Below are 144179 nucleotides of genomic sequence, written 5' to 3'. Positions count from 1 at the left end.
TATGTTGAATAAAACTGGTGAGAGTGGGCATCCTTGTCTTGTTCCTGATCTTAGAGGAAAAGCTTTCAATTTTTCACAATTGAGTTTGATGTTAACTGTGGGTTTTTCATATATGGCCTTTATTATATTGAGGTACATTCCCTCTATACTCACTTTGTTAAGAGTTTTTATCACAAATGGATGTTGAATTTTTTCAGATGCTTTTTCTGCATTTAATAAGATAATCATATGATATTTATCCATCATTTTGCTAATGCAGTGTTATCATATTGATTGACTTATGGATGTTGAACCATCTTTTTTTTTTTTTTTTGAGGAAGATTAACCCTGAGCTAACTACTGCCAGTCCTCCTCTTTTTGCTGAGGAATACTGACCCTGAGCTAACATCTGTGCCCATCTTCCTCTACTTTATATGTGGGACGCCTACCACAGCATGGTGTGCCAAGCGGTTCCATGTCCACACCTGGGATCTGAACCAGCAAACCCCGGGCTGCCGAGAAGCCAAACATGCAAACTTAACCACTGTGCCACTGGGCCGGCCCCTACTTTGCATCCCTGGAGCAAATCCCAGTTGATCACAATGTGTGATCCTTTAATGTATTGTTGAATTTTTTTACTAAAATTTTGTTGAGGATTTTAGCATCTATGTTCATCAGGGATATTGGCCTGTAGTTTTCTTTTCTTGTGACATGCTTGTCTGGTTTAGGTGTCAGGGGAATGCTGGCCTCACAAAATGAGTTTGAAAGTATTTCTTCTCTTCTATTTTTTGGAAGAGTTTGAGAAGGATTGATGTTAATTCTTGTTTAAGTGTTTGGTGGATTTCACCAGTGAAGCCGTCTGGTTCTGGACTTTCTTTGGGGGGAGGTTTTTGATTACTGATTCAATCTCCTTACTAGTAATTGGTCTGTTCAGATTTTTTATTTCTTCATGATTCAGCCTTGGTTGGTTGTACATTTCTAGGAATTTATCCATTTCTTCTAGGTTGTCCAATTTGTTGGTATATAATTGTTCATAGTAGTCTCTTATGATCCTTTGTATTTCTGTGGTATCGGTTATAACATCTCTTTCATTTCTGATTTTACATATTTGAATCACCTCTTTTTTTCTTAGTCTAGCAAAAGGTTTGTCCATTTTATCTTTTCAAAGATCCAGCTCTTAGTTTCATTGGTTTTTTTCTATTGTCTTTTTAGTCTCTATTTCATTTACTTCTGCTCTGATCTTTGTTATTTCCTTCCTTATAGTAACTTTGGGGTTCATTTGTTCTTCTGTTTCTAGTTCCTTGAGTTGTAAAGTTAGGTTGTTTATTTCAGATCTTTCTTTTTTCTTGAGGTAGGCATTTATCACTATAAACTTTCCTCAGAACTCCTTTTGATGCATCCCCTACGTTTTGGTATGTTTTATTTCCATTTTCATTTGTCTCAAAGTGTTTTTTTATTTCTCTTTTGATCTCTTCTTTTACCCATGGTTGTTCAGTAGCATGTTGTTTAGTTTCCACATATTTGTGAATTTTCCAGTTTTTGTCTGTAACTGATTTCTAGTTTCACACCATTGTGATCAGAAAAGATGTTTGATATGATTTCAATCTTCTTAAATATATTAAGACTTATTTTGTGGCCTACCATATGATCTATCCTAGAGAATGTTCCATACACACTTCAGAAGAATGTGTATTGTGTCGTTCTTTGGTGGAATGCTCTGTGTATATCTGTTAAATCCATCTGGTCTAATGTGTTTGCTTAAGGCTAGTATTTCCTTATTGATTTTTTTTGTGGATGATCTATCCATTGATTAAAATGAGGCATCAAAGTCCCCTACTATTATTGTATTACTGCCTATTTCTCCCTTTATGTCTGCTAATATTTGCTTTAGATATTTAGCTGTTCCTATGTTGGGTGCATACATGTTTTAAATGTTATAGCCTCTTGTTGGATTGACCCCTTTATCATTTTGTAATGCTTTTCTTCGTCTCTTATAGTTTAGCTTGTTTGAAAATCGCTGTCTCTCCTTCAATTCTGAATGATAACTTTGTTGGGTAGACTATTCTAGGTTGGCAGTTTTTTCTTTCAGCACTTTGGATATATTGTGTCACTCCTTTCTGGCCTGCAAAGTTTCTGCTGAGAAATCTGCTAATAGTCTTATGAGGGTTCCCTTGTACATAACAAGTTTTCTCTTGTTGCTTTTAAGGTTCCCTTCTTGTCATTAACTTTTGACACTTTAATTATAATGTGTCTTGGTGTGGATCTTTTGGGTTCATCTTATTTTGAACTCTCTGGGCTTCCTGGATCTGGATGTCTGTTTTCTTCCCCAGGTTAGAGAAGTTTTGAGCCATTATTTCTTCAAATAAGTTTTCTCCTCATTTCTCTCTCTTTTCTCCTTCTGGGACCCCTATAATGTGAATGTTGGTCTTCTTGATGTTGTCCCATGAGTCCCTTGAGCCATCTTCACTTTTTTTCATTCTTCTTTCTTTTTGCTGCTCTGATAAGGTGAGTTCCACTGCCCTGTCTTCGAGTTCACTGATCACTTCTTCTGCTTCATCTAGTCTACTGTTGAACCCCCTGAGCGTATTTTTCAGTCAATTTATTGTATTCTTCAGCTCTGTGACTTCTATTTAGTACTTGCTTATATTTTCTATCTCTTTGTTGAAGTTCTCACTGTGTTCATCCATTTTTTTTCCTGAGTTCAGTGAACATATTTATGACCATTGTTTTGAACTCTTTATCAGGTAAATTACTTATCTCCATTTCATTAAGCCTTATTTTTCTGAAGTCTTGTCTTGTTCTTTCATTTGGAACATATTGCTCTTTGTGTCTTCATTTTGCTTGACTCTCTGTGTGTTGGTTTCTATGCCTTAGAGGAAACAGCCACCTCTCCCAGTCTTGAAGGAATGGCCTCATGTAGGAGATAAACCTTATCATTCAATCCTGTCCTAGCTCTTGGTTGTCTCTCAAACCTTTGTTATTGTCCAAGCAGCTTATTTTAATAGCTCCAAGTAGTTGAGGGTGTGCCAGGACCTGTTCAGGGCCCCAAAGGGGAGGATTTCAGTCAGCATTTGGATTGAGGCTGATTAGATGCCAGACCCTCAGGCAGAAGCTTTTAAAGTATGCAAATATATACAGTCCTGTGTGACTGCAAGCATCAGTCCCACCAGAGCCAGGTGATCTCTAGTTGTCCCCTGGGTGGCAGTTGCAAAAATTGCAGCTCCAGAGGAGTGTATAAACTCCTCTCTGGGAGATACTGGTGAGCTGTACTCAGGCAGAGGGAGAGTGTAGAGATGGTATCTACTAGCCTATGTTCCCTGAGAGCAGCTTCATAGGCCCCTAGATATGTGCCAAACCTGAAGCCTGTTCTTCAGGCCAAAGTTGCAGGACAAGCAAATAGGCCTCTTTCACAGAAAGGCTGGAGGTGTTTTCAGTCTGCTGTCTGTGCAGTGCCATGGGGTGGTAGCATGCCAAGAACTGTCTTTCCAATTGTTACAGTCCCATGGGATCCTGGAGTCTTTCCTTGGTCATATGTGGTCACTTTCTAATTTTCCCCATATATGCAGTTGTTTTGAATCTCCTGCTCTTTAGTATCTGGCTCCCATAAGGAGAGAAAGTAAAAAATAAAGGGCAGGGAGAATATACTTGCCCTTTAAATCCCCTTGGAAATTACTTGAGCCAGAGAGGGATGGGCTTGCACAATTGGGAGACCTGCAACAACAATGGCTGCCCACCCCTTTGTTTGCACCTCTGTGGTCAGAAGCAGCAATCATTAGTCAGATTGCAGATACCCAATATTTGGAGGATAGAGCTATTTGTGCCCACCTTAGCTCCCAGGGGCTATGTGCAGCTGCTCCAGGAAAACTTGTACAGCTTCCTGCTACATGGTTGGGGGTGGGGGATGGCTAACTACTACTGTGATAAGAGCTTAAAATGGACTGAAATTAACCACAGTTTATCATCCATGTCTTCTGTAATTTTCAAGGCTTTAACAGACTCCAGGGTCCCAAAATTGTTATATCAGACAGATTCTGCCAGTGCAATTGTTGTGTATGTAGGGAGACCTATTCCTGGTGCTTCCAATTCTTCTTTATTCCCGTAGTCCTCTGAGCTTCTTAGTGTTTTAACGTACCCCTAGTACCATCCCCTGCCCTTCTACTCTGTGGTAGATTTGAAGATGAACAGACTGCAGTCACAGTGTAAAATGAATAAGTCATGGGGATGTAATGTGCAGCATGGTGACTACAGCATGGTGAAAACCAGCATTATAGCAGCCACTGAAGGGAGCAGAATGGGGCTGCAGCTTCTTCACAGCCTCATTCTAATAGAATTATCATTATTTGACCTGTCTAGTGGCTCTCTGGAATATTCCATCTTTAAGGCTGTCCATATTTGACCTGACTCAGAGTTCACCCAACGCATAAAGCCTTTTCCTGGTCCAGATAGGAATGCAAGTGTTTGTCAAAAACAATTACAGGCAGTTGCTTAATTTTATGGCTTCCTAAGGCAGTGGATAGCAGTTGAAATGCATGATAGATTATCTAGAAATCTTAAAAGGAAAATCTTGGAAATGAGATGTCCAAAGGGGTTTTGAGAAGCTCTGACATATTCCTGAGAATCTACAAGACCACATGCATGTGTAGGGTTGTGAGTATACCCAGAGCTATGTGCATGCTAAAGAAAGACCTGAGGAGGTCCTAAGCTCTCATCTCTGTCTGCCTTTGAGGCTCCATGCAAGGAGAGAGTAACAGGTAAGGCAGAATTGTCAACAGCCAGACTAACTGTTGAAGGCATGCCCCAACTTGAACATAGAGCCCCTTGGCAAAGACTGTGAGGCTTATTGGTTACAGGTGATTAAGGAAAGCTCTGTGCAAGCATTAGTTGACCACTTAGCTAACCAAGAGAAGACTTTAGAGGCCACAAACAACAAAGAATACAGACTTTACATAATTAGTTCAGAAATGCCACTAAAAAACCAACAGCAACTACAACAAACAGCAATTATAACAAACTGCATGGGAGGAGGAGAATCTGATTTCCAGAGTTGCCACATTATATTATTTTAAGTGTTCATTTTTCAACAAAAAATTATGACATATGAAAAGGAACAAGAAAGTATGGCCCATATACAGGAAAAAAGCAATCAATAGACCTGTTCCTGAGAAAGTCCAGACATTGAACCTACCAGAAAAAAGACTTCAAACCAACTACTTTAAATACAATTAAAGAACTAAAGAAACTTTCTAATTTCTAAAGAACTACTAAGTGAAGGGTGAGTGACATGGGTGAAGGGGGTCACAGGTACAAACTTACAGTTATAAAATGAATAAGTCATGGGGATGTAATGTGCAGCATGGTGACTACAGTTAATAACGCCATATTGCATATTTGAAAGTTGGTAAAAGAATAAATCTTAAAAGGTCTCATCATAAGAAAAAAAATTTTGTAATTATGTATGGTGATGCACGTTAACTAGACTTATTGTGGTGATCGTTTCACAGTATATACAAATATCAAATCAGGTTGTACATTTGAAACTAATAATGTTATATGTTAATTATATCACAAGAAAAAAATGTGAACTTAAAAAAATTGGAAAAAAAGAACTAAGTGAAAGTATGAGAACAATGTCTCACTAAAAAGAGAATATCAACAAAGATACAAATTATAATAAAGAACCAAACAGAAATTCTGAAGTTGAAAAGTCCAATAACTGAAATGAAAAAGTAACTAGAGGGGCTCAACAACATATTTGAGCAGGAGAAAGAAAGAATCAGCAAAGATGAAGATAGTTCCACTGAGATTATCCAATGTCAGGAACAGAAATAGAGAATAAAGAAAAATCAACAGAGCCATGGAGATCTGCAGTACATTGTCAGGAATACCAACACACTACACAGAACGGGAGTCCCAGAAGGAGAGGAGAGTAGAGAGAGAGGGACTGAAAGAATATTTGAAGAAATAATGGCTAAAAACTTCCCAAATTTGATGAAAAACATTAATATTTTACTTCAAGCAGGATAAATTCAAGGATATCCACACCTAGACACATCATAATCAAACTGTAAAGTCAAAAGCAAGGAGAGAATTTTGAAATTAGCAGGAGAGAAGTGACTCATCACATACAGGGATCCTTGATAGCATTAACAGTTAATTTCTCATCAGAAACTATGGAGGCTTGAAGGCAGAGGGATGATAATTCAAAATGTTGAAAGAAAGAAACTCGTCAACCAAAAATTCTATATTCAGAAAAGCTATCCTTCAAAAATGGAGAAATTAAGACATTCCCAGATAAACAAAAACCGAGAGAATTCATCACTAGCAGACTTACCTTACAAGACAAACTAAAGTGAGTACTTTAGCTGAAATAGGACAGGAAACAGTAACTCAAATCTACATGAAGAAATAAAGAGCACTGATACAGGTAACGAGATAGGTAAATATAAAAGAGAGCACAAATGTATTTTTGTTTGTAACTCTTTTTTCTTCTGTATGATTTAAAATCAACTGCATGAAGCATTAATTATAAATTTATGTTGATGGGCATACACTGTATAAAGATGTAATTTGTATTGCAATAACAGCACAATGGTGGGGAGAGGGAACAGAGCCATATAGAAGCAAAGTTCTTGTATACTGTTGTGAAATGAAGTTGGTATTAACCAGAACTATATTATTATAAATTAAGACATTAATTGTAGTCCCCAGGGTGACCATTAATTAAATAACTACAAATATATATATTAAAATGTTACACTAGAAAATGTCTATTTAACACAAAATAGGCAGAAAGGAGGAATAGAGCAACAAAAGAGAGAAGACGTTAAGACATACAGAGGATGAATAGCAAAATAGCAGTTGCAAATCCTACCTTATAGTAATTACATTAAATGTAAATGGATTAAACACTCCAGTCAGTACACTGAGATTGGCAGAAGGAATTCAAAAACATGTTCTAACTATATGTTGTCTACAAGAGACATGCATTAGATCCAAAGACACGAATAAGTTGACAATAAAAGGATGGGGAAAATATGTGTTACACCAACAGTAACCATAATAGGGCTGGAGTGGCTATACTAATATCAGCCAATATAGATGTTGAGGCAAAAATTGTTACTTGAGACAAAGAATGTTATTTTTTTTAATTTTTAATTTTGTGAGGAAGATTGGACCTGAGCTAACATCTGTGCCAATCTTCCTCCATTTTCTGTGGGATGCTGCCACAGTGTGGCTTGATGAGTGGTGCTAGGTCCATTCCCGGGATCAAAACCTGTGAACCCGGGCCCACCAAAGAATGTTATTTTATAATGATAAAATGGGTCAATCCACCAAGAAGACAGAACAATTATAAACACATGTGCACCAGAGTCTCAAAATACATCAAGCAAAACCTGACAGCATTGAACAGAGAAATAGACATTTCAACAATAATAGTTGGAGACTACAAAACCCCACTGTAAATAATGGATGGAATAACTAGACAGAAGATCAACGAGGAAACAAGAAGAGTTGAACAACACTATAAGGCAACTAGAGCTAACAGGCCTCTATCAAATAAGGCACCCAAAATAGCAGAATACACATTCTTCTCAAGTGTACATGGAACATTCTCTAGGACTGACCATATGTTAGGCCATAAAACAAGCCTCAATAAATTCAAAAGACGAAATCATACAAACTTTGTTCTGACCACAAAGGAATGAAATTAGAAATTAGTTACAGAAGGAAATTTGGAAAACTCACAAATATGTGGAAATTAAACAATACAATCCTAAATAACCAACGGGTCGAAGAAGAAATCATAAGGGAAATTAGAAAATACTTCGAAATGAATAAACACAAAAATGCAGTGTACCAAAGCATGTGGAATGCTGTGAAAGCAGTACTGAGAGAGCAATTTATGTCTGTAAGTACCTACATTAAAATGAAGATCTCAAATCAATAACCTAACCTTCCACCTTAAACTAGAAAAAGATCAAACTAAACCCAAAACAAGAAGAAGGAATGAAATAATTAAAGACTAGAGTGGAAATAAGTAAACTAGAGAACAGGAAAACAACAGAGAAAATCAGTGAAACCAAAAGTTGGGTTTTGAAAAGATGAACAAAGTTGACAACACAAAGCCACTCCTTTTCTTGTACCACACAGTCTGATTGCTGCAAATATGCTGTTTCAGTCATGTGTTGCTGTGTTACAAACCACCCCAAAACATTGACTTCAAACAGCAGCAGCCATTTATTTGCTCAAAATTCTATATTTTAGGCAAGCTTCAGTGGGCATGGCTCAACTCTGCCCCACATAGTGGTGGCTGAGATTAGTCATCCAGCAGCTCAGCTGGGGCTGTCACACAAAGATGGCCACTCACATGCTGGTAATTGCTGCTGAGTGTCGGCGGGGGGGCTGTAGTTCTCTTGAACGTGGGCCTTTCCTTATGGCAACTTGGGCTTCCTTACAGCATGGCAGCTGGGTTCCCAGGGGGTGTTTGAAGCAGTGGAAGTGAAAGTGGCAGATCTCTTAAAGACCAGCCTTGAAAGTCACATACCATCACTTTTGACATATTCTATTGATCAAAACATGTCAGAGAGTCAACCAGATTCAAAGGGAGGGGAAACAGACTCCATTTCTTTGTGGAGGAGTGGCGAAGATATTGTAGCCATCTTTAATCCGTCGCATATGGCTTGCTGTGTGGCCCCTCAATCAGCCCCTCCCGCTTTGTTCTTTAGGACCAAAGCAGATCCAGAGACGTTCTTGCTACCAGCCCATGGTCTGTTCCAGTTGCTACAAAGAAGAGATTTTGTTTTTACACGTGAAGGCGTGCTCCTCACTACCAAGGCATGGACTTTGCTGCTTCTCACATTTGTGTGTGTGTACAGATGTGTGTGTGTGTATAGGTGTGTGTGGGAATGGGAAACAAGAGGCTGCATAGGACAGAGAGATCGCAAGCAGACTCTGGAGTCAGATGGCCCAGGTTTGAATTCTGCCTCTGCCACCTACTAACTGTTTGACCTTGGGCAGACAATTGATCTTCCTGAGCTTCAGCTTCATTGTAAATGCCATGTGAGTATTTGCTGCTGCTGCTGTCTGGTTGTTATTACTATTACTGTCTGCAGCTGCTGCTATCTTCCTTTAATCCCTCCACTTGAGCTCTGCAGGTTTGGCCAGTCCTGTCTCTGTTGTAACTCAGGATTTCAGGTGGTTCCTAGGTTCACTGGAAATGGACTGTATGTTTCTATATCTCATTGTCCATGTGGCTCCTCGGCGATTCTTGGGAGGAGGGAGGGAAATGCTCATTTTATTCCACCATATTCAGACCAGAAGTCCAACAAAACAATTTCCAGGAAGAATAAGACTAAGCTTGCTCCACCAGTTATCGAGCCTTACTATCAAGCTGTGATGACAAAAACCATGGTATTGGCATAGGGAAACACACACACAGAGACACAGAAAGACACACACTAACGGAACAAAACTGGCACACTAGAAAGAAATCCAACATACACAGGAGTCTGACTATGACCGAGGTGGCATTACAAACCATGAAGGAAAGGATGGACTAAATGGAGTGGTGCTGACCAGCTAATGTTAGATCCTTATCTTACACCACACAAAATACACTCCAGGGTTAGATACCCAAGTATCGTCCATTTAAAAATCGAGGACCAGGGGCCAGACTGGTGGCGCAGTGGTTAAGTTCACACGTTCTGCTTCTTGGTGGCCCGTGGTTTGTGGGCCCGGATCCCGGGTGCGGACATGGCACCACTTGGCAAGCCATGCTGTGGCAGGCGTCCCACATATAAAGCAGAGGAAGACGGGCATGGATGTTAGCTCAGGGTCAGTCTTCCCCAGCAAAAAGAGGAGGATTGGTAGCAGTTAGCTCAGGGCTAATCTTCCTCAAAAAAAAAAAAAAAAAATAAAGAGTTTTATTGATTTAGGTCTTTGGTCCATTTTCAATTAATTTTTCGTATGGTGTTAGGTAAGGCTTCAACTTCATTTTTTTGCAGGTGGAGATCCAGCTTCCCCAGCATCATCTGTTGAAAAGACTGTCCTTTCCCCCAGGGAATAGTCTTGGCATCTTTGACAAAAATCATTTCACTGTATATGTGAGGATTTATTTCTGGGCTTTCTTATCTATTCCACTGATCTATATGTCTGTCTTTATTCCAGTACTACATTGTTTTGTAACTTTGTAGTAAGTTTTGAAATCAGGGAGTGTGAATCCTCCAGTTTTGTTGTTTTTCAAAATTATTTTGGCTAGTAGGGGTCTCTTTAGATCACATATGAATTTTAGGATGGGTTTTTCTATTTTTGCAAAACGTATAATTAGAATTTTCATAGGGATGTATTGAATCTGTCCATCAGTATTGACATTTTAACAATACTATGTCATCCGATCCACGAACATGGGATGTGTTTCCATTTATTTATGTTTTCTTTTCTTTTCTTTTTCGTGAGGAAGATGGGCCCTGAGCTAACATCTATTGCCAATCCTCCTCTTTTTGCTTGAGAAAGATTGTCCCTGAGCTAACATCCATGCCAATTTTTCTCTATTTTGTTTCTGGGATACTGTCACAGCATGGCTTGATGAAGAGATGGACAGAGAGATCCCAGTTCACACCTGGGATCCAAAACTGCGGACCCTGTGCTGCTGAGCAGAGTGCACAAACTTATCCTCTACGCTGCCAGGACAGCCACTATTTATGTTCTCCTTAATTTCTTTCAGTAATGTTTTGTAGTTTTCATTGTGCAAGTCTTTCACATTCTTGGTAGTTAATTTCTAAGTATTTTATTCTTTTTTGATGCTATTGTAAATGGAATTGTTTTTGTCATTTCCTCTTCAGATAGTTCATTGTTTGTGTGTAGAAATGAAACAGACTTTTGTATGTTGACTTTGTATCCTGCTACTTTGCTGAATTCATTTATTAGTTGCAATTTTTTTTTTTTTGGTGAGGTCTTTAGTGTTTTCTACATATAAGATCATATCATCTGCAAACAGATAATTCTACTTCTTCCTTTCCAATTTGGATTCCTTCTACTTTTTTCCTTGCTTAATTGCTCTGGCTAGAACTTCCAGTACTATGTTAAATAGAAAGTGAAAGGTGAAAGTGAGAATTTTTGCCTTGTTCCTGATCTTAGAGGAAAAGCTTTCAGTCTTTCACCATTGAGTATGATGGTTGCTGTGGGCTTTTACACATGGCTTTTATTATGTTGAGAGAGTTCCTTCCACTCCTATTTTGTTGAGTGTTTTTATCCTGAAACAGTGTTGAATTTTGTCAAATGCTTTTTCCACATCAATTGAGATAATCTTGTTTTTTTAAAATTCCTTTTGTTGATGTGGTGTATGACATGGATTGATTTTCCTATGTTGAACCATCCTTGCATTCCAGGAATAAATCTCACTTTCTTATGGTGTATTCTCCTCTTAATATGCTGCTGAATTCTGTTTGCTAGTATTTTGTTGAGGATTTTTGCCTCATGTTCATAAGGGATATTGCTCTCTGATTTTCTTTTCTTCTAGTATGTTTGTCTGGCTTTGGTATCAGGGTTATGCTAGCCTCAGAGAATGAGTTAGGATGTATTCCCTCCTCTTCAATTTTTTGGAAAATTTTGAGAAGGATTGTTATTAGTTCTTATTTAAATGTTTGGTTCACTGGTGAAGCCATCAGCTCCACAAATTTTCTTTGTTGGGAGATTTTTGATTACTGATCCAATCTTCTTACTGGTATGGGTCTATTCAGATTGTTTACGTCTTCATGATTTAGTCTCGGTAGATTTGTAGTTCTAGGAATTTGTCCATTTCATCTGGGTTATCCAATTTTTTGGTGTACAATTATTCATAGTACTCTCTCTTCTTTTAAATTCAGATATAATTGACATATAACATTATGTTAGCTTCAGGTGTACAACATGATTTGATTTTAGTATATATTGTGAAATGCTTACCACAATAAGTCTAGTTAACATTCATCACCACACATAGTTACAAATTTTTTTCCTGTGATGAGAACTTTGAAGATCTACTTTTTAAAGCAACTTTCAAATATATAATACAGAATTATTAACTATAGTCACCATGCTGTACATTACTTCCCAGGACTTATTTATTTTATAAATGGAAGTTTGTACCTTTTGAACATCTTCACACATTCCACCCACTCTCTAGCCCCACCTCCAGCAACCTCCAATCTGTTCTCTGTATCTATGAGTTAGTGTTTTGTTTTTTTTTTAGGATTTCACATATAAGTGAGATCCTATAGTATTTGTCTTTCTCTGATTTATTGATTTATTTCACTTAGCATAATGCTCTAGAGGTCCATCCATATTGTTGCAAATGACAAGATTTCATTTTTTAGGGCTGAATAATATTCCTGTGTGTGTGTGTGTATACCACTACTTTTAAAAAATTGAGTTCATAATAGTTTACATCATTGTGAAATTTCAGTTGTACATTATTTCTTGTCTGTCACCACATAAGTGCTCCCCATCACCCCCTTTGCCCACCCCTCACCCCCCTTCCCCTGGTAACCACTGAACTGTTTTCTTAGTCCATATATTTGTTTATATTCCACATATGAGTGAAATCATATGATGTTTATCTTTCTCAGTCTGGCTTATTTTGCTTAGCATAATTCCCTCCAGGTCCATCCATGTTGTTGCAAATGGGATGGTCTTTTCTTTTTTACGGGGCTGAGTAGTATTCCATTGTATATATATATATATATATATATATATATATATATGTATATACACCACATCTTCTTTATCCAGTCATCAGTTGATGGGCACTTGGTTTGCTTCCATGTCTTGGCTATTGTGAATAATGCTGCAGTGAACATAGGGGTACATATGTCACTTTGGATTGTTGAATTCAAGTTGTTTAGATAAATACCCAGTAGTGGGATAGCTGGATTACATGGTATTTCTATTTTTAGTTTTTTGAGGAATCTCCATACTGTTTTCCATAGTGGCTGTGCCAGTTTGCATTCCCACCAGCAGTGTGTGAGGGTTCCCTTCTCTCCACACCCTCTCCAACATTTGTTACTTTTAGTCTTAGTGATTATAGCCATTTTAACAAGTGTAAGGTGGTATCTTAGTGTAGTGATGTTGAACATCTTTTCATGTGTTTATTGGCCATCTGTATATCTGGAAAAATGTCTGTTCATATCCTCTGCCCATATTTTGATCAGGCTGTTTGTTTTTTTGTTGTTCAGTTGTGTGAGTTCCTTGTATATTATGGAGATTAACCCCTTGTCAGATATATGATTTGCAAATATTTTCTCCCACTTGGTGGGTTGTCTTTTTGTTTTGATCCTAGTTTCTTTTGCCTTGCAGAAGCTCTTTAGTCTGATGAATTCCCACTTATTTTTTCTTTCGTTTCCCTTGTCTGAGAAGACATAGTATTCAAAAAGATCCTTTTAAGTTCAGTGTCAAAGAGTGTGCTAGCTATATCATCTTCCAGGAGTTTAATGGTTTCAGAACTTATGTTCAAGTCTTTGATCCATTTTGAGTTTATTTTTGTGTATGGCCTGAGATAATGATCTACTTTCATTCTTTTGCATGTGGCTGTCCAGTTTTCCCAATACCATTTATTGAAGAGGCTATCTTTTCTGCATTGTATGTTCCTGGCACTTTTGTCAAAGATTAGCTGTGCGTAGAAGCGTGGTTTTATTTCTGAGCTTTCAGTTCTGTTTCATGGATCTATGTGCCTGTGTGTGTGTGTGTGTGTGTGTAGCTCTACTTCTTTATCCATTTATTTATCAATGGAAACTTAGGTTGCATCTATGTCTTGGCTATTGTAAATAATGCTGCTGTGAACATAGGGATACAGATGTCTCTTCAACACAACTGTTTTTGTTTCCTTCGGATGTATACTGAGAAGTGGAATTGCTTGGTCATATAATAGTTCTATTTTTAAATTTTTGAGGAACCTCCATACTGTTTCCTATAGTGGCTGTCTCAATTTACATTCCCACCAACAACACACAATTGTTCCCCTTTCGCCACATCCTTGCCAACACCTGTTACATCTTTTTGATAATAGCCATTCTTCAATCTTTTTAAATTTATTGAGGCTTGCCTTGTTTCCCACCATATGGTCTATCCTTGCGAATGTTCTGTGCGCACTTGAAAAGAATGTGTATTCTGCTGTTTTTGGATGGAGTGTCCTGTATATGTCTATTAAGTCCAACTGGTCTAGCTTTTCATTTAATTCCACTGTTTCCTTGTTGATTTTCTGTCTGGATGATCTATCCATTGATGTGAGTGGAGTGTCGGGGTTCCCTAATATTATTGTGTTATTATTAATATCTCTTTTTAGTTTTTTTTTTTTAAAGATTTTATTTTTTTCCTTTTTCTTCCCAAAGCCCCCCCAGTACATAGTTGTATATTCTTTGTTGTGGGCCCTTCTAGTTGTGGCATGTGGGACACTGCCTCAGCGTGGTTTGACGAGCAGTGCCATATCTGCACCCAGGATTCAAACCAACGAAACACTGGGCCACCTGCAGCGGAGCACACGAACTTAACCACTCGGCCACGGGGCCAGCCCCTTCTTTTAGGTTTTTTAATAGTTGTTTTATGTACTTTGGTGCTCCTATGTTGGGTGCATAGATATTTATGTGTTATTTCTTCTTGATGAAATGTCCTTTGATCATTATATACTGCCCCTCTTTGTCTCTCTTTACCTGTCTTATCTTGAAGCCTACTTTGTCTAATATAAGTACTGCAGCACCTGCTTTCTTTGGTTGCCATTAGCTTGGAGTATCATCTCCCATCCCTTCACTCTGAGCCTGTGTTTGTCATTGGAGCTGAGATGTGCTTCCTGGAGGCAGTATATTGTTGCATCTTGTTCTTTAATCCATCTTGCCACTCTGTCTTTGTACTGGAGAATTCAATCCATTTACATTTAGGGTGATTATCGATATATGAGGCCTTAATGCTGCCATTTTGTCACTTATTTTCCAGTTCTCCTGCATTTCCTTTGTTTTTCGTCCTGCATATTTTGGTCTACCAATCGAGTTATGTAGTTTTTTATGTTGTGTTTCTTTGTTTTCTCCTTATTTATCATTTGTGTCTCTGTTCTGCTTTTTTGTTTAGTAGTTACCCCGAGGTTTGTATTCAAAATCACAAAGATAAGGTAGTCCCTTTTCTGATGACCTCTTATTTCCTTAGACTAAACTGACTCAGTCCCTTTCCTCGTCCCCTCCTATTTTTCTCATATCTTATTCCATCTTGTGTTATGAGTTTGTGGTTAAAATTACAATATTATCTTTGTTTTTGGGGTTTTCCTTCCCCTTGTCTTTAATGCTATACTTGAGTATGTGCTATCCTGCTCTGATTCTGTCTACCTATTTATCTCCTTGCTCCATGCTTTGTAACCCCTTTCTCCCTTTTTTTTTTTTTTTTCAGTTATGAGGGCTTTCTTGAGGAGTTCTTGTAGGGGGGGTGTCTTGTGGCTATGAACTCCCTTAGCTTATGTTTGTCTGGGAAAGTTTTTATTTCTCCATCATATCTGAAGGATATTTTTGCTGGATAGAGTATTCTTGGCTGAAAGTTTTTGTCTTTCAAAGATTTGAATATGTCATTCCAGTCTCTCCTAGCCTGTAAGGTTTCTGCTGAGAAGTCCTCTGAAAGCCTGATAGGGTTCCTTTGTAGGTTATTTTCTTCTCCCTTGCTGCCCTTAGTATTTTTTCTTTGTCATTCACTTTGGCCAGTTTCACTACTATATGCTTTGCAGTAAGTCTTTTTAGATTGACATATTCAGGAGATCAGATAGCTTCTTCCACAAGGATTTCCGTCTCCTTCCCTAGGTTTGGGAAGTTCTCTGCTATTATTTCTTTGGATAAGCTTTCTGCTCCATTCTCCTTTTCTTCTCCTTGAATACCTATAATTCTTATGTTGCATTTCCTAATTGAGTCAGATATTTCTCAGAGACTTTCTTCATTTCTTTTTAGTCTTAGTTCTCTCTTCTCCTCTATCTGGAACATTTCAACATGTCTATCTTTGATTATGCTGATACGCTCCTCTATGGTGTCTGCTTGAGCATTCAGGGAATCCATATTTTGTTTTATTTCTTCCATTGTGTCTTTCATCTCTAATATTTCTGATTGATTCTTCTATATAGTTTCAATCTCTTTTGTGAAGTAGCTCCTGAACTTGTTGAATTGTTTCTCTACATTCTCTTTTAACTCGTTGAGTTTTTTTGATGACAGCTATTTTGAATTCTCTGTCACTTAGATTACATATTTCTGTGTCCTCAGGACCGATTTCTGGGAACTTGTCATTTTCTCTCTGGTCTGGAGATCTAAGATAATGTTTGATACTGCTAGAGGGAGTGGCTCTGTTTTTTTCTCATCCTGGCATTATTTGGTCACAGTTACCACCTATTGCCACTGGGTGGGGGTCAGGAGCCAGGTATCCTGAGCCCTCTGCCTTCAGCCAAAATCCCAGGGACTGGAGCCATGCTGAGCGGGTAGGGGGAGGGGTGCTTTTCCTGCATACTCTTGGGGATTTCTGCCTCTGCTCTCCCTATCTGCTCTCCTGGGGTGTTAGCTTGATAAGGTCACCCCCCACAAAAGCTTTCACCCTGGTAGAGGGCTTCCCTCTAGGCTTCAAGGGCCCTCTGGATCCTTAATGTTCCCATGAATGAACATCCCCTCCCCCGTTTCTTCCCTCTCAGAGGCCACCTGTGTTCCTGGATCGCAGTCTTTAGAGGGGGGAGCGAAGTTTCCTCTTACCCTGTTCCACCTCCTCTGAGGGGGGCTCCAGCCTCTTCATCCTCTGTCATATGGCTGTGTGGGTCTCTCTGACGTTTTTTGTGTTGTGTTTGCATGTCCTCTGTTGGAGTATGAACGTCCTTTTCATCGTATGTTGGAGGGGAGAGATTACTGGGAAAGCTCACTCTGCCATGATGCTGACATCACTCCTGATGGTAGTCATTCTAACATGTGTGAGGTGATATCTCACAGTTTTGATTAGCATTTCCCTGATGATTGGTGATGCTGAGCACCTTTTCATGTACCTGTTGGCCATGTGCATCTTCTTTGGAAATATGTTTATTCAGATCCTCTGCCAAATTTTTAATTGGATTTTTTTGTTTCTTTGCTATTGAGTTCTTTATAAGTTTTTGATATTAACTGCTTATCAGATATATGATTTGCAATATTTTCTCTCATTCAGTAGGTTGCCTTTTCATTTTATTGATGGTTTCCTTTGCTGTGTGGAAGCTTTTTAGTTTGATGTAGTCCCACTTGTTTATTTTTGCTTTTGTTGCCTTTCTTTTAGTGTCAAATCAAAAAAAAAGTCATCGCCAAGACTGATGTCAAGGATCGTAGCACCTAGGTTTTCTTCTAGGAATTTTGTGGTGATTTCAGGTCTTACATTCAAGTCTTTAATCCATTTTGAGTTAATTTCTGTGTAGGGTATATGTTTATGGTTCAGTTTTATTCTTTTGCATGTGGCTGTCCAGTATTCCAAAGCCATTTATTGAAGACAGTATCATTTTCTCATTGACTACATATGCATGTGTTTATTTATGGGCTTTCTATTCTTTTTCTTTTCTTGAGGTATAATTGGCATATAACATATTATTGGTTTCAGTTGCACAACAGAATGATTCTATATTTGTATACACTGTGAAATGATTAGCACAATAAGTCTAGTTAACATCCATCACCATACATAGTGACAAAAAAAGTTTTTTCTTGTGATAAGAACTTTCAAGATCAGTTCTCTTAGCAATTTGCAAATATGCAATACAGTGTTATTAACTATAGTTCACATGCTGTACATTACATTCCCATGACATACATTTATAACTGGAAGTTCATACCTTTTGACCCCCTTCACCTATTTTGTCTACCTCCATCCCCCACCTCTGGCAACCACCAATCTGTTCTCTGTATCTATGAGCTTGTTTGCTTGTTTGTTTTTTAAAGATTCCACACATAAGTAAGATCATGTGGTTTTTGTCTTTCTCTGTTTGACTTATTTCACTTAGCATAATGCCCTTAAGGTCCATTCATGTTGTCACAAATGGCAAAATTTCATTCTTCTTTTATGACTGAAATAATATTCCATTGTAAATATATACCACATTTTCTTTATCCATTCATCCATTGATGGATACAGGTTTTTTCCATATCTTGGCTATTGTAAGTAATGCTGCAATGAACATAAGGGTGCATATATCTTTTTGAGTTAGTGTTTTCATTTTCTTCAGATAAATACCTAGGAGTAGAATTGCTGGATCATATGGTAGTACTATTTGTAATTTTTTGAGGAATCTCCAATTGTTTCCATAGTGGCTGCACCAATTTACATTCCCACCAAGAGTGCACAAAAGTTCCCTTTTCTCTACATCCTAACCAACACTTATTCCTTGTCTTTTTGATGATAGTCATACTAACAGATGTGAAGTGATATCTCATTTTGGTTTTGATTTGCATTTCTCTGATGATCAATCATGTTGAACACCTTTTCATGTACATATTGGCCATTTGTATGTCTTCTTTGGAAAAATGTCTATTCAGTTCCTCTGCCCTTTTTTTTTTTTTTTTGCTTGAGTTGTCTGATTGCTTTAGATATTTTGCATATTAGCCCCTTATCAGATATATGATTTGCAAATATTTTCCTCCATTCAGTAAGTTGCCTTTTCATTTGTTGATGATTTCCTTTGCTATGCAGAAACTTTTAGTTTGATGTAGTCCCACTTGTCTATTTTTGCTTTTGTTGCCTTTGTTTTTAGTGTCAAATTAAAAAAATCACCAAGACCCATGTCAAGGAGCTTATGTTTTCTTCTAGGAGTTTTATGGTTTCACATCTTATATTCAAGTCTTTAATGCATTTTGAGTTAATTTTTGTGTATGGTGTAAGATAGTTGTCCAGTTTCAATTTTTTGCCCATGACCATCCCAGCACCATTATTGAAGAGACTATCCTTTCCTCATTGTGTATGCTTGGCTTCTTTGTTGTAAATTAATTGTCTATATACGTGTGGGTTTATTTCTGGGCTCTCTTTTCTGTTCTATTGATCTACGTGTACGTTTTTATGTGTATGTTTTTATACTATTTTGATTACTATAGCTTTCAATGTAGTTTTAAGTAGGAAGCAAGATGCCTCCAGCTTTATTGTTCTTTCTCAAGATTGCTTTAGTTATTCAAGGTTTTTTGTGGTTCCATACAAATATTAGGATTGTTTGTTCTATTTCTGTGAAAAATGCCAGTGGAAGTTTGATAGAGATTATATTGACTCTGTAGATTGCTTTTGGTAGTATGGACATTTTAACAATATTAATTCTTCCAGTCCATGAGCATGGAATATCTTTCCATTTATTTGTGTCATCTTCAATTTCATTCATCAATATCTCTCTCTTTTTTTTTTTAATTTTATTTTTTTCCTTTTTCTCCTCAAAGCCCCCTGGTACATAGTTGTATATTCTTCGTTGTGGGTCCTTCTAGTCGTGGCATGTGGGATGCTGCCTCAGCATGGTTTGATGAGCAGTGCCATGTCCGCGCTCAGGATTCGAACCAACGAAACACTGGGCCGCCTGCAGCGGAGTGCGCAAACTTAACCACTTGGCCACAGGGCCGGCCCCACATTCATCAATATCTTATAGTTTTCAGTGCACTGGTCTTTTATCTAGGTTAAATTCATTCCTAGGTATTTTTTTCTTTTTTGCACAATTGTAAACGAGATTGTTTTCTTAATTTCTCTTTCTGATAGTTCAGTATTAATGTATAGAAATCAACCGATTTTTGTATATTGATTTTGTATCTTGTAATTTTACCGAATTCATTTCTTAGTTCCAATATTTTTTCAGTGGAGTCTTTAAGGTTTTCTAAATAGAGACAATTTGACATCTTCCTTTCCAATTCTGATGCTTTTTATTTATTTTTCTTGCTTGATTGGTCTGGCTAGAACTTCTAGTACTATGTTGAATGGGAGTGGTGAGAGTGGGCACCTTTGTCTTGTTCCTGATCTTAGAGGAAGAGCTTTTGGTTTTTCATCGAGTATGATGTTAGCTGTGGGCTTGTCTTATGGCTTTTATTATGTTGAGATACGTTCCTTCTATACCAAGTTTGCTGAGTTTTTATTATGAATGGATGTTGAATTTTTTGAAACGCTTTTTCTGTGTCTATTGAGATGATTGCATGACTTCTTTCATTCTATTAATGTGATGTATCACATTGATTGATTTGTTAAACCATCCTTTCATCTGTGGGATAAATTTCACTTGATCATTGTGAATGATCCTTTTAATGAGCTGCTGAATTCAGTTTGCCAGTAGTTTACTGAGAATTTTTGCATCTATGTGAGGATATTGGCCTATAGCTTTCTTTTCTTGTAGTGTCCTTGTCTAGCTTTGGTATTGGAGTAATGCTGGCCTTGCAAGATGAATTTGAGAGTGTTCCCTCTTTGATTTTGGGGAAGATTTGAGAAGAAATGGCATTAATTCTTCTTTAAATGTTTGGTAAAGTTCACCAGTGAAGCCATCTGGTCTTGAACTTTTCTTCATTGGGCGATTTTTGATTGCTGATTCAATATCCTTACTAGTAATTGGTCTGTTCAGATTCTTTATTTCTTCCTGACTCAGTCTGGTAGGTTGTATGTTTCTAGGAACTCTTCCATTTCTTCTTGGTCCATTTTGTTGGTGTATAATTTTTCATAGTCGTCTCATGATTTTTTGTATTTCTATAGAATTGGTTGTCATGTGACCAATTTCACTTCTGCTTTTAATAATATGAGTCTTCTCTTTCTTTTTTAGTCTATCTAGCTAAAGACTTGTCAATTTGTTGATCTTTTCAAAGAACTAACTTTTTTGGTTTTGGTTTTTTTTTGGTATTGTTTTTCTATTTTCTATTTCATTTATCCCTGCTCTCATCTTTATTATTTCCTTCCTTCAGCCAGCTTTGGCTTTATTTGTTCTTCATTTTCTTGTTCTTTAAATTATAGAGTTAGGTTGTTGATTTGAGATCTTTTTTGTTTTGTAATGTAAGCATTTATGGCTCTAAATTTCCTCCTTAGTACCACTTTTGCTGTTTCCCATAAGTTTTGATATGTTGTTTTGGGTTTCATTCATTTCCCAGTATTTCTAATTTCTCTTGTGATTTCTTCTTTAATCCATGAGTTGTTTAAAAGTGTGTTAACTTCCACAATTTTGTGAACTTTCCAGTTATCTTTATGTTATTGATTTCTAAATTTATCTTCTTTTGGCCAGAGAACATACTTTCTATGACATTTATCTTTTAAAATCCATTGAGACTTAATTTGTGGCCTAACATATGGTGTATCTTGGAAAATGTCTCATGTGCACTTGAGAATAATGTATATCATGCTGTTGGGTGGTATTCTATATATGTCTGTTAGATCTAGTTGTTTTATTGTGTTAAGTTCTCAGTTTCCTTATTTATCTTCTGTCTGGTTGTTCTATTCATTCTTGTGAGTGGGATATTGATGTCTCCAGCTGTTATTGTAGAAATGTCTATTTTTCCCTTCAATTCTGTCCATTTTTGCTTTATATATTTTGATGGCCTGTCATGAGGTGCATAAATATTATAATTGTTCTATCTTCTTGCTGTGTTGAAACTTTTATTAATATATAACCTCCTTTTTTGTCTCGTAACCTTTTTTGATTTAAAGTCTATCTGATATTAGTATAACTACTCTTTCTCTCTTTTGATTACTATTTACGTGGAACATATTTTTCCATCGTTTTACTCTCAACCTATTTGTCTTTGGATCTCAAGTGAGTCTCTTGTAGGCAGCATATAGTTGGATCATGTGTTTTCATCCATTCTGCCAATCTGTCTTTTGATTGGAGAGTTTACATTTTTTTATTTTTTTTTTTGAGGCGGATTAGCCCTGAGCTAACATTCCTGCCCATCTTCCTCTACTTTATATGTGGGACACCTGCCACAGCATGGCTTGCCAAGTGGTGCCACGTCTGCACCTGGGATCCGAACTGGTGAACTCCGGGCTGCTGAAGCAGAACGTGTGAACTTAACCGCTGTGCCAGTGGGCCGGCCCCTCCATTTACATTTAAAGTAATTCCTGATAAGGAGAGACTTACTTCTGTCATTGTGCTGTTTGTTTTCTACGTGCTCTGTAGCTTTTTTTGTCCCTCATTTCCTGCATGCCTGTCTTTTTTTGTGTTTAGTTGGGTTTTTTTGGTAATGAAATGTTTACATTCCTGCTTATTTCCTTTTTTTGTGTATTCTATAGCTATATTCTTTTTGGTTACCCTGGGGATTATATTTAAGATAAAGTTATAATATTCTAATTTGAATTTATAGCAGCTTAACTTTAAAAACATACAAAACCTGCTCCTTTACAGCTCCATCTCTACCCTTTCAGTTGTTGATGTCATAAAATTACATCTTTATAAATTGTGTGCCCAAATCCATAAGGTAATCATTCTTTTAAATGCATTAGTCTCCTAAATTATGCAGAAAACAAGATCTGGAGGTACAAACCAAAGTTACAGTAATATAAACTTTTACATTAATTGTTTTTTCCTTTAAATGTCAGTCTTAAATCATGTAGAAGACAGAAAGTGCCATTACAAATGCTTGTTACAATAATACTAGCTCTTACTAATGCCCAGGTATTTACCTTTATTGAAATCTTTATTTCTCCATATGGCTTTGAGGTATGGTCTAGTGTCCTTTCATTTTACCTTGCAGGACTCCCTTGAACATTTCTTGCAAGGTAGGTCTTAGTGGTCGTGAACTCCCTCAGTTTTTGTTTATATGGGAATATCTTAATTTCTTCCTCACTGTTGAAAGAGAGTTTTGTTAGACAAAGGACTCTTTGTTGACTTTTTTGGGGGAGCACTTTGGATAACTGGCCCACTGTCTTCTGGCCTTCAAATTTTCTGCTGAGAAATCTGTAGATAATCTTTTCCAGACTCCCTTGTATGTGATGATGTGATTCTCTCTTGCTGCTTTCAAGATCTGTTCTTTGTCTTTGGCTTTTTGAAAGTTTGATTATAATGTGTCTAGGTGTGGGTCTATTTGAGTTCATCTGACTTGGAATTCATTGAGCTTCTTGGGTGTTTCTGTTTCTGTGTTTCATCAAATTTTCAGCCTGTATTTCTTCTAATATTCTCTTTGCCTCTTTCTCTCATCTTCTGGGACTCCCATAATGTGTATGTTCCACTTGATGGTGTCCTACACGTCTCTTAGGCCCTGTTTGATTTTCTTCGATCTTTCTTTCTTTCTATTCCTCGCCTTGATAATTTCTATTGTCCTATCTTAAAATTCGCTAATTCTTTCTTCTGCCTGCTTAAATCTGCCTTTGAATCTGTCTAGTGAATGTTTCATTTCAGTTATTGTGCTTTTCATCTCCAGAATTTTTTTGGTTTCCTTTCTGTCTATTTTATTTGCACACAGTGTTCTTGACTTACTTCATATCTTCCTTTAGTTCTTCAAGCATCTTTAAGACTGCATCTGCCATTAACTCTTTTTCAGGACAGATTCTGTTGAATTTTTTTTTTCCTTTGGATGGGCCATACTTGCCTGTTTCTTTGTATGCCTTGTGAGTTTTTTGTTGAATGCTGGCCATTTGAATCTAGTAATGTGTTAACTCTGGATATCAGATTCTCCCACTTCCCCAGAGTTTGCTGTTGTTTTTTTTTTTTTCATCGTTGTACACTTTCTCTGTGTTGAGGATCAGCCTGAGGTGTAAACTTAGTATCTTCTCAGCTCTTCTCTGAGCCTTTCCTTGGGCGTGTGTGGTCACTTTCTAATTTTCTCCATATATATAATTGTCTTTGAATGTCTTAGTCTTTAATGTGCGGCTTCCAAAAGGGGAAAATGTGAAAAAGGGAGAGGGCAAAAAGGTCGCTGACCCTTAAGCGCCCCTGAAAGTTACTTCAGCCAAAGTAGGAGTGGCTTGCCACAAAGGGGAGAGGTGAAACAACAATGGCTGCCTGCCTCTTTGTCTGCACTTTAGTGATCAGAAGCAGCAATCAGTAATCAGAGCACAGATCTCCAATATCCAGGGGAGAGTCCTTTTTGCTGACCCTAGCTCCCACAAGCTGTGTGCAAGCTGCTCCAGAACTTGCAGAGCTACCTGCAGTGCCGCTGGTGGTGCTGAGTGGGTAGCTACTATTGTGTTAATAGCTGAAATTGACCAAAATTGACTGCAATTTACCATCCCTGCCTTCTCCTGGAAGTTGCAGGGCCTCAACAGAGTCCAGAGTTCCAAAATGGTTACAGCAAATAGATTCTGCCAGTATAATTGTTGTCTAGTTGGGGAGAGAGATTCCTGGCATTCTCTACACTGTCATCTTCCCAAAAGCCTCCTCCAGTTCACATTTGATCTGTTTAGGCTGATGAACTCTGAGTTATGGAAATAGATTTAAGATTAATGTGACCTGAAGGCCACAGACCCATTTTGCAGTTATGCCCCCCTCAAGTCAAGTTACTGTTGGTTCATCACTTCAAGGAATTCAAGACCAAAATCAGGTTGCAGGGACTGCTAGAAAACCATGTGATTCTGGCCTCCATATCTCAAGATAAGTAACAGGAATGGAAGGACCACTGAGATAGACATGCAAGGCTGCCTTATGAGAAAGGAGAGGAAGCCAATTTATTAAGCATCTACTATGTACTAGATTGGGGGTGGTGATGAGTAAATGAATGTATGAGTTCCTGGACCCCTCAGTGGGAGGGGGGTCATATGAATTTGCTAACTGTATGTTCCAGCTGGTGTCATCTTTAGAAAGACTTTGGTATCTGCAAAGGGCAAGAGTATACACATGGGTTTAAGTTTTTAGACTTAAAAGATTAGGAGTTCTCAGTGTGGCAGCATGGTTGTAAGCAGACATCAAATCAGTTAGTAACTAGAATTAATCATCATATGCCCAGATGCTAATCATTAGCCACTTGTTCTTCTCACCTTATTTCCTTGGTCAGAAACTTTCAAGAAGGTAACTTTAAAGCCAAGTCATAATGCCTCTAGAAAGGAGTTCTCTTATGAAAACACATTATCCAAAGCAGACCCAGGCCAGAAATATTTAATACCTCAAGAAAGGCTTAGACACTTGGTATATTTGTAACATGTCTACTAAGCCAGGTTTGAAATACATGCCCCAGAATTCCTTCCTTGCATAGTTTTGGATTAGTAAGGACCACACGATCTTGTGTGCGATTCAGAAGGTGGAAAGAAGGCAACAGCTGTTACCAATGTCACCTCACTCCAGTGGGACTCTGACCCATGACTGGAGGAGCTCCGAGGAGGTCCATACCCACAATCTGTCCCTTCCTCGGAGGATTCTTTCTTGCTCAGCATCGTGGATTTGAAAACGAAACTGAAGCTGAATATTCAACAGCACAACCTTTATTCAATGGCCAGGGAATGGAGAAGCAGGAACTAAGTTCACAGATCAACTTCTCAGCTCTTGGGGTGATCAAGCAGCTGTTGTAAGGGGTCAAGGTAATGAAGGGGAGGGATGTTAATACAGGGAACTGGGCAGTCTTTTCTGGGAAAGGGGGTTGCCGCCCACCTTTGGTCCTTATGTGGTTTGTTCTGGTTGTTGTCACGGCAGTTGTAAACTATCATGGCGCTGCTGGGTGTGTTATGGAGCATGATAACGTATTACAATGAGCATATAATGAGCTGGGGGGGGGGGGGTCTATGTAAGGTCAAGTTGACTGCCATGTTGCCTTCAACTGGTTCTGACCTATGTCTCAGCCATCTTCTCCTTCCTCTCTTTGTGGTTTCCTGTAAGCTAAAGGTAATATGTTAGGCTTGTTCTGAGCAGGTTGTGGTTAATATCTTATTGGTCTGGGGGCTTGGGTAACACAATTACATTCTTTGTATATTTGGAAGGTCAGTGGAAAGAGGGTTTAAGTGCCTGGCACATAGTAAGCTCTCAATAAATAGCAGTTATGACCAGTTTTAGTCTGTGGATGCAGGACAGCTTTTCCTATGCACAGTTCTTAGTGGCTGATACCTGCCCTACCCTCGTCAATGCCTGGCAGATCACTTAAGATTTTACTACTTGCCTTTGATTATGTTAGAAAAGGTGGGGTCCTCTCAAGCATGGATTTTAAGTGTCTGCTCAAAATGAGCAGAGTGTAGAGGAAAACATTTTACTTTTTCTTGTTCCAACTAGATTCTAAGGTGGTGGGTGGTAAGAATCTATTATCTAGTTAAAAGGATCTGAAAAAACTAAGAACTCAAACACTGCAATTCCTTAACCCAGAGCATGCTTTAAAAAACAAAACATGCCTGCCCTGTACATACTGGTAAATTTCCCATATTATTTTTACTCCAGAGTAGAATATGAAGCCTATGGCTCTGCTGCCATCTCAATTCCACCAAATGCTTGCGGATTTTAAGGAACTACCAGCATATCATTCCATGTACCAAGAGAACCATGCTTTAAACTAGATCTATTTTGGAACTGTCTAAGGGCATCAGGTCACCTGGATGACTGTGGGCCGGGCACCTCACCATTCTGGGTCCTCCCCGTTCTAGATTCACCAAGGTCCTCAGGGATTCCCCACATTATGGATTATGCTCGAGTTGTCCCATCTATAGGTAGCAGTTAGTTCCAACAAGATGCTATCAAAGGTCTTCTTGGGAGTTGCATTCAGTGATGTCCCTTTTTGGCAATGTATTATTAAGGCCACACACACAGATTACGTATGATTACAGATCCAGAGATAACTTATGCAAACAGCACAGTCAAAATTATTGTGCCTTCTCTATATCCTTTAGGAGAAAAAAATCTGAAAAAAAGCACTGAGGGTCCCCATAAACTTTTTGAAGCTGTTAGAGAATGTGCTTTTGTGTACACTTTTGTCAGTCACTGCTATTCAAATGCATAAGTAGCCTGTTGATAGAAATAATATACAGCTAGGCTGGGGAATTCTGAGTTTGGAATTTTGACTAATTAGCTCAAATTCAGTGCATTTTGTCACCAATGTTGGTGACAGTCTCCCAGGGACGCCAGTCTCAGAGAATATGTTCTAACACACCATGCTGAAAGAGGAGCTCAAAGCGCTGCTAAAAAGGCCAAATAAGAGGCCAGCTCTGTGGCCGAGTGGTTAAGTTCCCGCGCTCCGCTTTGGTGGCCCAGGGTTTCACCGGTTCGGATCCTGGCGCGGACATGGCACTGCTCATCAAGCCACACTGAGGTGGCGTCCCACACATGCCACAACTAGAAGGACCCACAACTTAAAACTATACAACTATGTACTGGGGGGGATTTGGGGAAGAAAAAACACACACACAAAAAAAGATTGGCAACAGCTGTTAGCTCAGGTGCCAATCTTTGAAAAAAAAAAAAAAGGCCACATAAGCATGGACAAAGCTCCTGATGCTTCTCATGCTGTGGAGTGGGTGCAGGCTGCCTCGGGTTACCCAGCTCACAGACTTACAGCCGGGAAACTTTCTCTGGCTCATCTTCAATATCCCCAGTGCAAACATTATTTGCTTAGAAAAACTGCAAATAAAAGGGAATTATTTCATTTCCAAGTAACTTAGCAGCAAAAGGGGAGGAATATAATTCAAATCCAGAGATGAAGCAAGGAATTCAGGGGAAATTAAAGGTGCCTGGAGCCTGCGTTGACCTGTCTGCAGACCTTGGTGGTGCTACCAGAGCAAGGTGGCCACCTCTCCAGCCCCTGCCCCATGCCCCCTTTCTTTTGCGGTGTCACTCAGGATTTGCAGTATATGTGACCACATCTTCTTAAGCCTTCGGAGTACGTAATCATGAATATCTGACAAAATATGCTACTCAAGAAAGAGGAAATGCATTTTAACACAGAACATTACCTGATGTGCTTATTTATATTTTACATATTTATTAAAGGGCACAATTAAATCTCTTCATTTCCCCAAGTGAACCTACCTTACAACCAGTTAAAATGGTGGAATATCCACTGGTTAATGAAAAAACAAAATCCTCTTGCTTTTCTCATTATTTGGTTAATTTGAACAAAGATGCATCATTCCACTGCCTTTAGCCCGAGGTTGATTTCAAGTTGTGCATTAGAGCGAGGAGCAGGACACTATTGTTTCTTGCCAATGTTCTGACATCTCATTTCTTCAGCTTGGCCCCCACCAGTTTTCAAACCAAAACCACCTTTCCTGAAGACTAAGTAAGCAAAACCAAGAACAAGGGGAAATCACATTTTGCTTTTTGGAATTTATTTAAGGAACACAAAGTGTATCTGAATGATTTTTTAAAAAAAACAATCTATGTTTTAATTCATCATATGCTGCCTCACCACTCCAAATGCAGTCTAAAAGATGGTTCAAAGACATCTGCTGACTTCTAGACAAACTGTCTATGATTAGTGAATTTCATACAAGAATATGAAGTTTCTTTTTCTAGAGTGGTAAATGGTTTGCTGAGAACCATTCACTCCCTTTCCCCTCTCCTCCACACACTCCTGCCCATTCCCTCTGGTAACCCCTGACACACAGCTGGGAGACAGTTGGCTGGGACAATCTAATTTTTGGAAGTTTTTTTGTTTGTTACCTACAAAAAGCTAATTGGTCTTTTTAGGATCAAATCTCAATGTTGTCCTCATTAGAGTCATGCTCTAGTCAACAGAGCTACAAATACTAAACTGTTTAGCAAATAAGCAAAATCAACTCTTGCTTTTCTTATTTCCTAGGTGAGACTGGGGCTTTTTGAAGAAATACCTCATGTAAAAACACAAAAAAGTGTAAACGGGAAATTGAAAGGATTTTAGTATCATTAAAAGAGAAACTCACAATTCAATTCCATTTGTCCTATTGAGAAGAAAACTAATATGAAAGGAAATGACTTTATTTTTAGGTTTTAATGTGGCTCCTACCAATGAAAGTGCTTTGTAAAAACCACCATAAAAATAAAAACTAATCTAAAATATAATTGCCAGTGTTATTTAGGATTTAAAAAAGTGAGATGTTCCAGGTTAAAGTGAATGTTTCCTTGGGTTGCCAAATGCATTCCTTGAGCGTTTCTTAGGCTGTGGGACTAGAAAGCCATTCAATCTCATGTACCCGTAAGGACTAAAATTCAACTACACATACATTTAAGACTTGCCCTAATTCAATGCCCAAGTACTGGAGATTTTAGGCTGGATGTACCTGCATGGGAAGCTGTTTTCAATTCTTTTTCACAACTCACACCAGAACAAAGAAGCTATCAGCGCAGAAGAAAGCTACCGCGAGTCACACCTGCAAGGAAAACCCTTAGTGTAGAAGAGCAACTACTTAATTTTTTCAACCCCACAAATTTGTTTTTTAAAATTAAGCACTTAGCAGTAAAAAGTCAAATTTTTTGCATGATAGAGTGTAAATAAAGTTCCATAAACCAGTATACATATGTTGATGAGCCAGTAATTTAAAAAAAAAAAAAGCTGCATGGATCCTAAATGGATATGTACATTAATCCACTCCAGGTCAAAGATAGTATAAGAACAAGTCTTAAATTCTTAATAGCAAGGGTTAGAATGGAAATAAGAAAATGAACAGTAGTAATGCTAGCAGGCACTACTGTACTCAACATTATTTCCTAAAAGGAAAAGCACAATTCTCATTGCTCTTTTCACATTTCAGCATCTTAGAACTTCATCCAAAACAGGGAAAGTGAATCCAGAAACCCTCTCTGCTCATTATCACTGCTCAAGAGCGTTTTAGGAATGACAGAATTCCTCCTGCAGGACAGGCTGGGTGTGGGAAGCCCACTCTCGCCAGGAGGCTGGCTTACTGAGGAGGGGCTTGCGGAGGCAGCTAAGTCAGCAAGCGAGCGGCTCTAAGGTTCTGGCTTTCAAGTCTGCGACGCTGCTATGGACCTGAGGGGCCATCAGACCCCTCTTACTGTGGGTTCTATGGGTTAAAAATGCAACACGTTGCAGTCATAGCACTTCAGTCATTTAAAAAACAGAACCTCAGCCTCCTTTCCCTGCCAAACTGCAGGAAAGGAGAAATTCATTAAGCATCAATTTTTACGTGTCTGCAGTGCTATTAAAGTTCAATCAAATGTAAAACCTAACAGCCAGCCCCAAATTGTTAGGATTATCTCAAGGGACCCTGAATTGGATATTCAAAGTTGACATAAACTGAAATGAGCTGGACTTAAGCTGTTGGCTCAACCTCTCCACACCAACAGTTGTCTCGGTTTTGTTCCACCTGGAGTGGTCCCACGCCACCCCTCAAAGAGAGCACTGGGCAGCAGCAGGGTGGCTGTTTTTTGGGAAGCTACTGGTTGCGTCATTTGCTTCCAGAATCACATAGACTATAACAAACTTTACATTAAACACTGTTCAGTCCTGAGTTGGGTGAAAGCCCACGGAGGGGGTGCCGAGTCCATTAGGACTCTGCCCTCCTTTGCGTGACGTCATACTCGGCCTTCGGCTTTCTCTTCTTCCATTGCTTGACTTTCTTTTTCGTTGCTGACCCCTTCTAAAGTCTTCTTGCTCATTGCTTTACTGGCCTCTTCCTGGGGAAGAAATAAGAAATCAAGAGGGTTGGAGAAAAAAGAAGTGCAATGTTCAACTAATTCCTGACTTCTGCAGACTGTGTCGGCTCTCAAACAAGGGGGCATCACAATGACTTTATTCAGGTTGCTGGCTGGGTAAGTCAGGGCTGTGCTGCCAACAGTCAGATGGAAGCTTTCACTTTCCTTTGGTGGCTATGTCTCTAGGGAATTTATTTTCCTCAGCGCTTGCACAGACATGATGGGTCCTCACTACTATGTGCCTTTGGTTAAGTTGAACAGCCCTATTCTACCTCTGGATCCAAACCAGTCTCAGATCAGATCAGATTTTCCCTATTCTTGTGCCTCTCAGGTTGTCTACCAGCCCCTGTGCCCTATGTTTAAACTTCTGAGAACAAAAACCAAAGGGCTAATAAGTCAGTTCTTGATCCACCTGAAGGCAAATGGGTTCTGCACGCACCTTTGCATCCTGCTCCGCAAACTTCTTGAACATGTTGGCATATATCCTGCGGTCCCGCTCGTTGTGCTCCTTAGCCTTTTTCTGGCACATGGAGATCTGCAGTCTTGCGGCCTTATTCTGGGGATTTACTTCCAACACCTTCTCAAAGTCGCCCTTGGCTGACTCAAACTCGTTCATGAGCAGCTGGGCTTCACCCCTCCTGTACAGGCCCTTCTCATTGGCACTGTCCAGTCCAAGGGCCTAGGAGCAGATGGTCTACATTTTAGAAAGGATGAACATAACTTGTGGGAATTTTACGAAAGCTCTCTGGCCAAGGGGATTGGAAAAAGCCTATTGAAACGATGGGGCTCAAGGGAATTATACACTACTGATCAAAACATGAGTAACTACCCAAGTTAATTTATGTATTTAATGCAATTTCTATAAAGATCCCAAAGGGACTTGAGAGGGGGCTCTTGAAAGGAAGAAGTAAATAAATGCCCAAGAATGGCTGAGAGAATTTTGGAAAAATAAAACTAATGTGAGGGGACTTAACCTACCAGAGAAAAAGATATACTATTAAACTACTGAAATTAATACAGTTTGATGACCAGTCCATGGACAAATAGGTCAGTGGAATGGAACAAAGCATTCAGAAACAGATTCATGTATATGTATACAAGAAGTAATAACGAAAAAGGCCGTAATGTAAATCAGTGGGGAAAGGATTCTCTTTGCAATAAATGGGGGCGAGACAGTGGTTCTCCACTAGAAAATAATAGTTAAATTCTTACCTCATATGATAAACACAAAAATAAATTCTAGACTAAATATATTTACATGCAAAAAAAAGAGTCCATGAAAATATAATAGGGCTATATTTAAATTTTTTTTTTAAAGCAAACCTAGTTGGAGTAGGTTTTGTAAGTACCACAGAGTCACTTTTATAATCTGGTAGGGAAGACCTTTCTAACTAGAAAGGAAAAGACAAATCTGACTACATAAATATTAAAGCTTCATTTACAGAAAAAGGTATCATCAACAAAGTTAAAAGATGTAAAGGCAAGAACAGGGCCTTATTGTCAGACAAAGGGTTAAGCGGTAATATACAGACTGCCTCAATAAACAGAAAACAATCCACTCGAAGGATGTGAATGGGCAATCACAGAAGAAATACAAATGGCTAATAAGTAATGAAAAGATGTGCAATTTTTCATTAGTAACCAGAAATAAAAAGGAAAAGAATTTTCTGTTGCCAATAATATTGAGGAAAAAACCCACCTATGATATTCAATGATAATATATAATGTATTAAAATTTAGAATTTTAATGTATTAAAATAATCATGTCTTTTGACCCAGTATTTCCACTTCTAGAAATTTATCCTATAGAAACAAGCCCACAAGTATGCAAAGACAGACGCTATGTAATTTGTAGTGTCAAAAACCTGGAAACCTGCCAAAGGGGACTGGTTAAATAAACTATGATAGTTACATGATGGACTGATAAGATGCAGAAAGATGTCCTTGTTTTATAAAACTACATATCTAAAGCTATACATTCTCATTTAAAAAATATATACACATTATGTTTCTTGGAAAAACGGAAGGAATACATGTTAAATGAATGGTCTTGCGAGAGAAGGTTAATGGGAATTTTATGAATGGACTTTCACTTTCTTGTATGTTTCCATAATGTCTGAATTTTGAAAAACTTTATACTTCTTCTATAATAAAAAAAGCGCAAAGTTTAAGAAACGTAATTAACAATAACATCCCTTTCTCAGGCAAAAATTTAGCATAATATGATAGGGAACATATTGATCAACAAAACTCAGAATCTTAAAACTCAAAAATAATCTTACAAAGAATTGTGAAATAGTTGTTTTTCCTCTCCCTTTATGTCTTATCTTTAAGATAGTCCAATTATTAGCTTTAACCTATAGTACAACACAGACTGTTCACTGTGAGATGAGATATCTGATGTAACAGTCAGCATCAGCTGGTGTATAAAACTATCAGAATCATGTATATGATAAACCACTGTCACAGAGCACTTGAGTACTAAAAGACCAATAACAGTATTAATGATATAAATGTAGGAAGGGAGAGGGCTGTAGATGCTTTCAAATTATTTATGTGTATTCTTAATCAGTGAATAAACATTATAATAAAAAGTGACTAGCATACATCCTCTATACGAGCAGTTGCAGTCCGTTATATTAAAGTCCTGGAAGGCTAAAGTTAAATCTGTTCTTATTAAATTAAACTTGAGAACTTGTATGTCTAATCTGATACCAAATGCCCTAGATTTAAGGAAGGTCATGTGTGAAGATTGTTAAATTTTATCAAAATTTTCATTTATAATGCATTATTATAAACAGTTTAGGCATCAGAAAAGTCTAACTGTAATCTTTCTGAATTTCCCAATTCTGAGAAATGCTGAGAAATAAATAATCCCAAACAAATAAATACAACAAAGCAAAATGAAAAACCTTCCGACCATTGGCTGGGAGAAAGCAAAAGACTAACTATGAGGATGGAGAGAAGGGTGTGGATTGTCGAAAGTCCGTCTCACACATAGACACTCTACCTTATCGCAGCACTCGACGGCTTTGGTGTATTCTCTAAGCTTCAGGTAGCACATGGCCAGGTTCAGGAAGGCAGCGAGCAGGAACGATTCAGAAGCTTTAGATTCCTTTTCTGATAAGCCATATTCCATCTCCAACCAGGATACTATCTTTCCATACTGAATCACCGCCTGCATGTACTTGCCTCCCTAGGAGGAAAAAAGCTAGTAATTACGTGCTGTCCACGCCCTGGAGGGGGTCCAAAAGAAGACTAAGCTCAGCCGTCTCTGAGAAACCAAATCCTCAGAACGAAACCACCTGTCATACTAACCATGGTATTTCATCATTTCTTCTGTTCTCAGCAGGTGGCCACCCAGGCACCTTTCTCTATTCTTTCTGAAGTCCCAGTGATCTCTGAGCTGGTGCAGGACCCTGCTCTATATAATGCTGTTCTCCAGCATTTACCTTCTCATCCTTTTCAGAGGGGCAGTTCTTTCGGCAGGAGAGCATCAAGGTTTTGGGTTACATTCTTTGGTGCTAATATTTATCAGACTTTCCAAAGGTCGGTGAGTAGTTTTAGACGATGTCACCGACTTACTTGAAGGGGAAGTTACTTTTCCCTTTTCTCTGACAATCGGCACTGCACAGTAGATACTACATTCTGGCAAGTGTCAATCCCAAACACTGCAAACCTTAGTTATCTAAACCAGGGGTTGGCAAACTTTTTCTGTAAAGGGGCAGATAATAAATACTTTAGGCTTTGCAGACCAAACAATCTGTGCTGCAACTCTGTCATTGGTAGTGCAAGAGCAGCTACAGACAATATACAAATAAATGAGTGTGGCTGTGTCCCGGTAGAACCTTACTTACAAAAACAGGCTCTTGTTTGCTGACAAGTGATCTATAGACAATGGGAATACACAGAGTTGAACAGTAGCATCCAACGTTTATAACTATAAAACATAATGAGAAAAATCTCTCAATCATATTTTTGCTCTTTTACCTGATTAGTAGAATTCTAACAATCGTGAAAAACAATTGTATAATTAATTCATGAATTAATTATATATATGTTTTATATAAGAAATTATGGGGCTGACACAATATATTTACTGCCATTTTAGGATGAATTAAAGAAAGGAGTGATAGCTTGTAAATACACAAATAAAACGGGAGTACAGGTTAGGGATCTCCTCTGCAGGTGACCGTAAGCTTGAAAACAGATGACACCTCCTACCACACGGTAGAACTGGAGCTGGACCCATTAGGACATTAAATCCAATGTCTGACCAATGAACAGTGTTAGGATCATGTCACTAGGATTTATCACAGCCAAAGCAGTGAATACATTTCAACGTAGAGTTACATCTCCCCACACATACTCCAAACCTCACCAATGACTAAGAAGAGAAAAATCGTACAGTGGGTCGACGAGAATGTTTGTTGTAAAGGATTTCAAGCGGTTGGCAGAAGAAATGAGCTCCACCTGCAGAAAGGAAGCCCTGATGTCGACTTTTGGTGATGAGGATGGGGCAGACCTGTTCCAAGCGGAGGGCTGGGTCTGAAAGAGGGCAAAGCTACATCCTTCCTGAATATCCCTCTTTGCAAGTGTCTTGTTTAGGACAGAGAAGACTTACAGACCTCACCTGTTCTGCTGTAGAAAGGCAGTGCAAAAGGATTCTGACGTGTTATGAAGGAGAAGGGTGCTAAAATCAGTCTATTATCCTCTCTGCCTCAGAAATTTGTGATACAGGTTATTTGTAAGAATACGACCCCAGGCCCCTTGAGAATAAACGCTGAAATTCTTGAGGAAATTATATTGTGCTTGCTATGGAATTGTGTCCCCCCCAATTCATACATTGAAGCCCTACCCGCAATGTGACGGCATCTGGACATGGGGCCCTCGGGAGGTAATTAGGTTTAGATGGGGTCCTGAAGGTGGGGCCCTCATGGTGGAATTAGTACCCTGCTAAGAGACACCAGAGAACCTGCTTCCTCTCTTCCCCACCTTCGAGCATCTAGGAAAGGTCATGTGAGGACAGAGCAAGAGGGTGGTCATTGGGACCCAATGAGAGGCCTCTCACAAGACACTGACCCTTGCCGGCATCTTAGTCTTGGACTTCCCATCTCCAGAACTGTGAGAAATAAATTCTTGTTGTTTAAGCCACCCAGTGTATGGTATTTTATTACGGCAGCCCAAAATAAGACAATTCTTATATTTTGTCATAGCCTTAGGCTCACTATCCTCTTTTGGGTACCATTGAAAAAGAAGAAAGTCCTCCCCAGTTTCAGGGTTTGGCATTTTCTTTCTGTCACTGTCTCTTCTCTTGCTGAACTGAAAGCTCTGAGGACAGGACACATGTCCTATCCCTTTTGGAATATCCAGGGTTTAGCACAAAGAGGCCCTTAACGAAGGTTTGCTGAATAAATATTAAGGTCAAAGCAATACAATTATGGAATCAAAACTTTATCATTGGGAGCAGAAATGGAGGTGTGGGTAGGAATGAAAGGTGTCATTTCATTTGCATTAGCTAAGAACGATAGGCATTTTTCCTCAATGTCTGGTTTCTTCTTCTCCTCTCCTCCTCCTCCTTCATCTTTAATGTACTGTTACCTTTTCTGATTATCTCCTAATATATTGTTATGGCGGAAAAAAAAGAAGAGCCAGGGAGGACAAAGACCTAGATCCTATCACTTTGGTAGGTTCTGAATAATCAGAATGATAGAAAGCTATAGCTTCTAGAAAAACAAGTAACAGACTTCATAATACTTTCTTTACATTTATACAGCATTTTAATTTTGTGAAAGCTCTCTCACGTATATCATATATGATTTTATTTAGATCTCAACTTTTAATGAGCAAAAGTCTTCGTTCTGTGGTATTTCTGCTTCTGATGTACTAAAACAGGCATTCTCAACTGGGGGCAATTTTGCCCCCCAGGGGACATTTGGCAATGTTTAGAGATGTTTTTGTAGTTGTCACAACTGGAGGAGGCGTGTGGTCTACTGGCATCTAGTGGTCAAGGTCAGGGATGCTGCTAAATACCCTCCACCCAAACAGAATTATAGGGCCCCAAATGTCAATAGCGCTCAGCATGAGAAATTCTGTACTAGAAGAATGAAGAAAGGAGAAAACAGGCAGAGTAGACTCTTCTTATGAGTAGTAGTTGTTTTTTTAACCCAAAATGCTAGAGTCTTAGATGACTTGTTTCTAAATCACAGAACTGGTTTCTTGGTTCAGAAAGGTGGTCAAAACATAGCAAAGCCTGGTTTGTTTGAAAAAGCTTCAGCGAATGAAAGGTGATCCTTAACTAGCTTGCTTTAGAAATGCTTTTTTCCCAAGGAGCACAAGGGGGCGCAAGAACCCCATTATCACTGCAGCGTCCTCAGCCTTACCACTCCGCCTCCAAGTCAGAAAAGAGAAGCACTAATAGATAGTTAATATTCTTGTCCTGCAGAATACTGCGAGCTATGAGGGCAAAGACCATGTGTTACCTGGCTTGCCCAATGCCTGGCACAATGTCATGTTGTTATCTGTGTTTACTAATTATTTTCAGACCCAAATGAAGAGACTCCTCTCCTATCTTTCTTCTAGTGTTGAGGATGATATGAGGAGTTTACAATCTAAACAGCAAAATCATTCCCATTTAAAAGTTGAGTACAATTCAACCCTACTAAGGGGAGAGATTTACCCACTTAGGTGTAAACCAAACCGACAGGTCAATGAAAACGGAGCTCCAATATACATATAGACGGCATGAAACGTAGATTTTTATTTCACCCCATCGTTGTTCTCACCCACACATCTGCAGTCTACACATGCACACCGTGCCAAGTCCACTCATACCCTGGGAAGAAGAGGCCCGGGAGGGCAGTGTGGCAAACTGAAACCTGCCCTAAAATTTGAAAAGGGAACGTGCACAGGAAACTATCTACTGACCATTTTGAAGTCTTACAGCCAAAACTAGGATCACTGCTGAGATCTTTTACCTATAATTATAAAGGTGCCTCCAGGGAAGTTTTTAGGTGGACAAAATGTTCAGAGACATTCTGGAGAAAAGTCTTAGGTCAGTGGTTTTGAACCTTTCATTAATTTCCCCCCAATGGACTAATGTTTTGAAAGATTTTGTCTATCAAATTGCATATTAAAAATAATACGTTCCATATGTGTGACTGCTGATCCAGATTTTATCCAAAGATCAGTAATTTTAAGAGGGATCATAACATTATGAAATACACAAATGACTATTAAAATTGTGATGCTCTGAAGCAACAAAGTTAAGTAATTGTACTGACGCTTAACCACTGCTTTCTGCTACTGATCACTCATTCTGGCCATCTGTCTCTATATATTCAGGACACAGCTATATGACACGTGGCTTGGCAACATTATTTTGTTACCAAAAGTTCTGAGTCCCCAAAGTTCTGAGTCATCAGCAACCAAGGAGCTTCCGAATATCAGCTGTTTTACTACATTGAGTTGATATAATTCTAGTCAAGTGCCAAATGCCTCACCATCTCCCCTCAGCGGTTAATATTCTATTTAGAAGTTGTGGGAAATACAAAAAATACATTTAAAGCCTCTTATGGACTCCAGTTATGTAGGAAATGCCATTAAGAACCCATGGTCTTAAGAGATTTTGCAGAAAATTTTCTTTTTATTCTAGTGTATTGTGTATTTGGGTCTACAAATAACCCATTTCGAATCTTATTTGAATAGTTTAGAAGTATCCAATATGTCTCAATTGGAATTAAAAAGAAAATCTAACTTGCTCTGGAGAGTTTAGAAGCTCACAGAATTTTAGGGCTGGGAAGAAACCTGGGGGTCATCTAATCTAACTCCTTTACTTTTCACATGGAAAAATAACCTCTTTGGAGCTTAAATGACTTTAAATCATTTAGAGCCATAAAGCCCAGTTTTCCCACTTTGGACCTCATTCCACCACACTTCAGTGCTTTCTGGCTGTCCATACATTAGTACATATAATAAATAATTATAAATCAATATAATTATCTAAACGAACAGATTTCAAATTTGTTTAACTATAACTCGGTAAGAAATGTTTTAAATTCTGATCCAGTACCCACTCACATACAACTGAAAAAAGCTTTATGAAACAAAGTTTATCCCTACTACATAAGGCAGTACACTTCCACTAAACTGATTTCATGACCCAGTAATGGGACTCCTCTCAAACTTCGAAAATCAAGAACCATACATGTTGCCCTCTGGCTGTGTTAATTTTGTGTTGATTACACAGTCTTAGATAATTCTCTAGTTGTTTTATGTGGGTTAACATGGTTGTCCATGTCCAGACAAGGTTGTCAACACAAAAGCAGAGAGTTTATAAAGACTTGATGAAGTACATTTACGCGTCACTGCTTAGACTGTTGAAAACATCATCTAGTTTTTATTCACGGATTGCAGTGGCAACAACAAAAGAAACCTTGACGAAAGCTCTGTTCTTTCACAAACTCTCCTCCTCACTAAGCCCCTCCGCTTGACACGGAGAAGGCACATCTGGAGGCAGGGGAGCAATGGGCAGAGCATTCTGATTAGCAGTGAGCAAAGTGCTGTTTCATTTTTTCTTATATCTAGGGGTTTAAGATCTAAGCAAGGAAATGACATTCCTATACATTACAAGAAAGGGTTTTCCAGAAGCAATCAATGACAAATATCATTCAGGAATTTCTGAAGATTCCTCACAAAAGCAAGTGTGGCAGGAATCATCTTGGCCATCAGAAGAAATTAATACTCTCCTCCTGGCAGTTTCTTTTGCAATTGGTGCAAGTTTTCTTTCCTTTTCTCGTGTGCTTTAGTGACTTCACCAAGACAGTGGAAAGGAAAATGATATGAAACTTACCCCTATGAATTCTATTACTCAGTAACAATTATTCCATTCTTTCTTTGTTTCATTCCACAAACACTTGTTGAGTGCCAACTATGTACCAAACAAGATGCTTTAGGCCTTGAGTGATACAGTGGTGGGTGAGCAAGCCAGACCTGGTCTGCCTTTACAGAGGGTTACAATCTAGAGTAAAAGGTGTAAAAGAGGCATTTGTAATCTATTTGTCACATTAATTCATTCTTTCTCACCATTTCTTATATTGAAAATGACAGACTTATAAAAATTCAGGCTTATTTTTACCCAGAGGGTGTTGATAGAATTCAGAGTAGGGAATATCAGTACAATTCATTGACACTTGAGTAAATTCTGAAATGGAAAGGACTGTACGAGGACTCACACACCTTGAAGTACACAGTTCCTTTCTCTTTGACGATGGCAGCCTGCTCCAGTTTTTCTTTGGTATCCATCTCCCAGGATTCTTTGGCCTGTTGTGTACATTTGTGACAATGGTTAGATGAACAGAGAGGAAAAAGCATCAGTGGATGCCCATAAGAAGAAACAGTAGCTACTTCTACTCAAAACACACTGGCTTTTAAAACTGTGCCACCGCCAACTCACTGCTGGGCAAGAATTCACTCTCCACGAGAAAGCTACAGCTTGACCCATGCTGCCCAAGGGGGAGGAGTGGGCAAGAATCCAGTAAAGAATATAAGCTGTATACACTGTTAAAGAGTGTGTCTTCAGAATTATAAGGTGAGGCCACACAATCAAAGCTATGGTCCCTCGTTTACCTCCTGCAAACTTTGCCACTAAACTGCTATGATAATTTCAACAAGTTGTTTCTCTCAAGCTCAGTTTGCAACTCTAAAATTGGAACACTATCGTAGTCAAGTCACAGTTGTATATTCATACAGAATTTTAAAAATTCCCAGTCATGTAGTTGTCTCTCCATGCTAAAACAACCAGATATACTAAAGCCTCCAAATTACATCAACTTGCAGATGTATACTTCAGAAATTTCAAGTAAAACATAATTGGGAGGGTAAAGCTGATGCAAAAATGTTATTTCAAAGCCATAAATAAATGATTTCATGATCATCTGCAAATTTGTATTATGTGTATAATTACTCTCCATTATTATAGATACAAATCCAGACAACTACATTTTCATTACAAACAGCTGGATTTAGATGGATCACAGAGAGTCAATAGACAATCTGGGGTTCTTTAGGGAAAGTGAAAATGGCTGTGTCAGTGCCATTTACTGCACAGAAATTGTGAGGCTTAAGGGGGGTAACTGTAAAAGTCTCTCTATTCGAGACAATTAGAAGCGTATTCCTGGTGTCACAGCCCCCTCCCCTGCCTTAAAGTGAATAATGAGTTACTAGTATTTCTAGCAACCCTGTGTTGCTTTCTAATAATTTACCTCTATTTTTTTTTAAGATTGGCACCTGAGCTAACAACTGTTGCCAAAAAATTTTTTTCTTCTTCTCCCCAAAGCCCCCACAGTACACAGTTGTATATCCTAGTTGTGGGTCCTTCTAGTTGTGGCATGTGGGATGCCACCTCTGTGGCCTGATGAGCAGTGCCATGTCCGCGCCCAGGATGTGAACTGGTGAAACTCTGGGCCACCGAAGCTGAGCACGCAAACTTAACCACTTGTCCACGGAGCCAGCCCAATTTAGCTCTATTATTTAAAAATCTAGTAACATGGGCCCTTTGCATTTTTTATATTGAGTTCAGTCTTTATGGAGTATAAATATATTCTTAATACTATGAGGCAGAAAATTAGGTCATGTTTCCTCCAACATCACACACCTTCATGTCGTTTCAAATATACCGAGCAGTGTTGCATAGAATATACTCTTGGAGCGACGACCTAGCACAGGCTGACTGTAGCATGCCACAGTGAGAATGCTTCTAAAGGAGCAATGTCCACTGGCCATGGATGGAAAGGGGCCGGGGGTTACTTTATCAAATGGAAATAGGAAAGCCCAAGGTCTAAATAACGATATGCTAAAGATTATTTTCTCTTTCCTTAACAATAAAAAGCATTTTGTGCTATGAAGACAGCATTGGAGGATCAGTGCTGAGCTAGCAGGCCTTCAGAAGAGGGTGCCTGACAACAAGCAATGGTCATGACGACAGCATGTTTGTTTTGGGGAACGTGAAGTGTGAGGCGGATGATCAGGAACGTCACCGTTGGGAGGGGAATCCCAAAGCAGTCCTCCCCCGACTTTCTTAGCCAAAGTTACAGGATGAGGACAATGATTTCCTTTCTGAGTCTAATAACATATAAACAGTCACATTTCCGGCCCAAAGCTTAATGTACAGAACATGGAGGTAACAATGTGGGAATGAAAAAGGCACACAAAGATGCCGTTCTTGAGGCTCTCGGGGAAGGGTGGGGCTCTGTGACGCAATGGAGACTCAGCTGGACACTACAGCACACCCAGCTGAGGCATATGCTTTGTGTTTGTCCAGTGAAGCTGCCGCTGGGAGCCTCCGGAGGCAGGCCTGAGAGGAACGATGCTCAGGGAGACATGCCATTCTGGAACCCCGGGCAATTGACAAACTCTCTTTTTTCTACTTGGACAGGTATGAAAAGAAAAGGCCTAGGGTTAGTACGTTTGTCTCTTGTGTCCCTTGTCACAGAGCCTGGTGGCCCCTGAAGCCTTGCATTTTGGATAACAACTTGGAGCCAGGGAAAAGGCCTCTTCATGACTCCAGAGAAGGGTACAATCCGTTCAGCACTGGGAAACTGCGCCCCACTCCCCCAAGGAGCTGCTTGGCAGAATGTGAACCTTTTTGTCTTCAACCCAGGAAAAAAAGTACAAAAAGAACAAGTCTAGGAACAAATAAGGGAACAAGTCTTGGATTCTACCCAAAAAAGTTAAAAAAAAAAAAAAAAAGCTGACACATAGGAACAAAATAAGAACACTGAGATCCTTGGTTATATATCAGCTGTGCTGTTTCATTGTCCCATTCTCCAGCAGCAGGGTCAGAGACGAGAGACAAACTTGATTATGAAAAGCACAACATACAAATCAACACCATCTCTCAACACCACCTAGTAAGATAAAATACTAATTTATAGCAAGTGGATAAAGAAGAAATCTACCATGATTTCGGAGAAGTTGGTTATTTTCTCACCTTTTCGAAGCTCTTCAGTGTAACTTCATATATAAGCTCAGCATTAGGTTCAATGCCAAATTTAGGCTTCCCTGCCTCTCCAAAACCGTATCTGAAACGGAGAGTAAAAAATAAAACTTTAAAAGGATCGGCGTCTTTCAGGACTTGCAGGCATCACATTAGCAGAGACCCTGAAGACAAACCAGATGTTGACCAGAAGATAGACTGCCAAGTACACTGCTGTGGTTTTTTATGAAACCAGGCTAGATTTAGGTTTCTTTTCTCCTTCACGTTTACATGTAATGCGACACCTGTACTCCTTGGGACAGCTTGTTTAATATGATCTTAAATGTCACTGCCTTTTTTCTGCTTGACTTTATATCTAGTTCTTTTTATAAAACTGCTATTATTTGGCTATTGAGACTTCTCCCCGAAGCTTTCTCTGCAGGAGGACAGAGAAGACAGGCACTATCAGTCTCATAGCGTTGTTTGTTAGAGGTAGGTCTTAAGCTTTTCACTTAAAGGGTTGTCCCCTCCAACAGTACCACTTCCAGTCAGATAAGCGGGCGGAAAGGCTCACACATCAGGAAGGAAATACATTCTCACACTATTTTTTCAAGACGTTTATGAAGCACACTAGAAAACACAAATGATATAACAAATACATTATCAAAAAGAATAGCCCTGGCAAACTCGAACACCTCGTCAAGAGGAAGACTCTCCTAGCTCTGTGGCTATCACACTGTAAAACACTAGACCTTTTAGCTGAAACTTACTGAATAAAATGGCTGAGGATCTATACATTGTTCTTTTGGATCATTTAAGATCTTTAACAAATGCAAGGCATTCAAGGAGCACACATCTACTAGAATGGAAGTTCTGCTGGAGCTCCGTCTCGTTCAATGGTTCCTCAGTGTAGAACAATGGCCAGCATATTAGTAATGGAAGGTGTTCAGTGGAATATATTTTGTTCCCATCTGCTTCAAGCCAATCTACTCTTTAACACATGGAATAGCATTGCAAAAAACTTAGGAAACCCAAGCTTTCAGGCTATCGGTTGAAAGATGTCAATACCAGGTCAATGCTAATACCTCCAGTTTTCTCTGGGGCAAAAGGACTGGAGGGGAACCCTTGTATCTTGCTGCTTGCACCACTTTCTTTACCCCTCACCTGAATTTTTCAGGAAAAAAATGCTTACTCACTCACCTCCACTGTTACACAAGCAAACGGAAGCTGGAGCCAGAGAGAGGCAGAGGGATACAGTGAGAGCTGGCAGGAACGGGGTGTGGTAGCTTTAATAGCAGGGCAAAGGGTATCTTCAGCAAAGAAATAAAAGGACATAATTACCAGTGGCCAATTTTAGGAAGGAGTGACTAGTTTTCTACTTTGAGCTCTCAGACCTATATATCTCCTATTTTTGTTTTTGCCATCTGGTAAGTAAAGAACATTCCTTAACTGCTGGGAACTAGGTAGGTAAGGGAGTCCTTTCTGAGCATACCGACAGCATGTTATATTTGGAGCCCTGTGCTATAGCAGCTACAAATCCAACAGATGAGCTGGCACTTGCCTTAGGACCAGTGGCTCTCAACAGAGGTGATTTTAATCCCGCCCACCCCAACCAGGAACATCTGGCAATGTCTAGAGATTTTGAGTTTGTCACAACTAGGAGATCCTCCTGGCATCTAGTGGGTATAGGCCAGGGACACTGCTGAACATCCTACATTGCACAGGACAGCCCCCACAATGAAGAAACATCCAGCCCAAAATATCAATAGTGCTGAGGACGAGAAAAACTCATCGTCAAATAGGGGCCCCATGACTAGGGTGAGGAGTGTGGGGATTGGGTTGAGGGAGGCAGCAAACTGTCACAGTTGTCATCAATGGGATTAAAGAAGACCGAAGAAGGTTATTATTTCTACAATTTCTCTTGGGTAAAAATGAAGAGATTCCGAGAAGATGTACATGGAGAACATCATCCTAGGGAGGCGTAAGCTCACAGCAAACTGTTCTGGAAGCATCTAACCTATCCTCCACATTATACAGGAAGTTGTCTGACATGCTAGATCAGCCCAGGCAAGGAAGGACCCAGGGCACACAAAGCATCTGACTGAAAGACAGGACACCACAAACGCAAGTACAGGACTTAACTAAAAGACAAGCTGGGCTACAGTCACACAAGAAATCCAGTATTAATGTTCTTGAATTAACAGTTGCCTGCAGAGAGGAAAGACACAAATAAGGACTATTAATGACCATTAGACCTTTATGTGCATATAAGAAGCACTTGTTCAGTAAGTTCCTACCAACTGCTCCCTTTTCGCAGATGAAGAAACTGAGGCTCAGAGAGAAGCACTTCCTCAGAGTTACACAAAGAGGCAGTGGTAGAGCCAAGATTTAAATTGAGACTCTGTGTGTCCCCAGAAAATTGTTTCGTTTTTGACTTACACTGCCTAATAATTAGACACTATGGCTCTTGGCAGCCTAAGGTTTTGATTGGGGCTGGTGCAGAACAGAAACATAAGGAAGAAAAAAGTTAAAAATAACCATACTTTACCTAAAATGAAAAAGATTATTCAGTCACAGTATTTAAAACAGTATAAAAGATATTGTCCTGATGAGAAAAGAGAGAAAATGAGTTCTTTGGAAGTATTTTATGAGTTTCTTATTCTAAAAACATCCCGCCAAGGAGTCCGTCAGAATCGAAGAGAAGGTATGCCCTGGAAATCTTGTGGAGAATGAAATACAGATGACAGTAAGAGTAACAGAGAGCACATATCTGCAACAGCCGTACTTACAGCAGCACTCGGATGCAGTGTCCTGTGTGGGGACTCTGAGTCAGACAGCGAACTGACTGCACTCACGTGCCCCGTTGCAGGGATTGTCTACACACAGGCATAATGCCACGCAGTGCACGTGTGGACAGGACAGTCTCCTGTTGCAGAGGATGCACTTTATCTAAACTCCTCAACTACTAACCAACATCTTGAAGAGAAAATAACATGTTCCTTTCTAACTATGCTAAATTATTTCCATAAAACATATGAAAAAAACGTTTATAACTAGAAATTTATGAAAACCTGCCAACTGCTTTTATGACTGAAAAGATCTGAAAAATCTACCATATGTTAAAACAGGATTTCCTTTTTCTTGTGGTCTGAGGGTAAAATGGAAAAGAAAGATAGTCATCACAATAGTAATAATAGCTAATTTGCTGAGGGGGTGTGTGCGTCAGGTACTCTGCTAAGTTCTTTACGCGCATTATCTCATTTAGTCCTCCACAGCTCTGTGAGGTAGATGCTGCCGTCCCCACACTGCAGAAGGGGAAACTCAGGCTGAGGAGAGTTAAATGACCCGCACAAGTGCGCACAGCTGGTGAGCTGCATAGCTGGGTTTAACCACTAATGACACAACAATTTAAACTTGCAAGGAACTATTTGCATTACTAAATATAAGCAAAATTTCTATTTTTCTTTGCCCCTAAACTTGAGACATCTTCCCACACAACTGCGTTGTCAGCTAGGTTCAAGTGTTAATGAACTGACTCATAAGATAATATATGCCCACAATGTATACAGAACTTATCCTCAACGGGCTTAAATCTGAAAACATACATTGAACAAAAATACTACTCTCTTTATATGAGTCTAGAACTACTACAATTTTGGAACACCAGATTAAAAATAATTAGATATTATTTGAATACGGAGGAGATAGCTTTCTCTATGCTCTACTTGATTTCAAAAAGTTCCTTATAAGAAGAGAGAAAAAGGTTCACCCGAGGATGAACGACAGATAGAGACTAAATGCAAATAAAACACAATGGAGCGGGAATACGGCAGTGGAAAAAAAGAACATGACAGAGAAAGAGAAGGTATTAAATAAAAAGTGCCTCAGTAAAAGGCTCTAGAGAGCTCAAGGTGTAGAGCATTTTGGAAGGATTTTCAAGTGAGTGGTGGCATGGCCACATCACTTGAGAAACAGGATTATGGCTCAAGTGTCAGGGCAAAGGGAAACATCCACTGGATTACTACTGAGGCCCCACAAAGGCAAGCAACTGTGCAAAAGGCACAGTGTTACCTACTGGCGAGTGCAAGTCATCAGATTCTCAGTAACTCAAAATGCTACTGACTGATATCCAAGGAGCCAGAGGAGGAGGAGGCACGAGATAAGCAGAGGCACTTTCATGCAAACAGAATCAAAACACCCTGGTTTCTCTCAAGGGTCCATTTTTCAAGACAGAAGGGTTGGATTCGTAAGATCTAAAAATAATACCAAACATGTTTTCACAAGACAGACTGTTAGTGTCCGATAGTTCTGAGCTTGGAAGTGCTAATGGATATCCTTATGATGGGAAAAATTTAGGCAAAAATGAGTCATCTCCGCTGCCTTTAGATCCAGGAAGAACACTCTTTTTTTCAGGGACTCTGTATAAGAACAGGTGGCACAAATTCAAGTGGTAATAAATCATCAAAACACTTCTTCTCCTTCCAACCCCCACATGTTTTACTGCCTCATGCCTAATTTAGAGAAAAGGGAAGAGGGGGCAAGAGAATCACGTGAGCAGGGTAAATAGCTTCCTGTCTGGGCAATATGGCAGACAAAACAAATAAACAAACAAGCAAAACTTGCCTGTCACTCTTATCCTTAATACATATGAATCAAGTAAAGAGGCTCACAAACCTTGGTGATATTGTAAGGCCCATTAATTTACTCCATGACTAACTGTAGCCTGACTTAAATATTTCCACTGTTAGCGTTAACTTCACTGAAAATACCAAGACATCGATTGAAAAAGCAAGCACATTCCTTTTCTTCAGATAACTTCACTCTGTCCTGAAACAGTATGCTGCTTACCGTGGTCCAAGATATAAAATACATTGTTCTTCCCGCTGCATTTTCTCCAGGGCTTTGTCAATTCCAATTGGAATGTCGTGGTCTTCTCCTTCGCCAACGATGAATACCACATCCCTGCAATCGAACGTCCTTTCACCACAGCGGCCTTCCAGGTGGACTGAGGGAGAGGAGACAGGACAGTCAAGAAAGCTGCTGCTTAGGACTGGCTGACTTAGGGCAGTGATACATGAGTATTTCTCCTTTCTCATTTCATCTAGAGACAAGTAGGTAGGTCTTGTCGAAGCTTAGTCCACCTAATCTGGAAATTTAAGAGCAATAATATTTCTGTTTTAAGTTTAAACTTACAATTGTTGATAACTATATCAATAAGATAGCTTAGGGGGTAAGAAAACCAAGTGGAAACATAGGTTTAGCTTAAACCTACTGTATGAGTGACTTCCTCACCTGTTAACACAGGATCAAGAAATACCAGGTTATTTAATAGATAATTATCAAAATGTCACAAACTTAATATCAAGTATATAATGGCTTAAATGTTTATAACCCCTTCTTGGAATTCAGAGGCTTGGATGAAAAACTACTGAATGGCTATTTCCCCAATGATAAACAAAAGTTACCTGAATATAGAAACTTTTTTTAAAGATTCTTAATCTCATTCAAATCTTTTTCAAATACATTTGAATAAAAATGGAAAACCCAAAGGCAACATCATCAATAATTAACAAAGCTACCTCCCTTAGTAGAGTACAAATGTAAAGTGTGAAGGAATCAATAGTCAACTATAACTTCACAAATCAAATTACTTAACCTCTGAAACGTCAATGGTCAATTTCTTGGGGCCTAATTCCCCATTCCACTCAGCTCATTCCACTCAGACTCACTCAGCTCATTCCCAGGGTAATTTCACATTACATCAGGGGTTTTTATGTTTTTTCAGGACAAAATAGGAAAAACGCATATAGATATATATTATTTTCTTGATCAGTTAGCCATTTTTTTCTAGGATAATTAATTCTCTGAAACTTTCCAACCACTTTTAATATTAAGGATATTCATTCCTTTCCATTTAGGTCTTTGACTCAATAAGAAAAATGGATGGCTTGTATGATAGCACAACAGTCACCAAGCAATATAATAATTTGTCTTTCATAAGAAAATTCTTTGTTCCTACTTCTGCAATATATAATGGCCTAGATTCAAATGTAAAGATTTCCTAAAATGCTTCTTGTCTAAGACTGGCTGCTCTACGTTAGATGAATAACTTCCTTTAGAGAGACTAAAAATCACTTGTTCTGTTATACTCATTCCATGAGACAATTATTTTCCAAATAGAAATTCAATTTGAACTTACTTTACTTTTGAACTAAAACATCACCTGGATATTTATTTATGCTTTGAAGCTCTTTTCTCATTCACTAGGAGACTTGTTCCCATTGCAGACATAGGATGGAGTCTCAGAAGCTTGCGCCAAAGTAGAGAAGGCCTGACTCTCCACTCCAGTCAGACCCTGCAGACAAGCACAGGAGCTAGCCCGGCTCTCGGGGTGGAGCCGGCAGACAGGGATTTTGTTCCACGTCCCCTACTCCAAACGTAGATGATTCTATTACACTCACTTTTGGAATGCTCCAGCTAAAAACACTTAACTTGCAGCACATTGAAAGTTCTTTTGAATTGGAAAACATTTTCAAAATAAACTCAACTTTATTACTTTCAAATACATACATACTACAGAGGTTCTGCAGGGAGCCTAAGGCTTAAGATATTTTTTACTAGAGTAAAAGCTGATGTTTCTAAAGGAGTTGAGGGTTCTGAAAAGTTTGTGTTCATAAACGTTTTTAAATTTGCCCAAGAAATTTAATTTAGACTAATGCAATGACACTTTTTTCACAAAAAAAGATTTGCTGAGTTAAGTGAATTTCAGCCCCCATAGTGTGGAATATCTCAAATACTGAGATTTATTATCCTAGTAGCTCGCAACTTGGTTGACAGATCTCTTTGTCTAAGGTTTATTGTTAGAATGATCTTCCTCCCCAAAGGAGAGTACATTAGTAGGGGAGGAAACTATAAGTACATTCATTGTGGTTTTTGGTTGATCAAGTTTGAATGTGTTTTCAAAACAGGAAATCCAGAGACTCTGCAAAGGATTCCTGCCTGTGTGTCAGTTTCCTAGCCTGGTTTTCAGCTTGATGCATATACTTGATATTAAAATTATAGAAATAATTTCGGAAGTTCTCTTTAGATACAATAACTCACCATATTACGAAAAAAAAGGATTGGCTACTGATAAACATGTTGGGAAAGAGAAGTGAAGCAAGCAAGCCAAAAAAGAAGTTCAAGTCAAATTATAATGAAGGCATAATTAAGAAACCAAACAAAACATTCATTGCAGCTGCTCTAAGAGAGACAAATCATGGAATGTTTGTGGCCACCTAACAGGAAGGTAAAAAATTGCCCTTATAAATACTTACTATGTACCTTATATACAGACTAATCTTTTTTTCTGGTAAATCTAACTTTTGTAAATTGAACCTGAACAAGCACTACCTACAGTACCATAAAATTATGAACTGATAAAGTGATAAGCACACACACCAATTTATATGTATATATAAAACCACCACCTTTTACTACAGTCATGTGTCACTTAACAACAGGGATACGTTGTGAGAAGTGAGTCGTTAGGCGATTTCATAGTTGTGTGAACAACACAGAGTGCTTACACACACCTAGGCTCTACGGCACTCATCTTACAGGACCACTGCGGCACACGCGTTCTGCTCCGGAGTTGAGACAAACATGGTCACGCGGCACCCAACTGTACTGACATTATCTGGAGTGTTGGGGCAAGAGGAGGCAGCAGACTGCGGGAGCACACGGCCCACTGGTCCTTTACATCCACAGGCGGCAGAGGCTATCGTTCTGCTACCTGGATTCTAAAGCTGGAACACTGGTGTGACAAGTTCTACAAGACTGCCGACAAGAACTTACACAGCACCTTGGAGCCACAGAAACGCCTGCTGACTGCCACAGTAGGGGCCCCTTCATGGTGACAGATGCAGTCAGGCCTGGCTCCCAGAGATGCAGGGGTTTTTTCAAACTGTCTCAATAATTGCTACCAAAGAAAACTGTGGCAGCTCTGGCTGTGGAAGACCTGTGGTTGCTTTTGACCTTGCATCTCCTAGTGCAAATACTCACTTAATAAATATTTAATAATAACCATCATGACTCACTGGGAGCTCGGCCTCTAGGGCTCAGGAGGTCTGTTGCTAATTCCGACCAGCATGATTTACGGGAAGTAAATGATCTATGACGCGCCCAAAGAGAATAAAAGTACATACAGGATGCTTCTACTTAGGGTTTTTTTGGTAGAGAAGGAAATACACAAGTTAAAGAGGGGCAACACTTTCTCTTGACTTAAAGTCTATGTAACTTCAAGAAGGGGGGAGGTCCTCCAAGCCCCTCGAAGTCACACCAAATCAAATTACCCGAGCTTAGCTGCGCAATCCGAGTATAACCACATCAAGTGAGCCCGGTCTGCTGCAAAACATCACTTAAACTGGAGCTCTGACTTATTGTTCTCTTACTGCCCTAGAGCGATTTTGTTTTGAAGAGCACAGAACACCCTGTTCTGAATGTGGCTGGCACATGAACTCGATGTGCTGACAGCAATTTGTACTCCGATTAAAATAGGGGGGAAAAGGAAAGAGAGTGCACTGCAGTAACAAAAACTGGAATGCACGAACTCAAAAACTGTATAATTTGTATTTTAGGAAGCAAAACTGAGAAAGAGCCTCCATAACCTAAAAAAAAAAAAGTGCTGTAAACGCTCCAGCCTAAAGACGTTAGCTCTGGTGAGTGTCTGTTTTTCCCTTTTCTAATTATAGTAGTTGGTGTCTGATCACTTTGCACTCATTCCCAAAACAATGACTGGGTCATGGGGATCTGAATGGGGATGTTGTAACGGCATTACTACTAGACAAGACCGGTCATTTGGCCAGAGAAAACCAGGTTGTGACAGGTTACTCCCACTCAGCAAGGGTTCTCTCTGCTGTCTAATTCATGCCAAATGAGCTTCTCTGCCTGCGTCTCCTGCCTAATAGAGCAGAGCATCCAAGAGACAGTGGGATCTTAATGATCCCCTGAAAAGGCAAATGAGGAAGCAGAGACGGATTGCTCATCACTGATTAGATGAGCAACTGTTCCCATCAGCGTGGTGGTCAGGCTTCCCCCAAGCTGCGTCCGTTCCTCCTCGGCACCATGTTGTGCTGTTCGAGATGAACAAACACTATGGTCAGACTGCTTGTGTAACTGAGGGACAGACGCTGAGGGCAGGCGTGGAACCCGGCTACTTGAATAGAATGATATCTACGCCAATAACTTATGGATCTTAGTCTAAACAGGAAGCGTACACACAGCAATAAATTCTACACCAACACAAATTATCATCACTCTTCTCTTCATACCACTATAGCACTTTTAGTCAGACCTAGATTCTAGTCCCATTCTGTCACCTAACAATTGTGGCTTTGGGCAAGGTCATTTAAATTATCTGAAGCTCAGTTTCCTCATCTACAGAATAGGGGAAATAATATTAGCTAACTCATAATTGTTGAGAGGATTAAACAGGGATTGAATTAAAGCTTTTAGCACAGTATCTGGCATTTATTCATTCATATGTCAGGGTGTCTGTCATGTGAAAACACTGTGTTACGTGTGGATACACAGAGATGAATTCAATAAATGTTAGCTAGGGTTATTTTCCTGTAATTAGTGGTAAATTATACCAGATTAAATATGTTTTAGAAGTTGGTATAAGAAACCACTTAACAGCTTCACAGAGAGAGCTGTCAAAGTATGAATAAGACGCAAAGTAGCCGAAGGCAGCGTCTTACGCTTCTTTTGTACCTCACAGTGCCCAACACACAGTTCAGGGCCAGAAAGTAAATATTTATTTAATGATTAATCTAAAAACAGGGAATTCAGGAAAACGGTAGTAATTTTCACTCATTTATAGGAATTTTCCTTTTTGAATATATTAGTCAGTACTATTTTTAATAAATTCCAAGAGCTGTTTAAATTGTTTACTGATAGGGAGCTTTTGTTTTTTAATACTATTCTAAAATAAACGATCCATTGGCTGGACTTTTTTCTATAATGAAAAATACTACTTTTTACTGAGATTTTACTCTACCTGAAGACTTGAAGATACTTTTTAGAAGGAGCTATATAAATCCAAAATATCTGAAAGAATAAACACTGTCAATTTTAGACCAGGTGGCACACTTCATTATTTTGTGGAAACATATAATAAAATGGTTTCAAAAATTGCCTCTCTTGACTTATTCGCCAGGACATTCATAAATACTTCAAAAACATGTGAAAAACAAACCAACCCCAAAACCCTCACAGCTCTGTTCAATCTCAACAGAGTCAAATCTTTCCTCTATTTTCGATCTTTGGCACCATTTTGTTTTTTGTGTTTTATTTATAAAGAGCATATAGCTAGATTTTGTTGTTGTGGTCGTCATTTTAACCTTATGAGAATTTTTGCCTTTAATAGGTGACTTTATCTCATCCATATTTTTTGTAAGCACTGATATGATTGGTTTTATTCCTACCCTCTTATTTTAGGTTTTCTATATAATATTTTCTGGTTATTTTTCCTTTGCTACTTTTACTGGATTGATCAAATTTTCCTCATTCCTCTACTTCTTCACTCCATATTGGGTGGTTTTGAAGCTCTACACGCTATTCTTACTGGTACCTTCCATTAAATTTTAAACAAATCATTTAAAGACATATATATATATAACCAATGTTAAGAATTAACCAGCATAATCTCCCCTGGAATAAGAAAATAATTTTAGACAATTTTGCCTCCCCTCTTCATTTCCCATCCACACCACATTTTGTTAAAATAACCCAAAACCTATCTCCAGACTCTTAAACTATTATTATTTTTAACATTATAGTTCTACCATTTCAGCGATCTTTCAAGATAAACGTATCCAACTTCGTTGTCATATTATGGAAATTAACTTCTCACTCACTAATGTTTCTGATGCCTTGAGTCTTTACTTCTTGGCTTTATTTTTTGTGATGTTTTAGTATATGTCATAGTATTTTTTCCAAAAACAGCATGATCTGCACATTCCAAAAAGTTAATTTTGTTCTCATACTTAGTTTGGTTGAGTACAGAAGCCTAGATTCAAATTACTCATAGTTGTAGACAATGCTCAAAGCATTGTCTTTTACTATTTAGTGTCACAAATAAGAAGTCTGATGTCACTCTAATTCTCACTCCTTTGCCCATATCTTGTTCCACCTTGGAGGAATTCAGAATTTTCTTTTAAGCTATGGAATTAATTTCACTAGGATCTATCTAGGTGAAAAAGCACACTTACTCCTATATGCCACTATCAACTACCCCTTTCAATCTTAAGACTCTTCTGTCTTCTCCAGGAAATTATTTTCTGTTACACATTTGTTTAGATGCATATTGCCTATATCATTCATGTCTTCTAATTTTTCTATGTTCTGAGATATCCTTGACTATCTTTCAGATCACTAATTCAGAATGGAAGGACTGTCCATTTTGTTCTTCAATCCTTCCTCTGAATTCCAATTTTGATAATCATATTCTCAATTTCCAGAAACTCTCTTGTCCTCCCTTTCCTTTTCCAGAGAAGCTGGATTTTTGACTTACGAATTTAATATTCTGTTAAATCTCTCTGAAATAATAATTAGTATTTTAAAAGTTCTCTTCTACTTCTTCTAAGTCTATTTTGGTCTTCTTTCTCATGGTATTTGCTGATGATTCTTTGTTGTCTATTCATATTATAAAGGAAGGATTAAGAAAGACGAAACGATTATAGTTACCTGGCACAGTTTTTCTCAGCAGTTGGATATATTCCCATGGTAGGCCTTTTCCCAAAAGAGGTGGGCCGACTGAGGGAATCTAAAGGGGAAGATTCCACAAGCAGCTATAGAGCATTTATTATGTGCTGAGCACGGTGTGCACAGGAAGTTTGGGGACACCTTCCCCCGCTGGTGACGTATGAACAAGTTTCACTTCAGGAGCAAAACACTTTAGCCTATTTACCTGTTGTGTAGAGCTGCTATTTCACTTTTTTCCCCTTTTTTCACCTATTTCACTTTTTCCCCCTTCAAAAGTGCTTTAAAAGTTTAAAGATACTTCACATTCTCATTCTCTAGTCCAAGTCCTAACCCGTGGAGTCTTCTGAGGCAGACCCCTATTTTATTTTAGAAATCTGGCCTTACTGGCTTTAGCCTGGGAGCAAAAGTACAGCCAGACCCTAGAGTAGTAGTTCTTAATCCTTGGCTGCAAATTAGAATCCTCTGGGGAGTTTTAAAAAAATACTTGTGCCTGGAGTTCCATCCTTTGAGATCTGAGATTCTTATTTAAGTGGTCTGGCTAAGGCCTGGGCATCAGGATTTTAAAAGCTCCCCAGGTAATTCTCAATTCAGCCAAAGTTAAGAACTACTACACTAGAGCTTTACTGGCCCAGCTGTCCCATATTGTTTTATAACCCAGACGATTGCCCCATAGCCTGCTTTGGCTCCCTTGGACCAGCTGACAGTGAGCTTGGAGTTCTGCCCGAGCTGGCTGAGAAGAATAGTATGTACCTCTGCAGAGGTCTTCTCTACACCTGTTCTGGGTTGGGTTTCCTGAGTCTAGTTTCCATCAGCCCAATTTTATCTACTTTACATATTCTAGAAATTCTTCATCACTTCTGATCAACTTCTTGTACTCTCCCTGTTTTCCAGCACTAATAAGAATTCTCCCTCTTGTGAAATCCTTCTCCACCCCAGCCCCCATCTCTCATTTCAGTGGGATTTGGAGAGGGAAAGGAGGTGAGAGGGAAGGGTACTCCAACAGCTTCATCCTGAGGATTACTCTGTTGAAATTTTCACATTTGAAAATACAGCCAATTGTCTGCATTCTTTGCATTCAAATGTGGTTGGAAGCACTGTGAAGCAAGACACAGGAGAGTCACATACAGCCAGCATTTTGATGTGCCCACTCCAAGCATGAAAGTTGACAAATCAGAGAGAAGGGGATTTGGGGGAAGAGGAGCAGGGAGCTATTTAGAGCCTTTTGTCAGTCAGATTGGATTTTCTAAGACAGCAAATCTTAAAAGTAACGATGTAGCCACTACTGGCAATTCAACTAAAGCAGGATGACTCCAGCTTCAGTCGTCATGGTGATGTCAGTTAGAGCACCTTAGAACACAGTGACTTTCTTTAATGGAAAAAAGACGACAGAATAAAAATTACAAGATGGTCATCTTAACTGACACAAGAAAAAACACACTGGAACACAATCTAAAAATTGATTTGCAAGCATTAGGATCTTGACAGAGAGTAAAAATCAAAGTAAAAATCAAAATTTCTTTGAGAAAGAAGAAATCTTGTCAAACTAATTTAAGTTCTCTCTTCCACAGAGAGACATACAAATTACTAAAAGGAAAGAAAGACTACAATTCAGCAAAAGCCGTTTGATTCAGTCCATAACATTACTCTTCAAAAAATGAACATTTTTGTTTGATGAGTGTTAAAAAATACAGTGATTATTTTGCAATATATACAAATATTGAATCATTACATTGTATACCTGAAACTAATACAATGTTATATGTGAATTGTACCTCAAGAAAACAAACAAAAAGAATGAACCAAACCAAAATCCTGGAGAAATATGATTTAGGTAAGATTACTATTAAGAAGATATATAATTAATTTGAAGACTCTTATTAAAGACAAAAACAAATTAATCACGGGGTCTAGGTCAACTCTGATAGAGCAAAAAGGATTTGCTGATAGAGTAGATGTAGGTAGGATATAAGAGAAAGAGGAGTCAAGGATTTCTTTCCTTACATCTATTTAAAGGAAGCAAAACAAATTATATAAACATAACATAGAGGGCCAAAAGAAGAAATTAAGCGTCCACCATGTACTAGGCACCTTTCTTCATTTAACTGTCACAACAACCTGTTGAGGGTTAAAGATTATTCCTATTTTATAGATGAGAAAACTAGACGCTCAAGCTGGTTAAGTAACTTGTCTAAAGTCATAAAAATACTAAGTAGTGATTCCAAGATTCAAAACTCAAATCTATCACTTCCAAAGCATGTGTGCCCCCTCCCCTCACTACTTTATTCTACCTTTACACAGAAGCGACAGAAACTTTGTAACTCTGGCATATCTATAATGACATAATATAATGGGTGATCATTGTCTATTGTTCTCTTTTACTGCAGAACTGGCTTTATGTCTAGGATTTATACCTGGTTTTGAATCTAAGGGCACGAGTGATGCTACAAAAAAAGGCAAACCAGTAAAGACTGAGAAGACTTCAAAAACAAATGAGACGATCTTGGTTTCTGGCAGGGACCACTTTTCAGTCAAACTTCTGTCCTCCTCCCACACACAGCTAACTTGTTTCAAAGAGCGAAAGCAGGACATCTTTACCTTGATAAGCGAAAATATAACATCATAAATTTTTATTAAACTGATTTGTTCCAGAAAACCAGAAAGGGCTTTTGAGAGAGAAAGTAAAAATAAACCATTTACTCTAAAATTTCCCAGGAAAGTACAATCTAACAAGACAAGAGACAAAAAGTTAGTCATTGCCCTTTCTTAATATATTTGGAAACAGAAAAAATAAAATTACATAAAGGATTATTCAGACATTTAAAAAATTCCATTCATAGTGGTTTACTCTTCATGCAAAAAGGAAGGAGATAGAAAGAAAAAAACCCCGAAACACGTATCTGCTCATTTCTGCAAAAGAAATACAAGAAGAGTAAACCAGGAACTAATGAGACTGGTTACCCACAGGAGGTAAGTAAGAACAGGATGGGGAGATGGGGACAGGTTAGTGGGGATGAGGGAGAATAACACTTAAGAATATATCATTTTATACAGTTCAGAATCATGGTAAGGCCTCATACACCCAAAAAACAAATACATAATTAAAATCAACCAGAGTGTGGGGAGAACCCCAAATAGAATGCAAACAGTAACCAGTGAAGCTAACTGTATTACAAATGGGTAACAACATAACGATACTGAAGGGAGTGAAGAAGAAAGAACTAACCCAAGTTGAAAAACAGTGTTTTCAATGTATACTTATAAGGCTAATGACAAAAGGAACCATACACAAATATTTCCTACTTAGGAAATTTTGTTGTTGTTGTTGTTTTGGGGTTTTGTTTAGCTGAGGAAGATTTGCCCTGAGCTAACACCTGTGCCAATCTTCCTCCATTTTGTATGTGGGTCGCTGCCACAGCATGGCCACCAACGAGCGGTGTAGGTCTGCGCCTGGCAGCTGAAGCTGGGCTGCCAAAGTGGGGCGTGTCAAACTTAACTGCTAGGCCACGGGGCCAGACTTGGAGATCTGTTTTTCACAGGGATATGGGTTGGCAATTCTGAAGCTACTTTATGTACATGCTATGATTGAGCAAATAAAGAAATATATTGTGGATAATGAGAGCCAGGTTTCTCATTGCTGCAGAAAAGAGTTTCAAATAAGGAAAAGGAGAAGGTTAGAACAAACCTGTGGTGTTGGTTTGAAATTGGAAGTGTCTGATCAAAAAACGGGCAGAGGACATGAACAGACATTTTTCCAGAGAAGATATATAGATGGCCAACAGGCACATGAAAAGATGTTCAACATCATTAATTATTAGGGAAATGCAATCAAAACTACAAGATATCACCTCACACGCATCAGAATTGCTATTATTAAAAAGATGAGGGGCCGGCCCTGTGGCTGAGTGGTTAAGTTCACGTGCTCTGCTTTGGCGGCCCAGGGTTTTGCTGGTTCGGATCCTGGGCACAGACATGGCACTGCTCATCAGGCCACGCTGAGGTGGCATCCCCATGCCACAACTAGAAGGGCCCACAGCTAAGAATATACAACTATGTACTGGGGGGATTTGGGGAGAAAAAGCAGGAAAAAAAAAAAAAGACTGGCAACAGTTGTTAGCTCAGGTGCCAATCTTTAAAAAAAAAAAAAAAAAAAGATGAGAAATAACAAGTGTTGGAGAAGATGTGGAGAAAGAGGAACCATCACACACTGCTGGTGGGAATGCAAACTGGTGCAACCACTATGGAAAACAGTATGGAGATTTCTCAAAAAATTAAAAATAGAAATACCTTTTTTTTTAGGAAGATTAGTCCTGAGCTAACTACTGCCAGTCCTCCTCTTTTTGTTGAGGAGGCCTGGCCCTTAGCTAACACCAGCCCATCTTCCATTACTTTATATGTGGGACGCCTACCACAGCATGGCGTGCCAAGTGGTGCCATGTCTGCATCCGGGATCCAAACCGGTGAACCCTGGGCCACTGAGAAGTGGAACGTGAGAACTTAACCACTGTGCCACCGGGCTGGCCCCGAAAAATAGAAATACCTATGATCCAGCTATTCCACTTCTGGGTATTTATCCAAAGCACATGAAAACACTAATTTGCAAAGATATATGCACCTCTATGTTCACTGCAGCATTATTCACAATAGCCAAATCTTGGAAGCAACCTAAGTGCCCATGAAAGGATGAACAGATAAAGAAGATGTGGTGTCTATATACATACACACACACACACACACACACACTCACACAAAATGGAATACTACTCAGCCATTAAAAAAGATGAAATCTTGCCATTTGTGACAAGGATGGACCTTGAGGGTATTATGCTAAGCGAAATAAGTCAGGGAGAAAGACAACTACCATGTGATTTCACTCATAGGTGGAAGATAAACAAACAAATGCATAGATAAAGAGAACAAACTGGTGGTTACAGAGGGGAAGAAGGTAGGGGCAAAAGGAGTAAATGGGCACAGATGTATGGTGACAGATTAAAAACTAGACTTTTGGTGCTGAACATAATGCAGTCTATACAGAAGTCAAAATACAATGATGTACATCTGAAATTTATATAATGTTATGAACCAATGCGATCTCAATAAAAGAAATCAGAAGTGTATGTACTCATGGTTAATATATATTAAATATGGAAATAATACAGACGTGTATATATGCATGTTGAGGCATATACATTTCCTAGCTCTGTCTGCTAAGAGGTTCTGGAAGCAATAACATTCCATTGCATGAGTACACCTAGCACCCAGATTGGTTTCTAAATACCATTTTCCAAGAAAAGGAATCAGGGCTCCTTGGAGAAATGGTTTATTCCAGGCCTGGGGCAGGGAAATTACAAAACGAGCCTAGAGCATCTTGTGGTGCCAAAAGTAAGGAAGTGCTTACAACACACTGGAGATAAGCTGAAAGCACACAAGAGCCAAGTTGAAGGACCTTCCAATGGCCAAATCTGGGACAATTTGAGCTACAAAATAAATAAGTATAGTAATGAATAATAACCTACAGAATAAAATAAATATCCATGGTCCATACTGATATAAATAAACAAGTGAATAAATAAACAGGAGAAGAGGCAGTTCTTCCTTACAGTAGAATTTCAATTAAATGTAGAAGGAACAATGGATATAGAAAAATCACCATTAGGTAAATATCACAGTAACAACTGCTGCATGCAAAAATCATTAATGGATGCTAAAACTACTGTGTGAAAGTGTGATGTAAAAGAAGATATTTGCATTGTCTCCTAGCAGTTCCATACCAATGAGATACTTAGGAATCACAAAGGGAAAAACAGTAACTTTACATTGGAAAAACGTGACAGATCCCACCTAAACCAAGTGACCAAAGTTAATAGCACCAGCAATGAGACAGCAACATCACCTACCTTCTGATAATGATGAACTGAGAAGGGTACAACATCACTTATGTGATATTTTTCCAAAAATACGTAACCTCAATCTAATCATGTGAAAACATTAGACAAACCCAAATTGAGGGATATTCTACAAAATAACTGGCCAGTTATCTTCAAAAGTCTAAGAGTCATGAAAAACACAGAAAGACTGATGAACTGTCATCAATTGGAGGGGACTAAGGAGACACGACAACCAAATACAATGTTGGATCCTGAATTTGATTGATCATGGACCAGGAAAAGGACATCGATGTGGCAACTGGTGAAATTCATATAAGATCTGCAGAAGAGTTAACAGTATTGTATCAGTGTTACTTTCCTGATTTTGATAAATGTACTGTGGTCAGGTAAGATGCTACCATTAGGGGAAGCTGGGTGAAGCATATAAGGGAATGCTCTGTTCTAGTTTTGCAACTTTTCTGTAAGTTGAAAATTATTTCAAAATAAAAAGTTAAAAAAAACTATTCCCATTGAAAGTATTACAGAAGGCTAGATTTGATTTAATTTAGCCTGCTCCGAAGTTAACTCTACAGTGGTAGTTTTCTGGTATTGTCTATAATTGGGAAAAGTTTTTCCTTTAAATTTAGTTGACAAAAACCTCCAGTTTTAAAATATATATTATAAATTGTTGAATCTGGGGAGTCACTATATCATAGGAAGAAAACCTCTACTTTTGTATATGTTTGAAAATTTCATTAAAAAAATTTAAAATACATATTACAGACAAGCTTTTAAACTGCTTGTTAATATACACAAGATAATTTTTGTATCATTCCTATAAATATTTAGAATTCTATCATGGAATGTTTAGGGCTAGCAGAGCCTTAGAAATCAAGAGGTCTGCCCCTGCGTCACTGTGCAGGAAGGAAGCTACAGCCCAGAGAGCGGAGGTCCCCTTAGAGTCAGCGGACGTCAGAATCCTATCTCCCGACTTCTGGTCTAGGTACTTCTCTGACATTACACATCTGCACTCTTCATTTATTGTAAAACTTATGATAAACGATAACTATGCAAACACTTCAACTGCAATAGTACAGTACCACTATTTATAACCGTTTCCATTTTAAAAAACCCCCCAAACGAAATCTGAACTAATTTGCCAGACTTGCGGAAATGAAATATGGGTCCAAAGTAGTATACACAACATTAAAGATAAGAACATCGACTGTTATGGTTTACTGTTTTAAACGAACCCTTTATTTTAAATAAGCCTTTAATAGTTCATGTTGCCATCCTTGTTTAGTGATTTGATTTTTCTCTTAATGGAAGTATTTCTCTGTTTTCTCAACTCTCTTTTTTTGAAGCACTTCAGCTCAGTAAGTGTCATCTTTCAAACATTTATCCGTGTAGAAAGTGTTTACTGAACATCAAATGTGTGTAAGGCACTGTGTGTGATGCTGGAAACAAAAAGATACAGATTCTAGTCCTCAAAAACTCACTGTACACTTGGGAAATGGGTAAATGCTGATCACAGTTGTCCCCGCTTATCCACGGTTTCACGTTCTGCAGTTATCTGTGGTCAACCACGGTAGGAAAATATTAAATGGAAAATTTCAGAAATAGACAATTCATAACGTTTAAATTGTGAGCCATTTTGAGGAGCGTGGTGAAATCTTGTGCTGTCTTGCCCTGGGACATGAACCATCCCTTTGTCCTGTGCATCCCACTGTATGTGCTACCCCCTATTAAGTCCCTGAGCAGCCAACTCAGTTACTGGATCAACTGTTGCAGTATCGCAGTGCTTGTGTTCAAGTAACCCTTATTTTACTTAATAATGGCCCCAAAGCACAACAGCAGTGATGCTGCCAATTTAGATATGCCAAAGAGAAGCTGTAAAGTGCCTCCTTTAAGTGAAAAGGTGAAAGTTTTGGACTTAGTAAAGAAAAAGAATCATATGCTGAGGTTGCTAAGACCTATGATAACTTCTATTACAGTACATTGTTATAATTGTTCTATTTTATTATGTATTGTTGTTAATCTCTTACTGTGCCTAATTTATAAATCAAACTTTATCACAGGTATGTACCGATAGGAAAAAACAGTATATATGAGGTTCAGTACTATCCATGGTTTCAGGAAGCACTGGGGGTCTTGAAACCATTCTCTGCCGATAAGCGGGGACTATAGTCATGTGTCGCTTAATGACATGGATACATTCTGAGAAATGCGTCGTTAGGTGATTTTACACAAATATCATAGAGTGTACTCAGACAAACCTAGGTGGTATAGACTACTACAAACCTAAGCTATATGGTACTAACCTTGTGGGACCACCGTCGTATATGCAGTTTGTTGCTGACTGAAACATCGTTATGTGGTGCGTGACTGTACCGCACAATATAGTGACAAGTAGTGTACACAGTGGTATATACAACGTGCTCTGGGAGGGAGGAAGAGGGACCAGTTATCCCAGCCTTCAGAAGTGTCCTTACTCCCAATTTAGCAAATGAAGAAACAGAACAGCTTCAGGTCACTCAAATGGAAGACTGGAATTTGAATCCAAGTGTCTGGACATAGAATAGAATGAACACTATTATGCAGTTTTGTTTTGTTTTTTTTTTTTTGAGGAGGATCAGCCCTGAGCTAACATCTGCTGCCAATCCTCCTCTTTTTGCTGAGGAAGACTGGCCCTGAGCTAACATTCATGCCCATCTTCCTCCACTTTATACGCCTGCCACAGCATGGCTTGCCAAACGGTGCCATGTCTACACCTGGGCTCCGAACCGGTGAACCTTGGGCCGCTGAAGTGGAATGTGCACACTTAACCGCTGTGCCACTCGGCTGGCTCCTATTATCCAGCTTTGATCTAAAAAATTGATGAACTGTTTTATCTTGATGACAGCCTGTGAGGTGGGTTGGAGAGCCCTGACGGGGATTACAATCTACTGCTCTGTTTAGTAACTCTGTAATTTGGGGCAATTTATGCAACTTCTCTGAATTCACTTTTCTCACTTGGGGATAATAAATCTTACCTCATGAAGTTACTGTGAGAAATAAATGAACAAATATTTAAGGCAACTAATATAGTTGTTGGCACACCAAGGAGTTCACGGACTAAGAATTCCTTGATGGATGGGATTATCTTTTATTCATTTTTTGAGTTTGTAGAGGCTGGTACAATACCTGGCACATACATGTTGAATGAATATTTACTAAATGAAGTCACTATTAAATAAATGTTGAATTTAAAACTATTCTTGAGATATATTCAGTATATTTATTTCTACAAACAGATTTAAAAAAGAAATCTCTTTCATCCACATAAATGGAATGCAACTTACTTTCTACTGTTGCTCCTTCGTTTGGGTTTGAATACCCTTCTCCTTTCTGTTTGATTCTTCGGATAATGCCTCCATCTTCAAATAAATCCTCTCCTTTGAAATCAAGGAGCTCAATCTAGAAAGGAAAAAGGGATTCGGCTGAGAAAAGACCGAACAGTCAATTTAACAATTTAAAGGCAAGGGCAACCAATTCTCCTTTCATTTTACAAAAATAAAACTCTGTTTTATATTTATCTATGCATCTTAGGTATTGGAAAAGTAGGGGAAAAAGGACACTACATTTTTCAATACCTGGAGAGAACTTTCATGTAATGATAATGTCTAGGACTACATCCTGTGGGGCCGCAGTGCAAAGACAGACAGGAAATACTAGGAAGACTGCCTTGTGGGCAGAAGGCCAGAGCTACAAAGTGCTGGCGCAGGACTATTTTGTCTGACTCTAGAAGCCGCCACTTTCCCACCCCAGATTCACGGAATTCCTTCTTAAAATTTAAGAATAAATCCTATGAATCATGCCTACAACCAACTAATGGTGTATTTGACCTAGGTACGATGTTTGAAGGATTTCCCCCTTAATTTTTTAACGAGGTTTGGCCAAATATGTGTAATTCAACACAGGATAAAAAATGTATTATCACCACCTACTGCTTCCATTGAAGAAGTGAGACCTGTGACATTTACACACCTTTACAATATGAAAATAACTTACAACTTGGTTGAGGTATATTTCAACATTTATCTCCGACATTTCCGTCCTGTCTTCCGGTCAGTTTCGAGTATGTCATACTCACACCACTGACCAGAACTTTTATTTCTAAGCCTGGTGTCTTTTGTTTATTTGGATATGACTTTTTTGTGCCAGAGACACGTTTCTAAGAAAGCACTGGCACACACCCCTTGGGTTTGTGGGAAACAATTCAAGAAGCCAAGCTCCAAAATAAATAAGTTGGATCTGATTCTCAATAGCAAGCTTAGTTCCTTATTCCACTGCCTGCTGCTTCAGAGCCAGCACTACAGTAGAGCGGATGCTAACAGGGCGACATCACACACATACTTGCCTCAAAAAAGAGAGTTGCATTTGAGGGAATTTTGGGGAGACTGCCAGCCGAGCCATATGCATATTCTGGTTTGCACAGTAAATGGCAGACCTCTCCTTTCTTCATGGTTGCCACCCCAATGTCCCATGCCTTGATAACTTGGCCTAAGAGAAAGGAAAAGGCAGTTGAAAGCTAGAGGCCATATTTTCAAGGATTTAACTCTCATAAAACAAAAGTTCAAATAAATTTCCAATTCTTTACAATACATACTCAGCTAGAAAGTAGGAGCTACAAAACGAAAGAAATCAGCAAAAACTACACACTAAGAAATAAACTGATTTTTCTGATGGCTATCAGAGTGGATTCCCTGCTGAGCAGATGAAAGTAGTATCAATTTCTAAACTGCACAAAGATTAAGTCTTTGAAAAGTAGCAGTAACGTAATCTTTGAAATGTGTCTGGGCTGCAGTTGTTGCTTAATTTATAATTTCAACCATAATAATAAGTGCATGTTTTCTAGGCAGAGATGGAACAAAAATAGTATAGAAAATAGAATTTGTCCTAAGGAAGCTTGTAATTTACTTGGGTAGACAAAAACAACAAACAAGAAACCAGAAAAGTATAAATTGCATAAAGGGGCCCATGAAACAGATTTCTTTTCAAAATTTAGAATAAGAAAAAAAGTGTTTTGGCTTTTTTTAAACAACATGGTATGTGTCCTTTTGTGAAATCACAAGAACTAGAGAAATTAGAATTTTTCTTTTTTTTTTTTTTTTTGCCTACTTCCAAGAAACTAAAAGTTAACTTTACTATGGAACTGTATTAGCCTATATAATTGTACTTATATTTTACAATAAGCAGTCTCAAATCCTTTGGGAAGTAACAGAACATGTAGGTAATTTAAAGGGATAAAATATAAAATTGAGGTGCTCGGTCAATCAAAAACTTTGGTATTCAAAGTGGGATCAAGTAAGCAGTGAAGCCCAGAGGAAGTGCGTTTTGAGGAGAGCCATTATCTCGAACGGAGAGCTGCTGGTAGGATATGAGAAGAGGAGGAACCCTACACTAAGTATGTAAATAGGGATGTGATAGAGCATGTGTGACTCAGGGTTTCAGCTTAGTGTTCATTAAGTACTACGATTTTTCAAGATATCAGATACATTCATTTTAGTTAAAAATTTATTATATTATATATGTCTATTATTAAAGCACACACAAGAGTGAAAGACATAAAGTGAGAGGTAAAAGGTCATCGGTCCCCTCCTTGTAAGAAGCCACTGTTATGTTTGTTTTGTACCCTTCCATTGTGTGCTGTCGCTTTTTAAAAAATTCAAAACACAAATGACAGCATACTATACATTCAGTTCTGAATTGCTTTTTCATTTAATATACGTATCTTGATCTTTCTCCAACAGTAGAAAAGAGGATGTGCATTTTAGAGGTTAAAAGTACAGGCTGCTTTAACCTCAGACACCTAGGATTCAAATACCAGGTCTGCTCCTTATCAGTTATGCGACCCTGTGCAAGTTGTTTAACCTCTGTGCCTCAGTTTCCTTATCTGCAAAATGTAGATAATAATAGTACCTGCCATATAGCTGTTCCAAGAATTATCAGAAATATGTCAAAGGCATGGCACAGTTCCTGGCATATAACATGTATTTAATAAAGGACAGCCATCATTACCATCATCATTGTAAATGCAAACAGATCTACCTCATTCTCAACAGCTGCATAATATTCCAGTCACTCTCCTATTGAGAAACATATTATCAACTGTACTCTAATAAGGATATTTGTCCATATATGTTTGCCTACTTTGTGCAAGTATATATGGAGGGTAAATTCCTAGAAGTGCAAAGGGGATGTGCATTTTCGATTTGATAGATAATACCCAAATGCTCTTCCAAAATGGCTATATCAATTTATATGCCCACACATGGTTCTACTGTGCAAACAGTCCAGAATCATCTGAAGAAATGGAAAGTCTGCTGTTGACAGGCTGCTTTCCTGTCACTGATGCTCTTTAAAGACTGCTAAGTTTCAGTGTGGGCCACTGAGAACTTTTTTTTTACTATCAACTATGATATTTTAAGGCAAATACCTTATATACTCCTTCAGGAATCTTTTTTTTCTTTAAGATTGGCACCTGAGCTAACAACTGTTGCCAATCTTTTTTTTCTTTTTTTTCCTGCTTTTTCTCCCCAAATCCCCCAGTACATAGTTGTATATGTTCTGGTTGTGGGTCCTTCTAGTTGTGGCATGTGGGACGCCACCTCAGCGTGACTTGATGAGCAGTGCCATGTCTCTGCCCAGGATCCGAACCAGTGAACCCTGGGCCGCCAAAGCAGAGCACACAAACTTAACCACTCAGCCACAGGGCCGGCCCCAGGAAATCTTTATATTGTGGGGGTACTACTGTACATTTGTTCAAGACATTTAGCCAATTACCGAGGAGCAACGGTCAGGTACTAAGACTACAAAGGTGACCATTCCCTTCTTCCTTCCAAGGAACATGCAATGTGGTGTGGCTACTGGAGGAGAAAGATGCATATATTTTTTTCACTTTTGTTTTAAACAAAGTATGGTAAGCACCAGAGTACAAACAAGCAGCACCCGCCTTGGGGTGGGTTTGGAGCAATCAGCAAAAGCTAAATCTATAGACAATATGGACACTAGGCCTCAGAAGCTGGAAACATCAGCCCGTCCATCAAATGCACAGGAGCTCCAAGCTAAGTCAGTCACGCCCGCGCCTTTGTTTTTCTCCTCCTTTGGGAACGTTCAAGCTTCCCTCCATGGAGCTTCAGATAACGGAATGAAGCACACTGAGCGCAGAGCCAGGCTAACATGAACACAGGTATGCTTCTAAAACTGCCAATCTTGGGGCTCTTTTCTTAAAAAGCATTTCCCCTGACTGAAAAAAACCAGTACATACTCAGTACAGAACACTTAAAAAAGTACAGAAAAACATAGAGAATACAATAAAAAACTTCTGAAATCCCAGCATCTGGGGTAAACTGTCAGTTTCTTGGTTCATTTGCTTCCAATTATATATAATGTATACTTTGTTTACATAGTACATTTTTACACATACATTCCTAAAATTCTGGTCATAGTTTATTTGGTTTTGTAGCCTACTCTTTATATTTCATATTACATAAGCAGTTTTCTTGTTAAAAGATAATATATTAAAAAATGACTTTTAATAACTATATACTATTCTATCTTTTGAATATACCATAATTTCATTACTCTCATTAATAAACATTGGGTTGTTTTTATTTTTTTTACTATGATAAAGTTTCAGTGAACAACTTTGCACCTAAATCATTACAAGACTGTTTCTGCACAGTAAAAGCTCTCAACCGACACAATCAGGACTATGTTGGTAGGTTAATTTAAAACATTGCTTTATGAGAGGAATCATAAGACAGGACATAGAAATACCTCAAACATTTTTTTTAACTTAAAACATATCAAAGTATATTAGTTCACTAACTTTGTGTTAGGAGGCCATGGCCTTGCCTTTAAGTGTAGCTCCAGTGATAAGAATTTCACATTATTTTTACTGTATAAATCACACTTAGGCTTTATCATTTGCCATTTAGAATGTGGGATTCTTTAACGTGGAGTAACAACCAGAGGACACTTGTAAAGCAATCAGTATGCAGAATCCTCCCGATAAAAATGTGTTCTGAATGGCCTGCTCATTTCGCCTTTTACCCACCCCTAATTCAACAGCCATTTAAAAAATGCTTTTAGCAATTCACCTTAATAAGTCTTTCCAAAAATGTTCAACTCAGTTTTCTTAGAAATAATTCCTTTCTTTTTACATTAATTTCAGTGTTTTATATAATAGCCAATGAAATTATATAATTACAAAGAGTGCAATGTATATAAACAGGCTTCAGCGGATTCTTAGTAAGAGCCTGAGGAAGAAAAGCGCAGCCCCTACATCTGCAAACTGTTGACACTTACCGCTCAGCCATACTGATGTCTGAAGCTGGCCTGGGACACACGGCTAGGCCATGCTATTCTCCTGTTGGACATAAACAATCTCACAAGACATCAACATCGGATAAGGTCATTCTGAGACCACGAAAATGTGAGAAAAAACAAGGATACTTTAAAAGTTTGTCTGAGCATGGACAAAAAAACCAAGGTCACTGCGCAACCTACAAAATACCAAACATCCCCCTCTCCTGGCTAATAGGAGTGATTGCTGCTTTTCCAGCAGGTATAGCTTTAGTCTCCTCCAGGCAGTCCTCCTCCCAGATAAGACTGAAGAGCTTCAAAGAATCACCCCACATCCTAACGATGTCCAATCCAGAGCAAAGCCCCTCTTCCTTAAACCCTTCCCCAAATCACCTAATACAAGCCCAAATTCTATCAGTCCTTTCAAACACTCTGATTGAGACATCCCACAGTTTCCCATGCTGTGCATTCTCCCTCCCTACAGAAGTAATAAACCCAACTTGTTCAACTACAGGTGCGTTTGAGTGTTCTGTGACTGGATGGCACTGACCAGGCCCACTCAACTGGCTGACGCAGAGTGTGGGACCACACCACAGAACAGGAAACCAGTGCTACCACTCAGTATATTTACAGACAGAAAGGAGAGCATCAGTTAGTCTGGAATTGGTTAAGTAAGCTTCTACCATGTTTCCTTAGGTTCAATTCCTAGAAGTAGGAATTGAAGTACTGGGTCAAAGCATAAACAATTTTAAGATTCTTATTTTAAGATTATTTTTTTGGGGTCTAAGATTGGCCCTGAGCTAAGATCTGTTGCCAATCTTCCTCTTTTTGCTGGAGGAAGATTATCACTGAGCTAACACCTGTGCCAATCTTCCTCTATTTTTGGTATGTAGGACCCTGCCACAGCATGGCTTGATGAGCAGTGTGTAGGTTTGCACCTGGGATCACCAACCCGGGACCAGCAAAGCAGAGCCCACAAACTTAACCACTATGCCACTAGGCTGGCCCCAATTTTAAGATTCTTGATCTTTAGGATCTTAACTGTAGGTATAACACACCAAGTACATATAAATGCAATTTATTCTTACATCTGATCTGGACTTGAATTTTATTAGCTCAAGTACAATTTACTTTATCAATTTCAAGAGTCCCATTCCATTTGCAATAAAATCTGCAATAAGAATATAATGTATACACAAACGTATAATGTGGCTATCCCTAAGTTTAAATGCTTTTTCTATATACTTAACTGTAGGCAATTTAAAAAGTTTAAAAGCATACAAAGCCCTGTATAAAAGCAATCCACTGTACTTTCTTCTTTCTTCTGCAGGGTTATATAATTTTTTATGATTTAAAAAAAATCATACAATACATTTTAAAACTTAAAACTTTATAGGTTCAGTGTAGGTTCATCAACTGTAACAAGTGTACCACTCGGATGTGGGATATAAATAAGGGTGGAGGCAAAGCACCCGTGGTAGGGGGGATGGTATAGGAGAAATCTCTGTACCTTCCACTCCACTTGTTGTGAACCTAAGACTGCTCTAAAAAACAAAGTCTATTTAAAAAAATCGTAAAGTACCATATGATCTCACTCATAAGTAGAAGATGAAAACAACGCACAATGACATAGAGACAGAGATTAGACTGGTGGTTACCAGAGGGGAAGGGGGTAAGGAGGAGGGGGCAAGGGGTGATCAGGCACTTGCGTGTGGTGATGGACACTAATTAGCCTTTGGGTGGTGAACATGATGCAGTCTACACAGAAACAGAGACATAATGATGTACACCTGAAATTCACATAATGTTATAAACCAATGTTACCACAATTTAAAAAAACTAAAAATCATATAACATTTTAATTTAATCACTGAATAATTTCACATAATAAAAACTATAGTGACCACTTTAGAACATTTACAACTTTTTTATTGATTTTAAAAATGTTTAAATTGTGGTAAAATACATAATATAAAATGTACCACCTCAACAATTTTTAAGTGTACTGCTCCATATTGTTAAGTATATTCACATTGTTGTGTAACCTAATCTCCAGAACTTTTTCATCTTGCAACACTAAAACTCTACCCACTAGACGACTCCTCATTTCCTCATGTCCCAAGCCAGTGGCAAGAATTTCATTCTACTTTCTGTTTCTGTGAATTTGATTATTCTAGATTTCACCAGATGTAAGTGGAATCATACAGTAGTCGTCTTTTTGTGACCAGCTTATTTCACTTACTTTAATGTCCTCAAGGTTCATCAGTGTTGGCACATGTGTCAGAATTTCCCTCTTTTTAAAGGCTGAATAATACTCCATTGTGTGTATATATCATATTTTGTTTATCCATCCATCTTGTAGATTAACACTTGGGTTGCTTCTACCACCTTTTGGCTATAATGAATAATGTGGCTACAAACATGAGTGTACAAATATCTCTTTGAGATCCTGCTTTCAGTTCTTTTGGGTATATACCCAGAAGGGCAACTGCTAGATCATAGGGTAATTCTATTTTTAATTTTTTGAGGAACTTCCATACTGTTTTCCACAGTGGCTGCACCATTTTACATTCCCACAAACAGTGCACAAGGATTTGAATTTCTCCACAACCTTGCAAACAATTATTATCTCTTGTCTTTTTGATAAAAGCCATTCTAACAGATGTGAGGTAATATCTCATCATTGTTTTGATTTGCATTTCCCCAATGATTAGCATCTTTTTGTATGCTTGTAGGCCATTTGTATATCTTCTTTGGAGAAATGTCTAAGTCCATTGCCCAGCCCATTTTATAATCAGGTTATTTGAGGTTTTATTGTTGTGGAAGTATAGGAGTTGTTTAAGTATTCAGCATATTAACCTCTTATCAGAAATATGATTTTCAAATATTTTCTCCTATCCTGTAGGTTGCCTTTTCACTCCGCTATTGTATCCTTTGATGCACAGCAGTTTTTAATTTTGATGTAGTCCAATTTATACATTTTTTGCTTTGCCTGTGCTTTTGGTGTCGCATCCAAGAAATCACTGCCAAATCCAATGTCATGGAGCTTTTCCTTTAAGATTTCTTCTAAAAAAATATAGTTTTAGGTCTTATGTTTAGGTCTTTGATCCATTTCAAGTTAATTTTTGTATATAGTGTAATGTAAGGGTCCAGCTTCATTCTTTTGCATGTGACAACCAGCTTTTCCAACATCATCTGTTGAAAAGACTGTCCTTTCCCCACTGAATGGTCTTGGCATCCTTGATGAAAATTACTGACTAAATAACTTTTTTTTTTTTTTTTAAAGATTTTATTTTTTTTTTCCTTTTTCTCCCCAAAGCCCCCAGGTACATAGTTGCATATTCTTTGTTGTGGGTCCTTCTAGTTATGATATGTGGGACGCTGCCTCAGCGTGGTTTGATGAGCAGTGCCATGTCCGCACCCAGGATTCGAACCAACGAAACACTGGGTCGCCTGCAGTGGAGTGCGCGAACTTAACCACTCGGCCACGGGGCCAGCCCCTGACTAAATAACTTTTAACTGTATGTTTGCATGTGAAATATGAGCATACTTAAATTACTACAGGATGAAAGCTATATAGTATTATACAGAAAGAACAGTTTTTCATATGGGGGTAGAAAAGGAGGACAAGAAAGATAAAATATTTTAATTGTAAAAGTTTTTCCTTTAAAAATATAAAAGTTCTCTGGAGAATTCTACCAAACATTCAAAGAAGACTTAATACCTATTCTCCTCAAACTGTTCCAGAAAATTGAGAAAGATGGAGAACTCCCTAACACATTCTATGAAGCCAACATCACTCTGATCCCCAAACCTGACAAGGACAACACAAAGAAGGAGAACCACAGGCCGATATCACTGATGAACATAGATGCAAAAATCCTCAACAAAATTTTGGCAAACCGATTACAGCAATACATCAAAAAGATTATACACCATGATCAAGTGGGATTTATACCAGGGACACAGGGATGGTTCAACATCCGCAAGTCAATCAACGTGATACACTACATCAACAAAATGAAAAACAAAAACCACATGATCATCTCAATAGATGCAGAGAAAGCATTCGACAAGATCCAACACCCATTTATGATAAAAACCCTCAGTAAAATGGGTATAGAAGGAAAGTACCTCAACATAATAAAGGCCATATATGATAGACCCACAGCCAACATCATACTCAATGGACAAAAGCTGAAAGCCATCCCTCTGAGGACAGGAACAAGACAAGGGTGCCCACTTTCACCACTCCTATTCAACATAGTACTGGAGGTGCTGGCCAGAGCAATTCGGCAGGAAAAAGAAATAAAAGGAATCCAAATAGGTAACGAAGAAGTAAAACTCTCGTTGTTTGCAGACGACATGATCCTATACATAGAAAACCCCAAAGAATCCACAGAAAAACTATTAGAAATAATCAACAACTACAGCAAAGTAGCAGGGTATAAAATTAACGTGCATAAATCAGTAGCATTTCTATACACTAACAATAAACTAACAGAAAAAGAACTCAAGAACTCTATCCCATTCACAATCGCAACGAAAAGAATAAAATACCTTGGGATAAACTTAACCAAGGAAGTGAAGGATCTATACAATGAAAACTACAAGACTTTCTTGAAAGAAATAGGCGATGACATAAAGAGATGGAAAAACATTCCTTGCACATGGATTGGAAGAATAAACATAGTTAAAATGTCCATACTACCTAAAGCAATATACAGATTCAATGCTATCCCAATCAGAATCCCAAGAACATTCTTCACAGAAATTGAACAAACAATCCTAAAATTCATATGGGGGAACAAAAGACCGCGAATTGCTAAAGCAATCCTGAGCAAGAAAAACAAAGCCGGCGGAATCACAATCCCCGATTTCAAAACATACTACAAAGCTACAGTGATCAAAACAGCATGGTACTGGTACAAAAACAGGTCCACAGATCAATGGAACAGAATTGAAAGCCCAGAGATAAAACCACACATCTATGGACAGCTAATCTTCGACAAAGGAGCAGAGGGCCTACAATGGAGAAAAGAAAGTCTCTTCAACAAATGGTGCTGGGAAAACTGGACAGCCACATGCAAAAGATTGAAAATTGACCAGTCTTTTTCACCACACACCAAAATAAACTCAAAATGGATCAAAGACCTAAAGATTAGGCCTGAGACAATAAGTCTTTTGGAAGAGAATATAGGCAGTACACTCTTTGACATCAGTTTCAAAAGAATCTTTTCGGACACTGTAACTCCTCAGTTGAGGGAAACAATAGAAAGAATAAACAAATGGGACTTCATCAGACTAAAGAGCTTCTTCAAGGCAAGGGAAAACAGAATTGAAACAAAAAAACAGCTCACTAATTGGGAAAAAATATTTACAAGCCACTTATCCGACAAAGGGTTAATCTCCATAATATACAAAGAACTCACACTGCTTAACAACAAAAAAAAAACAACCCGATCAAAAAATGGGCAGAGGACATGAACAGACATTTCTCAAAAGAAGATATGAATATGGCCAATAGACACATGAAAAAGATGTTCATCATCGCTAATCATCAGGGAAATGCAAATCAAAACTACACTAAGATATCACCTTACCCCCGTTAGATTGGCAAAAACATCCAAAACCAAGAACGACAAATGTTGGAGAGGTTGTGGAGAAAGAGGAACCCTCATACACTGTTGGTGGGAATGCAAACTGGTACAGCCACTATGGAAAACAGTATGGAGATTTCTCAAAAAGTTAAAAATAGAAATACCCTATGACCCAGCCATCCCATTACTGGGTATCTATCCTAAGAACCTGATATCAGATATCTCAAGAGTCCGTTGCACCCCTATGTTCATCGCAGCATTATTTACAATAGCCAAGACGTGGAACCAGCCTACATGCCCAGAAACTGATGATTGGATAAAGAAGATGTGGTATATATACACAATGGAATACTACTCAGCCAAAAAAAAAGACGAAATTGGTCCATTCACAACAACATGGATGGACCTCGAGGGCATTATGTTAAGCGAAATAAGTCAGTCAGAGAAAGACGAACTCTATATGACTCCACTCATAGGTGGAAATTAGTATATTGAGAAGGAGATCTGATCGGTGGTTACCAGGGAAAAGGGGGGGTGGGGGGAGGGTACGGAGGGGGAAGTGGTGTACCCACAACATGACTAACAAAAATGTACAACTGAAATCTCACAAGGTTGTAATCTATCATAACATTAATAAAAAAAAAAAATAAAAAAAATAAAAATATAAAAGTTGATAAACACTGAAATATAAGGTTAATCACTAATAAGTTTCAAATAATTAAAAATGCATCTGATTCGTTCTTGCTTTACTTTCACGGAGGGCCTTCCAGGACTTAGTACAAACTTCTGCTCTCTATTTTAACTCCGTGTATATTCTGCTAATATTTTATATTTAAAAAAAGAAAATCTCTTGTCACTGATAACAGTGACATTGTCTTTCTTCTTTTTACCCTAAATACAGCAAATTAGTTTTTCTTGTATTTTTTTCCCTCATAAATTTTACTTGGTCTTATTCTAAAATGTCTTATAAAAGGGCTCTGATAATCACCTTACTCTCTACCAAAAGCATCTGATTATGAATTGAACAAATTAATTTATATTTTAAGATTCTTTTTAAAGTGTTCACGTCTTATGTTATATTCTATTTTTGCCATTTCTCTACTTAACTACTAAGAAAACTGATCACAGGATGATCTCTCTGCACCCTCATGGTTTACAATTTTAAAAACAGGGAGAGAAAATGGATAAATCTGTCCTGGGTCAGCTTTAATAATCAACTCTGCCAAGCTAAACTGTTAGACAGCTGAAGGCAGGAGTCATGTCTTGATTATTTTCTATTTCTCAAAGAATAACAACATCACAATATTATACGCACTAAAGGAATACCGTCCATGGTGTAATATTTAACTTAAACGGAGTTAGAACTTTGTCAGCTTCCCCTAGTCTGCTCTTACTAGTACACCTGCTTAAATCGGCTTCTCCCTAAGATCCACTTGGCAATGGAAATTAGAAGAATCTCTCCTCTATTGCAAGGTACCAGGTAAAGGCAAAAAAGGTACTTTCTTCAAGTTTGCTTTCTTTCTGGCTCATATTTTTGGGGAAGGTTAGAAAAATTAAATATTTTGGCCTAAAAGCCTTCCTTCCAAATTCTGAATGCTCCTAAACTGCACATAAAAAAAAAGTAGACAGATGTTAAAAATACATTTAAGTGGGAACAAGAGTATCAATAGAAATTTAAAGGGAACACATGGCTAAACCACAAACTAAAACAAACAGAAGTTGGCTGCATGGTTACCCATTACTAGTAAGTATTTTACTCGTTGTAAAATGCTGTCAATGCTTAAAGTACATAAAAAAATACACTTCGATTAAAAAAACCTTTTAAAACAGGAATTACAGTATCAAGCAACAGCAATAGGTAACTGTAATAATTTTGCTTTTGATAAACCTTATTAGCTATATCATACCTGTAAGAAAAATGTCTGGTGTACAGCAGGCAATCACTAACCTCTGCTGGACCAAGACCTACTTTGTTTTTGTATCTGGTTTGGGATAGTTTTAAACCTTAAGAGCTAACATGATTTGAAAGAGACAGCCTGGATTTGAATCCTGGCTCTGTCACTGATTGTATAACTGGGCTAATTACTTAATCTCTCTATACCTTAGTTTCCTCATATGTAAACAAAAAACCAAACCAAATGAAAATAAAAACGGTTAGTTATACTAGGTACCTAAACCATAAAATAAAAAATTGGTAAAGTGGACTTCATCAAAATTAGAAAGTACTGTTCCCTGAAAGAACAATTAAGAAAATGAAAAGGCAAGTCAGAGACTGGGAGAACATACTTGCAAAGTATATATCTGATAAAGTGCTTGTCTTGTTGAGTACAACTCAATAAAAAGGTAAGTGATTTTTTTAAACGGGAAAAAGATTTGAACAGATACTTCACAAAAGAAAATATACAAATGTCCACTAAGCACAAGAAAAGATTCCCTCAACATCACTAGTTATCAGGAAAATGCAAATGAAAACCAAAATGAGATACCATTTCACACCCATTAGAATGGCTAAAGTTAAAAAGACTGACAATACTATGGCAATTGACGAGGATGGGAAAACTAACTCGCATGCTCTGCTGGTGAGAATGCAAAATGGTACAGACATTTTGAAAACAGTGTGGCAGCATCTCATTAAGTTAATAATAACTTAATACCACTCCTCGGTATATACCGCAAATAAATGAAAACACATCCACATAAAGACATGTATGTGAATGTTCATAACAACATTGATGGCCCCGAATTAGAAAAAACCCCAATGTCCAATTTTTGAATGGATGAACAAATTGTGGTATTTCCTTACTGTGAAATACTACTTGGCAATTCAACATGCATGAATTTCAAAATCATTATGCTAAGTGAAAGAAGTCAAATAACAAAGATGACATATGGTTCCATTTATATGAAATTCTGGAAAAGGCAAAACTATAGTAACAGAAACCAGATTAGTGACTCCACAGGGCTCAGGGGCCAGGAGGGACAGTGACTGTAAAAGGACACAAGAAAACCTTTTAGGACCAGGAAACTGTTCTATAACTTAACTGTGGTGGTGGTTATACAACTATTACCAAAATTCATCAAGCTGTACACTTAAAAGGGTGAATTTATTATACGTAACTAATACCTCAATAAAAAAAACTCAGACTCTTAGACACAAATGTTAATATGCCTAACTGTCCCCTAAACGACACTAAATAAGCTGTACAATCTAAAAAATAGTAATAGTATTGGTCTATGAATTAAATAATACACATAAGACCCTTTGCCTGGCATTGCAAGTACTTAAAAAGTATTAGCTATTGGTCTTTCAATATATATTTTCCCCCTCTTACCCTAATATGCTAATGACTGACTAAATTAACAGGTATTTTTACTGATGATCATGGGTCACCCTGAACTAATAGTTAAAGGCAGAACGCTGGTATTTACTTCATTAAGGCTTAACGTCAATAGTAAGGGAGAAGTATAGGTATGTGAAGGATCCAAAATTATTGGTTTGTTTCTCTTACTTCTCAAATCTGGGGGAAGAATATAATAGGTAGGAGTTTTAGCTTCATAATTCCCAGCCATGTTAGTCACATACCAAGAGCACCAAAACCAACTTTATCGACACAGCCTTCTATGAGAAATCACCAGACCTTTATAGGGGTAGGTAGGAAGGGGGTGAAGACCTAGTGCTCTTGGATTTACTTCTAAGAACAGAGGTAGAAATGATTCTTTCATTCCCCTAATCTATCCCTTCCCAATTTTAGTGATAATCTATTTGCTGGAGGGAGGGAGGGGAAAAGAACAGAACTCCCATTGTGGAAGTATATTCAAAAGTCCTGAGTCATTCTTATTTCAACTTCTTACAAAATGGGTTATGGACACAATTCTAGGAATTCAGAACACGTAATAAAGATTTAGTTAAGAAAACCCAATGAAAGACACCATCATCTCTTCATTCTAATTTCTGTAACATTCTGTAGTGGTAACAATCAGATGTCCTACGTTGATTCAGTTTTTGTCTTTCCAGACTTCCTGGGGCTAAAAAAGGGCGGTTAAGCATTGTTTCAAAAGGTTTGTATGCAGGCACAGTAAATACGGGAGTTAGGACCCAAATTGCTATAACACAGTTCTTGCCATTCCATTACGAAACCAGCCAATAATCCTAGTACTGTAACAACAGTAATAAATATTTGAGTGCTTCTATATGTTAGGCTGAGTGGTAAGCAATGGTGTGTAATCATTTAATTGTCAATATATAGTAGTATATAGTATTATCATCACTTTGCAGTGGAGGGAAGTAAGGCACAGAGTTTAAAAGATGGTACAGAAGTAGACACACAAATGGCCAACAGGTACATGAAAAGATGCTCAATACTACTAAGCATCAGGGAAATGAAAATCAAAACCACAATGAGCTATCACCTCACACTTGTTAGAACGGCTATTATCAAAAAGACAAGAAATAACAAGTATTGGTGAGGATGTGGAGAAAAGGGAACCCTTATGCACTGTTAATGGGAATGTAAACTGGGACAGCCTCCATGGAAAACAGCATGAAGGTTCCTCAAAAAATTAAAAATAGAACTACCATATGATCCAGCAATTCCACTTCTGGTATTTATCCAAAGAAAATGAAAACCCTCACTCGAAAAGATATCTGCACCCTGTGTTCACTGCAGCATTATTTACAACATCCAAGATATGGAAGCAACCTAAGTGTCCAATGACAGATGAATGGAGAAAGATAATACGGCGTATATATATATATACACAATGGAATATTGTTCAGCCATAAAACAAGAATGAAATCTTGTCATTTGTGACAACGTGGATGGACCTTGAGGGCATTATGCTACGTGAAACAAGCTAGACGAGAAAAACAAATACCGTATGATCTTATACGTGGCATCGGGAAAACAAAAAAAACACAAGCTCACAGATACAGAGAACAGACTGATGGGTGCAAGAGGTGGGGGGCAGAGGGTGGGCAAAATGAGTGAAGGGAGACAAAAGGTACAAACATCCAGTTATAAATGAGTCATGGGAATATAACGTACAGCATGGCTACTATAGTTAGTACTGTATTGCTGTATTGAACATTCAAATTGAGAGTAGATCTTAAAAGTTCTCATCACAAGAAAAAAAATTCCATTAACTATATATGGTGATACATGTTAACTAGACTTATTGTGGTGATCGTTTCACAATGTATACAAATAGCAAATATCAAATCTGTTGCCAATCTTCCTCTTTTTTTCTTCTCCCCAAAGCCTCAGTACACAGTTGTATATCCTAGTTGTAGGTCCTTCTAGTTCTTCCATGTGGGACGCCGCCTCAGCACGGCTTGATGAGCAGTGTGTAGGTCCATGCTCAGGATCTAAACCGGCGAACCCCGGCCAGAGAAGCAGAGCACGCAGACTTAATCACTACGTCACTGGGCTGGCCCTAGTAAGTGTATTTTTAATGCAATTTTTACAGATAAGCTCTCACAATTCTATTTTAATCACTGAAGTCACAAAAGAATCCCAAAATTAGCATAACTTTCTACTGAAATATTTCTATTTATTCCCTTGGGAGAGGTACAATATAAGGAATCAAGAGAGTTCAATGTACAATATTTATACTACAGTCTATTTATATTATTTTTCTTCATTTTAATGAAGTAGCAACTGCTATAAACACATAAGTGTAAAACTATAAACTCCTAACCACTGTTTCTTGTGTCATAGGCAACTGAACACACTATGTTATAGCAGTTTTATCAGAAGTATATATGCTGCCCTAGCCTCATACTTCTAATTATCATCTTAGGAGGGCCTCTACAGGCTCTGTCATTGTGTTGGTTTTAGTCTTCCATGGTTTTTGCTCCTGTACTCTTCACAGTAGGTAAAAGAATGACTCATAGATGAGGATTAATCTTCAAGCTCTTCTGCAGACACCTCCTTTTTATAGGAGCAGGGAAGCTTAGGCAGCTTCCTCATGTTAACACATTGCAGGGAAGGGTAAAGACAGGAGCGCTGGCTTCCTAACACCAGCTAGATGCTCTTCCCATGAGACCACGCTGTCTCTAGATAGGTGTGTCATTTGTACCCAGTCAACTGAGTATTGCCTCTTTTCTCTCTGCTCAAAATTCTAGGAAACATGAAAGACTCATTCACTATTTTACTGAGAAATCCAGGTAGAGAAGGTGGCAGTATAAATTCTCAGCAATTCTTGTCTATTTGCAAAGATAACTGTTGGGAGAAGACCTGTTATCTTAAATCTACTTCAAGACAGAAATTCAAAGGGTAAGAGTTTGGGGGGCAGTGGGAGCAAAGAGATCTGATGAGGCTATTTACTTTGAGGTCATCTAAATGAACGAACGATGCCACAGCCATGCTGGTGGCCCTGGAGGTTCACATCCCTAAATCAAGAAAAATGAAAACAAGTTCCACCCTAACTGCCATCGTTATCTGCTACATCAAGAAAAAGAATCTGTATCTGATTTTGATTGCTACCTTATTGAAACACAAGATTAGTCTCACATGAGCCATTAACTCACTAAGGACCCAAAGAGGAAGGGAGCAGTGGCACAGCCAGCACCTGAGCTGGAAGAGAGCACAGCTGGACAGGAAGCAGAGTCACCAGGACGCATAAACGCCTATGCATACCAGGGAAGGCAGAGGGCAGAGAGGCAGGAGGAGTCTAACTCCTCAGTTCCCCATTTGCTGTTTCCTCTCCCAGACCCATGCTGAGCTAACAACTCAACCAAGGTGCAGAGTCAAACAGAAAGGAGTTAAAATCAACACTGAGCATGGTGGTGGAGGTGGGGTTACCCCTCTTCTCCTACACTTAATCTGGGGACAAACTAGAAGTCTGTTATATCTGTGGCAGATAAGAATAAAAAGACATTGTAATGCAGCCATTAACTTCCAATAAGTCACATGGGCCACAAAGTACAATTTGATATATGGGCTATTTTTAAAAAGTAAGAATACTAAACTAACTGAAGACATTTAAAAACATTTGAAAAGAAATTAGTAAAAATCACATTTAAGACTTGAAAACAGTGGTTCTCAATGTTTTTTCCTCAGGATCCCTCTACATCTTAGAAATTGAGGACCCCAAGGAGCTTTTGTTTATATGACATATCTACTGATATTTACTATATTAAAAATAAAAAGATTATTTACCAATTCATTTAAAAATAATAATAACCTCATATGTTAACATAATTTTTCTTATGAAAAATAACTATATTTTCCAAAGCAAAAAAAAACTAGTGAGAAGAGTGGCACTGTTTTATTAATTCTACAAACGTACAATGGGTCTGACTTAATAAAAGACAACTAGATTCTCATACTTACCTTTGATTCATCTATTGCAATTTTGGTTAAAGCACATGGAAAAAACCCAAACCCACAAGGATAGACTGTTGAAAAAGGCCGGAGTACTTTAATAGCCTTTCCAGATAGTCGTGAATATAATCATCTGATAGTACATCAAAACTGGACAAGTGGTAGTTTCATAAAGATTAGTTGCAATATGGAATCTCAAAGTATTTCAATGAACTTCTCATACTGTATTACATTAAAATCCACTGGGCTACCCTGCACAGTGAACGGATCTTCTCCTTATGCAGGATTTTGTAACATCACGCATTGGTCATTGAGAAAATATTGATTCACTAACTTGTACAGCTCTTTCAAAGGTTAACACATTTCATTGCATAATATTTTAAAAATCACATTCATTAATACCCACTGATCTCATCAGAAGTCTTTTAAGTTTGGAGAAGCTGTCACACTCACAGTGGCAGATACAAATTTCTCAAAACGGTAATTTTCACTTGAAAATTCAATGGCAACAAATATCGTCAGTTGTTTTCCTTGAAGTGACAGGCTCACTTCATTCATTTTCAAGAAAATATCTGCCAAATACTGAATAATCAAGTCTGAATAATCATAGTATGCCCTTTCAAGTTAAAATGGTCTTTCATGAAAAAACACAGCTAGTTCAGCTCTCAACTAAAACAAGTGCATTAAGTGCTTTTCCTTGAGATAACCACTGACCTTGGGTATACAGAAGTGCTTAATGTGTGCTCCCCTTTCTGTCACAAAAATATCACAACAATGTGAAACTCAAGGATGAGGATTTAATTAAATCAATTTTTTCTACAGTTTATCAAGGACATTCTTAAATGAAACTGGCTTTCCTTTTTGTTTTTACCCCATTTAAACAATGAACGAGGGCAGTGAAGCATACATGGCTAATGGTATAGTTTGGTGTCACTGCCTAGATTCGTGCTAAGGTACCAACAGTTTGCACCACTCCAGCTTTTGTCCCATCTGTGCAAATGTAAACAAGGGAAAAAAGATAAATAACATCTTAGTATTATTATGAAAATAATTTTGACATTATGGACCCCCTAAAAGAATCTCAGGGACCGCCAGGGATCCATGGACCACACTTTGAGAACCACTGCTCTAAAACACCTTTACTTTTGGCAAGGATAGGATCCACTAACTGTTAGATAATACAAATAGCAATAAATCTAAGTAAAACGCAACTAAAAAAACACCCTCTTACCTTTGCCAAGGCTGAAGATAAATGGCTCATTTCTATCATGACTGGAATCAAACTTTTTTCCATTTGACAATTTTCCTTTATAATGGACATAAACTTTGTCTCCAATCATTGGTGTTTCCTCGCTATTTCCCAATCTTTTGACAATCTAGAAAAGATAAATATCAAGAAAAAGGAGGTGGAACTTTTTCCTTCTAATCAGAGAATAGAAAGGTCACACAAGTCCATTTCACATCACCCAGACAGATTTGCAAATACTTATCTGTCTTTTCTATAGGCTTCCCTCTAATTTCTCTCAGTAACTCTCACTGATAGAAAACTGTCTTATATTGCTCTAAATTTTAGTGCTGTATCTAATTTTATTGTTGATCACACTTTTCCCTCAAAATAATTAACCAAGAGATCCTGTTACATTGGATTAATGCCCCACACTTTAACATCTCTCAAAACACAGAGCTAGTCCATGTACAAACTGAATTAGACCAAAAAGATTAATGGACTTTCAAAAACATTCAAAAAGATGTCCAAAGCAAAGTTTCAAAGGTGAGATTTTATTTGCTTCCCTCCTTTGCTAAAAAGATTAGCTTGTGATTAGGTTTCACTAGTTTGGTTTAATTTCAAAAAGCCCAAGTTCTTGGTATAACAGGTTACATTTCCTATTATTTGAAGAATATTCAATGTGTGAAAAAACAGTATCACTGCACAGTTTGATATGATGCTGAATAACTTGTTTTCTAGTAAAGGAAAGGCCAAAAAAGCTCCAAGCTGAAAAATATCTAGCTGTCATAAAATCCAGTATATTTATTTTGTTCTTGGCAGAGCAAGCCACTAACGCAGTTGGTCAGTTCTGGGAAAAGAAAATCAAATCCAGGCATGTGGTGATATAAATTATTCTGTCAATCATCTACACCAAACTAATCATTTTTAGTATGTAAAAGAGGATAGTAGTAGCTAATGGCCAATGGACATCCTTTCTGGGGAAGGGTCTGAATTTTTATCTACAGAATTCAATTATTTACTCCTAAATTCTTCTTTGAGATGTGTCCTCCTGTCCTACCCACATATCACCACATAAACGCTTAGATGAACTTAGATTCTATAACTTTCTCAGCTCAAAAGCCCAGACATGCTTTAAAGAAAAAGAATCATTACTGCAACTTCATCAAAAAACTGTTAGCTCTAATTAATGAAGTTAGTAAAGATGCACGATACAAAATCAACATACTGAAATTAGTTGCATTTCTATAGACTAACAACAAAATATCTGAAAAACAAATAAAGAAAACAATCCCAGAAATGCAAATCAAAACCAAAATGAGATATCACCTCACACCTGTTAGAATGGCTATTATCGAAAAAACAAGATAACAACTGTTGATGAGGCTGTGGATAAAAGGGAACTCTTGTGCACTGTTGGTGGGTATGTAAACTGGTGCAGCCATTATGGAAAACAGAACAGAGGTTCCTCAAAAAATTAACAACAGAACTACCATATGATCCAGCAATTCTACTGTTGGATATTTATCCAAAGGAAACAGAAACAGTAACTCAAAAAGATATATGCACCCCCATGTTCACTGCAGCATTATTTACAACAGCCAAGATATGGAAACAACCTAAGTGTCCACTGATAGATGAAAGGATAAAGAAAATGTGGTGTGCATGCGTGTGTGTTTAATGGAATATTATTCAGCTATAAAAAAGAATATCATCTTGTCATTTGCGATAAATGGAAGGAGTATGAGGGCAATTTGCCAAGTAAAATAACTCAGACAGAGAAAGACAAACACCACATGATCTGACTTGTATGTGGAATCTAAAAACAAAAAACAAAAAGCAAAAGAACATACCCCAAAACCAAGCTCACAGATATAGAGAACAGACTGGTGGTTGCCAGAGGCTGGGGTGGGGAGGGTAAAATGGGTAAAGGGAGGCAAAAGGTACAAACTTCCAGTTATAAAATAAATAAGTCATACGGATGTAATGTACAGCATGGTGACTACAGTTACTAATACTGTACTGCATATTTGAAAGTTGCTAGGAGAGCAGATCTAAAAGGTTCTCATCACAAGAAAAAATTTTGTACCTATGTATAGTGACAGGTTGTAACTAGACTTATAGTAGTGATCATTTCACAATATACACAAATATCGAATCATTATGTGTTACACCTGAAACTAACATGTTATATGTCAATTATAACTCAATAAAAAAAAGAATAGAAAAAGAAAACAATCCCATTCACAACAGCATCAAAAACAATAAAATAGTTAAGAACAAATTTAACCAACGAAGTAGACCTGTACACTGAAAACTATAAGATTTTGATGAGAAAAATTGAAGAAAACACAAATAAATGGAAGATACCGTGTTCATGGATCAGAAAAATTACATTAAAATGTTAATACTACCAAAAGACATCTATAGACTCAATGCACTCCCTATCAAAATTCCAATAGCATTTTTCACAGAAACAGAAAAAGCAATCCTAAAATTCATATGGAATCATGAAAGACCCAAAATAGCCAAAGCAATTCCAAGAAAGGACAAAGACGGAGGCATCACACTTCCTGTTTTCAAACTATGTCACAAAACTATAGTAATCAAAACGGGATGCTACTGCCATAAAAACAGGCACACAGACCAATGGAACAGAATCAAAAGCCCAGAAATAAACCATAGCATATACAGTCATCTACTATTTGACAAGGGAGCCAAGAACACTCAATGAGGAAAGAACAGTCTCTTCAATAAGTAGTGCTGGGAAAACTGGATAATCACACGCAGAAGAATGAAATCAGACCCCTATCTTACACCACTCACAAAAATTAACTCAAAATGGATTACAGACTTAAACCTAAGACCTAAAACTACAAAACTCCTAGAAGAAAACATAGGGAAAAAGCTCCAGATGTTAGTCTTGGCAACAAGTTTTTTGTATATAAGACCAAAAGCACAAACAACGAAATAAAAAATAAACATGAGACTACATCAAACTGAAAAGCTTCTGCACAGTAAAAGAAACAATCAACAAAATGAAAAGGCAATCTGTGAAATGAGAGAAAATATTTGCAAATTATAAATCTGATAAGGAGTTAATATTCAAAACATACGAGGAACTCATACAATTCAATATCAAAAAACCAAACAATCTGATTAAAAAATGGGCAGCGGAAATGAATAGACATTTTTAAAAGAAGACGCACAAACGGCCAACAGGTACATGAAAAGATGCTCACCATCCCTAATCATCATGGAAATACAATCAAAACCACAACGAGGGGCTGGCCCCATGGCCAAGTGGTTAAGTTTACATGCTCTGCTTTGGTGGTCCAGGGTTTCGCCGGTTTGAATCCTGGGCACAGACATGGCACTGCTCATCAAACCATGCTGAGGTGGCGTCCCACACACCACAACTAAAAGGACCCACAACTAAAAATACACAACTATGTACCAGGGGGCTTTGGGAAGAAAAAGGAAAAAAAAAATAAAATCTTTGAAAACCACAACAAGATATCATCTCACACCTGTTAGAATGGCTATTATCAAAAAGACAAGAGATAATGAGTGTTGGTGAGGATGTGGAGAAAAGGGAACCCTTATGTACTGTTAGTGGGAATGTAAACTGGGACAGCCACCACGGAAAACAGTATGAAGGTTCCTAAAAAAATTAAAAAAGAACTATCATATGATCCAGCAATCCCACTTCTGGGTATAAATCCAAAGGAAACAAAATCACTCTCTCAATGAGACAGCTGTACTCCCATGTTCAATGTAGCATTATTCACAACCAGCCAAGCTATGGAAGCAACCCAAGTGTCCATCTATAGATGAATGGAGAAAGAAGACATGGTGTATGTATGCGTGTACACACACACACAGTAGAATATTTCCATGAGAAAGAAGGAAATTGTGCCATTTGTGACAACATGGATGGACCCTGAGGGCATTATCCTAAGTGAAATAAGCCAGAGAAAGAAAGAAAGATATTGTACAATATCATTTACCTGTGAAATCTAAAAAAGCTCAACTCACAGAAACAGAGTAGAATGGTGATTGCCAGGAACTAAGGGGTGGAGGAAATAAGGAAATATCGGTCAAAGGGTACAAACTTCCAGTTATAAGATGAACAAATTCTGGAGAGCTAATGTACAGCAGGGTGACTACAGTTAACGACATCGTATCATATACTTGAAAGTTTCTAAGAGAGTAGATCTTAAATGTTCTCATCACAGAAAAACAAATAGTAATTATGTGAGGTGATGGAAGTGTTAACTAACCCTACTGTGGTAATCATTTCAAAACATGTAAGTGTGGGGCCGGCTCGGTGGTGCAGCAGTTAAGTTCGCACATTCTACTTCGGTGGCCCAGGGTTTGCGGGCTCGGATCCCAGGAGCAGACCTAGGCACCACTTGTCAAGCCATGCTGTGGCAGGCATCCCACATATAAAGTAGAGAAAGATGGCCATGGATGTTCGTTCAAGGCCGGTCTTCCCCAGGAAAAAAAGAGGAGGATGGTGGCAGATGTTAGCTCAGGGCTAATTTTCCCCAAAAAACAAAAACATGTAAGTGTATTAAATCATCACATTGTGCACTTACATAATGTTATATGTCCATTATATCTCAATAAAGCTGGGAAAAAAGTATTATAATAAAAAAATTAAACTAAGAGCTACTTCAAAACAAAAAATCATTACTGCCCTTCTAGGACTTCAAAGGGGAAAAAAGTTTCAAAAAATTAATCTCAAGAAATCACATGATATCCTACAAGTTCTCTGTTCCATTGGTCTGTGTGTCTGTTTTTATGGTAGTTTATTCACCTGTAAAATGGAAGAATCAAGAGGTACTGATTGTCTCATAAGACCATTGCTAAATAGAAATAAAACACCACGAAAAAATGATTAACTGCAGAGTGAAAAAAATATAAAGTGTTTTAACAAGGAGGAAGACTAATTCAAAACTAAGATATATTCTCTAACGAAACCTCAAAAGATATCTTCACTGCACACAGGAACACTATATTCTTTGTTGTTTTTTTTTTAAAGATTGGCACCTGAGCTAACATCTGTTGCCAATCTTTTTTTTTTTCCTCCTCCTTCTCCCAAAACGCCCCAGTAAATAGTTGCATACTTTAGTTGTGGGTCCTTCTAGTTGTGGCACGTGGGACGCTGCCTCAGTATGGCCTGATGAGCGGTGCCATGTCGGCACCTAGGACCCAAACCTGGCAAAACCCTGGGCTGCTGAAGTGGAGCGTGTGAACCTAAACACTCAGCACAGGGCCAGCTCCAGGAACACTATTTTCACATAAAAACAAATCTTCTTGAATTTTGCAAGTTAGCTCTCCTTTTTCCTTAAAAAGTGTTTTGAATTATCATTAGCCAGCTTTAATATACATAAATATTATATTAAAATAATAACCCACTTGTACAGTCTGAGAATGGGGAGACAGCCTTTGCAATTTCATTTCTGGTTCTAACACGTCAAGAGATGCGAGCAATAACTTGGACCTGACCCCAGATGTGCATGTACTAAGATGTGGGCAGACATAACTTGTACCTCACCCCAGATGTGCATGTACTAAGATGTAAGGTATCAGGTAAGTTAATTTACCTAGATGTGCCTCAGTATCACCATCTATAACCTGGGATTAAAATAAACCTCAAGTTATGAAGATGAAATGAGAATTCAGCTGTGGGTGTTTGGCACTTATAAGCCTAAGTAAATATAATCCATCTCCACCTCCAGCCAAACCAAAAGGTTTTTATAAACAATCTTTCTAGATAGCAAATTTCCCTACATGTCATTCATCCTTGTGGCCTCACCTTTAATACTCCTCTATCTTTTTTGGAGGTAATATCCTCTCCCCGTTCAGCAACAGCTGCTGCTGGGCTTTCTCCATTGTTCTTGGCACCTTCATCAGTAGTCATTGTCTTTTATAAGTAGAAAACCTGCTGAGAAGAAACATATTTTAGCTAGGAAAAATATCACTTCCTTACGCATCTTAAAATTCCCCTAGGAACTGAGCTTTACCTGACCTAATATTTACTTAGAGCCAATAAGGTTAGATACTAAAAATGAAAACAAAAACAGTTTCTATGGGCATGTATTGATGCCATGAGGCATGTAAATAAAACATCATCCAACTCTTCAATTTCCCATCCAGCTCTGGTCCCAAATTAGAGAGCAGTACAAGTCAGGTTTGGTAGTGATTATATTCTTTAACATGATTACACACTGAGAAGTAGTCCTTTCAGAGCTTTGAAAACGTCCTTTTCCTGTAGCCATATTCTTGACAGTGAATTAAGAACTTACCAGGTGATCTGACAGAAGAAATGACGATATATCATAGTGGTAAAGAGAACCAGCTTTGGAAGCTGACAGACCCTAGTCTGAGTCCTAGCTCCAGCAATATCTCTTTGACATTTGCAAACTTAATCTCACTGAGCCTCAGTTTCACATCTGTAAAATGGACATAGTACACTGTTCAAAGAGTTACTGTTAGGCATTAATAAGATAATGTATGTTAAGAGATTAGCACAGAGTCATAACTCAAAAATATAAGCATTTAGGGGCCAGCCCTGTGACCTAGTGATTAAGTTCAGTGCGCTCTGCTTCAGCAGCCCAGGTTTGGTTCCCGGGTGTAGATCTACACCACTTGCCAGTGGCCACACTGTGGCAGCGACCCACACACAAAACAGAGGAAGACTGGCAACAGATGTTAGCTTCAGGGCTTCCTCAGCAAAAAAAAGTATATATAAGCGTTTATCACGATTATTATCGGGTCTTCTATATGGCCACATTTTTCATTTCCTGCTCAAAATCCCTACAGAATGAGGTTCTTCTCTAGCATGGCATTCAAGGCCCTTCACGATCTGATCCTCACCTCTTTCAGGTCTAGCTTCTTTCTCTCATGCAGCTCACGCTGTAGCCAAACTAGACCAATTCCTCTCCGAAACAAGTCCTATGTTTTCCCATGTCCATGCCTTTGGTCATTCTTTTTTTTCTTCTCCAAACAACCCTCCCCCCTCAAATGCTACCTCCATCATACCAAGCTTGACCTTAAATTTGGAGGTTGTTTGCCCTTTTCTGCACTTCCGTGGCTCTTCCCTTGACTTGTTGTCTGTAGCATATTTATAAGACACACTTGTTGGATTTAAAAGATCCTTGGGAGCAAGGGTCATGCTTTGTTCATATTTAGATTCCCTGGAACGCCTCTCCCTTCTAGACTGGTGAAACAGAAAGCACAAGGAACGAGAAGCTCCTCACAAGCTGTTTGATGTCAGCTACTTTAACTCGTCTAAGCCTTTTTTCCATACCCAGGTAATTAGAATAAAAATAATATCTACTTTCATGGAGCAATCTTCTGGATTAAATGGCATAATGTATATTTTAAAAGTATCCTATTCCACTGTTAGCTCTTATTGTTATTATTGGTCACTCAACTGATAGACATGTTTTCATGCCATGCAAACCAATGTTACAACAGGCCAATCAACAGATGAAACAGAGCACACCTCACTGGCTGCTGCCGTGATTAATTCCATACTGCGCTCCCGGTTGTACACGGAAGGTCAAGAATCAATCACTTCTACAGCTATTCCATATTAGGCTAATAATGGACGTAAAGCTCCCTAAAGTCACCTGTGAGACCCTCCTGTCTACACTTGTGAAAAATGTCTTACTGACACAACTGATAATTAGACAACTAAAACATGTCTTGCAGTGTTTTAACTCATTTCCAACTGACCTAAATTTACTTCAGTGTCAGCAAAGACACAAATCAAATTTTGCCTAAAAATCTTCAAAAAGAACACCAAAAGCCAGGGGCTAAGCCTAAGCCTCTTTGCTTTATTTTCTAGTACAGTTTATACCAAACGCAAAGACCCAAATGCTTGGCTCAGGATAAGAGAAAGGCCAGAACAAAGCATCCTCAAATAAACAACAAAAATTAAGTACCTAGTTGTACGTGATGCTGAGCTAGATAATCAGGAAAATTAGATAAACAGGTTTGGTTCACAGCCTCTAGTACCGTACAACTTACACTTCTTTGATGCATAGAAACTTGTAGAAAGTACCTCAAAAACGGCGGGGGGGGGGGGGAATCTCTTATATATTTGGGGACCATGGACCATATCCCTGGAAAAATACATACACACAGGAAAATTTCCCAGGGCTTCACAGACACACTGACATCCACCAGCAGACCCCTGGGGAAATCGTGGATTAAATCAATGAGCAAATTAAAACCATCAGGTGAAAGGTTATTAGGGAACAGAAGAGTCACACGGTCTCAAAGCATGAACCTGTACATTACTTATTACTAAAAAAGGAAAAAGAGCTTTCCAATGAAGTGATCTGACAGATACCCCTTAACACAGTGATCTGCATCATAACCAAACTCTGCATTACTAATAATAACAGACTGATACCACTGTGCATCCTGATGTCCTGTGATGGGAACATACATGTGCTAGACCTACCAAAAAGGTTTAACCTGAAACTAATCAAGAAGAAAAGACAAAATTAGGTTGTGGAACGTTCTACAAGACAACTGGCTTAGACTCCTCAAAATCTTAAAGTTATGAAAGACAGAAAAAATAAAGACTGGGGCCTGTTCCAGTTTAAAGGAGACTAAATAGACACAACAATCAAATGTGACGTGTGATCCTTGGCTGGACCCTGGTTGAGGAAGACAAAAAGTTATGAAAGTACATTTCTGGGAGAACTAGAAACATTTAGAAAAACAGGCGATACATTAGATTATTATTATTGCTTAATGTTAGCTTTCTGGAGTGTGATACAGTATCATGGTTTTAATATCCTCATTCTTAGGGGACACATGCTGAAGTATTCAGGGGTGAGGTGTCATGATGTCTGCCACTTACTTTCAAAATATTTAAGACAGAGCAAGAGTGAGCACAAATACCACAAAAACCCCCAAAACACAGCATTGAGAAAGCATGACTACAACACATCCAAAGGCAGTGCCTTCCTTTTGAATGTTCATCATTTGGGGATCAGCTAAATTTTTTAATGAGAATATGGTCAATCAAAAAACATCTTCTTTTGGTCCTAACCCTGCCTTTTGGAAACAATGGCTTGCTAAAATTCAAATAAATAGGAAACTTGTACAAGCTGATTTGCTAGATAAACTTTCTAACTCTCATTTGATAAAGGAATTTGCTTTTTCATTTCTGGTTCTAACACATCAAGAGATGCGAGCAATCTTCATAATCTCAGAGAATGGTTCTGAGTAGTATGGAGTCCTTATGAAACGGGGTAGCATGAATAATTAAAACACAAAGATAAAAATAATAAAACAAACTGTTTTGAACTTTCAAAGGCAGGTAAATCTGGAAGAATAAAGAAATAAACTGAAGTTTCCAAGTATTTCCCTTTAATTCCAATTATGCTATTTGGAGTATAGATTTTTGTAAGCAAACAAAACAAATACATTTAAAAAAACTTTTTCCTTGCTCTAGTGTTACATGAAAAAAAGGCAGTAAGAACAGACAATTCCTAAAAACCTGTAAGACACACCGAGAAAGTTTCACTTTTTTCATGAGACAGCCTTTTCTTTTTTCCCCTACCCTAGGTTTATTCTGGATTTAAAATCACTATGTAGCTATGGATATTAATCTATGACAAAGCTTACTGTTCTGAACTGTCCAAATGGGGAAACTGCTACCCAGTACATCAGAGAGGGAACACACAGTTCGTTCTGTTACGGACATGCCAGATAAGCATGCTCTCTCCGAAGTGCTAGTCAGCAAACACCTGAGACATAACAGAAAAATGAGAATACGCTTAAAATTTCATCAACAGTGCACTGAACACTTCAGTTAACATAACTAAACTGTCAGATCCCCCCAAATGAGAAGTCATTTTAAAGCTTTACCCGCTAATTCCTCATGTATATTACTTACTGTGTTGTCCTCTTTGTTAAAATAGAGACGTTGCATCAGCTTACTCTACTGTACAACAGGAGAGTTGTCAGAGAGAAGACAAAAAAACTAAATAGGAACTGGCTACTTTGTAGAAGCACAGAAAATTACAGCAGCATTCTTTGTAAGTACCACAGATGTCTAGACCATAAAGGCTTTCAGCCTCCTAAAACTGAAACACAAAGGAAAGAAAACACAAGGGAAGAGGTACACCTCGGACTTGTAACTGAATCAATATAAGTGTATCTTTATTTTGAAAATATCTGTGTAAGGATGAACTGGAAAGCCCTCATTTACTTTCAACCCCAGGCCTCTCTCAAACATTCAAGTCCAGCAACACAGGAGTGCCAGGAGAAGTTATCTATTACAGTCAAGACACACATACAAAAGAGAGAGAAATATGCACAGAGAAAACAAGATCACATATAGACTATACATCTGTATGAAACTGCACACTATATTTATTCACCTACTTTCCCCCAGTTAATTTTCTTCCTCCACATTGGGGTAAGGAATGGGGAGATGATGAACAATACTCCTATACACACTCAAACACTTATTTTTTCTCCTTTAAAAAGGAAACCTGTGAAAAGATATACAAATGGCCAATAAGTTCATGAAAAGACACTCAACATCATTAGTCATAAGGGAAACGCAAATCAAAATTACAATGAGATACCACTTCACACCCATTAGGATGGCTGTTATCAAAAAAGAGAACATGACAAGTGTTGGTGAGGATGTAGAGAAACTGGAACGCTCATGCACTGCCAGTGAGAGTGTAAAATGGTGCAGCCTCTGTGGAAAAGACTGGTGGTTTCTCAAAATGTTAAACGTAGAATTCCCATGTGATCCAGCTATTCCACTCCTAGGTTTACACCCACAGAAGTGAAAGCAGAGATTCAGACAGACACTCATACACCAATGTTCACAGCAGCACTATTCACAATAGCCAAAAGGTGGAAACAATCCACGTGTCCATAAACAATATATGGTGAGTGTATATATGGATTACATATTATTATTATTATTATTAAAACGAATATTATCCAGCCATAAAAAGGAATGAAATTCTGATCCATGTTACAACATGGATGAACCTTGATAACATTATGCTAAGTGAAATAAGCCAGACACAAAAGGACAAATATACCATTTTACTTATACGAGGTACCTAGAATAGACAAATTCATAGAGACAGAAAGTAGAATAGAGGTTACAGGGTTTGCGGGGAGGGAGGAAGAGCGAGAAGTTGTTTAATGGGTACAGAGTTTCTATCTGGGAACACGAAAAAGCTCTCGAGAATAGTACTGACAACTGCACAACAATGTGGATGCACGTACTGCCACCGCACTGTCCATTTAAAAACGGTTAAAAGGGTAAATTTTATGTTATGTATATTTTAACATAATTAAGACAAAAAAAAAGAAAAAAGAAGGAAAGAAATCTGAGGCCAGAGCAGACAGAAACTAACTTAACAGCATGGTCAGCCAGAATTCTCTCTCCTCTGTCCTCCTTCCTTCTCCCTCACCGAGGATGCCCTCACATTTCCGGTGCACTTGCCAAGTTCTGAATCGAGCCTCCAGCAGTGATCACTGCACAGCTCTTCAGGGACTAACAGCTTTGAGATGTCCAGTAATGAAGACAGAAGAGGAAAGAGAATCCTAAATGGAACTTTGTAGCTACAAAGTATTTCTTCCTTTATTGTATCTCTTAGATACATACAATGCTTTGGTAAACTCACTTTTCTTCTCAGTACAAGTAATTAATGAAGAAAGCAAAGTTAACAGACCAGATTTACAATTACTTCTGTCACTGACTACTTACTTGGATGAATTACTGTTCTTAAATAAGTAGGAGGCAAAGGGTTATATTAGTATTAAAACAACAACAAAATCTAGAAAACATTAAACCATCCAAACGTCAAAGGTTGAAAGATAGTACCAAATTATCAACTTTCTCCCTCCAAGATGACACTGGGATGACAGAAAAATTTGTAAAGTTCCAAGCTCAACAAGAGAAGGTTATCACTGAACTAGAAGGCAGATGAGATCAGGCTGAAGGAGACAGAGAACAAAGAGCAAACTGCCTTCTAAACACCAACAGCTCTCCCCAAGGAACAGCTCTTCCCAAAGGAGCATCACCAAGAGCAGGAGTGGGCCAGGGAAGTTAAGGAGAGAGCCACATCTGAGGAAGAGAGGAGAAGCTGTGTCTGTGTCAGTCAGGCCAGGTAGGTTTCATTCCATCCCCATAGCACAAGGTGGTTCCCATTTGTCTCTATGGAAGATGTAAGGATTTTCCTTATTCTTGGGGTTCAGAGATATCACCACGATATATTGTAATATTTGTCTTCTTTCTTTAATTCCTGGTCCTTAATTGCTAAAGATAAGTCTTTGGGGGACCTCAGGGAAGTTCCTACCATCATTTCTTTTCCTTCAATGTCTGTCCTCCGCTTCTAGAAGTCTTATTAGACAGACTTTGGACATCTTGGTTCTATCCCTCAGGTCTCTCAAACACGTTTCTAAACCTAGCATAAACGTTAGACTCACCTGGGAAGCTTTAAAAAGCCACTGATGTCTGGATCCACTCCCAGACAGTCTTGAGTTAGTATCTGTCGTGGGGCCAGGGCATCAGTGTTTTTTATTTTGTTTCTTGGAAGGGAAGATTGGCCCCGAGCTAACATCTGTTGCCAATCTTCCTCTTTTTGCTTGAGGAAGATTGTAGCTAAGCTAACATCAGTGCCAATCTTCCTCTATTTTGTATGTGGGACACTGCCACAGCATGGCTTGATGAGCGGTGTGTAGGTCCCCACCCAGGATCCAGGCCTGTGAAATAAGGGCTGCCAAAGCGGAGTGGGCAAACTTAACCACTATGCCACAGGGCCAGTCTCCATCAGTGTTTTTAAAAAGCATCTCAGATTATTCTAATGTGTACACAGGGCTGAAAAACACTTTTGATAGAAGAATTCAATTTCTACCTGTGCCACAGTGGTAGGTTTAAAGTAACTTGGGTTGATTTATTCAGGCCAAACAGTTTGATTCCAAGTCTGCTGATGATTTCTAACCACAGGCCAACAAGGTAACACATGACAACGGTCTGTAAACACTGTATAGGCAGAGTGTTTGCACAGGAAGATCTGCTTGTATTGCGTAGAATGTCCTTTTCATTTTTGAGCCCCCACCATCTAGTCTAAATGAATGGCATAAAAGAGGCACTCAATAACATTGAAATGAATTGAGATTTTCAAAAGCAGCCAATATAAAGATGGTAAAATATTAGTCACTAGAAAGAATCAGTGCTGAAATGTCATTACCAGTTGACTATATTTCTTCTCTAAATCTACTATGAAAAATCTAATCTGGAGAACTCCACCATACCTGAGTGTTCAACTATAAAAGTAAAAATAACATCCTGTTCTCATCAGAAGCAGTGGTTATTAAGAAAACACTAGCATAATATATCTCTGAAGTGCACTGAAAGTATGTCTATACATACATACGCATAGCAGACGTAAAATGTGGTCTATATTAGTAAATGTCCTGTGTACAACTGAACAGAATGTATATTCTGCTTGTATTGCATAGAATGTCATATAAATGTCAATTAGATCAACTGGTTGATAATGTTCAAATCTTCTAAATCACTACTGATTTTTGGTCTACTTGTTCTGTCAATTATTGAGAGGTAAGGTATTAAAATTTCCAACTATAATTGTAGATGTCTTTCTCCTTTCAGTTCTAATCAGTTTCTGATTCACGTATTTTGAAGTTCTGTTACTAGGTGCATAAATATTTAGGACTGTCAATTCCACTTGATGAATTGCTCTGTTTCTCATGATGAAATGACCCTCTTTATTCCTGGTAACATTCTTGGCTCTAAAATCTAGTTTGTCGGAAGTTAACATAGTTATTCCAACTTTCTTTGGATTACTATTAGTGTTAATGTGGGATATCCTTTACTAACCTTTTACTTTTAGCCTATTTGTATCTTAATATGTACAGCAGGTTTCCTGTAGGCAGCATTCAGTTGAGTCTCGCTTTTCTACCCAATCTACCAAGCTCTGCCTTTTAACTGGGCTGTTGAGACCATTTATATTAATGTGATTATTGGTTTGGCATAATCTAATATCTTGTGATTCATCTTACTTTATTTGTCACATCTGTTTTTGTTCTCTTTTTCCTTTTTGGATCTCTGGGTTTATAATTTTTATTGAATTTGGAAATTTTTACCCATTGTTCCTTCAAGATTTTCTTCTGCACCCCCTCCTTTCCTCGGGACTACAATTACACGTATATTAGACCACCTGAAGCTGTCTCACAGCTTACTGATGCTCTATTCATTTTTTTCTTACTCTTTATATCCTTTCTGAGTCTTATTTTGGATAGTTTGTATTGATATGGCTTCAAGTTTACTAATCTTCTTCTGCACTGTCTAAACTGCTGCAAATCCCATGTAATGTATTTTTCATCTCACACGTAGTTTTCATCTCTAGATGTTCAATTTAGGTCTTTCAAATATACTTCATATCTGTATTTAACATTTTCAATCTTTCCTCTACTTTCTTGAACATATGGAATATAGTTAGAATAACTGTTCTAATGCTTTTGTCTACTAATTCTATCTGCTGTGTCATTTCTTTTTTTTTTAAAAAAAGATTTTTTTCCCCCTTTTTCTCCCCAAAGCCCCAGGTACCTAGTTGTATATTTTTAGTTGTGGGTCCTTCTAGTTGTGACATGTGGGACACTGCCTCAGCGTGGCCTGACAAGTGGTGCCATGTCCGTGCCCAGGATCCGAACCAGGGAAACCCTGGGCCACTGAAGCAGAGCGCGCAAACTTAACCATTCAGGCACAGAGCCGACCCCTGCTGTGTCATTTCTGAGTCTGCTTCTACTGATTGATTTTCCTCCTCATGGGTTGTATTTTTCCTGCTTCATCACAAGTCCGATTATTTTTGACCAGGACCAAACGTGAATTTTACCTTGATGAGTGCTAGATATTTCCATATAACTATAAATACTGACCTTTACTCTGGGATGCAGTTGAGTTAACTTAGAAACTGTCTGGTCCTTTCGAGACCTGCTTTTAAGCTTTGTTAGCAGGGATGAGAGCAGTCTTCAGTTTGGGGCTACATCTGTCCCCCCGCTGAGGCAATACCCTTCTGAGTACTCTACCCAGTGTCCTGTGACTTACGAGGTTTTTCTTCTCTGGCTGGCAGGAACACAAACCATTCTCAACCCTAAGAAAGAACCAGGGGTTGCTCCCTCCAATCCTTTTGAGTGGTTCTTTCTCAGCTTCAGGTAGCTTGCACACATGCACTGATCAGCACACGTCTGAAGACTTAAGGGGGACTCTGCAGACCCCTGGAGTTCTCTCCCTGTGCAGCTCTCTCTTCTTCAAACTCTAGCTACCTTGACCTCCCTGGACTCCAGCTCTGTCTTCTCAACTCAGGGAGAGTGCTGGGCTCTGCCTGGGTTCCCCCTCCTTCAGCTGCAGCCTGGAAACTCTCTGCAGGCAGTAAACCAACATAATTGCAGGGTTCCTCTGTTAATTTCTGCTTTCTTGGGGATCACTGTCCTATGCTGCCTGTTGTTCAGTATTTTAAACTTCATATATTTTTTCTGGGGTTTTTGTTTGCTTTATATGTGGCTATAGTCAAAAGAATAAATCCAATTTCTATTATTCTATCTTAGCCAGAAGCACCAGTCCAGCAGGACATTTTTAAGCCAGAAAAAGGGAGAGAGATAGTTAAAAAAAAAAAAACAAAAAAAAAACAAGTATCATGAAAGGAGTTTCAAGTGGGGGGAAAGTGTCTGACAAAATAAACACTGTTTAGAATAAATTTTCACAGTTTGAAATTTGAAGGATATAGCTTTTCCATGACACTTCAAAAATCAAAGCTTCTAACTGATGATAACAAATCTCTCTCCTAAAATGACAGGTACTTTACTTTAAAACAGCAGTCAAAACCATGGTTTTGTGCATATTTCTAGAGATCTGGATAACTGCAGTATCTCATTTTTTTCTTTAATCTATGTAAGAAACAATTATTTTAAACATTACAAGAAAAAAATTATGATTTTACATTTCTAAAGGCTATTAATAAATATACAATTTTTTAAAAATCTGAGTTAAAAACTCTTTCCTCTTCTTTCGATTAATTCAACCGAAAAATATACAATAGAGATCATCTTACTATTTCAAAGTCATAATGCCACAAAACTTGGCTTGCAGTTGAGACTGATATTAACAGTCTCTAGCAGGTCTATAAAACTTGCTTTGGTTTTGAAATAAACCTCAAACGGACACCTACTATATGCAAAACCTATAAAGTCTTTCAATATACTGAGATTTTAACACTACTTAAACGAGAAAGAAAACCTCCAAACTATTTAGAACACACACCCTGCAGCGGCACCTACAAACGTGAATAGCGGCCTGTCACGGACTACATGGTTCGCTTCTCTGTGCCTATTTAAACTTTTAACCAGCCCTAGGACACCCACAGATCTCTGCCCTTCAAATGCATGTAACTCCATAAGAAAATAACACATAAGATGTGAAGAAACTGATGGAACACAATAGGGGCAGAAAAGGCAGTAAAGAGCTCTGCTCTGATGGCTTCCTTTTCTCCCTCTCAAAATCACTTCCCATCCAAGCGGCTTCTGTGGCTCAGACGGCATTGTCTGGCTCCTTGCCCTCATGCTGCTCAACCACCATTCATTCCATTTATCAATGGCAGTTATACAAACTAGTCAGATTCCCAAAATTTCACCTAAACGTTCTGAGGATAGTCCTAAGCTAGGGTGTAAGGGAGGGCTTTTAGTGGAGAGTGAGAAAGCGGAGAGGAAGCTTATTGGAAGAGGAGAATTCAAGGAGCTGAGTGGCTCATTCTAACCACAACCTTATACCCAGCTCCTCACCTTTACACACTCTTCCTAGAAAGCTAGGTAACTCTGGTTTTATCTAGAGGTAGGAGTTGCCTCGAGTTAAAAAATTATTCTATTAGCCAAAACTTAAAATTTTAAAATTATAAATGTAACATAGCTATATATTACAGAAAGTTTAGAAATAAAGAAAGGAAGAAAGAACCATAATCCCAATATTACAATTTAGGGGTACTTTTTTTCTAACAGACTTTATTTTTTAGAGCAGTTTTAGGTTTACAGCAAAACTGAGCAAAAAGCAGAGTTGCCACATACCCCGCCTCAACACACAGCCTCATCCACTATCAACACCCCTTACCAGAATGGTACGCATTTGTTACAATCAATGAACCTACATCAACACATCATTATTCTCCAATCCTTAGTTTACATTAGGGTTCACTCTCGGTGTACATTCTATGAGTTTTGACAAACGTATGACATGCATCCATCATTATGGCATCATACAGAATAGCTACACTGTCCTAAAAATCCTCTGTGCTCCTCCTAGTCATTTCTCCCTCTCCCCAACCCCTGGCAACCACTGATCTTTTTATTAATTCTCCACATTCTGCCTTTTCTAGAATGCCATGTAGTTGGAATCATACAGTGTGTAGCCTTCCCAGATTGGCTTCTTTCACTTAGCAATATACATTTAAGGTTCCTACATCTCTTTTCACGGCTTAAGAGTTCATTTATTTTTAGCACTGAATAATATTCCATCGTACGGATGCACCACTGTTTGTTTATTGAAGGACATCTTGGTTGCTTCCAATTTTTGGCAATTATTAATAAAGCTGCTATAAACATGTGTGTGTAGGCTTTTGTGTAGACATAAGATTTCAATTTATTTGGGTAAATACCAAGGAGTGGGACTGCTGGATTGTATGGCAAGAGTAAGTTTAATAAGAAATTGCCAAACTGTCTTCCAAAGTAGCTGTACCATTTCCCGTTCCCACCAGCAATGAATGTGAGTTCCTGCTGCTCCACAACTTACTCATGTTGTCAGTGTTTTGGACTGGCCGTTCTACTAGGTGTGTAGTGGCATCTCATTGTTGTTTTAATTTACAATTTCCTAATGTCATATGATGTTGAGCATCTTTTCATATGCTTATTTGTGGTTTGTATATCTTCTTTGGTAAGATGTCCAGGTCTTTTGCCCATTTTTAAATTGGGTAATTTAATTGGGTTGTTCATTTTCTTACTGATGATTTTAAAAAGTTCTTTGTATATTCTCGATAACAGTCCTTTATCAGACATGTCTTTTGCAAATATTTTCTCTGAGTCTGCAGCCTGTCTTCTTATTTTCTTCACAGGAGTACATTTTAACAACCTTTTTTTTTTTTCTGCCATCCATCACTGTACACATATGCCCTTTTACCCCCTTTCGCCCACCCCCTCCACTCTGGTAATCACCAATCGTTTCTCTGTCTATGTGTTTGTTTCATGTTGTTCTATCTTCCACAAAGGAGTGAAATCATACAGTATTTGGCTTTCTCTCCCTCCATCTGACTTATTTCACTCAGCATAATACCCACAATGTGCAAGATTTCATCCTTTCTTTTTATGGCTGAGCAGCATTCCATTGTGCACATACATCACATCTTCTTTATCCATTCATCCATTGATGGGCACTTAGGTTGCTTCCAAGTCTTGGCTATTGTGAATAATGCTGCAAGGAAGACAGAGGTGCATGTATCTTTTCAGGTTAGTGTTTTCATCTTCTTTGGATAAACACCCAGAAGTGGTATAGCCGGCTCATATGGTATTTCTATTCTTAATTTTTTGAGAAATCTCAAAAAATTTTTTTCCATAGTGTTTTCCATAGTGGCTGCACCAGTTTGCATTCCCACCAGCAGGGTATGAGGGTTCCCTTTTCTCCACATCCTCTCCAACACTTGTTTCTTGTCTTTTTAATAACAGCCACTCTGGCGGGTGTGAGGTGATATCTCATTGTAGTTTTGATTTGCATTTCCCTAATAATTAGTGATGTTGAAGACCTTTTCATATGCCTGTTGGCCATCTGTATATCTTCTTTGGAAAAATATCTGTTCAGATCCTCTACCTAGTTTTTTAATTGGGTTGGTTTTATGTTATTGAGTTGTATGAGTTCTTTATATATTTTGGACATTAACCCCTCATCAAAAATATGATTTGCAGGGGCCAGCCCCGTGGCCTAGTGCTTAAGTTTGTGCACTGTGCTTTGGCGGCCCAGGGTTTCGCCAGTTCAAATCCTGGGTGCAGACATGGTACCGCTCATCAAGCCATGCTGAGGCGACATCCCACATACCACAACTAGAAGGACCCACAACTAAAATATACAACTATGCATTGGGGGGTTTGGGAGAAAAAGGAAAAATAAAAATCTTTAAAAAAAATACATACATATATATATATATATGAGATTTGTAAATATCTTCTCCCAATTGTTAGGTTGTCTTTTCATTTTGTTGATGGTTTCCTTTGCTGTCTAGAAGCTTTTAGTTTGAAGCAGTCCCATTTGTTTATTTTTTCTTTTGCTTCTCTTGCCTGAGGAGACACAATACTCAAAAAGACACTGCTAAGGAGGCCAGCCTAGTGGCGTAACAGTTAAGTTCGTGTGCTCCGCTTTGGCAGCCCAGACTTTGCCAGTTCAGATCCCGAGCCCAGACCTACACACCGCCCATCAAGCCATGCTGTGGCAGGCGTCCCACATATAAAGTAGAGGAAGATGGGCACAGATGTTAACTCAGGGCCAATCTTCCTCAGCAAAAAGAGGAAGACTGGCGACAGATGTTAGCTCAGGGCTAATCTTCCTCAAATAAAAAAGGGGCCGGCCCAGTGGTGCAGTGGTTAAGTTCTCACATTCTGCTTTGGCGGCCCAGGATTTGTCAGTTCGAATCCCAGGTGTGGACCTACACACTACTTGGCATGCCATGCTGTGGCAGGCATCCTACATATAAAGTAGAAGAAGATGGGCACAGATGTTAGCTCAGGGCCAATCCTCCTTAGCACAAAGAGGAGGATTGGCGACAGACATTAGCTCAGGGCTAATGTTCCTCAAAAAAAAAAGACACTGCTAAGGCCAATGCTGAAGAGCACACTGCCTATGTTTTCTTCTACGAGGTTTATGGTTTCAGGTCTTACCTTCAAGTCTTTAATCCATTTTGAGCTAATTTTTGTGTATAGTGTAATAAGATAACGGTCTACTTTCTTTCTTTTTTTTTTTTGTGACGAAGATGGTCCCTGAGCTAATATCCGTGCCAATCTTCCTCTACTTTGTATATGGGCCGCCACAGCATGGCTTGATGAGTGGTGTGTAGGTCCGTGCCCAGGATCCAAACCTGCAAACCCTGGGCTGGCAAAGCTGAGCACATGAACTTAACCACTATGCCACTGGGCCAGCCCTTCTACTTTCATTTTTTTGCATGTGGCTGTCCAGTTTTCAACACCATTTATTGAAAAGACTTTCCTTTCTCCATTGTATGTTCTTGGCTCCTTTGTCGAAAATTAGCTGTCCACTGATGTGTGGTTTTATTTCTGGGCTCTTGATTCTGTTCCATTGATCTGTGTGTCTGTTTTTGTGCCAGTACGATGCTGTTTAACAACCTTTTTTTATATGCATTTTTTCATATAGTTGTAATCACAGCATACATTTTATATTTGCTTCTTCTAAGTCAACATTACATGTATTTTAAATGTTATTTTTGTCTTCAAAACCATCATTTAAAGTGTTTGTATAATATTCTATTGAATGCTCCCCAAACTGATTGACTCAATACAACCCTGTCAAAACTTGAGCTGGCTTTGTTGCAGAAATTAAGAAACTGATCCAAAACTACATGTGGAAATGTGAAGGACCCAAAATAGCCAAAACCACCTTGAAACAAATGAAGTTGGGAGGACTCACACTTTATGGTTCCAAAACTTACCATAAGCTACAGTAGTCAAGACAGTGTGGTACTGTAATAAGGACAGACACGTAGATCAACGGAATAGAACTGAGAGCTGAGAAATAAACTCTTACATTTATGGTCAATTGAATTTGAATTTGAAAAAGGTGCCAAGACAATTCAACAGGGGAAAGAACAGTCTTTTCAACAAACGATGCTGGGATAATGGATCTCTGCATGCAAAAGATTACCAAGTTGGACACTCCACCTCCCATCACATACAAAAAAACTCAGCATGGATCAGACTTCAATGTAGGAGCTACAACTATCAAACTCTTAGAAGAAAACATAGGGGTAAATCTTCGTTGACCTTAAATTAGGCAATAGTTTCTTATGTGAAACTGAAAGCACAAGCCACTAAGAAAAAACAGATAAATTAGACTTCATGAAAATTAAAAACTTTTGTGCTTCAAAGGACACCATCAAGAAAGTGAAAAGCAAATGCACAGGATGGGAGAAAAATTTTGCAAATCAGGTATCTGAGAATGAGATTGCATCTAGAATATATTAAGAACTGCTACAACTCAATAATAAAAGGACAAATAACCCAATTAAAAAATGAGCAAAGGACTCAAATAGACATTTCTCCAAAGAAGATATACGAACAGCCAGTAAGCACATGAAAGGATGCTCAACGTCATTAGTCATTAGGGAAATGCAAATCAAAACCACAGTGAGATACCATTCCACACCCACTAGGATGGCTATTAGCAAAAAGACAGGTAATAGCAAGTACTGACAAAGATGTGGAGAAAGTGGAACCCTCATACATTGCTAGTGGCAATGAAAAATGGTGCAGCTGCTTTGGAAAATAGCCTGGCATTTCCCCTAAAAGTTAAACAGTTATCATTTGATCAACAATTCCAAGAAAAATGCAAACATACGTCCACACAAAAATTTGTACATGAACGTTCATGACAGTGTTATTCATAACAGCCAAAGAGTAGAAACAATCCAAATGTCCATTAACTAATGAATGGATAAACAAAATGTAGTATAGCCATACAATGGAATATTACTCAGCAATGAAAAGCAATGAAGTACTGATAACATGCTACAATATGGATGAATCTTGAAAACACTACGCTAAATGAAAGCCAGACACAAAATGCCATATACTGTATGATTCCATTTATATCAAATGTCCAGAATAGACAAATCCATAGAGACAGAAAGTAGACTGGTGATTACCTAGGGTAATGGGAGAAGTAGGGAGTGACTGCTAATGGGTTAAGAGATTTCTTTTGGGTTGATAAAATGTTCTTAAGTGGGATAACAGTAAAAGTTGCACAACTCTGGGGTCTGGCCCCGTGGCCGAGTGGTTAAGTTTGTGTGCTCTGCTGCAGGCGGCCCAGGGTTTCATTGGTTCGAATCCTGGGCACAGACATGGCACCGCTCATCAAACCACGCTGAGGCAGCGTCCCATATGTCACAACTAGAAGGACCCACAACGAAGAATATACAACTATGTACTGGGGGGTTTTGGGGAAAAAAGGAAAAAAATAAAATCTTTAAAAAAAAAAAAGTTGCACAACTCTGAATATACTGGAAATCACTGACTTGTATACTTTTCAAGAGGCAAATATCACGCTATGTGAATTTTATCTCAATAAAGCTGTTATCGAAATTATTCTATTGAATGGATGGGCCATAATTCATGATATACATTGCTTCCAATTTATCTATACTACATAACACTGCTATGAACATTTTTGTGCCTAGGCTTTTATCATATCATATAATTAAGAGTATGGATTCTTTTTTTTTTTTTAAGGTTTTATTTTTCCTTTTCCACCCCAAAGCCCCCCGATACATAGTTGTGTATTAAGAGTACGGATTCTTGGAACAGTCTCCAGTGGGAATCTTGGCCTGACAACACAGCAGCTGTATGATCTTGGGCAAGTCACTTAACTTCTTTGTGCCTCAATTCCTCCATCTATGATATGAGGTTAACACTAGTCACACCTTGTGGGAGTCTGAGGATTAAATTAAGTAAATTAAATTTTCATAGTCCCTGTCACATAGTAAACTTTCAACATTAGTGGTAGAGGTAGCTGTTATAATTGTCATTCTGGTTGTATTATTTTCTTAAAATGAAATGGTGTCACTGGTTCAAAATCCACGAATGTTTATGTGCCTGAATACATTCTGCTAAACTACGTTTCAAAAGGGGTGTGCTAATTTTTGGTGCCAGGAGTAAATACATGAGAGAACCAGGGTGACCATGCCATCATCAACGTTAGGGTACAGTAAATTTTTGTTAATTTACTAGGTACCTCACTTTGTTCATTTTTGCTGCTTTTGGCACTTAGCAGCTTGAAACCCAATAATTTTCTAATTATCCTATGAATCCTGCACACCATGAATACATACTGAACGTGAAACCTGTGCAAGACCCTACACTAGGGCTACAATGGAAACTGAAATGCGTGAGGACCAGGAGTTTGTGTGAGGTAAGGCAAAGAAACAATTTAATTCAAGATAACTATGACTAAGTATAAGAGAGCTATGAAGTATTTATAAGAGTAGGGAAAAGATGGCAGTTTATAAAGTAGGGAAAAGATAGCAGTGTTTGAGCTGGTTCTTGAAGGATGGGCATAGTTTCAACTGGCAAGGGCATGGCAGGAGTAAAACTAAGGCTGGTACAAGAACACAGCACGTTCTGAGACTACGGGCCTGAGTACTAAGTGCCATGGGGAGGGACTAGTGAGAGAACACGGCACAGGGTGCTCCAGGGGCACAAAGAGGACCCTCTGAAACAGAGCCAGTGACTATGTGAGCTGAGGGGGAGCATTTCTTAAGGTAAACAGCATGCAGAAAGACACAAAGACACGAATCATCACGATCCATCCAGGGAACTGCATGTAATCCAATTTGGCGAAAGTGAAGGGTACACGTGGGAAGGAGGCAGACGATGCTAAACAAACAGGCAGAGGCGCAAATGTGAAGGACCTCGTGTGCCGGAATAAAGCATTTGAACTTTATTCCAAAGGAAGGAGAGAACTGAAGTATTTTTAAGAAAAGAAGTGACAATGAGACTGGTCTAAAAAAAATAGTACTCTGGCAACACTCCAACAGCTCCCCATCTCACACAGGACAAAATCCCAAGTCCTTCTTTTGCTTAAAATCCTGCACGCCCGTCAGCGGCTCTCTCTGAAAACTACTCCTTACTGCTCCTCCTCTCATTCACTCTGCTTTTGCTACGTTGGCCTTCTTGCTGTACCCTCCAATATGCCGCTCCTCAGGGCTTTTACACTTGCTGTTCCCTCTGTCTGGAACTCTTCCCCTAGACAGCGACAGTTAGCTCCCCCACCACCTTCAGGTCTCTGTTCAAATCCTTTCCTATCAGAGAGGCCTTCCCTATTACTGGATATAAAAGAGCAAGAAAGGACAGTAACCAGCCCTGCCATTTTTTTCTCTCCATTTTAACACCTGGCACATGTATTTGTTTGTATATTGCCTGTCTCTCCTTACTATAGAATGTAAGTTTCATGATGGATCCTTTCAAGAACTCTATGCCATAAGAAGCTACTGCCATTTCCAGATGGTGAAATTCAGGGGCACAATATTGCTCGTGAACAGCGGAACCCGGTAGAATGACTCCTGAGCCTGCACTCTAACCATTCCACATACTGACTCTCCACTAGTGTCACAGACCCCTGACTATGGTTCTAGATCATAGCAAAAACTCTAAATTCACACTATGTGCTTCTAAAAAGATAAGGGTTCTTATCATTTGTTATTAACCAAGTTTCAAAAGTCAGGAAACTTTTTTTAATGATCAATTAAAATGCACAAGATATCTGGACTTCTACCTATCCAAGAAAAAGCTGTAGTTTTTCTTGTTTAAGACCCATAGATAGTAAAACAAGATGAAAAAATTTTAAGAAACTAGAATGAACATGGCATATGACATCAAAGCTACTTTTTCAATACCTTTTTTCAAGTATAATATTCAACTTCTAGAAAAAAATTAACTCCATCTGAGGTAGTACTGTCAAAAGATGAACATGGTACCTACCTGGAAAACATCCAGTAATATATTAAATATATATAAATATAATAATATATTAAATATATATAAAACACCCCGTAATACGTTATCATATGTAGAGTAAAAGAATGGATGTAACATTTCTCCTGATTCTTTTCCTGCTCCTCAGATTATTAATTTCTTCTTTCCCTGATTATCCTTTCATCCCCTCTCCCATTACTGAGAGCACACCTTTTCAAAACGTAGTTCTCGGTCAATAGCTTTTCCCCAGTCATCACTTCATACCAGAAATTATCCACTCTTAATTTCAACTATTACCTCTATTAGGATAACTGCCAAATCTAGTTATAATTCCTTCTGCTCCTCTCCAGTTTTTGATCTCTAATTGCCTAACTATAGATACTTCAGGACTCTTTCATATTCCTACATTTTTATAGAAAATAAACTTCTTAAAAATTGGCCCCTTCTCTGTGTACTTCGTTATTTGTATTGTCTGGCTTTTCTTCTAGGTGTACAACTTTAACACAATTTTTCTCCATTTAATCAATAGGACCTACCAACTGTTCATTGTGTTTCCTACTATCTTACTTTCCAATTCCATAGCTATCACCATATTCTGGGTTTTCTTCATTTCCTTCCTGAATTACCACGGTTCTCCAGCTGACCTGCCTCCTTCTAATCTACTCACTCACTTCCATTCATTCTAAACATAGCGCCAGAAAAACCTCTCATACAGGATACTCCCCAACTTAGGGACTTCAAATAGTTCCCAAGGACAACAAATCCAGACTTCTCAAATCAGCTCTCAGGGGCTTTTCCCTTTCAGACTGTTATTAGTCCATGTTTACCTTAAACATTCTACAGGGACAAAACCCTAGAAAACCAGCATCTTGATCCTGCGTGTCTGAATCAGTGCAATACACACTGTGGGGCTGCAGAGAATACAGTCCACCTTCTCCCACTCGACTTCAACTAACTACACGAGACAAGAGGAATATGCTACTTAATCTAGCATCTTCTGAACAGCTCAAATTACCATGGAAAGGATTCATTTTCAAAAGCTGAACCCTTCTAATTCACAAAATGAAAGTATGTACAGTTATCAGAAAATAACACCTTATATGCTTAGTGAAAGTATGAAGCGGCAAAATATTTTTAAGAGTGAATTTGCCAATATCTACATAAAGTTTAAGTGCAAATACCCAACAATACTACTTCTAGGAAATTACCTGGAGATATGCTCACAAAAGCAAGCAAAATTATATGCAGAAGGATATTAAACACAACATTGTTGTAATAGTTAAAAAATGGGACGTAACTGAAATTTCCTCACTGGGCTATTATTATACATTTCCACAATGGAATATTATGCAACAATTAAAAATAAAGAAGGAGCTGTATATAAATTGATATGGAATGATGTTTAAGAATGGCATGAAGGAGAAAAAAAGCAAGTTATAGAAAAGAATGTACATTATTATTCTACTTGTGTAAAGAAAATATAAATACATTTGTAAATGAAAGAAAATATCTAGAAAGAAATATAACCAACCATTAATAGTAGCTAATTCTAAAGGGATTCAGGGGACGAAATAAGTGATTTTCACTTTTTGTTTTGTGTGTGTGTACATACATATATATCTTCCTAAAAAGTAATCAGTTTATTAAATTTTCATTAAGAAAAGAAAAGGCTAGGGCCGGCCCCGTGGCCGACTGGTTAAGTTTACGTGCTCCGCTTTGGCGGCCCAGGGTTTCACTGGTTCGGATCCTGGGTGTGGACATGGCACCGCTTGTCAGGCCACGCTGAGACAGCATCCCACATGCCACAACTAGAAGGACCCACAACTAAAATATACAACTATGTACTGGGGGGATTTGGGGAGAAAAAGCAAAAAAAAAAAAAAAAAAGATTGGCAACAGTTGTTAGCTCAGGTACCAATCTTAAAAAAAAAAAAAACAAGAAAAGGCTGAGCACAGTAAAGGCTCTTAACTTTTCAGATGAATATAATTGATCTTGATCATCCACTGTGCAGGAAATATGAGCTACTCGAAACGCTTAATGAGAAGCTCATCCATTCATTCAACAACTATTTATGGACCACTTACCAAGGGTCAGGCATTGTGCCTGATTATACTGACATAATGGTAAACAAGAAGGACCTCGTCTCTGCTCTGAAAGAACTTACAAAAAGGGTTTTTGGTCTCCATTTTTCCTGTTTTCCCTGTAAGAACCACTCTGACTTCCAGGTGTGTGTTCTCATTACGCCTATTATGCCTATGGTTTCCCACAAAATAGATACAAATTAATAGAATAATTACATCAAATGAAAACAAAGGCTTTAAAAATTAACTCCTATATCCTTTATAATTAATTCTAAAAGTTATCAGAAGCACAATTTGTAGAAAGAACAGTTCAACAAGAACCCTTTCAAATAAACAAATAAGACGTAACCTAGATGTTACATGACGCTTAAGGGAAATTAACAAAGAACATTTAAAGAGGAAAAAAAATGTTACAGGAAATTTTAATTTTCCTCACTGATATATACATGTGAATTATTAAATTTCTGTACAATGAACACAAACTACATAGTAAGAACAAAGCAGAAGTTGTTCTTGAAAAGAACCTTCTATCGCAACAACAGATCAGCTCCTTATCCCACTATCCCAGGCCCTTTATGGTCTGGCCTTGTTGAGATTCCCTGTTTTGTCAGCCCAAAGCCCATTCCCCTTCTGCTGGAAACAGCATTCTGGGACTATCCACTGGGGAACAACTGCTCCTCACTTCTTGGGGTGGACCCAATCCCCAATCTTTGCCAGTCAGCACTTTCTATCCCCTTGACCACCACGATAGTTCAGAGGTGAATACATGGCCCTAAAAGACCCAAACCCAAACTAATCCCGAAAAGAGGCTAATTTTAATAAGGTGATTAAAATGATTATAATTACTGACATAATGCAGCTAAAAGTCCTGAAAAGAACTTTGTAATAAACAGAATTTTCACATATTGTGGCAGTGAAATAGTCATGTTACCTCTTTTGTTGAAACATACAAAAATAGAATGGCAACAAAAATACAGTATTAGAAAATTCCCATTTCTAAGAGGCTATTAAAACTTACTTCAAAGAATAAAAATGTTGAATCCATATAAATCACATCCTGTTAAAATAGCTAAGTACAGAAACAGTAAGAAAATACAGGTTACCAGGCATATACGTTAATCACATCTATTCTGACAGAAATTTTTTTAATAACTTCAAAAATAAAGACCCTTACAAGTAGTATTTTATGAGGTACCTAAAATGCCACAATATCCAAAAAAAACACTTGCAAAACATTTAACTTTTTAAATAATTTTGATCAATCATTTTATTTTCAACACTAAGAAAACTACTGAGTATATTAATAAATTACAGGGAAATAAAGTTCAATTCGATCTGAGAAAATAAAACTTAACCATGAGAACTTCCTAAGAGTAAAATGAGCTGTCTTGTAAAACAGAAACCTCTCCTTCCCTGGAACTCAACTAAAACCAAAACTGTAATTCTCTGAAAATAAGACATCCTCGAAGAATTCAACAGATGTGCCAGCTGTTTTATTTCTTGAAAGTGTATAGCTGAACACATACAATAATCTGCTGTGTTTTTTCTCGCATTGCACAATCTTCCTGGCCTACAATGCACATACTGTACTATTATCATATTTAAGTGTCTAACAGCATTGTTATAAGAATCCATAATATTCATCTCTAACTAAATGCATAGATAAATTTTTCAGTCTTCAAATGGCCATGGATTTTAGTAGTTAAGTATCATATATGTTTTCTCCACAAAGTCTAAATACAATACATTTCCTGAACTTTTAGCTTTCAGTTTCCTGTTCGTCAATGGCTATAACTCTAGAGGCAATATATAAACACACCCCAGCTATGGTATTTCCACTTTTGACAACAGTGGATGTGAACTTAATATGGTCAAATATCACTACAGTGTATATAAATGGTACAAGGCAGCTAACAGCAACAACTTAATAGTTTACAAAAATGGAAATAGAAATCACATTCCTTATACAAGAATTCACATAACACACGCCTTTGATAACTTAGAACTCAGAAAAAATTTCTCTCTCCTAAATAAGTGATAAACTTTCTTTACCAGACAATAACTATGAAATCCATTGCTTCCTTTTTTCTCTTGCTTGCCAGGATGCTCAGAGCTAAATTTAATGTTCAAATACAGAAACTATCTTGCCTCAGATTAAAGATTTCTTCCCACTCCCTCATCCTGCTCACTATTTCTCAAGTGATTTATGCTTGTTTTCTGACTTTGTTTTTAATGGTGATTACCTTTGTTTTAATTACAAACTATCAAGTCCTTTCAATACTAGACTAATACAAATTATAAAGAAATTACAAATATTATATCGTCAAATCACCAAATAATGTTAACCCAATTTACCTAAAATGTAGGTTCAAAAATGTATCTTAATTTTCCTCTTTTAAAGTTAATTATTTCACATTCATGATTCACTTTTAGAAAAGCCAACGGCAAGTTTTGAAAATAAGAATAAAATGACACAAGGATCAAAACAAATTAATAAACTAGGGGCACTAGATTAGGAGGATTAGTAATTTTTAAATGTTTTTAATTTACTAACAAAATTGGTCTGGCAAAGCTGGATAACTGTTAAAAATATTAACTCTCATAAAGTGTATTAAAATCTTATATACTGTTATCAGCATTCTTAGATGCAAAAGAGACAATAGAAACAAAAACATTTAAATAGTTTAGGAATCTTGAAGAAACTCAGTCACACTTGTTTAGAAATTACAGACACACACATACACATGAAAATGTTCAGGATATGGTAATATCAAAACGTTGTTCAATGAAGACAAAATGAGATATTAATAAAATGAAAAACAATATGAAGATGAAAAGAAACTACAACCCAAATCGACACATCTAGCCAAAAACTAAACAAAACTATATCATGAATTAAACAAAGAAAACCTAGAATACAGTCACATTAAAATTGGAAAAGGGAATGAACACATTTTATAACAAAGACTACAGTTTATAAGAATGCATAACAATACTACAGCTCTCCACTTTTAGGAGCCACAATTAGAAAATGATAATAAATGGAAGAAGCAAGATAACCAAATAACTTATATAATGAAAGTGACAAATTGTCCCTTTTCTCTCAATATATGAGAATTGCAGGGCTTATACCTAAAGAAGTTAAATTACAAAAAACAATATTCTAAGAATGAAGTTAACAGCAAAATTTATTACTATATAGATTTAGAAAGAAAGGCTAGCAGCCAGTCATAAATACATAGTTTAACAGATTTTTTCAAACAACACAATTCAACATTAGAAAACAATTTAAAAACAGAAACAGAAAATCCTAAATATTATAGGAAGAAAGGGGCTAAGAGAAACCTACAGACACACACACACACACACAAATTCAGCCCTCAAAAAAATCTAAAATCTAATTTTGAAGCATTTCTCTTCCCTTCTAATAGCATAAATAGAAGATAAAATTCATTATAAAGAGTAATCATCCAAATACAAATCAAGTTGCAGATCATAAGGGAAAAAAAAATCCCCTTCTCCCTTCAGAAAAATGAAGACAGGAAAAAGAAACCAAACCATGAGAAATATAAATAAGTGATCTGATACAAAGCATGGAGGACATGGAAAATATTTTTTTTGTATAGATATTTGTGGATTATACAATTCAACTTCAGTGTTTGAAAATGATAAAGAAAAATTAGTGTTTCAGTAAAAATAAATCTAGTCCAGAAACCTTTTTTTTTAAGGAATATGGCAGGATGAGAAGAGGTCTGGGGCATCTTTATGTAACCCATGCCACTTTTCTTTTTTTAAACATGGGAAAGAATAGAGAACAAGAAAAGATCACCAGTTGCAAAATGATTTCATGATACAATTATGCTTAAAAGGACTAAAAATTATTTGTGCACCAAATTTTCAAAATGCAGGGAGGGCACCTTGCCAAAGTTAAAACAATACATTTCAAGGGAAGAAAAGTGGTGTGATAGTGATTTGGCGATTAGGAACGGACATTACTTACATAGAGAAAAAACTACGTGCTCTGTAAAAAGGGAAGGGAGTATTTATTGAGCAACTTGAGTGGGCAGACACTATGCTTAGGGTCTACGGCATCTAGGCAGGAAAACAAAGTAGAAGAAAACAATGCTTAAGGATGTTTCTCACCATTAGGTGCGGCATATATTAAAACGGAAGAGGCTGAAGAGGATGCAAACTTAAAGACCACTGCCAGCGTGGAAGCACAGGGCGGGGGCCGTGAGGTGGGAGGCACAACAGTTCCCACATTTTCACGCAACCCTGACTGTCCTCCCAATCACTGTCAAGCACCTGTGTTCCACCATGACAGAGACACACAGCCCTCTTTTTCTGGGAACGCCATTTATGTTTTCAACACTATTATATTTATAATTTACAACTCTAAAAATGAAAGAAAGAAACCTTTTCTTCTTAAAGCAGATTTTGGAGTCCTGGTTTTAAATATTACTTTAAGAATAGTAATGCTTGTCCAAAAAATGTAATCACGGGCTTCTCATTAGGAAGGGTGACTTAGGGGCCAGCCCGGCGGCACAGAGGTTAAGTTTGCACGTTCTGCTTGTCGGCCGCCCCGGGTTCACCAGTTCGGGTCCTGGGTGTGGACATGGCACCGCTCGTCAGGCCACAACTAGAAGGACCCACAACTAAAAAAATATACAACTATATACTGGGGGGATTTGGAGAGAAAAAAGCAGGAAAAAAAAAAAGATTGGCAACAGTTGTTAGCTCAGGTGCCAATCTCAAAAAAAAAAAAAAAAGAAGGGTGACATTATCACATTATTCCTGGTAGTAAAATAATTTTTTATCTTGGTGTTTAATAGCTGCAGTAGAAAAATAATTGGTAGTGCTACTGTAATCCCCACCCAGATGACTGAGAAACACACTAGGATGGCAGTCAAAAACAGCCCTACTTTAGCTGCGAAAGATACAGCCCTGCTCATTAATTAGCCGCAGCTCTTGAGCACCTGACTTTCTTCCTCTCGACCTCAATGTCTTCAACAAAACAAGATGGCTGGTCTAGAGGATATTTCTTTCCCCTCCTCTCCCCTTCTGCCTCTCTCTGGCCCTTTCTACTTTATGGCTTTGGTGATTTAGGATCTTGACTGGGGTTTTTGAGGACAGAGGAAAACAGCAGCAGTAACCCACTAAACTTCGGAGAAAAGGAATAAGGATTATGCAAACAACTAGAATATGGTGAGAAAAAGAGAAAGTTAGCCAAAAACACATGTTTACAAAAAGAAATGGACAAATTAAAGAGGCATAATGGTTCAAGATAGAAGATTCTGAGCTTCATTGTCAAAGTTAGTTTGAACAGAAGTTTCAGTTAAACTGAAATCAGGAAAGAGAGTGACAACTGCTAGAGATACAGACTTAGAAATGTTCTCTAACACAGAAGAATGCTGCACAAATAACCCCAGAAATCCTCCCAAGTTCCCTCAGCACAAACGGAAAAGATGTCACACTCCCTGGCTTAATCATTCATAATTCTGCCCCGGCTTAATCACTCACTATTTTCCAACAGGTTATTCCCTGCAGCCAACTTGGTTTCATCACTTCAAACAAAGCTAGGATATCGTCCCTTCATTACACTCAATGTTCTACCTGACAAGCACCCTCCCTTCTCTCACCTTATAATAATTTATCATGCTCCTACCATGTCTGAGGCACTGTCTGAAGACCTTGACATGTATTAATGCATTTAAATCTCTCAACAATCCCAGGAGGGAGGTTAAGGGACTTGTTTAAGATTACACAGTAGCAGAGCTAGGATTCCAACACAGAGAGTCTGGCTCCAAGGAGCCCATCCTCTTAACTTGCTAGCTAGTCCTTCAAAGCTCAGGTCAAGTTCTGTCACCTTCCTCAAGTTCTCATCTGCTTAGCAATTATTCCTGCCTCTTGAGTCCTTAAGTAAACCACTCATTTGCCACCAACCATGGGACCTAGGTTGTTATTCATCTTTTGTGCATACGTTCTACCTTTTCTAAGAACAGGATCTTGTCTTATTTACTCTATAACAACACTACTTACAACCTAACACAACTTAATATCTGGAACACAAAAGTGCTTATTAATGAAACTGTGATACCAGGCTGTGAGCTAAGTGCTTTACATGTACTGCCTCATTTAATCCTCACAACAACCCTGAGGCAGTTATTACTCCTCCCCAATATTATAGATGGGGAAACTGAGGCTTAGAGAAGCTAAATATCTTGTCCAATATCACAAGGTGGTAGCAATAGTCTTACTTAAGAATCTATACCATACTCTTACTTAAGAGTCTAGGGGCTGGCCCGATGGCCGAGTGGTTAAGTTCACGCGCTCTGCTTTGGTGGCCCAGGGTTTCGCCAAGTTGGATCCTGGGCGCAGACATGGCACCACTCGTCAGGCCATGTTGAGGCGGCATCCCACATGCCACAACTAGAAGGACCCACAACTAAAATATACAACTATACACTGGGGGGATTTGGGGAGAAAACGAAAAAAAAAAGAGTCTATACTGTACTCTTAATCTCCAGCCTACCGCAAAACACCCTGAAAAAAGAATCAGTCCTAACAATTCAGTTCCACTTGCACTGACTCTGAAGCACTAGGCTGAACACTAAGGATTCAGAAGTGGAGGTGCAGCTGCTGCTCTCAAGAAGCTCACAGTCCATTAAGACTCCGGGACTAAACTTGAATATATCCCTGGCAGAGTCACCACCACCAAAACTTAAAGATTTTAATTTATATTTTAAATCAAAACAGCAAAATAATGCATAGAAACTCCCTCCCACACCATTCCTTCTCCCTTCAGGCTCCCCTACTCCCCTTAACCTAGGAGTCACCTCTTTATAGATTCTGTATTATCGAGTGGAAGGTTCTCGTTAATCCTAAAACTATTAGGACGTCTAAATTTAATTTAGTGATAGGTCAGGCTCAACGGTCTATTTGATGAATTCCACCCATAATGGAAACATGGGCAACGAAGGGCAGCTAGGAAGGAGCAGGAGCAAGGAGAAGCAGCGAAAAGAGGGATATCAAAGTCACACTGTAAAGCGGAAATGATAAGAAAAAGTAAGAAAAGCAAGAAAGCGGACACAAACAAACGGTGAAAGTAAGAGTCCAAAATAAATCCAGTGGAGAGACGCAGATAAATGAAAACACTAAAATCTAATCCATTTTATGAATACTCACTCCTTCAGTTATTTCTTTTCCTAACCCCTAAAGGAAACAGAAAAATATGTATGTGAAACAGCCACTGAAAAATTATTAGGAACAGTATATAAATTAGGAGGTTTTTGCCTGAAAAACCACTCATTTTAGAATTTCAGAGCAGCAAAGAGACCTTAAAACACTATCTAATCCAACCCACCCATTTTACAATTAAAGTAAGGCTCAGAGAGGTCATATAGCTACTTAGTAGCAACACTCCTGAACTCATTCCACTGTCCATTCCTACCACATTAGGCTTCCTAGAAATAGTGTATTTTTCTCATCCATTTTCCACTCTTAATAACCATTAAATTAATTTCTGCATAAACATCTCAGAATCCTCATGTTATTCCTAGTTCCTGGAGAAGAAAATAATCAGATATTCAGGACTATCTAACACAATATAGAATTTCACTCTCTTATCCCCAAAGTCAGTAAATCTTAAAATCTCAAGTCAGTCTTGGTTCCTACCCGGAGGAAATTCAAACATTTCCCAGAAGAGCAGAAAGAAGAAAGCTCTCCATAAGCCGACCAAATGCAGGCCAAGCTGATAAGCTACAATCCAGCCGGAAAGGAGTCAGGCCCAAGACCTCTGGAGGCTGGATGACTGCTAGTGGGAACCACAACGGCTATCACTTATCTTCCCTTTTCTATTTTATAGCCTCCCAACTAACCTCAGGCTCCTATCTTTCTGACAACCAACTATTCCAGGAGCACGTGAGGAGAAGGGAAAGTAATGAGATAGACTAACACGTCACTTTCGGCATGATGGCTTTTTGGTGGAAACTATCTTGGCCAGGAAATACGGGACAAGGGAGAGGAGAGGAGTTCTCAGGTAAACCCAACGACCTGTATTTTTAGCCATAAAACTCTAGGAAGCCCTGAAAATGTGCTACATACACTCAGTACTTCCCCACAGCAAAGCACTTGCAGATATTCTGGGCTGGAAGGAGCCCGTCCTGGGCCATTTCCGAGGTCTAAGAAAGTCTGCTGCTTACACCCCTTGATAAACTGTGGACCCCACCACCCACCATTCACCAGGTTATTTGAGCTGAGTGATCTGGAAATCATCCATTTCATCTTGGTTTAAGTATAATGATTACCTAGGCCTTAAAAATTATGTGTTCGCCTATAAGGCTGACTGAAGCCTTCTCCAGAACGGAAGAAAATGCCCTATTTTACTTTAGGAACACATTTTAATTTTGATATGTATGAAGTTCATTGCAGATTAGGGATAACTTCCTGCTTTAACATGTTAACCAAACTATGACGACTGTCGTGGAAATGAAAAGACTAAAAGGAGACATTATGAAGTTAGAAACATAGTGATTTTGTGACTCACTGAGCTTAAGAAGTAAAGGAAGAGTCAAAAATGACCAGTAAGAATAATGGTGTCATTAACAGCCAAAGAGGAAAGTCAGGAAGAGAAGCATTTTGGCTGTGAGTAGAGGAGGCATTGGTGTACAGTTGCTACAGATGGTATTTACACATATTTAGTTTCAGGACAAAGGTGAAAATTTGGATCTCAAGTTTGGAAGGCCTCAAGTTTAGACAGAAGATATAGATTTGGGGCCCAAAAAGCACAGCAATGACTGAGTTTTCAGAGAAAGAGAAAGTAACGGAAAAACATTAATAGACAACAGCATTCCTCAAATACTACACTTTAAAGATAATTTCACTTCCCAGATGAATAGCACTTTACTCTACAGATACAGAATATATGGATTAATTTATTCTAAACGAAAAGTTAAGACGATTTTTCTTTTCCAGGCTATGAATTGACAAAAAGGAGCTAAGAATAAAAGTAGTTTCATAATTACCAAACATCCAAAGTCAAGTCTCTGAGCTAAAACCCACTGCTTTTTAGGTTTCTCTATTCATAACAAAACTTCTGAAAAACACAGAGAAAAATCTGGTGCACCAATACTACTATTTTACAATATTTGTGAGAATTTAGCAGTTTTTTGTTTTGTTTTGAGGAAGATTAGCCCTGAGCTAACTATTGCCAATCCTCCTCTTTTTTTGCTGAGGAAGACTGGCCCTGAGCTAACATCTGTGCCCATCTTCCTCTATACGTGGGACGCCTACCACAGCACAGCTTTTGCCAAGCGGTGCCATGTCCGCACCCGGGATCTGAACCAGTGAACCCCGGGCCACTGAAGCAGAACATGTGAACTTAACCGCTGCGCCACCGGGCGGGCCCGAGAATTTAACAGTTTTAAAAGTGCATTAACCAAAATGTTGATAATTAATAAATCTGCAGAATTAGGTACATGGAGGTTCATTATACTGTTCTCTCCAGTTCTGTGTATGCTTGAAACTTTCATAATAAAAAGTCTTAAAAAGGCTACCTACAGGTATTTTTAAAATTCTATCTGCAGTTAAGGTTTGACAACTCAAAACAAAACTCTAGTAGATAAAGACTTTTCAAATAATGTTTTATTCATTTTTGATAGACCAATGATATTTGGTGTATATGAAAGGGAGAAAAGGCACAGTCTGTCATTTCAGAGGAAGATGAATATGTTCATTAAATGGGGAAAATTAGTTCTTTTATCCATGTTGGTTGATGGTGGACATTTGTCAATTTTCCTCTTCAATGAACTTTTCTCTTTTTTTGAGGAAGATTACCCCTGAGCTAACATCTACCACCAATCTTTCTCTTCTTTTTGCTGAGGGAGATTGGCCCTGAGCTAACATCCATGCCCATCCTCCTCTACCCTATATGTGGGACACCTGCCACAGCATGGCTTGATAAGCCATGCGTAGGTCTGCATCCGAGATCCGAATCAGTGAACCCCGTGCTGCCGAAGTGGAGCGTGCCAACTTAACCACTGCACTACTGGGCCGGCCCCCAGTGAACTTGTGTTTTTGCTGAAGAAAAATATACAGGCCATATAAATGTATGGTTTTGGTTAGCAAAGGCAAAATCAATGTTTATCCCCAGCAGGAACGATTAATTTGTTGAATCTGCTGGTTAATCCTGTTACTTCACACAGCTTCCATTCTAGTAAATAACGAAATAAACAACTTTCTTATATAGATGCCAAAAAAAAATGAACCAATATCCATATACTATACCTAATTCTAATTGTAAAGAATACATATTTAAAATTATATAAAATAATAAGTAGAGAGAAAAAGTTGAATGTTTTTAATAATTATCATAATTTAAGCTATGATTTAAATAGATTTAATTTAAATCACATCATTCTACTGAGACTATGGCAGCACTAAAACTAATTGAGAGCATCCAATTCACAACTTAGATTTCCCACTTACTGACGGTCCAGAAGAGCTTACACGGTTTACAAGCACCAATCTCGCCTCCCTATGATAAACAGCACCACCCCAAATGACAACAGATGTGTCTGCCTCCTCTTCGTCTGGTAACCTCCACCACAGTGAAGACTGCACATGTCTCTACAAAACCTAGCACACTGTAAGTGTGCAATTCTTTTAACAGGAATAATCACGACCTCCAATTCCCAGAAAGCAGTTGCTAGGTGTCAGTCTCATTCCCTACGTGACGCGCACAGGATAACAAAATAAAGCACAGTCCCCTCGCTGGCAGATTTGCCTTAAGTCATTTTCAGGACCCTGTTTTTTCTAATAGAAATACGTTGTCGTGAAACTTCAGAGAGAAGCAGCATAAGTACATGTATGTAGACACAAAAGACTGTCAGTGACTCTCTTTTTCTACCTCATTATTAAAGCAGTGCTTAATTCCGATGAGGTATTTCACTTTTTGCAGATAGCAAGATCATTCTCCTCATCTTCAACAGATTTTTGTAGCTTTTTTCTTTATTAAGGTAAAATTTACATACCATAAAATGCACAGAACTTAAGTATTCAGCTCAATAAGTTTGAACAAATGTATACACCAACAATTGGTGAATCTGGAAGTTCCTTGCACTAGTTTTGCAACTTTTCTGTAAGTTAAAAATTATATGAAAATAACAAGTTACCAAAAAAAGTGTACACTTGAACTACCATCACCCAAATCAAGCCAAAGAATACTTCCATTACCCTAAAAAGTTCCCTTTTGCCCCTTTCCACTCAACCACAGCCTGTACCCAGAAACTACTGTCCTGATTTCTGTCACCATATCTAAGTTTGACCTGTCCTTGTAATCATTACTATTTTTTTTTTGGTGAGGACGATTGGTCCTGAGCTAACATCTGTTGCCAATCTTCCTCTTTTTGCTTGAGGAAAATTGGTCCTAAGATAACATCTGTGCCAATCTTCCTCTATTTTGTATGTGGGATGCCTCCACAGCATGGCTTGATGAGCAGTGTAGTAGGTCCATGCCCAGGACCCGAACCCTTGAACCCTGGGCCGCTGAAGCAGAGCACGTGCACTTAACCACTACACCACCAGGCTGGCCCCTGTTCTTGTATTTTTGGGGTTTTTTTTTGTTTTTTGGAGGAAGATTAGCCGTGAGCTAACATCTACCACCAATCCTCCTCTTTTTGCTGAGGAAGATTGGCCCTGAGCTAACATCCATACCCATCTTCCTCTACTTTACATGTGGAATGCCTGCTACAGCAGGGCTTAACAAGTGTTACGTAGGTCTGCACCTGGGATCCGAACCAGTGAACTCCAGGCTGCTGAAGCACAATGTGTGCACTTAACTGCTGCACCACCTGACTGGCCCCTCTTCTATTTTTTATAAATGGCATCATATAGTACACACTTGTGTCTGGCTTCTCCTGCTCTGAATTTATTTCTGAGCTTCATCTATGTGTGAATCAGTAGTTCTTTCCTATCATGAAAAAAGCTGCTATGAACATTTTGTATCAATCTTTTTGTGAACATGTACTTTATCTCTCTGGGTGTAGCAAGATTTCATTATTTTAAAAAAAGTGTTTCACATATAAATAAGCCTAGGAAGTCATATACTATAGATAGATGGATTAATTTATATAAACACATATACACATAGCAAGTACATACAGTTATACATATAAAATACAAAAAAATATAATATAGGTATTTTATCTATCTACCTGTGTGGGTATGCATATGTATGTGTGTATATAGATACAGATACAAATAAACAGATTCTGAGTATTCAACCTAGGACCAATAAAGATATTTTAAAAGAACTTACAAAGTTTATAGTGAAAATAAATCTAAGATGGGAAAGACAACCACCTCAACTTTTCTTAGTAAGTATTATGTCTTAAGCTAAGAATAATCCAAAAGAGAAATGAACTTCTCTCCATGTAAACTACTCTGGTCTGCTTCAAGGAAATACCTTCTTCTCATAACAAATCCCCTCCCCAAACTAGAAGTTCAAAGCATTAAATGTTACCATTTACCATGTAATAACTGTTTACCCTAGTGGCAAAACCCAAAATACGTGTTAAGGTTACAAGATTTTATTTTATTGTCTTGCTTTTTTGAAAAGTTAAACATGGAAATAATTCCATTAGTTAAGATGTAACATGGGGAAAGACCATTCCATCTTGATTCAGAATACATTCTGAAAAGGACTTAACCTCTAGGATGTTTTCTCCATTCCAGAACATAACTTAACTGCAGCACTAAGTCTGTGATAGGGACATTCTGACTTTCAAATCCATTGTGTAACTTTCAGCTGACAGTAGAGGAGGTTCCTTAATTTTCAGAGACAGGAACACTAAGAAACATACATACCGATCTGATTTTGAAGAGATCAAACTGAAATTTCCAACCCTGCTGCTGAGAATCAGACGATCACTTTCAGGAGACTAGGAGTGGTTCCCCATTTAATATCATGTACAAATTGCCAAGATTGAGACAGAACACTACAAATCGTTCTAGCACATCACCATTGTCTGCTTTCGGGAAGGGTTTGCGACTACAAAAGGGGAAAAACCACCCTCTTCCAGTCTGTGATGGTTCTTCATCTTTTATTCCTCCTTCCAAAAAATGAGCAATTTCAAAAACATACAATTCAAATGTTCTACATTTTTAATCTTAAAAAACATTCTTAGCATCTGGATGTCCCCTAACGTTCACAGATGTGTAACTGTTTACTTCAAAACCCAGTATTTCACTCTGAAAATACATCATTTTCATTTTTCTAAAAATTGTACCTTTTTCTAAAAGAAAACAGCCTTGATTAACTGTTACAAAAACGACAGCAACTCCAAACAGCTACAACGCCCAACTTTCAATATCTTGTGCCTGTTTTAGAGAACTAAAAGTTCTTTTTAAAATGTTTTTCTTCCAGACGAAGGGCCGAGAACAGGTACATCAATATGTGGACCCCATACTCCCTCTGGTGGTCCCTCACTCTCATTAACCTAATGTCTTCCAAAAGACTAGACGTAAATTCTAAATTAAGCCTAAAATGAACTTGCCCTGTTTAAGGATTATAGTCTTACATGTTTAAGTTTCAATTGAATGCAGGTCAATTCTCATCATAACAAACTATGAGGTACAAATTATTTTGAGTATTTGAATTTTAGTGTTTCAAATATTGCTAAAATACCCTTAGTAACCTGTTAGCTACAAAGATCACAGTTACAAGGGTATATATGATCCTACTATAAATTATTTTAACCTACCTCGTTGGGCAGAATTGTCTTTTATACAAAAAATAAACATCTTATTTGCAAATTAAATCACACTTAAGTGACTATGGTTTTTAAATGAATAGTTATGTGATTTACATACCAACATCCACCCAGTCTCTGATGCACGTAGATTTAATTTTCTTTACGCTTTTGGGGACATATGTCAGAAGTTAAAAATGCACTGAAAAAAATTCAGAAATGTAAAATATGAAAAAACAAAATGTAATAAATCAGCGAGGTTAGAAAGTTCAAATAGTTTCAGAATTATAAAATGTACATATTTAACTGTTCAGCATTAAATAATTACAGAATTTAGTGTGCCAAAATATATACACCGATTCTTCTTCAGGAATTGTGAAAAATTATAGTAAAAGCTTACAGAGGATATTCTTAATGCCAGGTATAACACACATATTACTGTTATAAAGTATTATTAAGGTCTAACAGTGTCATTTGATTCATCTTCTAATCTGGCTGTTTTAATGTACATCCTTGTTTTCTGCAGCTTTATTCCTTCAAAAATATCTGCCCACCCCCAAACTCGAAAGGAGCCACGCCTGAGAGTAAGTGACTTAAAAACACTTCCATTGTGTATTGTGTACATGTAAGAATTCAACTTAGGCTTAATTTTGAAACTGAAATGTGGTTGATAATTTTATGATATGGTCTACCACAAGTTAAAGTGGACAAAAAATCAGTAATTAAAATATCTAAAAACTGAATGTAAAAATGGGCTTTTAATTAAAAGGCACTTTTTTAGTGAAAATTCCTAAAATATGCTTTTGTGTTTAAAAAACTGAAATATTACTTCAATTTGATATGTGGTATACTTAAGTATCATCACAGGATAAAGATTATAAAACTTCTAATTACACATAGTAGCTAATATATTCCTATATACTTTAAAGAGCAATTATATAAATCATCCAAAACATTAAGAGCCCCAGTCTCATAAGATTGCTTACAACTACTTACACGGAATAAAACCAATTCTACATGAGGACGAGTCATTGTAACCAACCTACCTCACTAAGCATCAAAAACCCAGTTTAGCTTTTAATAGCAATAACTTCTTCTACAGCGATACAAAGAGGATGTTCTTTCTTCCCTGGACTAATTCATTCTAAACTAAGAAATCTTTAGGAAACTAGCCCAAAATGCATATTCTTTTCCAATCCAAGAAAAAACAGAAAACTGAAGATTTAATTAGCTGCCTAATGCAATATTTTAAGTTTCTCACGTTGAACTGGTTAAAATTATGTCTTAAAAAAGAAATTCACCCAAAATTCCCATAACTGAAAAAACAAGAGATTCAGAAACATACTTGTTTTGTTAAATGTTGGAAAGACAAAGATCTCATAACATGTAAGCCTGTTGTTTTAGAGAAATACACTTTATAAAGACCACCTTTGGCTACTTTTTTTTTTTTAATCTCAAATAGTCACAACTAGCCCCTCGGTTAAAGAGTTCACCTTTAAATGGTGTTACTCATTAGCTAGGTAAATAAGTAAAATCACCCTTCAATGCAATACTAATAAAGTAGCATTATTAAATCAAAATTACAACTTTGTTCTTGAGTTAAACTTACATCTCTTAAGTATAAGTCATACCCAATACAGATTTCAAACAAGAAACATTAGAAAAAAAATTAACTTAAATCAAGTGTTTCTCGCAAATGATGAGTGTTATTATTAATTCTCATTTAAAAAGTATATTTTAAAAATATATTATTGATAAATTAGTCAGGGCCTAACTGGTCAGGGCCATAATTATAGATTGCTAAGCGGAGGTCAGTTGGGAGACAAACAGAAAATGATAGGTGAAAGCATGACAAATAAAAGTTTCCCACCAGAATAAGAACTTTTTTCACGTCTATCCTTGAATTTTGATTCAAGCACCAAGAGAAAAGGCCATTAGGATTCTCTAAAGTAAAGAGTCTTGGTGGGGGAGTTCGGCAGAACTCCCACAGACTATAAAAATACTTCACCAAAATATGCTTTAACTTTTCCCTTGTCCACAATCTAACAAAATGAGATGACAATGAAAATAAACACTCCTGTCTACCCTCCCAGAGGCAAAGAAAGCTCCCATTCAAAGCTAAGCCTTATTCCACTGGAAAACATACTCCTGAAAAGTAAATCCAAAACCACGAGCTCCAACTGCTTCATGCAGAATTTACTGAATGGCGGCCAAACGCTGTACACTGTGTCCCGGACCACGCTGAAGGCTATCTAGAGTTCTGCATTCTCCATTTACAACTTGTACCTTCCCCTGCTTTCGCCACCACCGCAGGAACCTAGTTTTTAAATGAGACGGAAACATTCCAACCCGGCTGCTCCATCCCAAGAAGGCAATGCCCACGCTGACCCCCCGGACGGGTTTTCATCGATACCGGGTTGGACTCCCAACCGGGCGCCAGATCGCCTTTTTAGACTCAAGGAGGCGCATCCAAGGCGCCCCCGGAGTGAGTGGAACCAAGAGCCCTGACCCAACTTGGCAGCGGCTTTCACCTGGCGCCGGGATGATCACCTGTTGGAACAGCGCTGCACCGGCCCCTGGAAGGGCGGCCGAGAGCGGGGATGCTGTTCCCAGTCCCTCGTCCCAGGGCGGCAGGTGAAGGCGGGCCGCGCGCATCCACCCCGCGCCACCCCGGGAGCGCAAACCGAAAGCCGGGCCGGCGGCGGCGGGACGCTCCGTTATCCTCGCCCCGGCAGGCCCCGCAGGTGAGCGGCAGCCTGCGCGCCCCGGCGCACCCCGCTCCACCGCCCGGGCCCCGGAAGGCGAAGTTCGCCCGCCGCGCGCGCCGCCCGGCTCTCCGCGGGTCCCGCCGCCGCTCCGGGCCTCGGGCGAGCCGGCGCCGGGACCTGTCACCCCGGGCGGGAAACAAAAGCCGGGTGCGGAGGGCGAGCGGGCGGGCGCGGCCTCGCCTCCCCGAGAGGGGTCGCGGCGGGGGCGCCTCCCGGAGGAGCCCCGGCCCCGCGCCCCGGCGGCGCGCACCGGAGCCGCGGTGGGCTGGGCGCCTCAGGGCGCCGGCCTCGAGCCTCCCCGGCGCGCCGCTCCCGGCCGGGGAGCCGCGTGAGGGGGCGGGGAGGCGGCGCGGCGGCGGCCGGAGCGCGGGGGACGGAACTCGGCTCCCGGGGCGCCTCGGCCGCCCGCCCCATCCCCGCGGCCATGGCGCCGGTACCTGTCGCCGCGCTCGCCCGCCGTCTCCGTCTCTCTCCGCCTCACCGGCACGCGGCTCGCCCCTCAGCCCGCCCAGCAGGCCGCCCTCGCGCCGGACGCCGCCGCCCGAGACTGGCAGCGCCCGCGAGCCGGCCCGAATCCCCCGGGCAGCGCCCGGCGCCGGCCCGCCCCCGCCGGCCGCAGGACCCGCCTTCCATAGGGCCCCGGGGCTGTCAGTCCGCCCCCAAAAGGCGCGCGGGCTGCCGCTCTGCCTGTCCGGATTGGTGGCCGCGCGCCGTCCATGCAAATGAGGTCCCGCCCCCGTCCATTTGCACCTCCGCCTTAGTGTAACCTCCGCCTCTCCACACCAGCCCACGTGTCTGGCCCTCGCCCTTTGTGGAGGCCGGAGCGAAGGGATGGAGGAAACCGACCCGCACCCCCTCACGCCGGCCCTTACCTCCAGAGACACGAATACCTAAACAAGCTAGTTGACTTCCTACCCGAATGCTCTCCCTGAGCGCTCTGCCCTCCTATCTGCCCACCCCGCCTGCGGGGAGGATGGAGAGGGGCAGGCCTGGCCGTTTATGTCAGGTAAACAGGCCAGGTTCACCCCAGGAAACAACCCCAGGAAGTCAAAGATGCCTAGTCGTGACGGGGAAATCCCATGTCAGAACCAGTTTGGCACAGAGGACTTCCCGCTGGACACTCGGTGACCGTGAAGAATATGTTTTCCCGTGGCTTTCTGCCTTTCAAACGTGATATCCCAGGCGACTGAGACAGCAGAGGGCCTTAAAAAATGTTTGTGTTCTCTGACCCCCTCCCCAAAAGGTAGGCCCGCTGAGCCAGCGCAGCTTGAGGAGGGGCGCGGGCCTCTGCAACTAGATGGCCCCCTTTGAGTCGCTCCCATAGAGACTCAGAAGGGCACCGAGTGAGCTGCACCTGGGCCTTAGGGAATAGCCAACTCAATCTCCTCATTCTTGAGGAAACAGAAACCTAAAGTCCCATAGCTATAGGACTTCATAGTTGCCCATGGAAAGCTAATGTGTCATAGCCAGATGAGAAGCCACATCTCCTAGCTCCAAATCCACCCTCTGCGCTGTTACCACGGTCATTTCAGTATTTCTGAAGAGTCTTCTACAAATCACCATCCCTGCCTTCCAGCGGTGGGACCTGCAGAAGGGACAACTAGGGCCAACACTGACACCTCCTCAAGGGCAAGAGCGCTGTCGCAGGGCCTGGAAGCTTTCCTTTTCACCAGCTGCTAGGGAGACACTGAACAATTTACCATGCATTAGTTCAGCAAGACAGTGGTGATGAAAACTACTGTGCATACTCCCAATTGATGAAGCATCTACTATGCTCAATAATAGCAAGTATTAAGCACTGTGCTATGTGCAGGGAATACAGAGGTGAAAGACATTATCCCAGCCCTTGAGGGCTTCAGCCTGAGAGACAGTGACATCAGTGCTCCTCATGTTACGGGGACTGTGACAGATGTCTGGAGAGGGCACAGTGGAGGGCTCCAAGGAGGGAGGAATTGGCTCTTCCTGGGAGAGGCAGGGAAAGCTTCATCGAAGGGGTGACACTAGAGCTGAGTCTTAAAAGATGACGTCTGCCCAAAGAGGAAGAAAAGGGACTCCCGGGTGGGGAGGGCTAGCATGAGCAAAAACACACAGACCTGGAAAAGCCTAGTAACTGAGGGAACAGCAAGGAGCAGTGTGGGCAAATCTGCTGGGCTCTGTGGCCGTGTCACGTGTTCTGGGACCAGCCTCTTCCAGGAGGAAGACAGAAAGGCCCGGGAGGCTGCCAGGCTGTGTTGTAACACACCGCAGCAAACAACAGGCCCTGTAGATACAGCTGCAGGCTTTTTTTTCTAGGCCAGAGTCTGTGGGGAACACTCAGTTCCACATTACCAATGGCAGCCCGGCTGGCCCCACCCACTCTCTCAGAAAACCACTCCGGTCACTTCACTTGCCCTCCTTGGCATTTGGAAACACGTGTGCTTGCATTTTCCCTAAACGTTGCTGCCCTTCAGAATTCAAAGATAACGTGGGCTACAGCTGCAGACACCTGGGTGTGGGATGAGCAGCCCTTTCCTAATGCACAGAGCAGTTTCTTCCTAAGGCACAGGGCCTGTCACGAAAGCTGGCTTCCTGGGCGTGTGACCTGTGCTTGGTTTAAGCTCTGCTGTCACCATCTTGAAATTCTTAAAAATTTTTCAACAAGGGGCCCTGAATTTTCGTTTTGTGCTGGGACCTGGAAATTAGGGAGCCAGTCCTCCCTGTCGCTGTTCGTTGCCCCTGGGAATGCTTGCAATCCTGCTCAAACCATACCTCATTTTAAAGCACTTGGCACTCACCAGGTTTGTTCACATGCATCATATCCCTTGATTCTCACAACAGCAACGTCAGGTAGGCCAGTATTACTAGTCCTATCTATTAGTGGAGAAAACTGAAGTTTTCTAGCAACCTTCTCCAGGCGGCAGAGCTAGGAAGTGGCAGAGCTTGTACTTGAACTCAGCCCACCCGAGCCCTGTTCCATCCACTAGGGAGCTACCTCCATGCTGGATTCAGAATCCTTTCCAAGGTGGATTTGTGCATGAAGGATGTACAGTTTTAAGAGAACACACGGTGGAGTGAACATATGTCAGTTCATGGCTGCCTATCACCTTTTGAATAGTTTTTCATCAATTTTAAAAAATTCTCAGCCATTGTATGTTCAAATACTGTTTTTGTACCTTTTCCTCTTTCTGTCTGGACCATCACCTGAAACACATATTAGACCTCATTACATCCCTTTCTTCTTTCTTTTTTTTTTTAATGATTTTATTTTTCCTTTTTCTCCCCAAAGCCCCCTGGTACATAGTTGTATATTTTTAGTTGTGGGTCCTTCTAGTTGTGGCACATGGGATGCCACTTCAGCATGGCTTGATGAGCGGTACCACTGAAGTGGAGCATGCGAACTTAACCACTTGGCCACAGGGCTGGCCCCACCACTTTCTTGTTTATTTTCTATCTTTTGTCCTCTCGTGCTTTGTTCTAAAATTTTCTTCCAACTATTTTTCAGTTTGCTAATTCTCTCTTCAACTTTTTAAAAAATCCTCCTCGGGGGGGCTGGCCCAGTGGCACAGCTGTTAAGTTTGCACATTCCACTTCAGCAGCCCAGGGTTCGCTGGTTCAGATCCCTGGTATGGACCTACACACTGCTTGGCAAGCCACGCTGTGGTAGGGCTCCCAAATATAAAGTAGAGGAAGATGAGCACGGATGTGTGCTCAGGACCAGTCTTCCTTAGCAAAAAAGAGGAGGATTGGCAGCAGATGTTAGCTCAGGGCTAATCTTCCTCAAAAAACAAAAAATATCTCCTGGGGCCGGCCCTGTGGTTGAGTAGTTAAGTTCACGCACTCCACTTCGGCAGCACAGGGTTTTGCAGGTTGGATCCTGGACACAGATGTGGCACACTCATCAGGCTATGCTGAGATAGCATCCCACGTAGCACAACCAGAAGGACCTACAACTAGAATCTACAACTATGTACTGGGGGGCTTTGGGGAGAAGAAGAAGAAGAAGAAGAAAAGATTGGCAACAGATGTTAGCTCAGGTGCCAATCTTTAAAAAAAAATGCTCTTAAAAAAATTCTCCTCTTAAACTCATCCATTGAGCTCTTAAATTTGGTTATTCTTTTTTTTTTAGTTCTAGAATTTCTGTTTGGTTCTTTTTCAGATCTGCCATGTCACTTCTTATATCTCTTAGTGCGTTGCTATAATTGTCAAGCTTGGCTTTTCTCTCCTTAAACACAGGAAGTAGAGTTGTTTTATGGTCTGTGTCTGTTAACTCCAATCTGGAGTCCCTATGGGTCCACTTCCCCTGTCACTTTTTACTACTGGTTCTTCCTCGTGTTCTTTTCTCTCCTCAAGTACCTGGTTGTATTTTGGACACGGTATTTGAAAAATCATTTGCGGCAACGATGTTAAAATCTTCCTCTGGAAAGGACTTCCATTTGTTTCTGCAGGTTTCTGGGGACACGAGCCAGCCAGGACACCTTAACCCAATTTCAGGGCTTCTGGTTTTCCGAGCCTCCCAGATGGCTTGAAGCTGGACTACCGTCTGTGGGAGGGTTTGTTTACTTATGGTTCCTCCTTACTCAACGCTGTACTTCTTTGAGGCCCCACTGGAAGATGGGGAGTTGTTTTAGTTATATCTTGTTCCATAGCAAACTACCCCCAAATTCAGCAGTTTAAAACAGATGTTGGCGGAATTTTTCTTAAAGGGCCAGATGGTAAATATTTTAGGCTTGCAGGCCATATGGTCTCTGTCAAAACTACTCAACTCTGTCATTATAGCACGAAACAGCCATAGACAATACGTAAATGAATGGCATAGCTGCGTTCCAATAAAACTTTATTTACTAAGACAGGCAGCCATCCTCAACCTGATGAAGAGCATCTGTGAAAAACCCGCAACTAGTATCGTACTTAATGGTAAAAGACTGGATACTTTCCCCAGGAAACAAGACAAGGATGTCCATTCTTGCCACTTCTATTTAATAAAGTACTGGAGGTTCTAGCCCAGGCAATTAGGCAAGAAATAGAAATTAAAAGGCATCCAGATTGGAAAGGAAGAAGTAAAACTGTCTCTACACAGATGACATGATCTTGTATATAGAAAATCCTGAGGAATCCACTAAAAAAACCCATTGGAACTAATAAATAAATTCAGCAAGGTTGCAGGATACGAGATCAATAACAAAAATCAGTTGTACTTCTATACACTTTCAATGAATAATCAAAAAATGAAATTAAGAGAAAATTCCATTTATAATAGCATCAAAAAGAATAAAATACTTAGGAATAAATTTCACAAAAAAGTGCCAAACTTATACTCTAAAAACTACAAAACATTGTTGAAAGAAATTAAAGAAAACCTAAACAAAAGGAAAAACATCGTATGTTCATGCATTAAAGACTTATTGTGAATATGGCAATGCACCCCAAATTGATCTGCAAATTCAATGCAATCCTGTCAGAGTCCCAGCTGACTTCTTTACAGACATCAACAAGCTGATTGTAAAATTCATATGGAATTGCCAGGGACCCAGAATAGCCAAAACAATATTTAAAAAGAAAAACAAAGCAGGAGGACTCACATTTCCTGATTTCAAAACTTACTACAAAGCAACATTAATTGACACCTGGTACTGGCACAAGGATAGACATAGAGATCAATGAAACAGAATTGAGAGTCCAGAGATAAACCCACACACCTGTGGTCAACTGATTTTCGACAAGGGGACTAAGTGTTGGTGAGTATGTGGAGAAATTGGAGCCCCTGTGCCTTGCTGGTGGGAATGTAAAATAGTACAACTCCTTGGAAAACAGTTTGGCACTTCCTAAAATGTTAAACATAGAATTACCATATGACCCAGCAATTCTATTCCTAGGTATATACCCCAAAGAATTGAAAACAGAGACTCAAACAGATACGTGTATACCAATATATATATCAGCATTATGCATAATAGCCAAAAGGTGAAAACAACCCAAATGTCTATTAACTAATGAATGGAGAAAGAAAATATGGTATATCCATACAACGGAGCATTATATGGCCATAAAAAAGAATGAAGTACTGATAGACGCACAATGTGGATGAACCTTGAAAACATTACACCAAGTAAAAGAAGCCAGTCACAAAAGACTTCATTTTATGTGCTTCCATTCATAAGAAATGTCCTGAACAGGGAAGACAGAAGACAGGAATTAGATTAGTGATTGCTTAGGACTGGGAATGTAAGGGAAGGAAGGATAGGAAGACAACAGGCAAAGGGTACAGGGTTTCTTTTTGAGGTGAAGAAAATGTTCTAAAATTGACTGTGGTAATGGTTGCACGTATCTGTGAATATACCAAAAACCACTGAGTTGCATACTTTAAATGGGTGAATTGTAAGGTATGTGAATGAATAATATTTTGATAAAGCTGTTAAAAAACAAAAAAAGAATAGAGAGCCATCCCTGGGGAGTAGTTTGCTTACTCCTCGCTGAATACCATAACTATTGTATTCCTTTGCTCACAATTCTGCAATTTGGACGGATTTGGCAGGAACAACTGGCCTCTACTCTACGTGGCATCAGTTGGGGAAGCTTGACCAGGCCCGAATGGTCTGCTTCCAAGATGGCCTTACTTCCATGGAAGGCAAGTGGGACCTCAGCTGATCTGTTGGCCAGAGTTCTCAGTTCTTCTCCACACGGTCTCTCCATGAGGCTAGGTTGGGTTTCTCACAATGTGGCGGTCTCAAGGTAATTGGACTTCTCAACATGGTGGCTGGCTTCCCCCAAAGGGCCAATGTGGGAACTGCCAGGAGCTTCTTAAAGTTTAGGCCTGGAACTGACAGCATCATTTCCACCATGTTCTGTTGGTTAAAGCTGCTCACAGGCCAGTCCAGATTCAAGGGGAGGGAACTAATAATGGCGGGAATACTCAGACCATAGTTCACGGGGGGCCAGCAAAGTAACAATCTATCACAGTCTGCCCTCTTTCCCCTAATGATGCACTTCCTCCCACGTGCAAAATACACTCACCACCCCTTAGGACTCCCCAAATCTCACCCCATTGCTATACCAGGATTGAGCCTGAAGTCGGTAATTTCATCATCTAAATCAGGTCCAGGTATGAAGGAGGTTTCTCAAGCGATACTCCTCTGAACCTGACGAACTTTGAACTAAAGAGACAAGTTATCTGTTCCCCACAAGAAATGGTGAAGCAGAGAAAGGAAAATCTCAATCGATATTCCTATTCAAAAAGGAGGAAAGGACAGGCTCACACCAGCCACAGGTCCATAGCAATTCGGAGATCCAGCTGGGTACACGTCACCAATTCCGTGGTTAGGTCCCAGTTCTTAGGGTAGTGGGACTTCTTACAGGGCAACTGGCTTCCCCCAGAGCCACAATATGGACGCTGCCTTCTTAAAGGCACAACATCACCTCCTCCACATTCTGTTGGGTAAGGTGGATCACAGGGCCAACCCACAGTCAAGAGGATAGGACATGGTTTATAGGCGGTCATCAAAGCAATAGTCTACCACAGGGGTGGTTTGTCAGAACCTCCAAGCTTGGTTAGCCTTGAACTCCAGTTTTGTACCCCAAAGTCTAAGAAGCTTTCAAAAGCACAGCTCAGCCTCTCTGATGACTCAGATTAGCAAATGCTCTTAGGCAAAAGCAGCCCCAAGTCCTGCGCTCACTGCTCAGTTAGGGTTGCCAGATGTAACAAATAAAAATACAGGACATCCAGTTAAACTTGAATTTCAAATAAAAAACAAATTACTTTTTAGTATCAGTATCTCCCAAGCATTGCAAGTATTGCATGGGCACACTGATGCTAAAAAATAATTTGTTGTCTATCTGAAATTCAAATTTAACTGGGACGTACAGTAAAAAATTATTTGTTGCTTATCTGAAATTCAGATTTAACTGGGAGTCCAATATTTTAACTGGCAACTCTAATCTCTCTGGACTCCTATCTTTGCATGTATCTTGGTCCAGTAATTCTTCACTATCTTGTTAGATTTTTGATGCTTTTAAGATTTAGAAATATTTGTCTGACATATATAATTGTCTTTGACAAGAGGATTGGTCCAAATTCTAAATGGTCTTTCTATATTTGGGGAAATTCCCCTATTGGGAGTTTTGCCCCTCAATCTGGAAGTCAGAACTTCCCAGCCTCCCTTGCAGCTAGCACACAGACACATGGCCTAGCTCTACCAGTTGCACACCTAAGGGAGACTTCAATTTGGAAATGCAGGACCTGAAGCTTGGTGAGGGGCTCCCACTTTTTGTTGAACAGGTAACTATACAAATTTCCACTTTTTTGAATGAGGCAAATCTATGTATACTGTAGCAGAGATTTTTAGTTACCCCCTAATATCCATTCTCCTCTGATTTTTGAGCTGGGTACATGGCTACCTAGAATAAAAAATATGTTTCCCACCTCCCTTGCAGCTACGTGTGTCCCTAAGTTCTGGACAATGGGAACTGAACATTAGGAAGTATCCTTCTCTTAATGGGAGGAAAGCTGTGCCTCTCTTTCCTTTTCTTTTTCTACAGCTAGATGCAGATATAATGGCTGGAGCTCAGGTAGCCATATGGAACCATGAGGTAGAAACCCCATATTGAGGATGGCATAGCAAAAGACAGAAGAAATCTGGGTCCCTGATAATTGTGGAGTCCTGGCAGTGCCTGGCTACTTACCTCTGGACTTCATTAATGAGAGAGAAATCAGTGTCTAATTTTGCAAGGCACTGATATTTTGAATTTTCCATCACTCAAAGCTGAACCTAATCTTAACTGATACACATAATAATGTAGAATGATTTCTAAGATAAATTGTTAAATGAAAAAGCAAGGTATGGAGCAATGTATACAGTATGGTACTATTTTTGGAAAAAAATGCAGATATATCTATGTTTGTATGTAAGCAGCCTTTTCCAGAAGGATATGCTATTTAAATTTTTACCCATATGCAAATATTACTTATTCAAAAGCTAACTTAAAAAATATCAAAAATTTAAAACTAGTTAGTAGTTAAAAACGATTTACACTTTTAAACCACAACAATTTGGCGGAACTATGGTTGATTTTCCTCCTCTTTCTACTTTGCTACATTTTTAGGTTTCCAAGCATATTTACATGCAAAATCAAACCGCCCCAGACAATAAAAATAATTTATGCTTTAAACATTTCTGCTTTGCTGATATGCATGCCCTTTAATTCCCAGGACCACAAAGACCAATATATTGAACATACCCTTTGTATTGCAAATCCATCTAACAATATATATTGAACACCCACTATCTATCAGGCACTGTTCTAGATAAACAAAACAGACGAGATGCCTTTGTTCATGGAACCGATGTTGTCATGGGGCAGACAGTCAACTGGTAGACAAACAAATAAGATTCTTTCCGATAGGGCTCACTGCTACAAAGGAAAAAACAAGGTAAGGTGATAAGTGTTGAGGACACAAAGAGAGAGGGAGGGGACGAAAAACCTCCTGAGGAGGTGACACGTGCTGAGAACTGAATGATGAGAAGGAGCCAGTTATGGAAATTTCGAGAGGTTGAGAATTCCAGGAAAGGATCCCAGAGCATGGGAGAAACAGAGATGGTCAGAACAGCTGGGGAGCAGGGAGGGGGCAGGGCCGAGTGGTTCCAGAAGCGGTTGGAGGAGTGGGCATATGTGTGCTTCAGTGAGAGGCCACTCTATCCCTAACCAGAACTGCTACAATTAAAAAGACCAACAATACCAAGAGCTGGCAAAGCTGTGGAACAACTGGAACTCTAATGCTTTGCTGGGGGGAACCTACAGCCACTTTGGAATACAGTCTGGCAGTTTCTTTTGAAGTTAAACATACGCTTGCCATATAACTCAGCAAATCTGCTCCCAGGAGAAATTAAAACATGTGTTCACAAAAAGAGTTGTACAAGAATGTTCACAGCAACTTTTTCATAATAGCCTCAAACTATAAACAACCATAACCTCCAACAGCAGGAGGCTGAATAAATTGTGGTATAGCCATGCAATGGAATACAATACAGCAATAAAAAGGAGCCAATGGCGAGTACATGCAAAAACATGGACAAACCTCAAAAGCAGGTTGAGCAAAAGAAGCCAGATACGAAAGAGAACATACTGTGTGATTCCATGTTTTTGAAATTCTAGGAATTACCAGTCTAACCCAAAGTGACAGAAAGCGGATTAGGAGCTGCTCAGGTCAGGTGGGGATTGACTGCAAAAAGGAACCAGGAAACTTTTAGAGTGAAGGAAATGATCTCTGTTGTGATAGAGGTTACACAGGCAAACACATTTGTCAGAACTCATCAAACTGCACACGTAAACGGGTGCATTGTGCTGTACCTAAATCATGCCTCCGTAATGTTGATCTAAAACAACCTGTGTGCTTATTTACTAGTCTGGCACATTATCCATCTGCTTCTCTCGGCATTTTCTAGGAATTAGCTTGCAAATAATTGTTTCTTACCTGCTCACTTGTTTTTTCCCCTCTACTCCTAACCCCAAAGTGAACGAAGCCTGTCATCCAGAATTTCTAATGTTTGAGGCTGACTCCACCACCGCAACCCTCACCACAGAAATGTTTATCTCCATTTGACAGAGAACAGAGGTCCAACGTGGTTAGGTCAGTGGGAGTGCTCCCCTGGAGGCCTCCTTCACGGATTTGGGGGAGCCTCTCAAAGTCCCCAGAGGGTTTCTTTCCTCTGCTGGCTGATGCCTGAAATTCATGAATCCAAGTGTCATACTTTTTTGGGAGGGTGTTGAGGAAGATTGGCCCTGAGCTAACATCGATTGCCAATCTTCCTCTTTTTGCTTAAGGAAGATCGTTGCTGAGCTAACATCTGTGCCAATCTTCCTCTGTTTGGTACGTGAGACCCCACATGATGAGCAGGGTGTAGGTCCATGCCCGGGATCCTAACCCACAAACCCCAGGCCACCGAAGTGGAGCGCGAAAACATAACCATGATGCCACCAGCTGGCCCCAAGTGTCATCCTTTTAGTACGGGGCTTCAGTTGCTTGGGAAGGGAGATGGCACCAATCTTGCTGACTCAATGAATGAAGAGTAACCCTTGCAGCTGAGGGTTCCATTTAACAAGCAGGCCCTGCCAGGACTGGGGACACAGAGACGAGTGACACCCAGGCCCAGCCGTTGAAGTACTCACGGTCCCCGCTGAGTAGTCTCGGTTCAGGGGCCCTAAGACAGCCTGGAGCTTGTTCAGAACACAGGCTCCCAGGCTCCGAGGAGGTTCTTACTTGGGTGGGGTGTTGTTAACAAGCTCCCAGGTAGTCCTTGCAGACCATCTTTGGAAATTAGTGGTTGGAATAGAAGGAATACTGAAATCATTTAGAATAAGTAATGGCTGAAATTGTTCCCAATTTGATGAATGAACCCCAAGCAGGATAAACACAAGGAAAATCTCACCTGGCACATGATAATCCAGTTGTCAAAAAACGAGCGATAAAGAGAAACTCTGCTTTAGGGGATTTAAGAGAAAGCTTTTGCAGGATGGGAGGGTGTGAGGAGAAAGCCCCAGAAGTGGGTAAGAAGGGGAGGATGGGGGAGAAGGGGAACCTGGTAGTTCTGAGAATCGTCAAGGCCCTCAGGCTTGGCTAAGGAGCAGCCACTGGGCTGGCGCTGGGCAAGGGCCCAGGCTCTGTTTTGTAAGCTAATCCCCTCTCCACCTACCCCTTCGCTGTGAGGAGCCAGGTTTGTACCCCATCCCAGCCTAGTTCTCAGAGATCTCTGGGCTGTCACTGCATAGCTGGATGCTGTTCTCACCCCATTGTGCAAACGACCAACAGGTATTTCCCAAGCCTGGCTACACACAGGGCTATGAGCCGGCCACCCCCAGGGAGACGCTGAGGCACCAGTGTCTACTCTCTGGGGATTTAGCTCTGCTGTCTGGAACCGGGCTGACCCTTGAACTGAAATTGGCCATGTCCCCTGTGCAATTTCAGAAAGTATTTACTGTATTCAGCTTTCTTTGCAGTTTTGCTTTGCTGTCCTAGCCCTGTAGGCACAAAGCAAAATTAATCTTATCCCAAGAAGCCAGTGCATCCGCAGAGTGGGGATTAGTGGGCAGGGGCAAAAAGTGGGAGTGACTGATGCTGGGCATTTGGTGGGTGGGGAGGATACTGCTCAGGTCAACAGGAACCACACCTGTGGGGAGAACCCTGCGACTAGAGAGAGGCAGCAGCAAAGGGCAAATCCTGTGGTCTAGAAGAGGGATAACCCAATGGGAGTCTGCGTCATTATGACAAACCCTGGCTACAGTGACGATATTAGCTCATGTCTACCAGGCACATATAGGAAGCCGGACACTTCCAGTGTTCTAGATGCTTTAAGTGTCTTAACTAACTTAATCTTCAACAACAACCTAAGGAAATAAGGAGAGGTTAAATGATCTGCCAAGGCAGCAAGTGGCAAAGTTGTAGCTTATCCTCTAAGCCACACCACCCTCAGAAGTGAGCATAAGGAGACTGAAGCTGTTGGCTTGTTGGGTGGAGAGCCAAGCATTTTAGATTGGAGGATCAGCAAACTCTCCTGCCCTGGGGAGTCTCATCTGAGCTTTTCCAGGCTTAAATGCTCAGTTTGCATACAGGATATCAGAAAATGAAAAAAGCAGCCACTTGTCCAAAAATTGTACAGCCGCCAGGGTGGAGGTGAAGGTGATTTCAGCCTCTGCCACTCCACCATGCAGCTGTTACCTGCCTGGTCTCACCTCCCATCACATCCTCTCTCTCTCCTGCCTTCCTGCTCTGCCCTTCCTGCCACCAAACCCGGGGGTCCAAACATTTTCTGGACTTCCCTGTCCTTCTCCCTTCTCTCCAAAAGTTATCCAAATCTTTCAAGACTCAGCCCAAATCTCACCTCTTCCAGAAAGCCCTCACAGCCATCCCTGGTTGGAATAACTCTGTCCTTGGCCTGTGTGCTGAGACGGAATGTTCTTTCAACATCAGCCACAACTCACCATGCATGAGGTCCCTTCTCAGTGCGTCTGTCTCCCTGGGGGCATAACCACAGGGATTGCTCGGTATGTAACTGACACCTGCCCATGTCACAGGCAGCAGGTGACGGTAAGCAGGCCATTAGAGAGTCCTGAGGACATCTCTCTTCATTGACATGAAAAAACTTAGGCTTAGAATCCATACAAATTCCATGTAAAAAGCAAGAAGGTAAGATGAAAACATGGTGGATGGGATTTTACTCTCAAAATCTATTTTCTTTAAAATTTTCTATGTTCTGTAAAAATAAAATAGTTTTAGCACAGCCGGCATCTTACATAAATGAAGATGAGCCCTACTTCTTCATTCCATTAAATTTTAATGAGTTCATTCACTCATTCACCAGACATTAATTGACTGATCGCTCAAGAGCTATACAAGCTGGCAAATATTCATAACAGGGAGTGAGAGAGGATAGTGCAGGGTTAACTGCACAGACTCTTCAGCTGAACTGGCTGTGTGTAAATGCCACTCTGCCACTTACTAGGCATGTCACCTTAGGTAAATAAGTCACAAACTCTCAGCATATCAATTTTATCATCTATAAAATAGAGACAATAATGGTGGCACCCATCAATGTTGTTATGAGGATTAAACAAACTAATATATATATAATATATAAAGCAGTCAGAATAGAGCCCTGAAAGGATAGAGGGAATGGGGAGGGACAGGACAAGAATAACCCATGGGATGGCGGGCCAATTGGATGGAGTAAGAGAGGGCAGATCTGGGGTGGCCCCAAGTTTTTGATTTAGGCCACCATGGGGCGTTAGTACCCAAAACAGGAAATACAGCAGGAGGATCTGGCAGGTGGCCGTGTCTGTGAAGCTGTGGGGAGGGGCGGGCAGAGGTGATGGCTTCAGTGTGGAGCATGCTGTGTTTGAGTGCCACTCCTAGGTGTTGTTCTGCTGCGTGGTGTTTTCCTGGGCCCCCACCCGACACACACACTTTTAGAACACAGTTACTGTGTCTTACTCATTTCTGTATCCACCCCCTCAACCTCCCCGCCCACCCCAGTACCCCGCCAGGCCTATGCTCTGTGCTCAGGGGCTGCAGCTGAACTGGGTTTAACGGGATCCAAGCTTGCTCCCTGCCCAACCCTCTAGATCAGATAACTGTATCACAAACAGCACCACTCCACCTCGCCAGCCTCTGAATTAGTGCTGTGCTGCCCTGGGGGAGTCCAAGAGAAGCCCCCCTTCCACCTGAGGGGGCCAGCCTGCCGGGGACCCTGCTGTCAACCCCAGAGCTGCCACATCAACCTTGGGACTGGGCTCTCTTCAAAGCTTTCCCATCTCCCCACAGGAAGAGGACATGGGCCAGAGGCCCCTGCAGCAATGGGAGGAATGGATGGAATGAAGAGAGTGACAGTGAAAGCATTGAGAAGGTCAGTCCCACATTTACTGGTCCCATAGAACGATGGCTCCTTGGAGACATTTGTTCACAGGAGGATGGAAGCCTTACTCGCCGCCCCCCCTCCCCAACTCCCATCCCTGCTGGCCACGCAAGCAAGGTGCTGCCTGGAGTGAACCCATAGCTCTTGGGCTTTCTCTGCTTCCCACAGGGCCATCAGTAAGGAAAATTAAGACAAAAGACCCCAGTTTGATGTAAATCCAGAGGCAGCCAGACCCCAACAATGGAGCGCTTTCCTCATCCCACGTTCCCCTGGAGCATCCTTGGCTCAGCAAGCATGAGCTGGGCTCCCCTGAGAGCTGAGCGTGGAAAGGAGCCCCACATCATGATGGGGGAGTGAGTGTGCCTATATGTGCACCCATGCGTGCATACATGCGAGCCTGTGTACCCATGTGTGCACATGTGTGAGAGTGTGTGCACCCACGGGGCATGTGGGCATGGCTGCATGCTCACACATGCACTCATGGTGCTCATGTATACATCTATGTGTCTGCATGTATGTCCATGTATATGTTGCCGATGTGCATGTCTGTGTGTGCCCATGTGCGTATGTACGATGAGCGTGCATGTGTGTATTTCCAGAGTAGAGAGAGCAGCGGGGTTCATTTTTGCAAAGTTGCTAATCTGTTTGTGGGCAAGTAGGTAGGAGTGGGCCTGGGTGTCATTGTGGGAACAGCAGCCATGTGTTCACTGTGAGGGAGGATTTCTGCCCAGGCGTTTGGGACTGAGGACAGGTCAGGTGAGATGGAGCAGCCATCCTTCTGGCTGAGGCCCTGCCTGTCCTTCTCAATCTTCTTGGGGTCACCTCCCAGGGCCTTTGCCAAAAGTGCCCCAGTTTGATGCCCTGGGTTGGGCTGGCCTGCCCAGCAGGAAGGCACAATCTCTTGGAGGCCCTGAGGAGGGGTGAGCTCAGTCTCTGAAAGCTGAAAGAGGCACGTGGAAGTGTGGGGCGTGAGCAAGAATTCACTTCAACTCCTCCAGCAGTTGCTGGTAAAGAAGATGCCTTCTCAGTGGGAGGCCCTGCTCTGGGATGGGAGGGTCCCAAGGTGAGGGGGGGGGCTCTGTCTGCTCTAGCAGTGGAGACGTAGGTGACACCACTCAACAGATCCCCAAATACCGTGGGGGCCTCAAGGGGCAGCATTTGAATTAGGTCATAAACGACTGGAAGAATGTCAGAGGAAGGAAGTGGGAGGGAAAGGGGGCATTCTAGGTGGCAGACACAACTGGAGCAGAGGCACCGAGGTGAGAAAATGCAGGGTCTGCTTGAGAAAGTTAGGGCTGAAAGAACCTCAACGCTCCTCTGGAGGCTGCCTTCTTCAGGCACGTGGGAGAAAACCAGGGGTCAGAAAGAAAGTGCTTCTAAGAGCTAGAAGCAGAAACGAGGTGCCCCGACTTCCAGGTCAGTGCTCTTTCTGCTGCTCCAGAAAGCCCGCGAGGAAGAGCGCCAGGGACTCAGACGGTTGATTTTGCTTCCTTTGCTTTCTCATCCCCAGCTGATGAAGGGCTGAGTCAAGGCTCCCTGTTCTTGGCCTCCCTCTGCCAGCAGCTAGCTGTGTGACACTGAATAAGTCACTTTACCTCTCTGAGCCCCTCATTTCTGATTGGAAGGGGCTATAAGGCCTTGCCTCACTGGGCAATGCTCCCCTTGACTCCTTAGTGAGTGAAAATTTGTCTTAGTCATCCTCCTACCCCTAGCACCCAGCAGAAGCTACAGCACAAGGTTGGGGCTCAAATATGTGTTCTCAAATGAAGGAAAGAGAAATGTGGAGCTCCATGACTCTCCTTCTACCACCCTCCTTTGAGAGCCCCAGCCTCTCCCCTCCCCAAGCAGGCCAAAGGGTGAAGGAGGCCCAGAATCATACAGACTTTGAAAGGGAAGGCAGAAAAGATAAATAACCTAATTGTGCAGAGGCCCTAGTTCTCCCCGTCTCTGGGTAGATGCCCTTGAGAGTGCCCCTCCTTGCAGCCTTGGCTTTGCTGAAATCTGCCGTGGTGAGGGGGCTAAGAGGGGGCACGGACCCAGAGCAGAACACAGGGGTGGCTGGACCCAGGAGGAGCCCTGGCAGGCCTCTCTCTCACTCCTGCTCTTCCCCCTCTCTGCCTCTCTGCTCCCAGAAGTGTCCCAAGCCCTCTGTCCCAATCGTGAGGGGTTGGGTTGGCTCTGAACCTCCTGTTTCCTGTGCCAATGATTCCTTAATTTTTTCAAAGTCCCATAACTCTCCTTTTTTGAGGCCCCCCTTTCATGCTAAAATTTGTATTGCTCACTTCCCTCTTCTGTGATGGCAGCTGTATTTCTTTTAACTTTGTAAAATACACACACACACGAAACTGATCCATGGTGATAGAAATCACACCGTAGTCATCTCTGGGGTGAGGACTGACTGGGAAGAGGCACAAGGGAACTTAGGGGTGCCAAAAAAAGTTCAAAATCTTAATCTAGGTGATGGTTACACGGAAATATGCATTTGTCAAAATTCATCGAGTGGTACGCTTAAGATTTGTGCATTTTACCGTATGTAGATTATACCTCAATAAAGTACTGCTAGCATCTAAAAGACACACAAACAGAGAAATACCAAGAACAGCCATGCTTAGCCTGTGTAAATACCACCCAGAATGCTGGTGCCCTGTCTAGTCCACAATGCCCGGCGGTGACCAAGTGGCTCCCCTGGGACGCCAACACCCCCCAACTGGGCATCTCCACTCCAGACACCATGCTCCCCTTGCTCCCAGTTTCATAGGGATGGCATGGAGCCCATGGGCTTTGGAGCCTAGAATTTCCCATCAGTGCAACCCCAAGCTTGACCGTAACTCCTGTTCTGGTGAGTTGAAGGAACAGAAAACACACCCGTTTCCCCTTTCTGGGAGGGGGGTTTCCGTCCTGGCCTCCCCAGGCTGAGTCTTGGCTGGGGGGTGGGGGGATGTCCCCAGTGAAAGTCAAGGAGAAATGTGCCTGCCCTGCATCCCTGCTAAAAATAACGCGGGTGCCTCGGAGCGGCAGGAAGGACAGAATCATGTTTTGCTTTAAACCTCGAAGCGGCTCAGCAGTTGGGGGCGAGCGATCCGAGAACCCTGACGGTGCTCTCCCCACCCCCCAGCTGCAGCTGGTCCTCTCGGGGGTGTCTGGGAAGGGTGTGTGTGTGTGTGGTGACAGGGCCTCCCAGCAGAGCGGGAAGCTGTGGAAGGTTAAGGATGGGTGGGGAGGGGTCTCTGTCCCGCTAACTGGAGTGTGCGCAGGCTGGAGGGGCCAGAGTCACGTACTCCACGGGGTCCCCACCTCCTCTGAGAAGCGCTCTGTCCCAGCAGCCCAGGCCCGGCTCCCTCGGCGGCCCCTGCCCTCCTGCCGCATGGCCGCCTGCCCCTCAGGGGCTCCTGGCACATACAGGGCTGGGGATTGTCACTTCGCAGTCCCCGTCTCTGTCTGGCTTCCGCTCTGCCCAAAGAGATCGGGAGGTCCTCAAGGGCGGGTGCGGTCCAGCACGGAGGAATTTCCCTGGAAACGGGAAGTACAAGATGTGTCAGTGTGGGATCCCAGCACGAGGAGAGAGAGGCTGAGTAAAGGGAAGGGGCCCTCCTAGCCACCCTCTCTTGCTCTCTCTCCTCCCACAGCTCCCCCGCCTGGCTCATGCATCAGAGGCCTCCCACGGGGGCAGGACCATTCTGCGGCTGACCTGTCTTCCAAGGGAATCAAGAACTACCACGAAATGACTGTGTGCCATGTTCCAGGCACCGGACTGAACCTTATACGAATTAGCTCATTTAAATCCTCTCAGCAAGCCTGTGATATTGGAATTATTACTCTCCCTATTTACAGATGACAAAACTGAGGCTTATGGTGAGGTAGTGTTC

At 39.6% G+C, this 144179-nt stretch overlaps 1 protein-coding gene across 7 annotated transcripts; it reads right to left on the bottom strand.

Moving 5' to 3' along the window:
* Positions 1–28115: 28115 nt before the first annotated feature.
* On the bottom strand, positions 28116–126523 carry FKBP5 (FKBP prolyl isomerase 5). 7 transcript variants are annotated; one of them, XM_046640041.1, is made up of 12 exons: positions 126373–126522; positions 123289–123369; positions 88346–88474; positions 82528–82672; positions 64422–64564; positions 63364–63478; positions 47262–47418; positions 42429–42519; positions 39677–39760; positions 33450–33635; positions 30879–31118; positions 28116–30421 (listed from the first exon to the last, which is right to left on the bottom strand). In XM_046640041.1, exons 3-12 carry the CDS (start codon positions 88448–88450, stop codon positions 30320–30322), a joined length of 1368 nt encoding a protein of 455 aa, XP_046495997.1. In that variant the 5' UTR covers positions 88451–88474; positions 123289–123369; positions 126373–126522; the 3' UTR covers positions 28116–30319. The 7 variants fall into 7 exon arrangements, with proteins under 7 accessions (XP_046495997.1, XP_046495996.1, XP_046496000.1 ...); XM_046640040.1 differs by having other exon boundaries at positions 88346–88471; XM_046640044.1 differs by lacking the exon at positions 123289–123369 and adding an exon at positions 92179–92300 and having other exon boundaries at positions 126373–126479.
* Positions 126524–144179: the final 17656 nt, after the last annotated feature.

Source organism: Equus quagga, chromosome 15 (assembly GCF_021613505.1).
Source record: "Equus quagga isolate Etosha38 chromosome 15, UCLA_HA_Equagga_1.0, whole genome shotgun sequence".
Classification (NCBI taxonomy): domain Eukaryota; kingdom Metazoa; phylum Chordata; class Mammalia; order Perissodactyla; family Equidae; genus Equus; species Equus quagga.
Note: the sequence above shows the minus strand (reverse complement) of the source record. Positions and strands in the feature narration are given on the sequence as shown.

Excerpts from the sequence above, each read along its gene's own strand:
- FKBP5 (XM_046640037.1), bottom strand. The coding sequence starts at position 88,450 with ATGACTACTGATGAAGGTGCCAAGAACAATGGAGAAAGCCCAGCAGCA. Across the intron at positions 42,520-47,261 it reads ATTTTATATCTTGGACCACG|ATACGGTTTTGGAGAGGCAG; the intron begins GTAAGCAGCATA and ends TCTCCGTTTCAG. Across the intron at positions 33,636-39,676 it reads AAGGAACTGTGTACTTCAAG|GGAGGCAAGTACATGCAGGC; the intron begins GTGTGTGAGTCC and ends TTTTCCTCCTAG.